At 45.4% G+C, this 122,111-nt stretch overlaps 4 protein-coding genes and 4 long non-coding RNA genes across 12 annotated transcripts; 3 read left to right on the top strand and 5 right to left on the bottom strand.

The window, feature by feature from the left end:
* Positions 1-4,508: 4,508 nt before the first annotated feature.
* LOC135258922 (uncharacterized) lies at positions 4,509-78,971 on the bottom strand. 4 transcript variants are annotated; one of them, XR_010331136.1, is made up of 4 exons: positions 78,587-78,971; positions 73,500-73,566; positions 22,630-23,331; positions 4,509-5,240 (listed from the first exon to the last, which is right to left on the bottom strand). It is a non-coding gene; the product is annotated as an uncharacterized LOC135258922 (long non-coding RNA). The 4 variants fall into 4 exon arrangements; XR_010331138.1 differs by having other exon boundaries at positions 23,212-23,331; positions 78,587-78,952; XR_010331135.1 differs by lacking the exon at positions 4,509-5,240 and adding an exon at positions 14,799-16,718 and having other exon boundaries at positions 78,587-78,970.
* LOC135258924 (uncharacterized) lies at positions 5,234-14,400 on the top strand. Its single transcript, XR_010331141.1, has 2 exons — positions 5,234-6,942; positions 13,933-14,400. It is a non-coding gene; the product is annotated as an uncharacterized LOC135258924 (long non-coding RNA).
* Positions 39,573-47,858, top strand: net1 (neuroepithelial cell transforming 1). The gene is made up of 10 exons (XM_064342629.1): positions 39,573-39,856; positions 43,047-43,154; positions 43,280-43,447; positions 44,186-44,248; positions 44,462-44,558; positions 44,734-44,810; positions 44,930-45,187; positions 45,325-45,495; positions 45,922-46,108; positions 46,251-47,858. The coding sequence occupies exons 1-10, from the start codon at positions 39,764-39,766 to the stop codon at positions 46,700-46,702; spliced, it is 1,674 nt and encodes a 557-aa protein (XP_064198699.1). The 5' UTR covers positions 39,573-39,763; the 3' UTR covers positions 46,703-47,858.
* Positions 78,972-81,387: 2,416 nt separating the features above from the next.
* On the bottom strand, positions 81,388-87,457 carry LOC135258921 (ankyrin repeat and SOCS box protein 13-like). The gene is made up of 6 exons (XM_064342630.1): positions 87,152-87,457; positions 86,126-86,325; positions 85,642-85,792; positions 85,278-85,412; positions 84,553-84,744; positions 81,388-83,848 (listed from the first exon to the last, which is right to left on the bottom strand). Exons 1-6 carry the CDS (start codon positions 87,192-87,194, stop codon positions 83,721-83,723), a joined length of 849 nt encoding a protein of 282 aa, XP_064198700.1. The 5' UTR covers positions 87,195-87,457; the 3' UTR covers positions 81,388-83,720.
* Positions 87,458-88,942: 1,485 nt separating this feature from the next.
* Positions 88,943-103,096, bottom strand: LOC135258568 (rab GDP dissociation inhibitor beta-like). The gene is made up of 10 exons (XM_064342034.1): positions 102,938-103,096; positions 95,974-96,081; positions 95,454-95,553; positions 94,278-94,412; positions 93,639-93,837; positions 93,216-93,347; positions 92,946-93,045; positions 91,864-92,203; positions 90,892-91,004; positions 88,943-90,225 (listed from the first exon to the last, which is right to left on the bottom strand). Exons 1-10 carry the CDS (start codon positions 102,980-102,982, stop codon positions 90,070-90,072), a joined length of 1,428 nt encoding a protein of 475 aa, XP_064198104.1. The 5' UTR covers positions 102,983-103,096; the 3' UTR covers positions 88,943-90,069.
* Positions 103,097-104,271: 1,175 nt separating this feature from the next.
* LOC135258918 (uncharacterized) lies at positions 104,272-107,851 on the bottom strand. Its single transcript, XR_010331133.1, has 2 exons — positions 106,271-107,851; positions 104,272-106,173 (listed from the first exon to the last, which is right to left on the bottom strand). It is a non-coding gene; the product is annotated as an uncharacterized LOC135258918 (long non-coding RNA).
* Positions 107,852-108,139: 288 nt separating this feature from the next.
* On the bottom strand, positions 108,140-109,944 carry LOC135258919 (uncharacterized). Its single transcript, XR_010331134.1, has 2 exons — positions 109,609-109,944; positions 108,140-108,363 (listed from the first exon to the last, which is right to left on the bottom strand). It is a non-coding gene; the product is annotated as an uncharacterized LOC135258919 (long non-coding RNA).
* Positions 109,945-110,364: 420 nt separating this feature from the next.
* On the top strand, positions 110,365-119,828 carry rbm17 (RNA binding motif protein 17). 2 transcript variants are annotated; one of them, XM_064342627.1, is made up of 13 exons: positions 110,365-110,502; positions 111,518-111,645; positions 111,982-112,098; positions 112,548-112,714; positions 113,005-113,114; positions 113,381-113,437; positions 113,872-114,016; positions 114,613-114,764; positions 115,845-115,910; positions 116,584-116,660; positions 117,026-117,124; positions 117,431-117,503; positions 119,251-119,828. In XM_064342627.1, exons 1-13 carry the CDS (start codon positions 110,472-110,474, stop codon positions 119,352-119,354), a joined length of 1,326 nt encoding a protein of 441 aa, XP_064198697.1. In that variant the 5' UTR covers positions 110,365-110,471; the 3' UTR covers positions 119,355-119,828. The 2 variants fall into 2 exon arrangements, with proteins under 2 accessions (XP_064198697.1, XP_064198698.1); XM_064342628.1 differs by having other exon boundaries at positions 110,457-110,473; positions 111,495-111,645.
* Positions 119,829-122,111: the final 2,283 nt, after the last annotated feature.

Genomic DNA, 122,111 nt, shown 5'->3' with positions numbered 1-122,111 from the left:
CGTTACTCAAGCTTTGGGAAATTCCCTGATTTTTTGCAGGTCCCTCATGCCTTCAGCGGACGAGTCAATCTGAAATAGAAGCGTCTCTTCCCATTACCCGGCTGTAAGTAGCAATAGCTGGCTTGCTATATTATACTGGAATCAACCGTGGTCTTTCTCCGGCAGGAATGTAAGTGAGGTGTAACACTCATACGGGAGTGCCTGAAGTGTTATTAGTAGGACTTTTTTTTAGAGTGGTCACTGGAAGAATTGAAAGCACAGATGGTTTGAGTCTGTGGGAAGGACTTTTCTGATAAGGGAGAGTATTTGTTGTAATCAGTTGTTACTGACCCCCTTTAAGAAATCAATGAATGAATATATCTTCTAGTATCTTATTCATCCAGGATTCTGGTGTATCTCCTGAAAGGTCATTTTCAGGAAATGGTTCGATATGTAGCCTTCCTCCTTCCTGCGGGCTTCCGGATTGACATAGTTCAGCGCCACGGTTCAGATCTTGCATTAGGTCATTCATTGTGTGGTGTGACAGTTTGTCGCAATGACAAAAAAAGTGACGGATGTATCCATTCGATTATTATTATTGGATTGAGGGGGTTTTTGAAAAGTAATTTTTGCTGCTTGCGTGTGGCTGCGGTGGGCATTATGTTTCTCGTTCGCACCCAGAGCCAGGAGACATGGCACGCGTTTGGAAATTTCATGGCGAAATAGGGCTGGAATTATATCTGAAGTGGAGCGTCTGTGCAGCGGAAGTGGCGTGGAGCCTGCTTCCTTCCTTTAGCTCCTGCCAGTGGGTTACCATGGTTATACAAGTCGTGGGTAGGTGGGATGTGGAGATGTGCCGCAGTTTCAGAATCAAGTCTAAATTTCACTTCATTTATTTGGGTGGTGATTCAGTGACACACACACACAGTGTTTATTTGGAAAGGGATATTTCAAAAGCAGATCAGACATAAAATATGTTTCCTATACTTGCCATTATAGACATTGCTAGCAGCAAATGCAGTGTTTGCAATAATACAAATTTGCACTCCACTTCTGCCGTAATTCCAGCCTAAGATTTGTAGAGCAGTTTGATTGGCACTGGCAAAAACGTGCATCTTTGTGCATTTCCAGAAGGTCATGGATATTTGTATGTCCTACGTAATCCAGAGACACCATTAGGGAAAGAGATCTGCGCTCATGTCAATGAGCGTGATGAGACGAGAGTAAATGTTTATTGTTCGCGAGTCCTCCTTCCATTCAGTGTTGACCGTAAATCCGTGAGCTGTGGTAAATGTAATCTTGGGCCAGGCCTGGGGGAACAGTCTTTTGTGCCAGAGGGTTTGTTCTTTCACAGTACAAACTTCCTCCCCAGGGAGCTCTGGAGGATATTGACTGTCTGTCACCAAGGACAATTTTGACGGATGGGAGGAATTCTCAGAGGGGAGTTTGCATGACTTCTTCCTCTTCTGGCTTTGCTCTCAGGTGATGCAGAACCGTGGAGTCCTTAGGCATAAGGCCACTTTATTTGTCTTTGTACATTGTTCTGAATATCAATGAAGAGGGAAGCTTCCTTTTTTTTATCTCCCAGATGCTCATAAGGATACTGGTTTCTGAATCTACACACAGCAGGTTCAGGTGAATGTGTGGTACAGCTGCCAGGTGCGTGATTAATGTAAAATGTGGAGTCAACTGTTATTTCTTAAGGTTACAGTTCAAGGGATTTTAAGCCCTTCTTTCCCTAAGAAGGTAATCATGTAGACATTGCTGCTGGGAAACTTTATTAATTGGTAATATGCTTTCAGGTATATGTCCAATGTAAGTTTTTCATGTATGGCTTTTGGTCTGTGGTAGTCAGTACATGACAGCTGTACCATATTTCAGCTTATCATCTACAGCTAGACATTGTGTGTGAAAGGTCAAGGGTGTCTCTGGGGGGTGGGGGGTGGGTGGGGCAGGGGGTTGTGACATTGGGACACAGAAGCAGGGACTTGTCTCCTAGGTTTCAGAAATATGTCACACTTGACATTTTATCTTGGCAGAAAGAAAAACCCCCTTGGTCTTGTGCCTTGTTGTTTGTCTCTGGAACTTGAGGAATGTATGTGGGTGGGTGAACTTTGACATGATGGTACCTGTTGTAAAATGAGGACCAGGTGCTAATGGAATCCTTGTGTTTAGCCCAAAACCACACCTGAACGATTAACCATGATAATGCTATAATGCATCTGCTGAAGAGCAAGACGAATCAGGGTTGAGCTGTACGTGAGTGCTGTATTTTCTCTAGAGACAGGTGGGCTGTATTGGAGAGGCCACAGCCACTGTAGAGACAGAGATGGCCTGTAGGAGACATCTGCTTCTTTTGTATATGAGCTGTATTAGGAGAAAGTAGGGATTCAGTGCACTGTGATCCATGACATCACGGAGTAGTATCACCGTGTGCCTCTGACCTGAGGTCCTGGTTGTCGTGTTCGTACAATGACTCTTTGGATGGAATAATGTACTCTTCGGGAACATTCTGAGGAAGTCTGAAGGCTTTGTTCTAGAAGAAAGTATAATTTCACATTTGCTTTTTCTCAAAGAAGCCAAGTGAAACCTTCTGTTTGCAGCTCATAAATTTGATATTTTATGATGTGCGCCTTCTCTGATAAGACGGATAAGAATCAGTGTGTCTGAATTATGACCGGAAATATTTATGGGTTTTTGCAGCAAGTCCGCGCTCTTTTTTTTATCTCTAAAACGGCACTGTCGATTGGGTGACTGATGAGGGTGATGATGATGATGGTATAAGAATGGAATCCTGAGAAGCCAAAGCAAACGCTGACTCGTGCTGACTAATTTCCCCCCTCCCCATCCCCCTTTTTTTTATTTTTTTTTTTATGAGTCCACACACCCACAGTGGCTGGTATATAACACACTTGTCTGTGGTGAAACACTCCCTTTTCTGCACTTGACTGAGTGAATATAAGAGCCTGGTCTGAACACCCTCTCTTCGCTCTTCTGGACAGTTGGACTGCAGTTCCCAGGTTAGCTGCGAGGTGGATTTCTGTTCCCAGATCAGCACCGGGACCACACCGCTGTTCCCAGATCAGCTGCGAGTCTTCCTAATGTGCAGATGGACTCTATCTCTCATACCTCATCCTCTGCCAAAACCGGGCGCTCCTCTCCGTTCTGTACAGAAGGCTCTGTCTTCTTGCCAGGGAGCCCAGAGATCTGTTTCTGCGCTCCCAGGATATTTATCCCAGGACCGGAGTGCTGTGGGGGTGTTCTTTTCATTGGACCAAGAAGAATGTGCTTGGCTAGGTGAGTTTGTTTTTTTCCCCTCTCTCTCTCTCTGTATCTCGCGGTAGTGTTGGGTGCAGGTGTGAACACGTGAGCCCACGGGCGCGTTCGAATGAAGCGCCCGTCAAAAATGCGAGCGCGACTGTTACGGTGAGGTCTGTGGAGCCAGGCGGGGATCGCATGTGGGGTGGGGGGTGGGGGGGGATCCGGACGTTTCTGCGCTGGGATCCGGGTGCACGAAGTCCCGCGTGCGAGCAGCGGTCAGTCCGGGAGGAGGGCGTGGCCCCCCCGTCCGCTGCCTTCGCTCGGGGCGTGGCGGCGCGCGGCGCGGCAGCGCGAGAGCGCGTCTCCGTTTGGAGTCACGGAACGAACGGTCTGTGCGATTCTGTGGCTCCGGAGCTGGTTGGAACTGGGTGAGAGGTCACGGGGAAGACGGAGGGATGAGGGAGGGAGGGAAAGGGAAAAGGGAAAGGGACGTGACAGGTGACCTCTGGGGAGAGGGGGGGGGGGGTCCGGGGCCGAACGGAGGCGGCGGTGGTGGCGCCACAGCGCGGAGCAGATCAAGAAGAGAGCGGGAACGACTCACCGTGTGGTCAGCTGACTCAGAGTAGAGGAACGAAGAATTGGCCTGGGGCAAATGGGGGGGGGGATTCAAAGTGTGACCAGGCTCCGGCTGTCTGTCATCTTCTTCTTTCACGCCGCAGAAATTGAATCCGCGTGCTGGATTCCTGGTCCGTGAATCACTTCCACAGGGCACCCCCCCCCTTCTCCCCCCCCATACTTATCCTCTTACTCCATCCTGTGATGTGAAGGATGAGTGACTCTGTGGTCTTCTGGTAGTGCTCCCCCTCAGATCTGTTCCAGTGGTTCAGTCCACCAGAGCATCACTGACCCATGTGGTCACAACACCAGAGGAGCCTCCTGGGCGTAACTGAGACAGAGATGCTTGTTTTGTTTGGAAGACGGTGTGGAAAAGGCTATTGTCGGGGATGAGAGAAGCCGGTGGCAGTTAAGGTGGTTCTGAGCTGACTGCTGTTCCCCTGAAGGTCATCTCTTTCGCAGTCACTTCTTTGAATTTTATTTGCTGTCATTAAATGTTGCTGGCTTGTTGGGCCACCATACATTTTGAACACTATGGGTCATTCAGGTCCTATGTCCTAATCAGCCTGTCACCTGTCAGTGAACTTGCAATAAATTACCTCAGGGCCTCAATTCTAATGTAAATAAAAATTTCCTATTTTGCATTCTTTGGATGCAGGTTGTGAGTTGCAGTACATCAAACATGAAAAGGCTGTTCATTCAAAAAAATGTTAAAGATTTTGAATAGAACATGAGCTATAGTTATGGTAATTATGAGCAGCATGTATGTGCGTGCATACAAGCATACCTGTGAACTTGTAAACAGACTGATTCATATATTACGCAATTTGTACGAAGACTGAAGAGTATGACGTGTGATATCAAAAAAATGAAAAATTAAAATGTGCACGTGCACACGGCGTGGTGTGGTTTAAAATATCTGTGCGAGAGATGTTTATCCAGACAGTGTCCTGCTTGCTGTCACAGTGCCACCGTGTGGTGGGTAGTGTGAACTGCAGCTGTGAGTCACACAGGGAGGGACACAGGGAGAACTGTCTTTTTGAGTCACTAGGCAGGAACGAGTGACTTAGATGGGGCTCATGGAGCGTAGTAGTGCGTTTCGTCTGCGCGAGAGCTTAGCGCCGGCTGGGGCTGCCTTAGTCCGTGCGGAGCTGGGTCGGCGGAGGGTGAACTCTCACGCAGAGAGGAGATGCTCTGCTTTCAGTTCACTGGGCTCAACCGGATACCACAGACTTGGAAACTTTTTTTTTTCCCCCGCTCAAGGACTGGCGGATTCAGACAGTCGAATACTCGAATCACCGACTCGGAGAGTCGCTGGCTCAAAGAGTCGCTCGGGAACGCTCGGCCGAGAGGGTGCAGCGCCTCTCTGAAGGATTTCCGCCGCTCTGTCGGGAGATGGACAGGTGCGAACATGTGTGAGTTTCAACGGGAAGTGTGCTGCTGATTTTGTGTGTGTGTGTGTGTTTGTGTGTGTGTGTGTGCTTCTGTGTCTGTGGGACTCTGCATTATTCTGAGATGTATAGAGATTCGGGAGATTACGTTTCTCAGTGGTTTAAACAATTATTGTGCGTTGGCTGATTTCCTGTGGGGGTTGGTGGTGATTTTATAAAACCCAGACAGAATTAAGCTGTGTGTAACTGTGCCTCTGTTTGTGTGTATTCATACATATGATGTGTCATAGGGAACATGTATGTCGTACGTGTACGTCATGTATGCACACATATGATTAATTCAGCCACTCCTCCCACTCCCCCCCATCCCCTTACAGTTGCTTGTATTAGTATTCAGGTGTACACTGAAGGTGCATGGCAGTGTAAACCTGAGTGAATGACAGTGTTATTGTTAGCGGTGTGCCTGGGTTACCCGTTTGTGACTGCGCTTGGAACACGCGTACAATGGGGGGGAAAAAAGCATTCCGAGCCTGGGAGTTTTTGTTTACCGAACGTCCGCCCGCGAGCGGTCTCCGTGCCTTGAACTTTGACCCCTGCCTTCTCATCAGCAGCACTTCTGATTTCACTGATAAAAAGAGGGGGAGGCAGGGGGTGACCTTGTTGTGGTATTGCTTTACAGAGACCCACACACACACACACAAACACACAGACACACAGACACTCACACACACACACACACACACAGACACACACTCACACACACACACACACACACACAGACACTCACACACACACACACACACACACACCATCGGTAATTGGCTCCGGGCAGCGGCTCCGAGGCTGGCTTGCGCGGGCCGCGTTTGACTCATCTCCGTTTACATTGTTCCAGGACACCGCCCACCAGCTAGCTTCTCAGCATCACTGTTTATGAAAAGGGCTGGCGGCAGCTAGCGCGTCAGAGCGGGAGAGCGCGAGTGCGAGTGCGTGTTTGTGTTCGCGGACGTCACGCTGCTTTTTCAGCGAACATGGGCAGAAATGGTGCTATTGCGAGTCCGGCTACGGGGCATGTTCATACTGTACAGAAAGCAGGGCTCCTTCTCTTCACGTAGATTAAGGGTGGCATGCTAGCCCGAGGAACTGACTGCTGTGTGAATAATATTAAATATAGCACATATACTGTATGACAGGGCGTGTCCTACATACAGGCAGTGTTTGACTGCGTGTCTTTTCTACGTTGGGCCCGTTTTACGTGCGTTTTGCATTGATTCAAATCATTCGTAGATTAAAGCAAAAATGGTATGATTTGATTAGAGTGCGTTCCCTACGTTCACAACTGTGTTTAATGTTAATGGCTCTTATGTCTTTGTCTTTTTCTCACTCTTGTTTTTTAGTTCATTTTCAGACACTGTTAGGAGAGCACACCTGGACTCTGTCCTACATTGGGTGTGTATATATAGCTCCAGCAGCACTTCCTGCAGCCCTCATTCTGTCACTCCACCCCTGTCTGCGCAGTCACCCTGCGCAGCTGCTGCCACGCCGGGGGCGGGGGGGTTGTGAGGAGGGGGGCAGTATGACGTTCAGCCTCATTGCTGCCTGTCCTGAGTGTGCGTGTCTGTTCCTGTTATCAGACCACCATCTTGCTTCCTGTGTCCTGAGAAGCTGCACGACAGGGCCTTCCCGGCTTGAGTGGCAGGTAAACTTCCTCTCCCGCCCCTGCACCCCCACCCCCACCCCCCAGTGTCCCTGAGACGCACGTCACTCTGCCTCTCTGTTCAGATACAGTCTCCAGTGGTGCGCGTGGTCACAGTCCCATAAGTATTTGGAGTGGTAGGTTCCTTTCTCCTCAAGAGAGTGTCAAGTAGCAGAGGAGATTGACTCTTAAAGTCCTTTTCCTCTGTAGAGCTGAAACTAGGCTAGTGCGAGCAGTAGTTAAAAGTTAGCTGACCCAGTAAAAGCCAGTAGCTTTTTCCTTCCTTAGCATTTCAGGTCTCCCAAACCAACGTTCATTCGATGGTGTTTAATTTGCGGTAGCTGGGGTTGTTGTGTGTTGGTACGTGCCAGGACATAGCATGCGATTTCTGGGTGGGTACCGGAGCTATCCATAAGGATGCTGAAGGATTCCTTCCCTGTTGTGTTAGAAATAACCACGTAAAAGGCCAACAGAAAATGGTAGTGTGGAAAACTCCACTAACTAAAACGGAATGCGGCTGCTATTTTAAACTGAAAATTGCCTTTTTATTTGAGAGGTTATCTGACCCACTATCAGAGTTGGCATCTGTCAAGGTCAGATGTGTGTGTGCGTGTGTGCGTGTGTGAGACAGAGCGAGAGAGAGCGAGAGTAAGAGAGAGAGAGAGAAAAGAGAGGCAGCGTGGGAGCACACCCATTTTTTAAAAATGGGTGTGTACTTCTTTCCGTGTTCTCTGTTTTTTTGGTACACACCCTCTTTTTGAAAACAAGAAACACAGTGAGGTGCCCTTTCTCCCAGAAGAGCAATGTCAGTGTAGCAGCACCAAACAAGGACGGGGGGGGGGGGTGAGGGGGTGGTTGGGGAGTCTGTGCCCTGCGAGCAAATCGCCTCGTCTCTGAGAGTCTGACCCTCCGGTGTTCCACTCGGCAGCCTGGCGGAAAGTTGGCGGACTGGGCGCAGCGGAACCAGGAGCTCAAGGTACGGCAGCGGGGAGGTGGCTGGGTCTGACCGAGATTTTACCCTCTTTTTACCCATCTGTGTATCCTGTGAGAGTCGGTACATCTTTCATGTGTCGTGTGTGTGTGTATGTATGCGTGTGTGTGTGTGTGTGTGTGTGTGTATGTGTGCACGTGTGAGCGCGCGAGTGTGTGTGTTTATGAGAAGGTACGTCAGAGAGAGAGAGAGGTAACTGGATCTGGCCAGCGCACACCCCTCCCTGTTTACGCTCGAGCGGAGTAGCTCTGCCACGTCTCAGTCTTTTGTTGCTGTGGCATGAGAAAAGAAAGAGAGGATGAGAGAGTGAAAGAGAGGGAGAGGGAGGAACATCCTAGTAAAAACAGGTATGCAGACGATATAATTTTCCAGCGCTCTCCGCACTGCTTTTTTTTCTGTGCTGGTGTCAAAGCCTAGTAAAGATTCTTGGTGTTTAGCCCCTCCCTTTTCCTCCCGGGAGCCAATGGATAAACGGCTATGGCTGTCTGCCTGTTTGCCAGTGCAGTGCTGCCAGCAGGCTGCAGTTTTGTTGTCATCATGCAGAAGCCCCAGGGCCAGGTCCGCGTAGAGGGAGAGGAGGAAGTTGTCACACGTACAAACAACGTTGACGCAGATCTCTGGGACCACACTTCAGGACCCCGTTTATTCACAAATCACTGCGAGCCCGTTGGCCAGTCATTCTGTTACGCGGGTCGTTGTTGAGCAGTTGTGATAGAAATGTGAACAGTGGATATGACTGTGCGTCCCCACGCTCATTGTAAGCGGGTGTGGGAACGCTCTTGCCTCCGAGTACTGTGCAGAACCTGCAGCAGCCAGGAGAGCTGTTTGTCCCAGCACCAAAGTGCGAAAGCCTAAATTCACTGGCAGCGACCGTGTCTTGACAGAGAGGAATGTGTTCGGAGTGGGCGTCGAAGTGGGCGGCTTTGGCTCGTCACAGGACTGTACAACGGATACGTTTACCTCGCTGGGGGATCTGTGTTCCGAAGTTCAGACCGAGCTGCGTTTGTGAATAACTCCCTCTGGAGGAAAGCGGTGTCGTCAGTGGCCAGCGCTCCTGTTGTGCTGGCACTCTTTGATTGGGTGTGAGCACACTGGTCAACAGTCGGTGCAGTTTTCTATGCTGCCACAAGCACATGGCTTCTTGAATCCGAAGGGGGTTCAATTTGAGTTCAGATTTGTTTCCATTATTAAGTATACCCCATTTCTATCTATATCTTTCTTTTGAGAAAAGATTGGTTGCACAGTGTATTGTGCCCCTGTCCAGCGGCCGATTTTTAAGGGTGGAAAGATACGGAATTGGTATGGCAACGGAAAGCTGCAGTTCGCAGCGGAGTGACTCCGAGTCTCTGCGTCTCCCTCATTGATTTACACTCTTACGTGACGTGCTGGCCGTGCCAGTGTTGGGACAGTAAACTGTGGATGTAAGAGGTTGCGGGTTTGAATGCCCTATCGGGATAATGGACTCCTTTGTTAGCTTTGAGTAAGACACTCCGCCTCCGTAATCCACCTGCCGAACAAGACGCTGCATGTGTGGAGGCTGGAAGCTTTCTCAGTTGGCCTCTGATGGTGCACAGCAGAGCCAGTGCCCAGCTCGCTTAGACACGGTGATGCTGCCGTATAGACGTTTCTGTTCTTCCGTCACCGAATTCACCACTGCGCCTGTAGCAGACATGGTGTACCCTTGCGCATCAAAGCATGACAGGCATTGCTATGTGGAGAGATATTGTTATTTCTGATGAAGTGAGCCTAAAATGGCTATTTTTAAAAAATCTATATGTTTCACTGCTAATCAGAATGGCCTGACCTGACTTGAACACTCCAGCCTGGCCTGGCGATTTTGCTGAACCGCCCAATCAGAGCACAAGTCCCAGGGGGCTTCCCAGAGCTGTATCTCAAGTGAACAAGTCGACTGCAGCTCTGCCCAGTCATAACAGGGCCACAGTTCATGAACAGTCATATCGAAGCGGCAGACAGAGGAATTCCAGGAAAGAGCATTTACTGTAAACTACACCCCCCGCCCCCCCCTTTGCTCTTTTTGGGAAATACTCATGGCTCGGTGCCAGACGGAAACAGGCCCTTTACACGCCTGCCTGAGGTTTTTTTTTTTTTTTTTTTTTCTTTCTCTTTCTTTTTCCTCGCAGACAGATTTGGTAGCTGCAGTCAGTCATCAGCATTCATTCGTCAGCTCTGTGTTCTCAGCCCTGCGGCAGTTATCCTTTTAAATTCTCCCAACAGCTACAATCAGGACTCACACACACACTGCCCCGAGGATGTATGACGAACTGCAGACAACAAAGACAAAAGTAAAAGTTCCAAGATCCTCATCTGCAAAGCTCGGACAGCTCATCCAACACAGCAGGTATTAATTAGCTTGTTGGAGATGACTCCTCGCAATTATTGGGGTCTTTTGAACCTTGACTTCATTTTGCTCTATGAGTTGTCAAGGGTTCATCCATTTTTGATATGTGAGAACCCCCCCCCCCCCCTTCCCCTCAGAAAATGTATGTAATCGTTCTCGGTTGTCCCACAGATGGTCCGGTTCCGCTCCGGTCCGTGACTCAGAGATGTGTCATCCCTTAGCGGTGACACATGTTACACAACGGCTCCACGTGAGTCCCAAACTGGGCCCAAAACACCGCGCTGCTGTCTGTGGAGTGTTTACTGCAGCTAGTCACCGCTTCGGCTTCCTGTAAACAGCGCAGCCACAGGGATGAAACATTCTCTCTGGTTTTGTTTCTTTTTATTTTGTTTTTTTACACGGTGCCAGTTTTAACCAAATTTTTTACCCTCACCATTGTGTGAGGCTCGGGAGCTTGGTCAGTCAGGGGAGAGAAACATATCCAGGCCTTCCTTGGACAAGATGCTGAAATTCTCTGGAAAGCCAGGTTATAACTTGTGGTTGAACCCTCATAAGTAAAAACCCCGCAGCGTGCAGAATAGCTCAAATGATTACCTGCAGAATGAATTTCAATTTGGGTAAATGTAAACAGGTGATAAGCTGTTGCAAGGGTAAGGAGGAGGTATGATATGATCGCGTGGACTTTCTCCAGTCTGACGGCATCTAGCAGTGACAGCTAAGCTCTCTGATTGTTAAGAAGGGTTAAAAAAAACATCCACATGTGCATCATTGTATGCAGGTGTGGGTGTTTCTGCTTGTGCATGTGTGTCTGTATACGTATACGTGTTAGTGTATGTACTCTATGTGGGCCTGTGTATGTGTGTGTATGTTGTATATAACCTTCATGACAAATGTGTTTTAAGCTTTCCTTACCAAACTGACAGAACTCAGATGCGGCTCCATTGATGATGACGTGTGGACCATTGGAAGTAGCGCCCATTAATAAAGGAAGCGCTTGGTTTTACACACAGGAATATTGGTAGTCATTAAGGATATTAATCTCGCTGCCCCAAGCTTGAACCCAGCAGAATATACCAAGGTACATTTAACTATCGTGTACATGCGCAAGGAGCACTTTGTGATCTACTCTTAAGCATGATTGATAACCCATTAACACCTTTAACTACAGCCTTAGCCTAGCCACATGAATCATAAATCAGTCGGTTGTCATCATTGCTCCAGGACAGGCATGTTTAGCCAGGCAGATGGAGCACCTGTTCCTGTTATTCGAAGGAGGAAATCACGGCTGTAGGGCCATCGCATAAACAACGCCGAATTAGCTGTGTGAAACAGTGACCCAATTGTGGGTTTGACCCCATCTGCATTCAGACCCGTCACAGTGAGTTGCGTCCCTTTGTTTAACGGGTTCTGAACCTTCCGCTGGATCTCGCAGTGGGGAGGATTGGGGGGGTGGGGGGGGTTGGGCTAATGATTAACGATCCGCTGTCTGCTTCTCATCTCTGACTCACCGCTGCAGTCTCTGATGAGCTGCCAGTCTCCCATTTCAACAGCATGTGTTTCATATCATCATCATCATCATCAGTGTTCTTCAGCGCTGTTACAGGAAGGGCTCCTTTTCTGCCATTTTACGGGAAGCTAGGGGTCAGGTCGAGCTCCCCGGTGGAGACTGTGCGCCTACCGTCGGGTCCGCTGCCGGCTGACTCTTCGGTCAGCCCTCCCACTGCAGTCAGAGTCAGTCAGGCAGTGTTTGCTAAGGCACTGAAATACCGTACATGTGAAGTGTGAAGAGCTCCTTTTCTGCCATTTTACGGGAAGCTAGGGGTCAGGTCGAGCTCCCCGGTGGGGACTGTGCGCCTACTGTTGGGCCCGCTGCCGGGTGACTCTTCGGTCAGCCCTCCCACCGTGGTCGGAGTCAGTCGGGCACTGTTTGCTAAATAAAGTGCTGAAATATCGTACATGTGAAGTGTGTAGCGCTCCTTTTCTCCCGCTGGTAGCGAGCACACAGCCAACTTAAGAGAAGCCACCTGCTGTGATGCGATTTCCAATAGAAGTGAATAAGTAGAATTGCTGTGGAGTGCCTCGGCAATTAATGTCAGCAAATAACCCGGGAGAACCTTACTTACCTTAATGGATGGAACACATTATATTCTCAGATCTCTCTCTCTCTCTCTCATTCTCTCTCTTACTTACTCACTCCCTCCCCCTCTTTCTCTCTCTTCTTCTCTCACCTTACTGCAATATGATGACGTGGAGATCTTTGGGCAGCTAAGGTTGAAAATACTGTTTGACGAAGAAAGGAAGGATGTGGGGGTAGTGCGGCTCAAGCCAAAGCCATGAGCTTACGGCTCTCATGAGCGAACGCTGTGCAGCCTGTCGTCAGAGCACGCAACCCGGTGCGCCGTGGTGCACAGGCATCGTGCGGCAGGTTTGAACGCAGTGACTCACACTCGTGGCTCTTTGTGTGTCCTGTGGAGTCCTGGTGACCTTCCCACGCGCTATAGCGACTGATCAGTAACGCGCTATTGAACAGCGAGTTTCGAGCAGCGAGTTGCCGCGGAGACCGCGCCGCGCGAGTAGCGTTCGTCTCTGTGGGGGCGTGACTCACGTCCACGCTGCCTGGCCATTGGAGGGGACATCCTGCCTGACGAGGGCCCCTCGCCATCCGCCATCCGCCGTCCGCCATCCGTGGTGTGCACCCTCCCGATGGGAGCGTGGGCCACCGAAAGAAAAGAGCACCGTCCTGATAGGGCCTCCTGTTCCCGCCTCTCCCACACCCGCCACTCAACCCCAACCCTCTTCGCATTTCATAAGTTGGCAATTCACTGAGCACCAGCTTTCACACTCCCGCTTCGCAAGGCACAGAAAACGGGACGGGGAAGAGATGAACACTCCTACTCTGTCACAGTGGGTAGTTGCATAGCAATAACATGCCGCTAAAGAGCCACTGTGCGGACTGTGAACTACTGAAAAACCACAGGCTGAGACAACTGAACTTTGCTGATAGCTCTTGTGTATCGGATGTGGATGTAGATGTTGTGATTTGATGGGCCTGTTGTGTGACTTGATATAGCCGTTCTGCGAGTTAAAGCCGTTCTGTGATTCTGCTAAATTGTGATAGAGAACAGTAGCTCCGTCAAATCACCTGAGTCAGTCTTGCTTTTTTTGACGTGATTTTATCCAGCTGTTGTGCTGGCCGATGGGCAATACCTGCATTTGCGTCCCCGCTGACTTTGTTATGCGCAAGTGTGTGAGAGGGAGGGTTTGCAGGGGTTTGCAGAGAGAGAGAAGCAGGAGAGACGGAGAGAGAATCCAAAATCCAAAAACCTCACAGAATGTCAATATTGTAAAGAGTGTGACCGTAGGGAGAAAGGGAAGAGACTCGGCTGCAGCTAATTGGCTACTCAGCTTCCATTTTAGTTTCCGAAATGATCTTCTTGTCTGATGAGAAAGTCCCATGTTCTTGCCAAGCCCTTCAGAGGAGCATAAGCCAGGGCTGTTTATTAATCAAGGCAGGGCCCGTCTGTGACCGGGTGGGGTTTGTAGGGCCGACACAGGGCTTGTTGTTATAGCGAGCTTCCTTCTCATGAACAGGGCTGATCACACTGTGTGGTTCTTAATGCCGCACGTCCTTCTGCCATCACAGGGCTCTCTGTCTTGTGAACACTGGGAACCTTGGACCGGAGGCAGTCGTGATGTCATAACGGATGATTGAGCTGATTGGCTAAGTGAAGGACGACCAATGAGGAACTGCAAGCTAAGAAAGCAGAATGCCTCTGCAAAGAAAGACTGTGAGAGTTGGCACCAATTCTTACCAAAGATTTCAAGAATATTGGCGCACGGAAACAAATTGGGACTGCGGCACTGCCATGGCTTGGTTATCTTATCTGAGAAGAGAACGTATCTGGTTCATACCACAGATATTTTGATGATCTGTTAAGGCTGGAACCTGGGTGTGAAGGACTGTGGGTAGGTGCTGGGAACCTACGTAATAGAACTCCTATATAGAACAGTACTGTGTATACATACATCATTACTGCAGTACATGGATAGCATATGTCGTATAAATTATGTAACGAGAGTAAATAAAAAGATACAGATGTTCGCTTATAAATCTAACCTCAAGCTATATTTTTGATGTGGTGCCTGTATGCACATCAGATATGTTCGGGCTCTGTATGTAGCCATGGAAAATCGGTTACATTGCTGGGAGACTTGCCACAATACATTTGTATTTTCCAGGTTGTACAGTTCAGACAGCAGCAACTCTCTAAGCATCATGGAGACAATTATGGGTGGACCTACAGTGTTCTATCAATAACTGACTCATACAAGCCAGTAAGAGGACTTTGCTCTCCATTTATCTTAAGGAGCGACGATATTGCACCATGGGAAGTCTGAACGCAATGCTCTTTATGTCCCTTCCGACAGAAACCCAGACAGGAACAGTGTCAGCATCAAATTCAACCAGAAACTGATGCACAAATAGACTTTACATTGTACATTGTTTTAATCACCACGTCTGAGTTCTGTCCTGTGGATTGATTTCCGAGAAAGACAAGAAAATCAGAGTACTCAAGCTATTCAGCACCACAGTGTTCATTTAGATCGTCTTCGGTGAAAGGGAAACGAAAGCTGTGTTTTAACCCGTCAGTCAACCTGCAGGGTCAGGTTCTGCAATGTATTATTATCATACCCACTCCTATTGCCCGTGTGCAATGAGCTGTAATGTAGCGTGACAGCGCCCTCTGTTGTTTATTTTTAAAATTGCAAAGGCCATAAATTGTGCTCTTTCTGTCTGATTGGAGAATATGTCCTCAGAGCTTGTGTGAAATTTTCAGCGTTTTGAGACTGACGTAGTTTGTCTCATTGTGACCTTTCTTTTGTCCACTAACCTTCATGTGAGACCGCTTTGACATTTCAGCGGCAGGATGTTGCGTTACCCGCTAAGCACGTGTTCTCAGCATCGATGGGAAGCGGGCACGTCCCTGCGGGGCATAGGGATGGAGGCGTGCCACACGCACCCCCTCCCAGACCCTCCCCCTCCCGGGGAAATCCAGCTCCACTGACAGCCTGAAAGCTTTGTTATGTGAACTTCGTCAGGGCTTACGTATCTGAGCGGCTTGATTTCCTCCTCTTATAACAAAGACTTATTTTATCACGTTAAACCTTGGCTTGGCCTCAATGCATTCCTGAGCATGAATATTATATTGAATAGTAGACGTCAGAGTTCATAGGTGGTGGGTGGAACCACGCCCCTCTTATCTGGACTGTGGATTGGACGGAATGTTTCCTAGTTCCTGCTGCAGTTTCATTGAGACGACAAATTTTGATCCGACTTCATTCCTTTAACATGGCTGTGACTGCTCCTTTTGCATTCACATTATAAAAATGTGCTTTTCACCTCCTAGAAGGTAGAATGGCTCCGTAGATCTGAGGGTAATGATGACATCACTGGCAGCATCTCAGCGGAAGGGGGGGGGGGGGGGGTTGTTCTGTCACATGGCCAACACCGTGAGTTTAATGTCCATAGAGATCCACCAGAGCAGCTGGTTTGTTAACATGTGGCACAGCTACCGATAGCTAGCGTGTGAGCTCACTCGCTTACCGAATCTCTGCTTTTTTCCCAGGGTTCCGAGCAGTGAGGTCAGCAGGCACGGTGGCCCTCCTGGTCCCACGTCAGGGTGAGTGTGTCGGAGGGTGGGGTACACAGCAGGGTGTGTCAGTATATTTATTTCTGGTTATTCTGTGTGTCTTTGTGCTCTGGACTGCTTGTAATTGAAAACTATTATTTTACAATGTAACTCACTTCTCCGTTGACATCTTATGAAATTCAAGGTCTGTTATCCAAGGCAGAGAAATAACAGCGATTTTCTTCCGGCCACTGTAAAGTGCTTCTAAACGTTAACAGTCGAAAATACAACAATAACCTTTTTCTAAGATGGAGAAATAACAATAAACCTTTGTGTAGTGCAACTCCTGTGAAGCTTATGTATTAGCTATGGGCGCCGTTCTACCAGTGAACTTGTAACGTGTGTGTGTGTGCTGCAGATTTATAGTACATAGTATTTCTTCACATTATTGCAAAGAGCCCAGACTCGCTGAGGGCGGGGACCATTATGTCATTCCGCAGTTCACCTCCGAGCTACTCCGCTGCCACAGTAATGATATTCCTCTGGTAAGAGTCACTTCCTCTTTGCAAAGCCATATATTATTTCATAGCCAAGGTTAGCCAAAGTTATTCCATCTTGGCAGACGCAGCGCTTGTCTTCCCACATTTCCCACTCGTGTCCTTTTATACCCTTCGTTTTCATACACCTCTCATTTGTCAGCACAAGTCCTGCATCCTGGCTGGTCTTCCCCTGGAATCTGGTTTCCTGTGGTGGTTTAGATGTGTGTTCCAGTGTCTAGCACCATTTGAAATCAGTGTTCCTGGGGACAGAAAGGCAGCGGTGACGGAACGACGTGTCGCGACTCTGACACCCGGCCCCAGGGGTAACAGAGCGAAGTTTGCCTCGGAGAGTCACAAGGAATGCTGCCGTTTCACTGCAGAAACTGCTAACACACATGCTGACGCTGCCCACGTTTCATTACGTTTAGGTATTTTAGGCATTGTCTTTCGCGGCGTTCCATTCTTATGTGACGTATGCTGTAAGCATGTTTTTTTTTTTTTCTTATACAAAAGAAAGTATTTCTGATTAAGCGCTAGAAAAGCTGAGCGTTAAGAAGCACAGGCCTTCCTCACCACGGCACGTCCCTCCTGCCTGCCCCCCCACTAAAGGATGACTGATTTCTTCTGGTGCATAGAGTCACCTGTACTTTCTAGCACCATTTGAAATCGGTTATAATGACTGGGGATCATTTCATCTCTTCGGCCTCAGCGCTGAAGATTCAGGACGGGATTTATGTGGAACGGCTCTGTACTTGCAGCAGTTAAGTGTACACAGCGTGTGTGGGAAGGGTAGGTATTTTTACATCTTTACGTATTTTACATGGTGAAATGTGTGCATGGATTCATCATTTTTTATTTTTAGTTCATTCTTATAACAAGTTACATGACATTTTCTGACTTTTGCTCTAATGTGATTTAACCTGCTGTTAGTACCCTTGATCAAGGTATTTAACTTGAATGGCTTAAAATACAGCTGTATGTCATACACAGATGATAGTTTTACATGTATATGTTGCCCTGGGTAAGTGCATCTGCTCAATGCTGAAATATTATTTATAATAAATATTTAAGGATCCCTATCAAACATGTTCAACATTGCTTATTGTCTTGTTTCTTTTGAAAAGTTAAGTGATTATGATGTCTGTATTTCACTTGTTACATGTTGCCCCATCCCTGCACTTCTTGGTAAATTGTATTTGTCCTAATACTGTAGCTTATTCTTCTGCCTAGTTTGGCTTTGCAGATGTTAGACCAGGATAGTGTTCATTGTTCTCGGCTAGAAATAGCTGTACAAAATAAGTAATTGTACCTTACTGAACCCGTGTTCAGCAGTTGTCTACGATCATGAAAATGCACTTCTTGTACGTCGCTTTGGATAAAAGCGTCTGCCAAATGAATGTAATGTAATGTAATGATGAATCGTTCAAACTAGATGGGAAGAGCATTAAAAGAAAACGACACTGATGATTCATTGATATTTCATGCCATTTGACTCATAGGTATTGCATACTCTGCATGTAGGAATTTGTGATTTACCAAGATGGCTTTCATCAGGTATCAAGAAGTATTTGAAAATTCCACATGTAGACATGATTGCAGGTGAATGAGTATAGCCAATGGTGTCCTGCAGGGGGGGCCCCAGGACCAAGTTTCAGAACCACTGACAAAATATAATGTGGTTGTTCAGTCACTAGTCTTGGGAGTCTACATGCTGATTTGATTCTCACAGCTCACAAACAATACAGGAAAGTATCAATATAGAATGAAGAAGGAGGGAAACGGCACGCATGCATGCACAAACACATGCGCACACAATTACTCTCACTGGTCCATCCAGGTAAGAAGGGGGGGGACAGATAGGTTTGGACCAGTCACAGCTGCATCCTTCATCACAGTGCTGGACACTGTGCATCAATCAAAGTCTGAGGATGATGATGAAGAGAATAAAGAGGAGGAAGCACCACACTGCATCTAAAAACCACAAAGGTAATTTGCCAGAATGGAAGGTCAAGATTTATTTGGATGGCACCTAACTATATGTGAGATACAACATACCCAGATATGCTGTATACATCTGTAGTTTTTTTCCCCCTAGATTTTTCCCCCAATTAGATAAAATTATAGTACATAAATATGATTAAGAACACAGACATAATGATCGTCTCCAATGTAGTACACCTCATAATTGTTACGGTTTGTTTGAATTTTATGTAAATTAATTCATTTGCAGTAATGTGAATGTGTGTGGGCATGCCAATAAAATAAATGTGATTTTTTTAAAAATGCATTTCCTAGGCCTACTTTTTCTGACAATGAGTCTTGAATATTTTTCAGTTGGGGGGGTGGGCTGGTCTAGACATACCCAATGACCTGTTAAAACGTGCCTGACATTAAATATTCTTTGAATGGCTCCTAAGTGGTCTGCATAGAATATCTTAAGCAACATGAAAACTATGCTTCGCTGTCAAAGAGAAAGCCACATGGGAGTTGTGGATCCAGACTCCAGCGTGATTCATTTCTGTGTTGTGATGATGTAAATGGGAGGGACACATGAGATGATGATGGGCAAAGTGAGTCAATGCCCGTCTCACTGGCGGGCAGCTGGTTTAGTCCTCTGAGTCAAACAGTGCTCAACTAACTCGGATAATAACACCCTGAGAACATTTCATTATAAATTACATTCTATCAATTTCCCTAATGCTCTAGCCTGTATTCTGTGGCTGCAGTGATTCTGGGGGATTAGAACTTGCTCCCTATGCGTACATTCACATGAAATGGACCGTTGAGGGCAATCAAGTCATTCTACATCTATAAAGGGGGGGGGGGGGGCGTGAGTGTAAAATGGACCAATCATCCAACGATCCTCTCTAGGGGGGCGGAGATGTATTAATGCATTATCCTTCTTACGATATCATGCCTGCATTAAGCACGGGCTCAGCGTCGAGATGTAGCGCATTCTCCTCTCCCTTAATGCATTCTGATGGCCTTGCATTAGCATGAGTCAAATGCAAACACGAACATTAAAGCACGCCGCGCTTCCTCCAGCCTCGTAATCACAGGATTCTTCACGTCCTCTGGGCGCAAAGATCGCTAATTTCTGAACGATTAGACGGAGCAGCTCAACATGCCTGGTACTGTCAAGTTTTATTGGGCGAAGGACTAGACGTCAGTAGCATTTTGATTGTGTCATCGGGGAATGGTAACTGACATTCGACCAGGGTTCCTTGGGCTGCCACAGCATTAGTTTCTTGTAACCCCATTCCAGGACAGGCTACTGTTTTTAGTGAGGGATAGGCTTCTCCTGTAGTTGCCAGTGACTGTTCTGCAGTACTTCTAGCCAAGACAGTGTAGAATAGCCAGTGTCAGTCTCACCCGCTCTTTGTATGAAAGTTGAAATTTGGGAGAAATAAAAGGGTGGAGGGGATCAGTTATAAAACGTATAATTTTGTCTGTATTGTATTATAGGTGCAGGATTTTTGCTTGCATGCATGAACTTTTATTTCTGTAGGGTTCTAACCCTGGTGTCTTGCCTTTGTTCCTTGAACCTTCACAGAATTTATTAATTAATAATTACATTTTCTTGTGTGAGTTTTTTCTGTGGGCATGACAATATCTGCTGCTAACCTATCTCTGGTCGGAAATTTGAAGCAAAGTGAACCCTGATCAGGCACACACATACATAAGAACACAGCAAAACTGTGGTTATGGTACTTATAAGTACTGAGGAAATATTTAACAGCAGTGAGGGACAGAACAATATTAAAAGTACAAATACAACTAGTTTTCATGTAGCAAATTTATTTTTATGTTTCATTTTGTTAAAGATCATCATTTGTAGGCTATACGTTTCATATGCCGGTTTATGAGACGTCATATGAAAATTAAAGGGGGAAATACAATCCAAATTCATGGATTGGCATGGGTCCAAATAGCAAATCTGTCAATTTGTGAGGAGTAATCTATAAATGCTATCAAACGGGACAGGAGACACAATCGCTCTCATTTTTACCATGTACTTGACTGGCAAAGAGCCACCGTGAGTTCCTCCCATAGACCGGTTCGATCATAGAATTCGTTCCCTGGCCGATCTAGCAACCCTACCACAATGTAAAATGATTAAAATGTAAAATTAAAATCCAATTAGGCGGCTTTGCCTGTCAAACTAGGGGCCGAATATAAACACATTCGGCGGACGATCCCATACTTCTGTCGTTCAATAGAATTCAAGTCCACCAAACGCGAAAAACTGACGACAAAAAAAAAAAAAAAATACAAGCATAAATAACGGCGCTGTGTACGTCTCTGATGACTTGTACTTTCTTTTGTTGTCAAGCGCATTAACCCCTCCCATTTGCCACAGTATCATAGCAACTAGCGCCTTCAGTCTTTCCCAATTGGTTCTCGTTGATGTTTCCGCCATATTCAAACTTCCGGCGGCATCGGTTTGAATTCACCCACTTCCCCTTTATAGTAAAATTAATTTCCATAAAGTCGGATTCAGTGCTCACGTTTTCCAACTATAACTGAACATTGAACTATTAACCCCGGTACAAATTTTCCAAATGGAAAAAACAGAAGAGCCCAAACTCCCAGGAGCAAAGCCGAAGAGAGGAGTGGGATCCAAGAAAAGAAAGTCGTCTATTGACACCGAAACATCCCCTGAAAGCAATAACAACGCTAAACGGTGAGGATAATGCAACCGTAGCGTCCTAACTGTATTCTGGTTACTGTTGGTATTCTAAATCAGCAATCCGCTTAGTAGATACATACTGTAGTCTAATATCTCAAATCTGGACAACTTTCCTCTTAATTGGGCTTTACTAATGTGTCTAGCTAATAGCTAGCTATCAAGTACTAGCAAGCTAGCTAACGTTCGAAATAACGTCATCTAGATCTAGACTGTCTACTAGCTAGCTTAGCTGGTAAACGTTATTGCCAATATCGGCAAACCCGTGCAACGTTAACTCCTGCATTCCACAAGTATACACGTTTCAAGCACGTAATTGATTATTTTGCAATTAATTAGAGTGGAAAAATTGGGTGCCACGTGTGGTTCAATTAATCACAGGCGGTTGCAGTCGGTTAGCATAATTTAAATTCTAAGTTAGCTAACGTTATAATAGCGATTTCCTTACACTTTGCGTTAAAAAATAATCATTTAAAATAGCTAGGTTAATTACAACTCGACGTCAAGTTAGAATTACAACGATGCTGTTGCATTAAATATACAACATGGATAAATGACAAATAGATATTAAGTTTACGTTAACCGCTGCCCTTGTTAAGTTAATCAAGCTAACGCCAGCACTCTAGCAAATCATTTTATAAGACATTTTTCATAGACCTGACGTTAACTATAATACAGCTATGTAACGTTGATGGGAAAGGAAGGTCGTATGTGCTCCTGAATCCGTTTCCTGCAAAAGCTTGCAACGAATTAACTGGGAATTACGGATTTAACCATTTTGGCTAAAAGCAGTTGACTCTTCGTGTCCTTACATCACATAGGAAATGCGTAACGTTACTGTTGTCGAATCAGCGACATAGCTGGACAAATGCCGACTAAGATAATTAGGTCAAGGTGATTCCATGCAAATGGCCCTCCAAGAAGGGAACAACTGCTCATCCTAGATACGTAATGGTTGTGGTACTACTTTTACATGCACACAGCATTTGCGAATAATGGTCTTTATCCTTAACCTGTTTACGGTCAACATGAGATAAAACAGGAGCTGATATCAGCTACTGCATAAGTGGTAATCTGAGTATCCCAAACAGCCACTCCCCAGTCTAGCCTCTGTCTAGATTCTCAAAATACACCCAGTCACACCAACTTTGAAATTGTTTGATCCCAGAACGCAGGGTTGTTCTCTTGCTTCCTTTCACTGTAGGATTTCTCCCAACTTAAGACCTGTAGCAACAGGCCCTTACGCAGACCTTCCCTGGCAGCTTGTCTGTTTGACACTGGTTAGCAATTACAAAACGGGGATATACACGATAGACGTGTACAATCATCAAAACACTGTGCTACATGCTATTGTCATACGAGATTAAATATATATCACTACACAATGAAACTAGCAGTCTATTAGGCTGTGCACCCAACGACCATTACGGTTTGCTATGCATCTGTGCACCTTGACTACCTGTGGGTAGTGTGTCATTACTTACCTTCTTATTCATTTAATTACGACGCATTATTGTTAAATCCTTTCTCCAACATGCTGAATGTTTCTCTGTACCTCAATTTGCAATTACTACTAAATTCGTTGACGCTTCTCTTTGGACACTCCAGAAAGCAACCAGTGTAAAACATCGCCATTATTGTAAAGCCTGTTGCTGCCAGAAATGCGAACACGTTTGAGCTGGGAGCACTATATTACCCAAGATTCTTTGTAAAGTAGACCTTACAAACGGAAGTTTTTCTGGGTTGGAGGGAGGGACAATGCGATGTTTATTTAAAGATTTAAAGTTATTCAATATTTTTTAATCAGTGGGAGAGGCATATTCTGAATGCTGTGTTTGCTCAGTATTCCGTTGAGAATATAGGATACCATATGCTGGCCTTTTTTGGATTTTTGTTATCGGAATAAGTTATCGGAACACTTCAGTATTCGGATGAACATCGGAATATTAGAGTCAAAGTACCTGAAAGGTATTGTAATGTTCAATTATATCTCATACATGCGACAATGACTTGGCCATTTTAATCGCTAGGTGGCGGCATAGATCAAATTAAAGCAGGCGATTTACCAAAGACACGTTTCTCCTTCCACTGCGGATTGTCCAAGGTGCTTCCCCATGGTTCACTGTGGGCCTTGAAGTAGCCTACTTCATGTTCCTTGTAGTGCAGTTGTCCTTCTCCAGTGGAACCTGATTGCAAAAATAACATTGTGTCATCTGGCTGGACAGATTGCCAAATCCCTTACCTTATGCCAATAAAAGAAACATCTGGACATTTTCAGCTTTATTATAAAGCAGTTTTTTTTTTTCAGTTGTCACACGTGACACCAGTTAGGACTAATTTGGTGTTGTAGGGGCACTGAAATTAATGCGATTTGGATAACTGAGATTGAAGTCACTTAATTAAGTGCACTGACCTTTTAGAGATATCTGAGACCAGTGAAACAAAAGCATCTAATCATGTAAAACAAAATGGATAGAGTGGTCTAATATTGGGCATAGTTTAGGTTTCAGTTTGCAGTTATCAAATTATGATAGGATGACGGAAAACCAAAAATTAGTTTTTCAGGGCCCAGTAAATTGCGAATTTCATTCAACAGTCGAAATAAAGTAAAAAATAAACCTGAAAATTTAAAATAAAGTTGCTTTTTTCAATTTCTGTCCCCAAAGAGTTCAGTCATGTCATGTGGTGCCACCCCGGTATTTTCTTGTTACAAAGAGTCCCCAATCACTTTTTATGGGTTTAAAGGAGTTACTGTTGCTACTCACATTGCATGCATGCTCCCCACCATGAATTAGGCCTTAACCCACCAAGAGTAATATAAGATTACAGCCCAAGGCACCTTTGCCCTGGCTGAGAGCGCGTACGTTTGGGGAGGTCAGAGTCGACTGTACCATAGAGAAACGACATTAATATCCTTCGTCATGAGAACGGAGAACACGGCCGTTTACCTGCCTCCCGATGGTGTGTGTAATGATAGTTTTGTGTTTCCTATCTCTTGGGTATTCAGTGTGATACGTGACTGGTGTCACTCCTTGTACATCGGCATAGTTATTAGTTAAACATTACCGAAGGCTGTGTGACAAACCGTTTGTGTATCTACGAGTGTGGGAGAGAGTGTGTGAGTAAGTGGATAAGTATTACCCTCGGGCCCACCTTTGTTTATGAGGCTTGGATCTACAGTTGCAGCCTGCATAAAGTGCTTGCAGTTATTCTCACAAGTCCGTATGTAAACCCAGCATCTGACAAACCGGCATTTAAGGCATGCAAACCACATTTATCCTGGAGTGAATCTCAATGAAGAAGAGGGGCTTTTTCAAAGGAACACACCCTTACTTGCATTCATTGTGCCTGACATCAACAGTGTATTTATAAAGTGATCTTCCATTTGCAAATGTTCCCACCGTTAGTGTGTTGTTACCTTAACATGTTTCCTTTTCTGTGACCAAGGTCCTCACTCAAATACTGCTTGCTGTACACATTGACAGAGATTTAAAAATGCGTAGGTTTTTCGATTTGTTCGTTTGTTTTTGGTTTTTTTTAACCTGTCTGTCATGAAACCTATTCAGAACCACGACCATTTTAGCAGAATGCACCAATGGTGGCTATGTTTGCATTTAGATTTTTATCGAAAGTGGAGAAAATGGTCATGGGACCATTGTTCCTGGTAGACAGGCCTAAACCCCTCTTTATTGTGCCCAGGTAAACACACAAGGAAGGAATTTTTTTTTTTTAAATCCCACCAGTGCCTGCCCAGTTCTGTTTTGAGAAAGTGTACCATAGTTGGGCAAGTATACACCAGTGAATAGAGAGGTCCAATGTTGTGATACAGGCCACTCACGAGACACCTGCACACACTATCTACAGTATCATAGCTCTCCTCCTCCGGGTATACCCAAAACATCCCCTCTGCTCTGTCATGACCTGGACACTCATCGCATTAATGTCACCTTTAGCATCCTGCCCCAGTACAGGGTCAGAACCCACCCTGACTTCTGCCCCTTCTCACCCCCCCCCCCCCTTTCCTTGTATGCAAGCCGCTTTCCCACGTTGAACGTGCAGCATTGCCATGTTGCCCTTTCTGGTAACGCTAGCTGCTACGCTTGTTCACACAAGCGAAGGACACCCGTTGTGTTACCAGGCCGACGGAACTGACACGTGACGCTGAGAGTAACTGCTGTGCGGACAGGCAGCTGTCAAACGCTCAAAAACCGCCAGCGATGAGGTGGAAGCAAGCCAAGGGTATAAACAAGATATACACAGTACGGGGCAAGGCATGATTTGGTCATTCTACTTACTACACCGGGAAACAAGCTAATGTTAAGTAGCTTGCGAATTAAGAAAACGTCAATCACAACACGTAATATCCTGCAATATTTCAATGTGCACATACACCTACAGGGTTAGCTGTATGGGTTAACTGTATGATAGATGTATGATGGTGACAGTGTGTACTCTGTACTTAGTTTGATAGGTATAATTGATTTAGTGTTCATGCCCAGTTTACTGGCTTTCTTATCATTAACACAGAAATAGAACATTTCTGTTCATTTTTTCAGTTGCGAAATCCGAGCAACTTTTCCACAATGCCAACAGCGGTTCTCTTTCACACATGACACCTAAACGTTACATTTCTACAGCATTTAGAGGAGAAACTGCATGACTGAAAAGGGTATACACACGGGGTGTAGCTGAGGCATGTTTGCACATCATTATGGACCCCATGTCAAAAGGAGCTGAAGAGAAATGGGAGAAAAATAGTCGTGGTAAATCTATCACTTGATCTCTATCTTTGCTGTTTGGGAACATCCATGAGCTCTTTTTTTCCCCCTTTGTGTAAGCAAACGCCTCGAGATGGATCAATATTTAGAACAGTGGAAGGTGTGGAACAGAAGGTGTGCGGTGACAGTGCAGACCCCCCCCCCGTCTTATCTGGCCTCAGAGGACTGTTCAGGCCATTGTGAAACGCCACGAGATTTGATTTGACCTTTATCCCTGCGATCTTTTGATCTGCTCCTCAGTCATTCATGCCTGCGCTCTCACAGCACCCTGATAGAAGATGATAACCTGATGAAGGGGCAGCCTTGTTGCATTGGCACACTGTGTCAGCGATAGGCAGTGTGTTATCTGGGCAAACAAGCACGGTGGGACAGCCCCCTGTCCCCCCTCCCCCCTCCCCCCTGGTCTGTGGGGGGTCAGAACGGTGCACTAGTCAGTCCGGTCTTTATTAAGGGGTGCTGCGCCGGGCCGACGCTGTAGACTGAGAATGGGGCTCCAGCTGTGGGCCGCTAGGGGCTCCTGAGGGCCGGGCTCCTGGTTCTTTACCGGGGTGAGGCTGTTCGGCGCTGGAGCATGGAGCGGAGGGGGCAGTCCAGGTCGGGGCTGAGGTACACCAGCCTGGGGAGGTGGTGAGTAAGGTTTGGCTCGCGGACGGGGGGGGGCGGGGTACGCTGAGCTGGGAGCTGGTCCGAGCGGCAGGCTCGGAGGATCGCCGGGGGCAGCGGCACGGGCCAGGACCCGTCGCGGGCTGGGGAAGCTGGCGGACAGTAACCGAGCGGCGCGGAACGCGTGCGGCGGGGAACTGGGGCGCGAGGTCATGTTTTCGTCTCTCTCTCTCGGCTCTAGGCCTCCGCTGCGAAGAGGAAGCTCCTTCACCTTCCTCACCCCAGGGCCACAGTGGGACTTCAGTCTGGTAAGTAGTTTATTTATTTTTTTTTTGTCCTTTCTTTGTTTACACTCACAAGGCTCTGACTGTAATTTAGATTATATATTAAGCAACAAGCTGTCAGTGACCCTGACATTTTTTAAACTGCAGTCACTGGTACAGTCATACTTTGAGATTAAAGTATTTTTAGAGATTTTTCCTGTTGGACGTTAACTTTTTACCCATTTAAACTTGCCATTTAGTGCAGTTTACATTTTGGCAATAGGCAGATTCATTTTTTTTTTCTGTGGCGGATTTAAACATACTTGCATATCCAGTGTCCATTTAATTGATCTATGTAGCTGAAGGTGCGACACGGTGACTTTTATTGTATGGCTAATGGATATGTGACTATCGTAATTTTTTTTAATTCACCCCTACATTTTAATTTCTATTTCGGGCAGTATTTTGTGTTTGATTACATTGTGCATTGGCACCAAACAATGTTTGGTCCTGAAATTTAATGTACTCATTTTTTTGTGGGGAGATGTTGCTTTGTTGTAATTATACTGTGTATTTTCTTGCACTAGCAACATTTACAATGTTTTCTGGGTGCATTCAGTGTTTTACAGTTATTAGTAATATTTTTCACCTCTCAAAACATATTTGTACTAGATTGTAGTAACTAGCTAATTGCATATAGTTATAGACATTTAAGTCGTATTTAAAAATCATTATACAAAAGGATGTATCATACTATCGTAAGATCAGAACTATTAGCAGACACTATTTTCCAGAGCGACTTACACGGTTAAAATTTTCCCCTTACAATCCATGTACGCAGCTGGGTATTTAGTGCAGCAATTCAAAGTTAAGTGCCTTTCTCAAGGGTACAATGGCAGTGCTCCAGTTAGGACTCAAACCCACAGCCCTGGAGCTGCAAGGCCAGTTCCCGGACCATTAGGTCCACGCTAAATGAGCTAAGTGTTTTTTTTTGCCACCGCACGTCCGTCTTTTAAATCAGTTTGGTCCCGTTGGTCATTAACAGACCCCGTCGACCTCTCAACCTCGCGGCCCCCCCACTTTAAACAATGTGGCATTCTCCGCTCTTTCGGCCAGGCCAGGCAGGCTAAACATCCACCTCTCCGCGGCCTGTCGGCCCCCCTTCTCCTGCCAGTCCTCTGGAGCTGTTCCCTGTTTGAGAGTAGGGAGTGCTACTTCCACGGCCATTCTTGCTTTGCAGTAACATTGCTAAGCTGGAGCGTCCGCCCCTCTTTCTTGCTTTTCGTAGCACGTCAATGACACGGGAGTAGTCGGGCCTTTTTCCTGCTACAGAGTGGCTCACTCCAGCTTCCACAAATCCTTTGTGCACTCCCCCGCGATCGTTTTTCCTGTTTATATGAACATCAGATCAGACAGAAATGAGATCACTGGTTAAATATAGCCTATATGTGGAACATCTAGACTGCAAGATTATCACTAACAGATTTATGTGCCTTCATTCTCTTTGTGGGGGGGCTGCTTTTTGTGCATTTTAGATTTCGTTTGCTGATTTGGCGTGGTGTGTTACGACACGCAAAGGCTTGTTTAATATTTTTTCGGAAGGTTGTTTGTCGCTGGCCAGTGACGGTATCAGCTGCTTTCCAGGTGGGCGCCATTTCGTACCCTTTCGAGAAGGTCAGCCCTCCTCTGTCCCTCCAACCGAAAGCTGAGGTCAGAACTGAGCGCGAGCACCGAAGCGTTCCGGGGTGTGGAAGCCAAGGCGAAATCCAATCGGTCGTTAGTCTGAGGCCAGCGCGCCGCAGGACTGGAGCGAGAAGGCGCTTCATCCCGCGCCAGCGCCGGGCCCATTTTGAGCCGCGTTCGCTGAACCGCCAGACACATGGGCCTCGTTAGGGTCACCAATCAGGCCCCGTTATCTCACCGTTTCATCTCCTGAAGTTTACCCTCGTTTCTGCTCGCTCACTCTCTCTCCCACCCCCCATCTCTCTCTCTCTCTCTCCCTCCCTCGCCTCTTCCTGATTTTTATTTTTTAAAAGGTAAACAGTCTCTGGCTGTAGTTAGGCAGAGTCTTTGATGTCATAGAGAGTCAGTCTTTTTGAACTGAAGGCATTGTTAACGGTGAACATGGTCCAGAATTCCAGAGTGGATTCAGGCAGTGGGTCAGGCAGAACGGCACACATGGGAATGTCATCAAAGAAGACCTGCTATCCTCCACAGCGTTTCCAGTCTCTCAGTCTTTTAAATCGTCTTTATTTTCTTGGCATTCCAAACGCTACATTAATTGAGAACATTCCACCTGGCTTTGACCGGTTTGTATTACTAGTTAATCACATGTTCTAGATGTGAGTAATGAACGACTGGCCTTGTTTTGTTTTCAGTACACAGACTTTGCTGTTGCTTGTAACTTCATCCTTTTTCAAATAAAAAGGATCCTTTTATATCTCTTACTGCATTCAGACAGGGGGAAAAGCTAACAGTGAAGCTAACAGATAGAGAAGGGATCACAGCGCAGGCACAGGGGGATTCACATTTGAGTTCAGAATCGGCCTTCCAGAGTGCACTTCACTTTCCACCCCAATAACGTCACCCTCTTTAATTTCACTGTTTGTGTCTTTTTTTCCTGTAAAGTTTGATCCACGGAGTCTGTCTACTTCTGAGCTATTTGTCGTCTGTTCCTGTGTTTAGGACATCGGTTGTTTTTGTTTTGGCTAGTTTTAATTTGTTTTGGGGTCCTGGATTGAGCTTCAGTATCGACCCCCCCCTCCTGCAGCATTTGAGCTCTGTATGAAACTGCAGCAGAAGGTCCTGTGGTTGTGATTAAGTCACAGTAGTTCCTCTAGAATACCTAGGCGGTTTTGTGATGGAAATGGTGGGGGGCCGTTTGTGTATTCTGGCCGCAGACCAAAACAACACCCCCTCTTTATTGTGCTACTTTCATGTGTCACAAGAGGAACATAACAATGGGCAGAAATGACAAATGACCCCAGAGAGGAACTCCACCCAGGTTGTTCACCTGAACATCAATCCCACCCACATTCACCACCCCCCCCCCCCCCCCCCCATTCCTCGAGACCCATTCTCAGTGCAGGTTGCAATTATGCTGATTTACCAATTGTAACACAGAAGTGCTGTAGCAAAGTGCAAAAGCTAGCGGCCCTGTATGTTTACAAATGAATGTAAGGCGTAAGCACGTGTGTAACTCTAGTAATGAGTACAAATATTCAAGGAAAAATGATGTCAAACACCATTTTTATAGAAGTTAGTATTGCATGTGAAATATATCACTCTGTCTTTTATTCGTTAAGCTTGTGCTGGATGATTGCTCTCATGGCCTCAGGCTGCGGAGGCTCAGATATCTTTAGATGCTAGCAGGACTATTTTCATCACTCGGAGCGGAATGGAATTTGTAAAGCCCACAGAAATAGCTCGTGCTTTTCTTGTTTCTGAAATTCTTGTCTCGATGTAGAAGGAGTGCATCTGCATCTCTGATTCATGCAGTCTTAAATCGCTCTATTTTAATCTGAAGTTCTACAGGACCAGTGAGAGAGGTTGCTCTTTTTTGGGCTTGCAGGGTTTGGGTTCAGGGTTTGTATTTTTTATATAGCCATGGTTGGCTGTAGGTCGTTTTGGGTTTTTAAATCTAGCCTAGGTTGGGTTTAGGTTGGTTTGGGTTTAGGGTTTAAATTTTTTTTATATAGCCTAGATTAGGTTTAGGTTGGTTTGGGTTTAGGGTTTAGGTGTTTGACGTAGCCTAGGTTCAGGTTTAGGTTGGTTTGGGTTAGGGTTTAGGTTTTTGGCGTAGCCTAGGTTCAGGTTTAGGGCAGTATGGGTTCAGGGTTTAGGTTTTTGACGTAGCCTAGGTTCAGGTTTAGGTTGCTCTGGGTTCAGGGCGGTTTGGGTCAGTGTGAGGCGGTCTGTTTCTGGGCTGTAACGCACAGTGCAGCTCTGGGTAATGGCCGTGTTTTTGTGAGTTTTTCCAGACTAATGGAAAGCGGCCAGTTCCCTGTCCAAACACAGACATCCCCCAGCAACCTGAGCAAGCCAGCAGTCCTACAGATTGATTGTGTAAAACATTTTACCAGAGGGAACTGGTTCAGAATGTAGCCTGTCCATGCTTACTGTGAACCTCCCTGAGGCCATGAGGTTGCACCCCCGTTCTGTATACAGGACCTGTTTCAACATTAGGAGAACCAGAACCAAATCAGGTTGATGACCCATCAACATGACCAGAGCTGCAATATCTATTTGTTTCCTCAAATTGTCCTACATACAGTTTGGGGGGGGGGGGGGCAGTATACCTCTAAATACTCTGTTGCTTCATCTTGAAATAGGGTCAGGTTATCTCATCAAAACTTTGATCTACTAATCAGTGGTGAAAATACAAAACTGTCAACAGATACCATGCTAGTTTTTGTTATTTGCATCGCAAAACATGTCAATTATAGCAGTGATTGATTAGCAGACAGGCCACAGGTTTAAATCATTATGAGAGGATTAACAAAACCATGATTTGAGTGAGTGCTTTCTATTGTCCTTTAAAGGCCTGAAATGTAAATGGATTACATTGATACTTATTAGCCCCTATTAAAGGGGAATTTCACTTTAAAACATGTATGAGCTTATTTTATTTCAAATTTCCTTCTAATGAATGTGTTGACCTTCATTTTTCAATTTGTTTTTTTTGCAATGTTTTGCTGCTTACCTTTACAAATTCAGGAAGTAGACCTAGGCAGCATATCATTGCGCGACTTCAACGCTAAAAAAAAAAACCAGAAACCATACTACTATGTTGCCTTGCGCTAAAAAAAATAATAGGTCCTTGTTTCTAACGTTAGACACTTAAAACAAAATAACTAGTCGAAAAATGATGATGGACACATTCATCAGAAGGGCAATATAGCCTAAACAAAACAAGCCCATATGTGTTTGAATGTGAAATTCCCCTTGAACTCCCATGCACCATTGGTAATCCGGAAACGCTCTGGCAGTTTTCCATGTCAGTATCATGTATGAGCAGGAGTCGATTTTCCGTGTAAGGCACTCCTCCATTTCGCTGGGTCAGGAACCAGTGAGATTTACAGGAATCTTCATTCACAACTGTAGTGTGAGCAAAAGCAGCAACATGCCCAGATAAAACATGCAAAGTTACACAACGCTCTTAAGTAAGACCCAATCTGCTCCATGCGTGAAAGGCACTATGGAGTCATGTGGCAGTTCACCATCCTACTTCTAGATGGTTGCATAATACAAATTGTAGTATGATTTGGACCATTCAACTCGCATAAGGGCTGTCTAAGAAGAGACATTTTAGATGTTAACGTCTGCTAACGTCTGACTCCATTTTACATTTCTGTCAGGAAAAGGAAGCTTAAGGCCATTTGCTATTTGTTTTTTTACTTTAGTGGAACTTAGAAAAAAAAAAATCTATTACTTGTTTTTAAACCAGAAGTATCTGTTTGGTTTCCACACAGCCTGGGACGTTAGAATGCTGGGTACTGCAGATCCCTCCTGTCACTCGTCCCTGCACTGCTGTGCTTCCTGACGACCTCCTCCCGCTTGTTAAATTTACCACACTCTCACCCCCCCTAGACCGCTCACTCAACACCTGTCCCCCCCAGGTGACAAACTGCCCGGGTTAATGAACCCTTTCCTGTCATAATGGGACCTTCAGGGTGGCCATTGTCGTGGTACAATAGACTGAAGCTATGTGGCAACTTTTTTTTTTTGACAGGATTCTGGTTCTTTTCTCAATACTTGCATAGAAGTCCGTGTTGTGCACAGAGATACGTCTAAAAAAAGAATACTGTCGTTTGTACTGAATAGAACAAACTTTTCACATTTGTACACGTGTGTGTGTGTTTATAATGGAGGAGCATGTGGTTTATCTTAATGTGAGCACAGCTGGAATCTTAGGGCTAACGGCATGTTCACGTGTACAGTGAAAACTGACCACCTCCTGATTTCTCCGCAGAAGAGGAAGCGCAGAGAGAAGGACGACGACGCAGTCAGCCTGTGCAGCTTCGACTTCAAGGTAAGGACTGACGGTCCGACTCGGGGAACAGACACGCACTCCCACACCCCCCCACTCCCACACCCCCCCACTCTCAGAGCCCAAGGTAAGGACTGACGGTCCGACTCAGGGAACAGACACGCACTCCCACACCCCCACTCTCACAGCCCCGCGGTCGTTCAGAGGGAAGGGACTGCGATGTCCCTGGGTTCAGAAGAACCCACTGAGCCCGATGACACCAGGGTGTACTCATCCAGAATCGACCCCAGAGGGGGATAAAAAAACTAAAAAAAACTCTGTGATACATCCAGGGTCAGTCCTTAAGAGTCCTATCTCCTGTGCTTGAGGACGGTGTCCTCGTTCGCCGCGAGGTAACGATGTCGCCCAGGACACACGCCGTCCTGTTCCTCCTCTCGAACAAGATTATCGAGCGTACGAGTCCGCGGGGGACCCTGCGGGACGGCGGGGTCAGAACCGTTCCATTAAGGCCGGACACAAAAGAGGAAAGACAGGGAGCGTTAGTCCTCAGCTGGGGATGGCAGAGTGGAGCCGCTCGATTTGGAGCCACAATTCCAATAAACATTTTACAGCTCCATCTCCATGAAGGTTTTCTTTTCATCTGAAGTAGTGTTTAATTAAACAAATAAAATCATGAGAGGCTGCAGGTGTCCACCTCATTCTTTTTTTAAAGAGCCCCTCATTTTGCCTGGGTCTCCCAAGTTTAACTTGAACAGATTCTGAAGGGGTTTGTTTACTGGTTTTGCACACCTGGATACATGTAATTTGAATTGTAGAACTGAGGCTGTTAACTTGATAATTCACTTTATGCATTTTTATAATAGTATTTCTGTCCTTTATGTCTGAAATGAAGTAAGCATGATTACCTGAGTTTACTCTGGGCTACAAGCCTGGTCCTATGGTTGTTCTTAACTTAAGCTGGTGAAGTTCATACGCAGTTTACAGAGAATTCAGTTGCTACCCTCATCCTCATAAACGAACGCTTCTCAGATATGTTCATGCCATGGAAAAAAAACAACCCTTCATCCCAACCCTTGGAGAATTATCAGAGCCAAATTCAGCAGACAGATGGGAATTTAGCAGAATTTCTTTAGTAACCGTGGGGACATTAGCACAGTGCTACAGGCTAGATTACATGATGGCTGATATCAGTGGAGTCATTTTCAATTCCTCAGAAATAATGAGCAAATTCATTTCATGTACGCTAATCTGTTATGACACGTCGCCGTCTGGCTCGTGGAAAATCCCAGCTGGTCGCGTTTACCGCACGGGCTAAATCGCGCGTGGGCCGCGGGCCACTTCGTGCCCCATGCCTCTGCCGTCAGAGGGTCCCGTGCAGCGCTCCAGTTCCTCGCAGTCCCGTTCGCAGAAATGTTTGTGCCGGGCCTGTTGATGTGGGCGAGGGCCGTAGGGGCTCGCGCCGTGACGTGACTGGCTGCGTGCCCGCCTCAGGGTATGCCCTGCGTAGACGCGCACCCAATTAGACGGAGGCGCACCGCACCGCCTGTCTGTGCGATGTGTAAACACCTTTCACCCTGATTCTGCAGCCCGCTGAGTCAGCCCGTAGCAGTCTCCTCACTGGGATTCGACCACGTTACCTTCCGGTGCTCGCTTCTTTCTTACTCCGTGCTCTGCTCTGGTTTCTGAAGCTGCCACTGAACCACTGCCACTGGGGGCGACATAGCTCAGGAGGTAAGACCGATTGTCTGGCAGTCAGAGGGTTGCCGGTTCAAACCCTGCCCTGGGCATGTCGAAGTGTCCTTGAGCAAGACACCTAACCCCTAACCCCTAACTGCTCTGGTGAATGAGAGGCATCAATTGTAAAGCGCTTTGGATAAAAGCGCTATATAAATGCAGTCCATTTACCAACCAGCTCGACAGGCCACCGTAGCAGCACCTTTTCCTCCGGCCCCAGGCGCACGCAGCTCTGTCTCAGACACCCGAGGGTGGTCCATTCCCCCACCCTTGAAGCTCTGTCTCAGACACCCGAGGGTGGTCCATTCCCCCACCCTTGCAACTCTGTCTCAGGCACCAGAGGGTGGTCCATTCCCCCACCCTTGCAACTCTGTCTCAGACACCCGAGGGTGGTCCATTCCCCCACCCTTGCAACTCTGTCTCAGACACCCGAGGGTGGTCCATTCCCCCACCCTTGCAACTCTGTCTCAGACACCCGAGGGTGATCCATTCCCCCACCCTTGCAACTCTGTCTCAGACACCCGAGGGTGGTCCATTCCCCCACCCTTGCAACTCTGTCTCAGACACCCGAGGGTGGTCCATTCCCCCACCCTTGCAACTCTGTCTCAGACACCCAAGGGTGATCCATTCCCCCACCCTTGCAGCTCTGTCTCAGACACCTGAGGGTGATCCATTCCCCCACTCTTGCAACACTGTCGCAGACACCCGAGGGTGATCCATCCCCCCCCCACTCGAATGCTCGAATTCAGTAAGGCAGGATGTGAAGAAAGAAAGAGCGCTGGAAACACTCCCAGGCTGTGCCATAAGTTCACAATATACTTTTGGTTTCAGTTCCATATAACTGTTAGCACACACATCCGTCCACGGATGACGTATAGACTTTTCTAACAGGAAAGTAATACGATGCCACTTCTAATCGAAAACTAATGTAATACAAGGCGTATCCTTCCACAACCTGATGTTTGGTCACTGAGCGATCAGAGTTCCAGTTCTTTTGAAGTTAGTGCCACCGTTTCCTCTTCTGTGGAACATTCTATTTAGACATGCTGCGTGATGAATATGAACACTGCCCGGAAGGCTGTTTACCGGTCCGTTTTCTAGCACTGGAACCGGGCAAATCCGTTTTCTAAATTTTGACACGTCGTTGACAGACTTTTTTGCGTGCAGCATCTTTATGTCTGAATACGGCACTGCGCAGCGCGCACAGGTCTCCACTCTGTTTGCCGCTGGGATCCAGTGCCTGTGCTGTGTACGTGAATTCCCCCTCAGTGCTCACATTGGGCAAGAGGCGTGACTCAGGCTTTGCTCACCTGCTCTGTTGGTAGCAACCCGCTAAAGGGTGTGACTGCTTTTTACGAAAACACGGTTAATTTAAAGTACAGAGCAACAAAGGAAGCCTATGAAATCTATCGATGATGTTATTCCTGGCTACCCTCTCTATCCGCTGGAAGGGAAGCCCACTCTACTCATTTTTTCCAGTTTGCACACCCACAGAGGAGGGTGGCTTCAGCGTGTTTGTGCCTGTGTGCTGCCAAACTGGACGCCATTGCTGATGTTTTCGTTGAGTGGAAGAGTTTAAATCAGATCTGAGTGTTAACAGGGGTTGCCATGGGTTGTGTGATCCCCCCCCCCCCACTATATTGCAGTGTTTTCTTGCCTGAACTAGTAATTGATAACTACAGTTGGGGAGCACCACGGTGAATCGTCCAGTACACATCCAGGGCAGCCCTGTGGGGGGGCCTTGACTTGGGCACTTTTCATTGGGGGCCATTTGAGAAGGGTGGCAGTTTGAATTCCAGTTCGGTCAACATAGCCATGAACAAAGCAGAGGATTTCGACTACTCCAGTTGAAAGGGACAGCTTTATTAATGCGCTGTGTATTTAACAGAGGGCAGATGTTGCATTAGGCCTGCACACTGTAATTAAAGGATGAGGTAAGTGAGACTGATTGGCTTTATCCTCAAGTCAAACAATCTCAGCGCATTGATGTCCCCGTGAGTGAAGATGCCGGATTTGATAGTTTACTTATTCCAGGGTAGGGCAGTTGGGAGGAGGGAGGGATAAACTTTGCACAGGCCGTCGCCGCTTTCTGCCGAATTCCGAGCCGCTGTTCCACTGCCGTGCCAGACCGGACCCACCAGGGGGCTTCACTGTTCCCACAGTCCGCTGACACATTCCACAGTTCCATTTTTTGCTTTTCAAAAATCCTCTGAAGTTGCCCCGAAGCACCCCCCCCCCTCCACTGTTGTTCTTTTCTAAAATACCCTGGAAGAAACTTGGCATAAACGGACCGTTCCCAGAATACCCTCTGATTCAGTCCTTTGGCTGTACCGCCTATCTGCCTCTTGGATCCCAGTGGTCGGGGATCCCGAAGAGATTTGCTAGCTCTGAGTCTGCCCTGACGCAGAGAAACATGAAAGGACCGTTTCTTTTTTTTGTTTGTTTTTTGTTTTTGACGTCTGACCGCAGCTGGGCACGGTGTCTAGCCGTCGGCCGAGAGAGGCACGCCTCAGCCACCTTTCTTCCGCCGCGTGCGGAGGCTACGAGTTCAGCCGGCGCATTCCGCGAGGGGGGAGTGGCTCTGTGCGTCCGAGCGTGCCGGGCCTGTTCGACCGCGGCGTTCGCGGGTTTAGCCGGGGGGGGCACGCCCTGCGTTTACACCCCTGTGTTTGCACAGGCGGGACATACGCGCTCGGCAGCACAGCCCCGCGGCACCGCGCGCACCTCCACAGGGGCAGGAAGGTGACTCACACCAGCGTGTTTACACACACGGAGGGGAACCCAACCGAACCAAACTGTCGGCTGTGGCTCCCTGTCCGCGGCAGAGCAGGTGGGCTGCATTTGTCCCGATTCGCACTTGGGTGTTTACTCAGGGGGGCAAACGGGACCCGAGTGAAGCGTTACTGTCACTTATCCACACGGCCGAGGTGCGCCGGGGTCAGAGAACAGCACGCGTTCCGCTCTGCAATCCCTGCAGCCTGCTTCCCTGGGTGCTTTTATGCTGGAGTCTGTTACCGGGTTACATTAGGGGAATGGAAGCAGGGGTCTGCAGCTTAAATCTTAGTTCTAGTGTCGACAGTGCAGTGTTGTAGTTAGACATTTGCCTCGCCATATCCTTACACTACCTCTGCTTGGTTTGTGGGAAAGAAAAGGCTAATATTTAGAGGATTTCTGAACCTGAGTGAAACCCCCTCTTGTAAAGCCTCCGTGTCAACACAAAAAAGCCACGACCCAATCAAAAGCCCAGAGCCCGGCGAGAAATTAAAGAACTGTTTTGAGTGAGCACTGAGCAAAATGAAAGGAGGCCACCTTAATTTTAACGGCCACTAACAATTAGCCGCCACTAATCTTAAAAACCAGTTCTACTGTTCCAAAGCATTTCCTGTTCCTGCACATTTTCGATGGGACGACTCGACGGGACCGTGTAGTCAGATGCAATATGTCCAGCCCGAAGCAGACCAAACAAATATTAACTCAACCGTGTCTGTGGTGTCCCTGTGAAAGGGCAGTCCGTCAGGTTTCCACTTGGCTTGACGTAATACAGCCCCGGGTTTACTGTGAAACTCGAGGTGTGAAATGAATGTGCCCCCTCTCCTTCCCACCCATCCGCACACGGGTGAGAGTTCTGTGACCTCCGCACCTCCTGCTCCAATACACAGGTGCAAATGCAAATGGACGTCATAGCCCCATTCACACTAGACTGGTTTTCCTGGGTCCCTGAGTTTTCTTTCTTTCTCATTTTTGTAAGCACTGTCCCATGTTATTTTTTCCATAAAGTTTTTTGCATCGCTATTTTAAATCTACCAAGCCCTGGTGTTTTTGTATCAACTGCAGTTGGTGTACTGTGTTTGTTTTTTGTTTTTTTGTCAAGTCATTTTCTCAGAAGTTCCTCTACCTGTAAGCTGGTAAATGTGGAAGGATTTTTTTTTCTTTGAAGTAGTCCCCATAGCCATCACCTCAGCTTCTCCCACTGTTTGGTCGCTAACGAATGAAAACACACAAATCTGCAGGTGGGAATGGTCGCAGGTCCAGCAGGGTTTTGGAGCGGGCTAATTGATATTCTAATGGCTAACACTCCCCTGCTGATCAGGGAGCTGATAACGTCTCTCTGTCATTAGTTAATGCGCAGAACAAACAGACCTGCCACTTCACACCTCACATGAGGCTGCTGGAGAATGCCAGGAGTGAGGTAATAAGATTCCTTTGTGCTGAACTCTTGAGAGCCTTGAGTTTCAGTGGAAGACTGATGTGAAATTGCAACTGCTTTGGTGGCAGATTGTCCTTTAAAATACGCAAACTAAACAGTGGAGGGCAAAAGAAGTGAAAATGGCCCGGTCTCGTGAAAAGGTGGCGCTGACTATGTGTTTAATTGGCTCCTAAAAGCTGCTTAATTTATCATGTTCTTTCAACGCATCATCACTTAAAATTAATGGTATTGACAGTCCTGCCCAACCAAATTCCTTAAGTATATCATTAATTTACACATGCAAATGAAAATACCAACACTGGTACCAACTGACAGTGTACTAATCAGCATCTGAAAAACAAAATGGGGAATTGTGATACCCTGTCCTGGTTAGGTTTCAGGCATCCATTGTTCTGGAATTTTCACAGAAACACACTGTTCACCCACAATGTTGTACTGAAACTTCTGCACTGAGATGAAGAGATTCGGGAGTAAACTGCAATTGCTATTAAAATGAAGTCACGTTTCTAACCGCTTAATTCTGTAAATAAAATAGCCATTAAACTAAAACCCCACGCACATATCTAAAACCACAGAGTCACACAAGTCAAACACAGCTGTTATTACTTTCCATATAAACCCTACTCTCAGTGGTCCACTTTTGACGTAATTTCTATAAAGCCTTTGCGGAGAAGATCTGACGGCGAGATTCTTACTAGTGTTTTAGGTGTACATAAACGGACAACAAAGCCCAGGAGCCCAACACATTTCCAAGTAAGAGCTCAGTTTCCCCCCTCCCCTCCCTGCTGTGGAGGGTGGAGCTTTGGGCCACTCCCCCCCGCTTCAGAGCAGTACTTTAGCTCTCCCTCCTTCCCCCGGCCAGTCAGAAACCAGAGTGAGAGACAAGAGGCCACCGTGTCCACAGAGGTGATCTCAAAGTCCAGCAGAGGTGGCCGCCGGGCCCGGAGGGATTACATGTTTATTTATTTTCTGAGTCGTGGCGTTTTCACGTGGATTAATCTCCTGGCATAGAGGCACTCTTAACTGTGGATTTGCGAGAATACAATGGTGGCTTATGACGAGCTGGGCAGCTTGGTCCCCATCAAACGGACCCTCCAAGTGATAGACTACCAGAACCAAGCAAATAAAGAAACTGAGGTGAGAAAAAAAACTAAGCTGCAGAGTTTAATGATGAATCACCTTTCGTGTGAGGGAATGTCTCTGGTAGTCGTGAATGTTTTTCTGTTTAACTGCCGCTCTCGCCCTGTGAGCCATTACCTCACGCTGAAGTACCTTTGTGCTGCCTCTTATCAGACCACTGATAGCGCACCTGGCACTTCCTTATCTCGCTGCGTGCTCTGCGATTGCATTGCTCAGCCGAGGTTTGCCAGCACTACAGGTGCGCTAACGCAGGGCAAAGGTATTCGCAGGTACTGCGCGGTGTGTGTGCGTGTGTGTGTGTGTGTGTGTGTGTGAGACCTGAAAGGTCCTCTGAAGGAGTAACCAGAGCAGAGGGTGCTTTTCGTGTACAGCTCTCTGTTGCGTGCAGTTTTATTGTCCCAGGCCAAGTGCGTGGCCCCCCTTTTGAAGGGCCTGATACTCTTTTGTGAATTTAATACTCGGCTCTAGCTGGGAAGTTGGTCTTGGGGGGGGGGGGGGGGCAGAGGGATAGTTAAGTTGCAGGTACTGAATCTGAGAGGACTTTGAAAATGGAGCATGTGTGTTGGGCTTTTAAAAAAAAAAAAGGAGCTACAGGATAATCAGGGATTGAGGTGCAGTAAGAACACTGCGTCTCCCAGGTACACATTTTAGATCCCATCTGCCACCAGAACAGCTGCTTCCTCAGCCAGTCCTCCAGCTCAGATTCCCCGTTTTACAGCGCACGGCTGTGTGGTTCGGTGTTTCCCATGCAGGGAGCCTGTTTACTATTGCCACTTTTTTAAAACTTTTTTTTGCATGAATGGCTGTAGGGAGAGCTGTAAAATGAATCGGGCGACGCTGCATCTTATTCCTCAGTCCCGATTGGTCGGCAGGAGGCACTGCGTGTGCAGGCACATCAGTCACTCAGCGGCGCCCCAGCCGGCGAATCCTCGGCGAAGGAAAATATTTGTGCAGTTGCGATTTCTGCTCGAGCAAACTCCACTCAAAGACTCGTAATCAGCCTGGCAGGGGGTTCAATAAGTTCTGCAGATGTGCAAACCCACATCAGAGAGGGAGAAGGGGGGGGGGGGGGGTTGGGGTGCACCGTGGATGTGACAGAGGTTATGTTGTTTGAGTCAGAGGGGGTTTGTCATTATAAAACCAGACCACTTCACTGGTGGACCCTAGACTGCAAACAGCCCTCAGTCACTGGCCTCAGTCTGAGACGTCAGTTGGTAGGGTTTGGGGAGGGGCGGCTGGGGGGGTTGCGGTCAGACCCCAGACAGCACAGCAGCAGAACCTCCGGATCTGGCTGGTTTCCTGTGGCGAGGAAAAGCTGGGAATTCTCCCAGGAACCCGCCACCCCCCCCCTCTCCAGCGCCTCTGAGCCAGAGGCGTCCAGCACAGCAGCCCCTGTCTGTCCGTCTGTGTTGTTCTTTCCAGCGGATCACACGCACGGTGAAAAGGTGTGCTTGTTATTTCAGGTGCATCCCCATGGAAAAGCACATTTCACCCTCGTCTGTTTCCATAGTTTGTTCTGCCTGATATCACCGATAGTTTTCTCTCCCGTTCAGTTTGCCGAATGTTTTCCACAGCTTATTATTTTCCCAGACTCCTCTGTGTCCTCATAAGAGAAGCAGGAGGGAAGCCTCTTAGTTAGAGACAGGGCTCTTCTGAAGGTTTGGATCTGAGTCCTCTTTTTCTCGGCGCTCCACTGCTGTGACTTTGGCGCTCGCGATTGACATTTTATTTGCGGTCGTCGAACGGACGGGTTGGAGCCACGGTGTCTGTGCGCCCCCGCCAGCCTGGTCAGACACGGCGTCCAAAAGCAGCCAACCCCTGACCCCGCCTGTGACGGACAGCTCCGCTGTCCCGCAGCTGTCGCTGCTAAGAAAAGCCCGCTTCGCTGAGCGAGGCTGAAACGCTGTTCGCCGAGGCCGGTGAAAACCTTTCAGCGCAAGCCTTCACCGCTCCTCTCCGACACTGACGTAACCGCCCGTCTGGTTCGGTCATCGCCGAGGAGGTCCGAAGGGTGGTGTTGTAATAATTATTACTGCGCGTCTCATGTCTGGTTCTTTGTTGGATGTTCCAGTGGGCTGTCAGCCTTGGCTGGTTTCCCACAGCCGGTTTGTGATCTTTTTTTTTTTGTCCGCCCCCACCTCCTCGCTCCCCCTGCCCCGGGGCGCAGTCTGGGCGAGGTGCCCCCCCCCCCTTTCTCTTTGAGGCGCGCTCAGGTGCGCTGCTCTTCTCACGCGAGGCAAGAGGGGCCTGCCCCGGCACGAACTCGTAAACAGCAGCACGGCGCTCCCCCCCCCCAGCCCCCCAGCGCGAGCCCCCCTTAGCGTGCTGCCAGAGGTCCCAGCCGTCTCGGATCACATGACAGGCCCCCCGCGAGGGCACTTAGACCAGTCCTGAGTCTTGAGTCCTGTTCACCAGTCCCATCCAGCCCTGGTTCCCTGCTTGGTCCTATTAATGTCAGCTGGCTAGTTAGAGGATAGCTGCACTGAAACCCAGTGATTTTTGGGCTTTCTTGCTCTTCCTGCTCGAGCGTCGCGGCGTCTTGTGACTGTTAATAGGCCCCGACCCTTAACCCGTGTGGTCCGAGGTAAACACGACCGATTTACTGACGTATTGTTAGCTTTTTATTGACGTTTACTGTTCTCAGGTCATTCGCCTGTAGCCTGTGTGTGTGTGTGTGTGTGTGTGTGTGTGTGTGTGAGTGTGAGTGTGAGAGCGAGTGTGTCGGTTTGCAACCTGAGACAGCTGAGGCCAGGGCCTGGTGCATTCCTGGCATTCTTCCTCCACCACCACCACCACCACCCCCCCCCCCCCCGCCGCTGCGGGAGTCAGTGCTCCTTTGTGCAGTCTGAGGGTGCGCGGGAGCCCCAGATGATGAGAGGAACAGCTGTTCCCGGCTGTGTCTGCGGATCAGGCCAGCTCCGCAGAGTCTGACCCCGCGTATCCCCCACAGCTGAGCGCGTGCAGATGTTCAGAGTCTGCTGCTGAAAAGCCCTCGCCACGCAGCGTTATCCTCCCGTTCTGCCCCCGAATCGCAGCTCGTAAAAACAGCCACGTCTCCTCAGACGACTCCCGTTTGTTCCCCAGTAGCTGGAGAACCGTGCTCCCAGCGTGAACGCGTGTGGGTCTCTCTCAGTGCGATTGCGTCGGGCCGTAGCTAACTGTGTGCGTTTGTTTCTCTGTTTCCCAGGAGCCCAGTAACAAGCGCGTGCGACCGCTGGGCAGGGTGACGTCGCTCGCCAACCTCATCTCTCCCGTGAGGAGCGGGGCCGTCAGGCGTTTCGGCCAGACCATCCAGGTAAGGGCGCACGCCACCGACGAGGGTGGGGGGGCTAATCGTCACGGAAGCGCCGGGGCATTGTGGGAGGAAACCGGTAGGCCTGGTCTAACCGTCCCGCTCCTCTCTCTGTTCCCCGTCTCCAGTCCATCTCCTTCCGGGGCGATGGCAAGTCGCCGGGCGTGCCCCAGAAGGGCTGCAGCAGGGCGGCGGTGCCCACGCCGCCCAAGAGGAGGAACAGCACGCTCTGGTCCGAGACCCTGGACGTCCGGCAGAAGGGCACCTTCTCCACCAAGGAGATCAAGAGACAGGAGGTGAGACCCTCCCCCCCCTCCCCCCCACACACACACACACACATACAGCCCATCTGCCCCAGTCACGAAACCCAAATTCTGCCAGAACCCCAGTCTCTGAACCCCGGTACAGAACGCGCCTGAGCTATTAAACCCTGGTGCAGACTGTTCCAGTTCTTGGACCCCCGGTATCGCCCAAGCTTGCGCTCTGGAGGTAATAAAGCCCAGAAAGATCTACCCAGTAAAAGTCTTCTCCCAGGCCCTCGGTTATTAAAGCCAGACAGGATCCAGGCTGTCTTATGTGAGCTATTAAACCCCACTGGCAGCCCGTCTGGCCGTACGGGAGTTTAACCCAAAGGGCTTGGCCCTCTTCCCCGCTCCCCCCGCGAGCCTGTCCAAGGCCTCCTTTGTTTCCCAAAGGCCCCTCTGCGTGTCTGCCGAGCGCGTCTGGGCACATTCCTGCCCGTCTGTCCGGACGGTGTGAGCGGGGCGAAAAACCGGGGCGTGGTCTCGCATCGACCGCCTCTCCCGCCGGCGCACCTCGCTCTCCCGCCCAGACATCACAGCTAGTCGCGAGCCCGCTGGCAAACGTGACCCCGCGTACGGCGCCGTCTGAGACAGGGGGAGCACTGAGGGATCATGGGAACTCCTAGGGCCTGCTTTGCTTGGCTAGGTGCATGTTCCCTCCGTCGGGAATGCAAACAGAAAGCCGTTCATTTTCTTACCAAGTTTTTTTTTTCTCTATTTTGTGTTCCACAGGCCATATTTGAGCTGTCCCGGGGAGAACAGGATTTGATCGAGGACCTCCAGCTAGCACGCAAGGTTCGTTCTGAAAATGATTTGCCATTCACGGGACTCATAAAGCAAACGAGGCTAAATCGGAGCTTGGCAGCATTTAATAAACAGCTTTGACTATGAATAGACAGGAATGATAAACCCTGTTCTCCAGAAAGCTATACTTAGCCAGCCTCCCTTCTCATTTCGTATCCTGTAATTATGGCTTTTGAGTGACCGGGGGTCTTTGCTTGCCTGCAGGCGTACCACGACCCCATGCTGAAGCTGTCAATCATGTCGGAGGAGGAGCTGACACACATATTTGGGGATCTGGACGCCTACATCCCGCTGCACGAAGGTGAGGCTCTTAAAATGCACAAAAAATCTCTCCCTGTTTTCTTTGAAAATACAGAGCGTTAGAGAAACGTCCTGAAGCACTAAGCACTAACAGCATAGCAGCATGACCATCTTAAAGGACGTTAATGCAGTGAGCATTCTGATCAGAGTCTTTGTTTTTTTTTGTTTTTCTCCAGATCTACTGGCGCAGCTCGCAAAAGCAACGGGGCCAGACGGCACTGTGGGACAAATCGGTCAGATCGTCGTCAGCTGGGTAAGCGTCTCACCAGCGTGCATTTCCCACCTTCGACCCCCATGCCTATGCGCCATGTGCGCCTGTGAGCGAGCGAGCGGCCTAAACTCAAACTCCTCCTCCTCCCTCCTCCACCACAGCTGCCCGGCCTGAACGCGTACCGCGACTACTGCAGCAACCAGCTGGCGGCCAAGGCCCTGCTGGACCAGAAGAAGCAGGACCGGCGCGTGCAGGACTTCCTGCAGCGCTGCCTGGAGTCGCCCTTCAGCCGCAAGCTGGACCTGTGGAGCTTCCTGGACATCCCGCGCTCGCGGCTGGTCAAGTACCCGCTGCTGCTCAAGGAGATCCTGCGGCACACGCCGGCCGAGCACGCCGACGTGCCCGACCTGGAGCGCGCGGTACGTCAGGGGAACGCCCCCGCCCCCTTTCTTTTCCGCGAACGTTTTACGCCCGCCAGACCAGGGGGCTATAATGTACGTCTCTCACCAGAGGGGGTTTCTAAAGTGTGCCTCTGCTCCCCTCTCTCCCTCTCCAGATCGCCATCATCCAGGGCGTCCTGTCGGACATCAACATGAAGAAAGGCGAGTCTGAGTGCCAGTACTACATGGACAAGCTGGAGTACCTGGAGGAGCGGCAGAGGGACCCGTGCATCGAGCGCAGCAGGGCCCTGCTGTGCCACGGCGAGCTGCGCAACAAGAGCGGCACGGTGGGTACCTTCCTCCTGCTCATCCCCCTCTCCCTCCCTCCCTCCCTCCCCTACCTCGCTCCCCCTCCCTCCCTCCCCTCTGCCCTCTCCCTCCCTCCCTCTGCTACCCTGCTCTCCCCCGCTCCCTCCCTCCCTCTCCTACCCCACTCTGCCCTCTCCCTCCCTCCCTCCCTCCCCTCCTCCCTCCCCCCCGCTCCCCTGCTCTGCCCGAGGCCGCTGTGCTTTGGCACTGGCTTCCTGCGCAGCAGACACCAGGACTGTGTTCCATAAAAGGAAGTGAACCAATATGTGGACGTTGCTTTTTAAAGGCATGACATATTTAGACGGGAATCTTTCCGATAACAATCCGAGCCTGAGAACTGAAAAATACTAACATTTTACGTGTTCGAGTAACTTATTTTTAAAATTTTTCTTCCCCCCCCACAGAAGCTGCACGTGTTCCTTTTCACGGAAGTGTTGGTCATGACCCGCCCCGTGACCCGAAATGAGCGCCACTGTTTCCAAGTGTACCGGCAGCCCATCCCGGTCCAGGAGCTGGTTCTGGAGGACCTGCCGGACGGAGAGGTGCGAATGGGCGGGTCCTTCAGGGGAGCCTTCAGCAACGCCGACAAAGGTGAGCCCAAGCTCCGCCCCTTTCCCCCTTTCCTCTCCTGTACCAATCAGCACCGAGCTGTAGTACTGCTCCCGCTTGTTTGCATTCCGATTGTGCGAGTTTGGCCGTCGACTCAAATCCCTTCCTTCTTTCCGTTCCGCAGCGAAGAACATCTTCCGCGTGCGTTTCCAGGATGCGTCCCAGGGCCAGGCGCATACGCTACAGGGCAACGACGTCTTCCACAAGCAGCAGTGGCTCAACTGCCTGCGCGGCGCCATGTCCGCCGTGCAGCCCGCCCAGCAGGGGGCGCCAGCAGGGGACCCCGAGCCCGCCGGCCCCGACGCCGAGAGCCGCCACAAGCGCCACTCCTCCGGCGCCTCCGCCATCGTCCACATGGAGGAGGCCGACGAGAACTGTCCCCAGACCGCCGACTCCGCCCCCGGCTCGCCCCAGGGGGAGGAGCCAGGCGCACAGACTGCGGCGGCGGCCGCCGACAGGTCGCCCCCGTCGTCCCCTACCACGGCCCCCGCCACCTCTCCGTCCCCCCCTCGCAAAACCAAAAAGGAGAAGAAGTCTCGCTGTTCGCTGGGGAAGAGGAAGGAGACCATGGTGTGAGAGTGGACTACTGGTGGACATTTAAGTGTACATATATATACATATATATATATATTTCTGTTTGTGTTTCTACAGCAGTGTTTCGTGTTACTGTCCTCAATGGCAGCTACTTCACTCCGATAAGGAGGCCCAGTCTGATCTGTGCAGGCAGTGTTGCGGAGAGGTGTGTGTGTGCTCGCTACCCAAGGGATCTATTACACACGCACATCCGGTACTGTTTACTCTCAGTCTGGCGTTAATGCATTATTGTTATTTTATTCACTTTTTTTTTTCTTTTTTTTATACCCTTATAGAAAGTGACTAGCTCTTTTATTTGTATTAAAATCAGCACTGTTTTATCTTTTAGAAGTATTTAAAATCGTGGAATGTTAGGAGTTTTTAGAACAGTGTCAACAGACAATTGAAGAATTAAGCGTCCCAAAAAAAATAAATTGTAAAGTCATATTAGTAGTAAAGGCAAGTCTTATTTTGTACATTCCTCAACATTTTTTGAATCCAGACAGTCACTCACCTCACACCCCAAAGAATTTTCAGTGGCATTAAATTAAATCCAAATTTTAGTTTTCTACGAAAGAGAAAATCAACATTATATAAACATAAGTAATGTTTAATTTTTGTTTTTACTCATGTAAAATACACACTGAGCCATGTTGGCTTCAAGCTGACTCTGAGGTAGTGGATCGTTTTTACTTGTCAATGTAGCATCTTGCATGAGACTTTTGTTGATACCGCGAATGCACCTGTGGGGTGATCTGTGGGGTTACCGAGGGCGACCGAGGCCGTGTAAATACGCCAGAGACGGAGGAACTTGTATGTAGCATCAGAGGGTTTGAGTACGTGTGAAAGATGGAAGTGAAAGACGGATGTATTGAACAGAAGAGAAGGGTTTCGATGCAAGGTAGTACCACTGTGGGAGACGCAGAGGACCTTGCTCAAACATTGGATGAGGCACTGAAAATGTCAGTGAGATTTGAAGGGAAATTGCATGTAGGGAAGGGGGAGAAACGTGTTAGAAAGCGCTCGTATGTGGAGAATTGAGGACGTTAAGGACTTTAGAATGACTTGTGAAAGACTGCAAAGAACATAATGTTCATTGTTGCCAGTAGGTGTGTGGTGTAAAAATATCAATAAAGATCCGTGTAAGATTTGCATCTGACTTCACTTGTGTCTGTTTCCTTTTTCACTGGCCACGTACACACTGCAGCCGCATACGGGCGTCACTCCTCCGTTACTTTCGTACACAGTTTGGTTATGAAGGGGAGTGACAACCGTATTCTACAACCGAGCTACCACTACCAGGATAAATTCAGGTATTGACAACAACCGAACGTGTGTGTGAATGCGGTTAGTGTGCGCAATGCATACTACAATTGGTTAAGTGGCGTTGGCGCTACGCTACAAGCACGGCTAGCAAAACCAGCCAACTCTTGTGCTTTTCACAGACAACAATTTCATCATATAGGCTACTCATGGCAGGAATCATCAGTCTGAAATCACCATAGCGTGTACCATGGTCTTACTTGCCCCTTAGGTTAAAAGCTGACTTTATTATTACTCCGGGTCGGTGCATTCATGCTCCAATCCAATTAAACACCTCCATTATGCGGGTGGTCCCACCTTTTTTCCATGTTACAATATTCATGGAGGAGCAGAGGAACAATGAGGGAATGGGGGGGGGGGGGTGGCTGTCTGGCAGAATTGCAATGGGTATTTTTAAAGAAGCAAGCAGAATAGTCTATTCATAATTTCTATCAGATAAGAACCCTGCTTTGGCTACTGCCAAGCTAGGGATGTGCTCATTAGGTCAGTTTGAAGGCTCAGAATCTCGTCTAGACAGTGGCCAACAGAGAGACAGATCAGTCGCCACGTGTAGAGGGTTTTGCCGCAGGAGTTGCCTTTTGATTAAAAAAACATCCAAGTGCACTTTTCTAAGACGGCAGGGTTCCCCCCAGAATTTTTAAACGTGGGACCTCAAGTGCCCTGACAGGGTGATGGAAGCGGCAGGCATTAGGGGAGCACACCCTGTGCAGTGTATCTCGGTCCTTTCCCCTGGGTCTACGCTCAAACATGACATTGTTACAATGGTGCTATTGAATCTGGGCTATTTATAGCAGCACGCTTCAAAGGAAAGGGTGGAGAATTCGGTCGTCAGGGAAGCCTCACCACCAGGGAAGCCTCTCCAAACAATTACATTATTTAATTATTTAAAAAGTTTTACATTTACAAAAAAGTTTCCTGGCTAATACAAATGAATAACAAAATAACAAAACTATTACTAAATGCTATATGAAGGTCCAACATGTCCTTCATGTATGCTTTGCTAGGGACCTCAATAAAAATCCTGCTGGCTGCACCTCCCCTAACTGGCTGCCTGTGTAGCCCGTATGTCTGGCAGAGCAGCCCAACAGTAACAATGCCGAGTTGAGATCCAGGGAAATGTAATGTTAGCTAGTTAGGCCATCGGCTACAGAGTATCCGAGTAGCTGATGTGTTATTCGCACTGCAACATAGCTACATATATAGCTGTGTGTATATTTATTTACCCGTTAAAGTAACCAGATTTAAGAAATTCGTGTTTGTCAAGGACAACAATGTTGCAGACACGGGCTGGTTTTATACAAGTCATGGCTGATAATGTGGGTCATCCATCTTGGCAGGGTTCCACACAAACTCACTTGGCAGTTTGACTACTTGCCTCCTTCTCAGCACTGGCAGTGTCAACACATTCTACAATATTAGGAGTAGTATGGACAATAAGGAATGACAGTGTATTGCCTTGTGCTAACATAGCCTACCTCTGTTTGAAAGAGCCTTGAGCTGTTTGATTATTTATGTAGCCTTCACGTGTGTTATGACCAGTTATGACCAGTGGCTTGTTTGAAATTCTCACGTGAGCTAGTCAGGTGATTTACCCCCAGTGTAGCTGTAAAGGCCACCTCCCACTTCGCTTCCGTAGCTGGGCCCATGCGTGATAAATCAATAAAACTGAACAGATACATCCCTGTGCAGACGTAGAGTAGAGCATGTAGAACAAATATGTGTTATATGATTGTTTTTTTCTTAGTCCTCAAAGAAATATAGAAATTTTTTAATCATTAGATTTTCTATAGGGGCAGCAGGTCTATAGGTGGGGTGTAGCAGGAACCGTTCATTAATTGTTCATTAATTATCCTTCCTGAAAGATCCTATTGTACGAATTCATTGAATTATACAATGGTCAGTGTCCTTTGCTGAGAGGTTTGACAAGAACTGGACCGTCTTTCCCCTCAGATAGCTTCTATAACAGAGAGGACTCCTACCTTTTTGTAATGTTTCTGCATACTTACTTTGCATTATGACTGTTTTTCTTCTGAAAGGGTTTTATAAGCTAGTTTATAACAGGGCCTATTATAACAGACAGCCGTGTTTAGTGTTCAGGGAAGTACTGCATGCTTACAGACCGCATCAGCCCGAGAATTCGATTAGTTTCAAGTACCTGAAAGCTGGCTGTGGTGTGCAACATTAGGTCAGGGTCTGGACACGACCCAAAACATTTAAGCATTCCATTTAAACATTTTTATGTGCATAAAGTCAGCTTTCTCACTTGTTCAATAGTCTCTTAATGCTTGGCAGCGTGCTTAGCTTTATATTAAACTGGCCTTGTGGTAATAATCAAGTTCCTCATGCAATGTTCATTTTCTCCAGTAAATCTGCTAGTGGTGGAAGTTTCTTGGAAAGACCGTTTATTGTATTTAGCATCGTAAATACACGATTGTTAATGTCATGCCTGAATTAATAAGGAAGGCAATTACTTGTATGCATGATGAAATAATTCGTTATCAAAATTAGGGAGCAGGAACTGCCATCTGAAAGAGGAAATGCTGATGTTTTGCATATATCTTGAGAAGGAATTATCAGTTGTTGTCGTATTATAATACACTATTAACAGGAAACTTGTTTACCTGTCAGTAATTCCAACACAGTGGAGTTTGTCAATGTTTACTTTCAATTAATCTTAACTGTGATAGCCTGGTAGAGGAAATAACCCTATTATTGCTTGCTTTAAATGCATAAAATGATTGTCTTTTTACAACAACACAGATTCCCATTTACTTTAGTGAAATAAACATGTTTCACACTTTGCCTATAAAATCATAAAAATGTGGTACAGTCTTAGACGTTAAGTAGGTGACAAAGCATTTGAGAAGGTTTTTGGTAAAAGGTTACGGTTGTATAACAGCATTTGGTTAACTTTGTGTGGCTCCTGAGATCATTGGGAGCAACATTGGGAGTATCGCGTGTAACATGGTCTGCTTCAGATTGAGATCTCTAAAGGGAGTTTTATGGGAATAACCTTGAGCCTCCTTTGCCTGTGTCCAGGATATTTCATGGCAGATTTGATGACTGTGTGATTGCCAGTGTTATGCATGGAAGCCCACCTGTTCTGTGAGCATAGCTCATGGCTGTGCTCATGAACCTCAGTGTGCAGATAGGCAGCCTATGTACACAGCACACGTATGACAAAAATGTAGCAGGAAAAAAAAACATGCACGCACGTGAACGCGTCCCTAAATTATAGCTTGAGTTCCTGTGGTTCCCGAACAGCAGCTGGTGTGGGGAGAGGGGACAGTCGACCCAGTCGGGTAGGCCGAAGGGATGGGTGGGGTTGGCTGTGAGGGGGGGGGTGGGGGGAGGGCGTTTTGGTACAGTTGTGCCCCTCTTACGGAGAGTGTATCCCCTCTTCCTCCTCCTCAAACAGCCAATCAGGTTTACCTCTCATATCACCCCATTGGCCTCTTTGAGAGGGGAAAAAAGCTGAATCGGTTCAGCTGGGAAGCCGGGACTTCCTTCTCACTGACTGACTCAGCACACGCCCTCAGCACACGGGACTGTAAAGCAGACACATAAAATTGCCGGAAATTTAACGGGTTAAGGTGTGTGTGTGTCAACGGGGCGTAAGAGTCCCCCTCCTAGCGGGACGCCCTTTCCTCTGAACATTCTTGGTCATTCAGAGCGACCTTCGCCCATCCATGGCTGGGCAGTAGTCATCACTTCACAGGGTGAGCTCCTTAAAAGGTATCCCCCCCCACATCAGAACCGCTTCTGTTACAAATGTCCTATTTCCTAACGATCAGGTCTTCAGTCTAGGGCCCCGCCTAGTTTCCACAATATCCTGGCTCAGAGAGAACTCGATAGCATTAAAATGGGCCAGACATCTCATATCCCGCTGAGTAATCCCAGCCAAACCTTTACATAACACTAGCAAGGCTGACCTCCCGCGCGCTCCAAAAGAATCTGTAGGTTATGTCACAACTGCTGCCGAAGGCCCAAGCTGTCACCCTGAGCGACGTGCCCTCAACTGTGAACCTGTCCTGCACCAGGGGGCAAAAGGTAGCAGGGCAATGACCTTGCTGTCAGGCTGCTCTCCTGTTTTCATCAAACCCTGCAAACTTTTACATAACCTTTCAAGCGAAAGAGAGGCTCTCTGGTAAACAAACATGCAAGAGTGACATTCTCTACCCTGGGTCAGAACAGGAGATCCGTATCAGCTCAGTAACAGAGACAGTTGTGCTGGGGAAATACTGCTACACTTGGAAATGCTTAATAGTTATTTAATGGTCTGATGGTTCATTTAACGGTTATTATAATATAACCGTGGGATGAGTTTATTAAATTAGAGGCACCTCATCTTTAAGATTCCACAGTTCAATTAGTTTTCCTGCTGTCATGGTTTTGTTCCAGTAGATTTCATCTTCAGATTTCCTGATTTTTATTTATGTAAAGCACACTGGGTTGCCTCTGTGTATGAAGTGTGCTATAGAAATAAATTTTGATTGATTGATTGATTGATTGATCTTTACCTCCTTCAGTCTTTTAAAAAAAATATACAATGGCCCTCTGTTGGCTCCAGGTGATATTTTAGGGTTTAGGATTGGAGGGGATCCTGTGGGAAGGGAGTCATGGAGACAGCACCTTTGTTTTAAGCGGTGTAGCAAGCAGTGGGCTCTTACTGTATGTTTTCATTTACTAAATCAAAGAGACACAGGATAATGGAGGCCTTGGCATGCTCGCAGACTGGACACACACACATATATATACACACACACACACACACACACACACACACACTTGGGAGTTATTTTTTACCTCAGAGAGATGGTTATCACTCACACACAGACCATCCGCCTTCCTCTGGAGACTGAGGAGGGCTGGAAAACAGACTATTTTTATCTCTGTTTTCCCTTTCAGCATTCCTTCAGGGTAATTACTCAGCAGAAGAGCATTTGTCTTGCATCGCAGAGGAATGCTCCCAGGTTGGAAGCGCCTGCCTCCGTGGAGTTTGGGGGGGTCTCTGGTATTCCATGGCCAGCCTGGCGAGGGCACACAGTGCCAGGTACACTATACGGCCAAAAGTATGCGGACACCTGACATCCCACATCTCATCCAATATCACGGGCTTTGACATGGAGTTGGTCTACCTTTTGGTGCTATAACAACCTCCACTCTTCTTGGAAGGCTTTATACTACAGATGTTGGATGTTGGAGCACTGCTGCGGGAATTTGCTTTCATTCAGCCAGAAGGGCATTAGTGAGCTTGGGCACCGATTGGGCGATTAGGCCTGTCTTGCATTTCCTATTTTCTAGAATTATATATCTGCATCAGTGGCACTGTCATGTGTTATTCTGCAGCATAAATCTGTCTGTGACGTCAGCGCGCGCGCCTCTGAGGCACGTGTGCGCTGAAGCAGCAGACAGGGGTCAGGGGTCAGGGGGTTAAATGTGTACGCGGGGCCAGGTTGGAACGTGGCGGTTTTCTCGGGCGTTCGGGAGGGCTTCTTTAAAAGGAAACGGTAGCCGAGCCGCGGAACGGCTCGTGACGACCGCCCCGGCGATTTAATTTAGACTCGCTTTTCTGTGCCCTCGCCCCTGCCGGAGACTGCCGAGCGCTAGCTCTGCGGCAGCCGCGAGCGATCGTGACACGACATGAAATCAATCACGAGCTCGCTTTGAACGATGTGACTGGCCTCTCTAGTGGTGTCAGGTGGGTAGAGCGATGGGGGGGGGGCGGGCGGGGAGGGGGGCTGCCTGACTTAGGTTTGGTAGTGTCCAGGCCAGCGTGCTCGTTCGATGGGCGCTGTGTCCATGAGATGCTGGGACAGCAAACTCTACCATTGAGAAGACCAGCTACGGAGTGTAACTTCAAGAGAAGATGCCATTTCGCTGAGCCCTCTTAGCTGACGTGCTAACTCGTTCTTATCTCTTACGTTGGTGGCAGTGTTGGAGAGAATGTCAAAGAATTGGGATTATAAACTGTAACCAGGAAACACGTTTTTTTATCTTGAATCTCTTCAGTCAAGCTCTAAGGACGACACGTCATACGTATGTTACATAAACCCCCTGACTCACACTGGCTCATAATATAGGCTACTATAATATGTTCTGAGAACTAGTTACACAGATTCCAGTGAGTTAGCAACATCTACCAGATAACTCAGTCCTTTCCTTGGAAGGATGTAGGCTTCATAGATAAGCCTAGTGCAAAAACAAATAAAGAATAAAGAAGAATAAAAGATGGAAATGTTTACCAAGTTCGTCAATTCTGAGAGAGTTTACAGAGGTCACAGGTCACATAGGGCAAAGTTGAATTGCGGTATGCAGCTCTTTTTGGGGCCAGGGTTGAGACACCCACCCATAAAGATAAGTCCCTGTAAGTGCATTGGTCTGTCCTCTTCTTTTTAAGATTAAAGCAACTGAAACAACAGATTTATCAATACATTCTGTTCCTCACAACCATCCTGTCCAGCGGATCTGGTGTTGCCTAATCTCTTCTAAGTTGGTTGAGAGACAGACACCATGAAAATATGTTATGAAGTACAAATTCCCTTTTGGGAGGTCGTATTTACATACAAAATATGTCCAAAATACATCAAAAAGCCTGAAGTCAGCACTCATCAGATAAAAAGTATTTTTCTTTGCTGTAACTTATGTAAGCTGTTTAACCGATTTCTATCCCCAATATGTCAGCGGACTTTCAGATTGTATTTGTTGGCCCATCTTATAGCTGCATGATCCTTTGTCAGTACAGGAGGGCTTATGCTGCATGTGTTTCCTGCCCAGTCACCGCTGCTGTAGATCACCAGCTGAGCTGCGCAGTCATTGTGCAGGACGACCCAATGCGCAGCTGGAGCAGGCAGACTTCAGGCAACCAATGGCCAGGTCAAGTGCTATGTTCTGCGGGCCAGCCGGCCACTTTGAGTGCAGCACTTACAGCATTTCCTTATCCACACTCGGAATCAACGGAGGACGTTGCAGTGAAGAGTCTGGCTCATAAATGCGCCTGGACTTTCCAAAATCAGAGAAAACAAAAAACAAAGGTTGAAAATGTAAAATCTAAATAGGTCAAGCCCAAGAAATGGAGTGAGAAGTATTTTAAGCGCCTTCAGTGTGTCGAGGTCACAGGAGTAACACTTCATAAAAGTTCACCTGACGGTGGAACTGTCTGAACCTGTTGGGGTTACATAAAAGCAGGCAGCTGCTCCTCCTAAAAAATGAGAGGCAAGATGGTGTTCTGCTCAGATTGCACGTTCCTCTCCTGACAAGGACACAGACTCAGAGTTACGGAGACGCTTTTATTTTGAGGCAGCGCCGGTGTTCTTAATCCCCTACCCGTTTTTCCTCTGAAAGGGGTCAACCTGGGGAGACGGAACCCTCCACCCGCTTTCTGTAACTCTTTCATTTTACGCCTCGCTCGAGACCGGTTTCTGCAGGGGGGACTGAATACCAGATCAGTTGCGATAAGGTGAGCTTCCCTACATGACATCACACGCGTTAGGTGAGTCAGCGGCTGGCGTGGGTTGTTTGTGAGTAAAAAGTTTCGTTGTAGCACAGGCCGCTCCCTGCTCTGGGGACTGATAGCGGAGTATCAAAAACAGTTGTGCATTGTTCGACTCCTGAACTGTTCTATTCTTAGATTGCTCAGGTGCCAGGGCTGTGAAGCTGTGATCTCTGTGCCCAGAGTGCCGGTGTGAATATGATCCAGTGCACAAACGCACGCACTCACACGCACACACGCACGTAGACATACACCTTGACCCAGTTTGCCTGTTTACTGTGGCAGACTGGATCATGCGGAGAAGGTGTATGACTATGTGTGTGTGTGTGTGGGGTGTGAAAGTCAAAGTACAAGCTGTGGTTACTAAAATGTTGAACAGCACTACAGAGCCATTCAAATAAGAAGTTCAAACCTAAGAGGGGAGAAATCTGGTAAACAGGGGAAATATAATTGTTTGGAGAGGGCTAGTAGCAACAGCCAAACATTTTTAGTGTTAACCCATTAAGACCTTATGCAACATTTGCGTGTATATCCCTTTGCTGGGAGCGACATTTGCCTGCTTCTCCCTTTAGAGCTGGATGCGACGTGAGTGCATTTTAGATGCTGTCATCATCATGTTTTCAAGACACGTGACCGATCAAATGCATCGTGATTAGCTGAAATACACGTAGGGCAGGCGAAATGCATTATTCATTATTCGCCTTAATGAAGAACCACTGGACACAATGTCATTCGGCTCTGAATGCAATGTCAGCCAAAGCATGTTAATGCAGTATCCCTGTCAGTGCAGACTCATTCTTCCTCTCATAACAGGATACTTTTCTGCTTGTGTTGGATTCACTTTAGTGGCTTGCACTGAGTTAGTTTGGAAATAATCTTAGATTAAAAATGCACCACGCTCAGGTTCTCCATGAGGTGATTTCTGTGGATTTATCACCTCAGCGAGCTAGGTAATGTCTGTGTGTTTATGAAAGTGTATAATTTTTTTTTTAACAGTTGGGTAATGTCTGTGTAACTCTGTGTATGTGATTTCTTTTTGGATAGTTTCCACAGTTGGGTAATGTATTTGTCTGGTGTCCGCGTGTGCATGATTTCTATGCAATTTAATTTTTAAAACCCAAGACCCTGCCAGTTTTCCAGAAAAATACACCCACATGCAATCACTGCTGGATGTTGAACTGATATTTTCCAGCTGAACAAGAAGGTTGACAATACCTTTGTGTGGTAGAGACAGAGGCCGCCCTTACCAACTTGCTGCATGTACATGCACACGTGACTAACAACAATAACAGCAAAACTGACGACGACTACAACAAAAGGAGAAAAAAAAAGAACCAGTCTTCTGTCCTTATAGCAGTAGTGTAATATAATCTTTAAATAACTCAATATCTGAATGACTTCACTAAATTTCCACGTTTGTGAATGAATAGTAAGAAACTACATGGCCAAATATATGTGGACACCAGACATCCAACATCTCGTCCAAAATTATGGGAATTAATATGGAGTTGTTCCACCCTTTGCTGCTATAACTACCTCCACTCTTCTTGGAAGGCTTTATAATAGATGTTGGAACATTGCTGCAGGGATTTGCTTCCATTCAGCCAGAAGAGCATTTTTGAGGCCAGGCACTGATTGGGCGATTAGGCCTGGCTCGCAGCTGGCTTTCCGATTGGCCCAAAGGTGTTGGATTGGATTGAGGTCAGGGCTCTCTGCCGGCCAGTCAAGTTCTTCCACACCGTTCTTGAAAAAACTAATTCTATATGGACCTCGCTGTGTGCCCGGGGGCAGTGTCATGCTGACACAGGAAAGGGCCTTCCCCAAACTGCTGGGGAAACACCGAATCGTCTGGAATGTGATTGTATGCTGTAGCATTAAAATTGGCCTTCACTGGAACTAAGGGGCCTAGCCCAAACCATGATAAACAGCCCCAAACCAAGGGGAGTCCAGATACTTTTGTTTATTTAGTCTATATACTGCTGAGGACAACGGCATCTGCTTACAAATAAACAATCATGCTGTCTTTCTTATTTTGTTTTTTCTACACAGCTAATTTATTGAATGGTAGAGAAAAAACATGGTGAAATTCTTGAGTGGTGATGGGTCAGTAGTTATACCTAGAAAGTGTGGTCCTGTAGGGGGGGAACAGGGAAGAGTTTTGCTGCAGCTGAACTGGAGAGGGATGGGAAAAGGGCAGCGTTTTTATGTGGGGGCCATTAAAATTCAGACATGTGCGTGGGCTTGGTTGTCACAAAACCTTCACATAATCAGCTTGATTAGCAAGGCAGCTACTTATTAGACATTTTTGTCGAGACTAGTCTGTTTCTTTGCAATGGAATGAGAAGACAGAACTTCTGGAAATGCTCCAGTCATGCAGACATTGTTCCTCCATCAATAATTCAACAGTGTACAAGACAAACACAAGGGTACAGTGTTCCCAGAGGCCCCATAGTGTTCTCATTAAAACGCAGAAACGCAGACCGATAATTTATTTCCCAGACGTACGCGCAGAAATTGTGTGTTGACCAGGCAATTAGAATATATCTTTCAATTTGAGGGTCATTATGTGAAGTTATAGCCATAACACTGTATTTTACATTTTTTGGTATTGGTTTAAGGGGGGGGGGTTGAGGCAGGGATTTCAACATTCCAGCATGTGCTGGAAGAAAAAGTAAAACAAAGGAAGCATGAAACTTCTTGAATTTGTGTTTAGTGCTCTGTAAAAGCCTTCACCTCTATAATTATGTTGGGAAAGCAAAGAGAACTTGGACAGAGATGGATTTTCTGTCATCTCATAGTCCACGGCCTGTCCCCACAGGCATTTCCACTGCATGTCCTAGACAAACTCACACTAGGAGCTGGAGTGCTGCTGGTGACTGTGCATCTACGCACTTACTGCCATCGAACACAGAACAAGTTGGAAGCCCAGCCCTGCGTATGACGGAATGATTTTTAAACTGGCTCTATTGTGGGAGGTAACCTCTCGTGAAATTAAAGGTGAGCCCCTTGGGGGGATTACTTATTGGCACCACTGGAATGGATACGTGTTCACACCCCTGTAACACATATCAAAAATAACAAGCTTCGTGCAGGCCGGTCGTGATGAGCTACTGAGCGGAATCCCGTTTCTGTTTCGTGAGTTGGTCTGATTGCATGTGTTTAGGTGGCTGGGTGGAGTGCTATAAGGTTTCACGATGCACACACAAACAGGCGCAGACACAAAGAGCAGGTTAGCAGTGACTGGCAGTGTTTTACCTGGGGGGGGCTGAGTCACCCTGCAGGGGTACTCTGAGAATCCGCTGGTTTTTCTAAGGTTGGTGGCAAAAAAACTTTGTCCAATAACACTGTTCTGGGTAATTTCCGAAAAGTTTCCATACCCTCAATGGGGACGCGTGGCGAGCCGTACCTGCAGGGAAATGTGTTGTGTGTCAACAGCGTACCTTGGCGGTCTGAAATTTTGAGGGAAAGTATTCTGAGAATCTTGGCATTGGTGCGGAGACGTCTCTTCTGAGAAAAAGAAATGGTGTGGAGCACTTGTACATAAAACAGCATTTAACCCTTGTCTGCTTTGCCTTTAGTGAGGCTATTAACAATACAAACAGCCTTCATAACCTGCACAGTCCTTATTTGAAATCAATCACAATGACAATCACAGTCACAATCAAAACCATGTGCGTGTAGCCCGAGCAATGGCAACGACAGCACAGTGAGATTAAATATGAAGTGAAGATCGGAATCAGCGCACAGACTAGTGAGAAAGCAGTAGATTGGAAAACCTGTTTATGGCCCCGTGTCATTTTTCAGCGTCAGTGAGACACATCAACAGTGGCGAGACAGTTCTCGGCCATTTTTTTGTAACTGTCAAAGGCAACGCCTAGTCAACTTTGTACGGGACTCAGCCAGTTGCGCTTTTCATGAAGCTTCTGTTGTGTCATGTTGCTAAGGTATCAGAGTTGTTTGCGTATTTAGTTACTAGCAACCCTGTACCTGTGTACAGACAACCATTATATCCCCCTGAGACCTGGCAAGAACCATATAATACGCTGTGCTGAAACCTGCACTACATTTAAAGACATGCAAAAAAAAATTAAATAAATCAAATTTATGAAAATAGTTTCACAACAACACGCTTCTGTCATCTAAGATAGCCTACTTGTAATATAAAAAAATAAAATACTGAAACTTTTTTTTTTCTGACAGGTCTCTATATTCCTCTGTATAAGCCCATGCTGGACACATAATATTTTTCCTGTCCTTCAGTAAAGCTACAGTTCACACAGCTTCAAGATTCACACAACATGGCTATAAGATTCAACAGCGTTCCTGAAAACTTTGGATGATGCATTGACTGGGTTGAAGTCGTGTCCGAGACTATAAGAATGAGAATATTTTCAGTGGTTACTGAGCAATTTAGAAGCAGCATTTCCAGACTACACGCTGTGCACCAACTGCTGCAGCAACATCTGGTAAAAGCATTGCTTTGCCACTGACCAAATGAGCCCTTAATTCAAGCCATACAGGAAGTCCTGATTAATGCATATCCTATCAGATGGCTTGAGGATCAGGTATCTGTGGTAGTGAGGCCCTCTTGTTCATGCTGCATCTTTATTACCCTGATGAAAGTCATTACTTGAACCACTCAGCTGGACTATGAGTTAGTTTGGATACAGAGTGTGTTTGAAAGAAGGTATGTCCCTGTAGCTTCTGTGACTTGCAGTTGGACATTTCTTCATAAATCGCAATGATAAGAAGAAGGAACTGCTAAAAAAAATAAGGGGCCTTTGATCGACCAGAACAATCTACATTGTCATGGTGCAACTATGCATAACATTTTTTAACATTTCTGTAAGGGAATGAATAGTTTACAGTTTCAAATTACAGCTCAAAATAAAATCCATTGTTCAAAAGCCTTTACCCGATACTATGTAAGGAACTTATTTCCGAGATGAGAAGATTGTGGAAACTGGACGAGATAAAATGTGGGATCTGGCCCTCGACATTCGATCTAGGAGGACAACTAGCTTTGGACTGGCTTGTGGTTCCACTGTCTTAAATCACTGCGCCCATTTGGGCCACAAAGTGTTCTGGAAAGTTCTGTGGGGGAGGCGGCCTACGCCAGCAAATCGCTCCAAGCGCTGCGCTTAATACTTTACTGAGCCGAGGCAAAATAGACAATTAACGGGCAGCTCAAATATTGACTCCACTCTCCAGGGTCGTGCTTGCTCCCCCGGAGAGCACATCAAAGCTCCCGTGTTTCAAAGATGGCCACGTGATAAGGCTCTTATTTAACCGTCCTCAGAAGGGCGGATTTCGTTCAACAACATCTTCATCCCGGAGGGAACACGGGGTTCTGCGCGTGCAACAATATTGTTTCTAGCAGGGTTGTCCAGCACAAGGGCTTTCCACGTTCCAGTCGACCGCTGGAAAGTGGTGACGTAAGTTTGCACACACATCCCAGTGGACTCAATACCGAAGATAGGCGCATTGTTATTTTTAGGCTGATTACGTGTCTGCTACTGTTTGACTATTCGTCGGCTACACCGCGGCTGTTTTGTTTTATCGACAGGATGCCCTGCGAACCAGCTCTTTTCAAAATATCGAGCTAACCGCGGAGTGACCTTAGCGAATGTAGAATACCCAGCTTCAAAATAGACCAAGCGCACGCCCTGCACGGTATTCCCAGACTATGTTTAGAACCGTCAGGGTGAGACAATACCTGTCACCTGCCGGAGCTCTGCATTGTGTTGGGTAGAGAAAGGCTTGCAGGATGGTACGCACGCTTGGCCTCGTACACGGCATCTAAATAAATAAAAAAAAAAAAAAAAAGTCTGATGTAAATGCATCCTTTGTCGCTGGGGTTGGTTCAGAACCAGTCCCCGGGGGACTCGGTTTATCGCAGGTGAATCTTTCTGACGTCTGCTAGACGACAATAACCTGTTTCTGTGCTTTTGTGAGTGTGTGTGTCCCCCCCCGTATGCCACCGCGACAGCAGCTCCTGTTCCCTCTGTATCTCAGAATCAGAAGCGAAAGGTGCAGGGGGGAGAACAATGCGTCGAGTTTATACACAGATAACTGAGGGGAAGATGACCGTCCCATCTTGATCTCGATCTCGGGTCACAAGACCGGTGCTTTCTTTGACAGAGCCGCTTTCTTAAAGCGCGGGCTGCATGCAAGGCCCTAATCTGATCACTGCTGCATTCTGGGACACCTGGCAGGTTTCACCCCCAGCTGATAAAGCATTTTTATACAGTCTATGAGTGAGACACATCTAGTCACGGGTTGTTGTTTTTTTTCTATAACAGAAATCCATTGTTATACCCACTGTTGTCCATTTGTCTATGGAGAGATAATGCAATAGTGCGTAGATCAAGGGTTCAAATCTTGTATGAGACACCGCCAACCTTTTGACTGCTATACCGACACAACCCCAGAAGTTAAAACAGTAGATGGAATATATGAGTAAAATTGTTACACTGTCTTTAGCCTTGACTCAGGATGGCTGCAGAGCAGGTTCACAATGTGCTTCAGTGTGTAAAACATTGAAAAATGTATTTGATCATTGAGGACCAGGTGGATGAAACAGGAAAAACCCTCTACAAAAAAATTGTCATCAATCTTTCATCTCCCAAGAGAATGACTATAAGAGCGACAGAACGTCTGTCATCTTCAAGGAGCAAGTCACTTCTCAGATTTGTTCAAAGTTTTTTAAAAAACTGCATTGAGGATCCCAGTGGGTCACCCACACTCTCAAAGCCAATATTTGCATGTCTAACATCCGTACAAAAGATTCTCTGGAGGCCATTTTGTCTCAGACAGCATGTTGGGATAAATTTCACCTCACACATGTTTTTTAAGTCACGTTGTACAGGAAAGCAGCGCGGGCCGCTAAAGTAAACAAAAGTGAGTGGAAATCGCTGAGGGGCAATCCAGCCTCAAACTGAGGCCACTCTGTCACGTTTCTCACGCGCACCCCTTTCAGCCTCCATACCGCGAGGCCGCTACCGTTCTCAGAATGCATCCGCGCTGCACTCGAACGCCGTTACCAGCGCGCAACGACGTCGGAGACGCGTCTGGTGCCGGCCCGCGTCGGCACCGGTAACCCGATCCGATTCCCGAGGCCGCCGACTGCCCTCCGACGGCACCGGGTGATAAAGTGCTTATTGTGTGCGACTGCCCCAGTCTCGTGGGAAACCCGATCTGCGAACACACAGTCTGTAATCAGTGAGGTCACACACAAGGACAGCCCGCACCACTTAATCCCCATTGGCCACAGTTGCTGACAGAAGGGTGATGTCACTCACCTACACGGTCTACCCTGTACAGTGACAAGGCTCCCTTTGTGCCTCTTTTATACGCGACCACATTTTTAGCAACACGTGAGACAAAACAGGAGAGAAACGTGAGCCTCTGGATTCCTTTTTCAACTGGGAACACCACAATGCACCTCAGACCCTTATTCTCCCGCATTGTTTTAAACCTCTTTTTTTTAAACCACACTCTTTTGCGTGAGAAGGTGCTGGTTCCCTCGCAGGAGGAAATTTATGACGGATAGGCCATGTCTCAGTTTTGCTCTGGAGAGGAGAGGAGACGGACCGTTTTGTGTAATATTCACACAGCTGCGCCGCTTGTGAGCCACACAATCCATTTGTACCCTCCGAAGCCGTCAAACAAAAATGTAAACATCACACGTCGCGCTTTATCTCCCCTGCTCCACCGAGAGTGGCGATAAGACCTCACAGGACGTGTTTTTTACAAATCACAAAACACAATGGCAGGACCGAGAAGTGAACAGGTTGAGTGTGTTTTAAGGCATTTGCTTATTGGTATGCTGGTATGTTTATATTATAATTATCTCAACAAAAGGTTCTTCAGCATATAAGAGTCAGGTTACACACACAAAGCACACGCTTTATATATATATATTTTTTAAACCCTGGCCAACCAAACAGTAATTTAACCGAGTCACAAAACAATATTACAAGGTTATACAATATAAATTGATGTGTTTTTGCTGGGGACAGAAATTAGGCTATATGTCCCTGTAAGCAACAGTATTAATATTTTGGTTATTAGTTAGTGTGTGAGTATTAATAACTGAGGCAAGAGTTTCATGTTTTGTTCAAGATTCCTGAACAAAATTAAATAAAATAGCATCATGTGTGCACATCCTTATGTAAAAATATTTTGTTATGCAATTTGCTACTGTAAACTTGGGTTGTTCATTGATGCCCAGAGTATCCATTTGTATGATAAATCAATAGCTGATATAAATAACTGATATTTGCATGGCCATACTAGCTGCCATTATAGCAGTTATAAGTGCGAACTGCAACCAAGTTTAGACATTCATGGAAAAAGTAGATGAGCACAGACATCAAGTTATGAGGGAAACATGTTAATTGTATAACAAAATATTTCAACTTGCTTACTTTTTTATTAAGCAGAGAGCATGAGCCTGGGCAGCTACTGACTCTCTGTATAGATTTGCTTGAGTGCCTGGCTGGTAAAAATGATACAGTAAAAATAGATAATAAATACAGAAGTCACTATCTGTGTGGAGTAAGATCATGTGGTCGCTGTAGTTATTCCTGTGGGAAACTCTTGAGAAGCACTTAACTGTGATGGAAGGTGGCATACCAGCCATTCCAGTATAAAGACTGGGGAAAGGTGGGTAATTGCAGGATAATGCAAATACTACTTTAAGTCCAAGTCCTTTGTATCCTGCAGACGACACGTCATGTAATGGCAGTTGACTTGGTGGATTTCAAAGCTCTGGTAACCTTAAAGGTCAACTTGTGGAGCTTTCCTTTACTACTACTACAGGGGTGCCAGAGGCACGTCCAAAATTATCACCACCCTTAGTGACTCAGCTGATCTGCACTCAGGGATTACTGGTGCCAAAACCCCATCCGAAGATCCACAAGTGGCCTCTTCCAACCCCATCCAACATAAACCCACAGCATGACATCACTGCACTTCCAGACGCATCTTTAAGTTGAGATTCCACAGTTTTTTTTTTCTGAGAACATGGACACCATGGATACAAAACCCATGAAAACATGGCAACCAAGCTTCTTCGCCACTTGAACAAATAACTCCACAGAAACCCACTTGAAACAGGTCAACGGTTAATTTAACAAACAAAAAAGCTCATTGCCATTACTCAGTCAAAGTTCTGGTTTATCTTGCTTGACCAAAGGTTAATTGATCCTTGAAAAATAGTCAACACTGGGTAATTATTTGCCCCAAGTAAAATCTTAATGTTGCTTTATACAGGCAGGTTTTTAAAAAAAAAACCTTCAGTAGCTTACATTCATTACAGTTTAGCAGCGCTATCCAGAGCAACTACAACTTTTACATTTTTACATTACCTTACAGCGGGATATACTGAAGCATTCGTTATACCTTGCTCAGGTAACAGCATGTCTTCCGAATCGAACTGCGACTTCGTACAAGTCCAGTTCCTTCCACTGTGCTACTCGCACGCAAAGCGGCTGAGTCTCATGTCTTCTACGTAATTCCACAGAACTGCCTGGACTTCAGATCAGCCCTGCATGGTCTCTCTTTGCTGTGCCTTTAACACTCAAGATAGCAGTATAGGAGTCAGGGCATCGGCATGACCGTGGGGGGTCGAACACCAACATGCCGTCCATCCGTAGGCCCACAAAGTGACTTACACTAGTAAACCCCCCCCCCCACCTGTGTAAACAGATCATCAGTAAAAACTAGGCCACATAAGTCGACCTGGATGAGAGTCTTAGCAGAGCAAATAAATGCAAGGAGGGAACAGCCAGAGCGAGCTCTCGGAGGACTGAGCCATGTTATTTTCAAACAGAACATCAGAACAAGGAGCGACTCCGCGGGAGCCTGTAATTATGGGAAAGGATTCCAGCTCATAGAAAAACAAAAAACAGGAGATCAACGATCTATTGACATTTCATTTAACCGTTTTACGTAATGGCAACCGACCTCTTGACTCTCATTTACAGTGATGACTTGGTCATGATGGGAAGGTGAGGGGAAAGACATGCTGCTAATAGCTGTATAGCCAACTGGTTCCACAGGACAGTTAGGTTGCCAGATTGAGAATGCCAGGTAGAGTCATATCCAGTCAGTGAGTGCTGTGGAGTCTTTGAAGACTATAACATGAGTTAACCTCCACAGACAGACCTGAAGACCTAGACTGAACTGATGGCATTAGCAACATACTTCAACGTTCAACATAACTCTCCACAATTTGCTGGCAATAAAACTAATATAAAGTACATTCTGATGATCTAGACTGACTGGTGTTCACAGGTTGGGGAATGGTTCATAGTGTTGTGAGCTTCTTTACTGGAGCAAAACCAGGTCAAAAGGCCACATGGGGGGGGGGGGGGGGTGAAAGAGGCAGGGGGGTGAAATTCAATAACCCGAAGATGACGCCAGAGTGAACTACTCTACTACAGCCTTCTCCTGAAGCCCGTGAGAAGCTAAGGCCACGTCTGCTGCAGCTACGCCTGCAAAAGTCCAAAGCCACCCAGGCGAGCTGACAAACATAGCCACGGTTTTTACGGCTGTTTTTTCAGAGCACTTCTGCAATGCAAACTGAGATCAGATACGGAGTCAAACGGACAGGCCCCGACCAAGCGGAGGGTCTTTTAATAAGAGCGCACGAGCACGGTGGGCCTGCGTTTTACTGCTCCAACTGAAATAGAAACCGTGCAACATTTAGCCGGTCAAGAAGGGAATAACATCCTGTCTATATATCATGGGCATAGCCGTGCTTTAAAAACACAGATAATGCGTTATATACAGATATTAGGTTGATAAATGACATTTAGAGAATGAAATTAATGGTGAAAGTGAGCATTAAAATTGAAAATAAATTTGTTGCGCACGGTAAAAAAAATTAATTCCATTGCATTTTGGAGCAGATAGACAGACAGCATTTGCTAAATAACAAGATGAACAGGTACACACCGCCCCCCACCCCCACCCCAGGTCCACATTTTGCCAGCACCAGCAGGTTTTCCAAATATGAAAACGGAGACACATCGCTTAGTCGGTTAAACAGATACAGATATAGGCAATGATATCTATGCACATCCCTACCGTATACGTATCTAACCAAGTTTACAGAGGAGCCGTGCGGGCGATATTATGCAAGCCAAGTGAAATCAGATGAAATCTGGGCGGCTCATACAAATTTTTAAAGCTAACAAAGTGGAACCTCTAAAGCTGTCGAGCGACCTTTTTGACTCCCGTCACAGGGAGCTTCCTGACAAACGAGCCCGTTAGCGCACAGTTAGCGCCTCGTCTCGGACCGAGCGCTTGGCGGCTCCCTGTTTGTTTCCTGCCTGCCGTTGCTTTCTGAGGAAAGCCAGAGCAGGCGGAGGGAGAGCGAGACAGCGGCCTCTCCCTTTTCCTCCGCCACCCGTCCGGATTTCTCACTCTCCGCTTTCTCTCTCCCTCAGACCGAGCCACACAGTCTCAGTCTCTCACTCTCTCTCTCCCTCTCTCTCTCTCTCTCTCTCTCACTCTCTCTCTCTCTCTCCCTCTCTCTCTCTCTCTCTCTCTCACTCTCTCTCTCTCTCTCTCACTCACTCTCTCCCTCTCTCTCACTCTATCTCTCACTCTCTCTCTCTCTACCCATCTCACCCTCTCCCACCTCTCCTCCAGTCAGACCGTCGTTCTCTCCTTGGCCTTCCCTTCCCTTTCCTCTTCTCTTCTGTTCGCTGACAGGGCCCAGGCCCAGGCCCAGCCCTACAGCCAGTCACTGTTCGGTTATTAACGTTGCCTCCCCGAGTTTATGAGCTTCATTCACCGACTGGGGGTCACGACCTGTGTGCGTGTTGCTCAGCTCCTAGTGAGGTAATGGGTTTGACGACAGTGCTGCCCCTCCCCCCCCCTTGGCAGCGGCCATGAGTCGAGATACACCTGTACACTGATTCACTGTTTTTTTAAGGCAGTAATTGCTAATAGCACGCGATGCAGCAATGACCTATTCACTCGCCCCACCTGATACAGAGCGGCACCGACAGTGCAAAGAGTCTATGATTACCTGTTATGTAATGAGAAAAACAGGTATGCTGGCAACCGCCACCTCCGCCCCGACACAGTCTGGTTCGCACAATGAAAGTAACTGCGGAGCCAAAGTAGAATTCGGGCCAGGGGAAAGAAAAAGGTAGAAAGAAAAAAAATGTAATAATGGATTTTCCAGTGTATTTGCGTTGAGCTGGAAAAAACTGAAATCACATGTCTGTATCGTGCGGCCTGCATGTGAATTAGACCGCATCTACAGACCGGTGGACCGGTGGTAGGTTGCAGAAGGCAGTGGAGCTGATCAATCAGATGAGGGTCTCTCTCTCTCTCTATCCCCAGTCCATTAAAGTTAACAGTGGCCTGGGCAGTGGGCCTTTTCCAGCCTCAATCCCTCCCCTTGTCAGACTAGAGCTCAGGGCTGCCCAGGTACCCTTTCACTGCCAAGGGGAGACACAGGCCTGCCAAACATTCCTCCCCGCCCGCGAGACAACAGTGCTCCTCGGCAGGCGCTGAGTGAACCAGCGGAGATGCAGTCGCCGTACCGCCACCGCGCGCACACCGCGGCTCCTCTTCCCGCCGTGTTCCCGCTTCCAGCAGCCCCATGGACTGCTGACACTTGGCGGGGTCCAGCGTTCCCTGCTGCCTGTTGACGGTTGGCGGGACAGGGAGAACTTTGGGGCAGTGGAGCCCAGGGCTGAGCTGTGGCTGAACCCCACAGTAATGACTGCGTTCGCCTGGAATTTACTGCCCTGCTGGTCTTGGACCAGGCGAGGCACCGCTGGACAATAACAGTTCAATAATGATCAGTGAAAATGCCGCCTGTGTGTGTAGAAATACATTCAAAGCCAACATCAGGATTAAATTACCGAATGACGCACGTGCTGGACTTACCACTACATACAATTACATCTGCTCATTACACTTCTGATTCATTCCAAATACTCTCTGTTGTTCTTTCTTTCTCTCCCTGCATCTCTGTCTCTGTTTCCCTCTCTCACAGACACACACATTCATGCAAGTACAGACACAACTCTTTCTCACCTTTTTCATGCTGATAGACAAATTTCTTTTAACCAAGTCATTAAATGCTACACTGGCTGTGAAGAGCTCCACAGACTGCTTGGCTATAGTCCTGTCTTTGCATAAGAGCCTGGCGCTGACCACTGCAAAATTTATGACTGTTTTCCTTAACTCCACAAGTCACTGTAAAAACAAAGCTCATTCATGGGGCCAAGTGTGACCCGCGTTGGCCGCTACTAACGTTAATAACTTCCTGAGCACACGCACAAGACGTGCAGAAGAAGGGAGGAGTGGGGGCAGGGGGGAGGGAGAAGGGGCAGGAGTCCGTACCTTTAATAACTGTAGCAGACACAGTTTAATTGCTTGGGTAGTTTTGCATGGTAAGGAGGTTGGAAGCGTTTGAGGGGTTTGGTTTGGCCTTTTCCTTGAAGGATGGATTAGCAGTGGATCGCTAACGGTGCCCGCTGCCCACATCGTCGAGGAGAGCGACGCTCACGTGGCGACTCTGCACTCACAGTTCAAACGCCAGGCCAGCACTCAGGGGCCGATAACTGCAGCCTGTAAATTTCTATTTCCAAAACCTCCCTCCCGCAAAATGACAGGCCCATATAACCAAATTAACGTTGCTGTTTTTTTTTTTTGCCTGTGTTTGGCTGACGGGCTCATCAACATTCCTTCCCGTCTATTGTGGATTTACTGGTATAATACTAGCAGTTGTACAAGTAATAGGAATAGTATCGGTCGTGGGGGTGGTGCTGGTAGTAACGTTACATTACATTACATTACAGGCATTTAGCAGACGCTCTTATCCAGAGCGACTTACACAACTTTTACATAACATATGAAGGATAGTAGCACTGGGGCGTTGTGGTGTGGTGTAATAATAGAAGTTGTACCGCAAGACTCACAGCAAACAAAGAGGACATTTTTTGTTGGATTTTGTTGCAATAGCACTTATACTAAAGTGTCTTTGTGACAGTGTCTCTCTACTATACAAGTGTTATAAAAATAAAACTGAACTGACGTGAATTACAACAGGGATTTTTCTGTTGCACAAGTCAGTTTCTTGGGGTTAGCAGCAAAAGCAGTTGCAACCACAGAACGCCGCAATGAGAAACAGCAGCCATGGCAGCAACAGCAGCAGTGACCATGCTGTAGCTGCCCTTCCTGTCAACATCACTGAATTACAGCTGGTTCTAGAACAATGCCCACCTTGCCCCTAGCCGCCCTGGAGAGATTCCTGCCGTGACTTCTATCAAACGAAACCTTTGCCACATCACCACGTTACATCTCACGGCCTCACAACCCAAATGGAGGGCAGCTCTCTCATGCATAGGTATTGATTTACTTCCTCTGCGGGTGTTGGCTTACTTCCTCTGCGGGTTTGGCATTTCAATTTCCTGAAAATGGGGACGGAGTGTCTCGCCCAAATGTTCACCAAGGGTAAGAGATGCAATTGCTAAATAACTGATTGCATATCTAAAATGATACCAATTCCTTACAAAATGGTAAAAGTTAAGGAAAATGTCAGCTGAGACTGGGTAGTGGTGGAGGGTGAGACTGTTCAAAACAGTCTGAAAGACTAGGCCAGGGTTTGTTTCTGATGTTGGAGGTGAGAATGGGAATGTCAGAAGCTGTCTGGAAAGGTACTGGCAGACAGTGCTGGCTAGCAGTGAGCAATTCAAGGGAAGCCATTTTGGCTTTAAAAGTTCTTAGCCTGGCAAAAAAAATCACTGTTTACACTGGTGCTGCACACAAGGTGAAATAATACGAATGAATTTTACAGGCAAGGAAGCTAAGAAATATTCCTAAGGCTGACTGGAAAGCACTATGGGCAGATGGTTTCCATCTGAAACAGACGAGACTGAGAGAGCGAGGGTGCGGAGAAGAGGGAAATCCTTTTGAAGTAAACAGAGAGATTACTATAGCAGGCCCTCTCCCTTTGAAACCAGTTTAGTGTGGATCTCTCTCTCTCTCTCTTCTCTCTCTTTCTCCCTCGCTCTCTCTCTCACTCTCCCTCTCTCTCCCTCTCCCTCCCCCTCTCTCTCTCTCAAAATGATTTATATAATCAGAGTAATAAAAGAGACCAAAATATCTTGGAGTTCTTCTCCTTGGAAAGAGGCAAGGTGCATGATTCCAGAAATCAGGGTAACAAATATCTAAAATTGGCCCTAAAAAAAACATTACCCTTTTAAAAGAGAAAGGGAACTATGTGTTGTGTCATGAATCAGCCGCAGTCATTCCATTCCTAAATGGCTTGAGGGGAGAGCGTCACAATATTGTGTTATGTAAATCGCTATCCAATAGAGAATGATAATTACATTGGACATAACAGATTAACTATTGTGTTAACAGAGTAAACAAACAGTAACCATAAAGGCAGGTCCATATGCACTGTATTTGCTGACTTTTTAAACGCAAGAGATTTAATCTAATGAACAACTTTACATTGAATACATTTCAGAGAAGGAAATATGGAATATATGGTACTGTAATGGTATTCCGGAAGCTAAAAGTTGTTGTGCTCATTTCAGGAAGTTGAAGTTGCTGTAAGGAAAACTATAAATGCAGTACTGTCTAATACAGTAAATTGTAAAGGTGTGGCAAAGTGCCATTCTGAGACCAGCTGTAACAAGCATCAAATGCCTCTGTTTGGACACCTCTTTTTTTAAGTTAAAATGTGACCTTTGACCTCTCAGTCCCTGAATACAAGGACTCCACAGCTGCTCCCCTGTTTCAAGAAGAACCTCCCCACACAGATGATCACGCGCTACACGCAAACACACATGCAGGGATTCTGCACAGGTGGCTTTCACAGACTGCATGTACTTTAACTGGTCTTTCAGATCAGCACTGTGCACTTTTCAAAGGAAAACCTAGAAAAGTCCACAAATTTACAACAGCATTCAGGACCGCCAGCTGGCCGCCCTGAAACATTAAAATGGCGCACTCACACATGCATAACACCATCTCCGCTTCCCCATGTCTGGTTTTGGAGTTCCCAGACACAAGGCTAGGTTTCCTGTTGAAGCGGTAACAGGCATTTTGGCAAAAACAAAAAAATAGTAGAGGTTTAAATGCCAAAAGTCCAGACTCTGGCTGCTGACAGGGTCCAATTTCTGTCACTAAATTGAGACTTGAATTAACAGACTGTATGTATCCATCATTTCGAGTAACCACACAGCAAGGAATCTAGACATTACCTAACTTCCCCAACGGGGAACACGTGCACGTTTGCTGTCAAGCCAGGGTTACATGTGTACTTGAAACTGTTACAAGTTTCAACGGCCATTCTGAGCGTGAACTTGCTTATCTGTGGTAAGTAAGTGACTCAGAGAGAATGAATGTGTCACTGTTTGTCCATGGAGGCACAGCTTCCTAGTATATCGCCGCAATGTGTACACACTGTTAAGCCCCAAGGCCGTGAGTTATCTAAAGGAGGGATGGTCTGCAATGGATTGAAGGTGCTTTTACATGGGTACCAAACTTGTGCACATACTCCTATTGCGAGATCAGTGAAGTCAAAAGCATGTTCCTGTCTCAGCACCAGTGGTGTTTTCAGTGGTCTGGGAGCACCCAACCCAATACTAACCATTTAAGACTGAGATACAGTATTCAAATGTTTGTTAGATTATGGGACGATGATCTGGGATGTAAGAAATCTGAAAGGACCCAACGTTGACCGGGTTTTAAGAGTACTACCTGAAAGGACCCAGCATTGACCGGGTTTTAAGAGTACTACCTGAAAAAACCCAACATTGCCCAGGATAAAATACTCCTGCCTCAATGTTGACTGAGATGAAAAGAATGTGAAGCATTCATCTGGTCCACGGGACTGCAGCGAGCCTCTGTGATGCCTCTTCCAGCTGTTTGGCCCTAAATAAATCAGACTCCAGGCAACAGCCTCTGGAGATGCCTGTGGTGACCCCATAAGCACCACACGGCTTTAATTCCAAGACAGAGAGGGGGAAGAGAGAAAAGAGAGGGAGAATGATAGAGGGAGAGAGGTCAGACAGGAGCAGACTCCTGGTTTGGTCTACAAAGAGAAGCAGAGAGTTTGTTTACGGTCACTCCGCCTCCTAAAGATGCAGCACACGGCTGATGTCACCGGGTGGATATTTACGATCCTAAAACACAAAAAACACGTGCACTGGATAATGAATGGCAGGCGCTGGCTGATGCTCTATCAGACCAGGGAGGGTGAGTGGAGAGGAGAAGCATGTGCTCAATAAAGCCGCAAGTATTCAAGCCAGAATAGCTTATTGGCACAAATCAGCATAGCTGCACAAAAGCTTGTGCGTTTTCACTTCCCATTGTTTGGTTTTTTTGTTGGGTTTCTTTTACCTCAGTTGTTGGTTTATTTTATTTTATTGTTTTTTTTTTTCTGTGGGTTCAAGCATAGTCTTTCCCAATGTTCTGTTATCCTGTTAAGGCTACATTTATATGTGCACCAGTACCCAGATTATTGGTATCAATCAGTTTATGCCAGTACATTGATTATTGCATACACATGCATATTATTAATGTGAGTACTCCAGTAGCCATTTTTGCATGATTCTTTCCACAATCAGCATATGCGCAATGGAAACAGTGTCCAGAGGAACCATGCTTAGATTCATCCAGAACCTTCAACTTTCGCCTGACAGGCACGGTTTCAAAAAGCTGAAAGAAATCAAAGACGTCTAATCGTCTACATGCAACCAAAAAACAAAAAACAAAAGATTGGGTAAAAATCCAGGTCTCTTAATTGGGTTTTGAATACGCTGATTACGGCCTTACACCAATAAAGATAATCAGATAAAGGCGTTTACATGACCATTTCAATAATCAGAGCATTGCCATAATTGGAGTAAGATCAGAGCATTAGCGTGCATGTACACACACCCAGTGTCTCTGCAAAAAGCAACATACAAATGAATAGAATGGAACTAAAAGCATTACCTTAACACACTTATTTGACAGATGCTTTTTTCCAGGGTTATGGAGAAGTGAAGGGAATCAGCCAGTCCTGTTGGAGAGATGAAAGAGAATTAGGCACCGTGTGGTAAATGGCTGAAGTAAAGGTTCTGAAATACAGCTTGTGACCTTTGAGAATAGGAATGCAGTCAATATACAGAGATGCAAGGCAGTAATTGCTTTCATCACCACAGAACCAGTTTTGCTCAACTAATGTCAAGGCCTCACTGAATTGCAAATAACCATCAAAGGCCTTCTAACAGCATTCAGCACAGTCTAATCATATAAGCTACTTTTTAACAGGTCTCTTAAGCACAGGCACACACACGCACACACACACACACACAAACACACATGCATACACGCACACACATGCACACACCACACCACACCACTCTTAAGACCTACCATTAACAGGTCCAGCATCAGCTACCCTCATCAAATCATCAAAACCAAGATTTCTTTGATAGGTAACAAATAGGGCTTTGCATAGTCAAATGCATGCATGCACACACACGCATTTTTCAATCATACAATGCCCATCTCCTGGTTAGTCTCTGACACAGTCTCTGACTGTAAAACCAACAGATCTGAATAAAACCAGGAAATGATCTTTAACAATGATGCCATACAGCAAGCGTGCTCAGCTCCACTGGTCAGACGCTCCATTGTTTCACATTTTGGAGACATGCACATTCCTGCTGGACCTGGTGCTGGGGATTACACTGAGACCCCTCTTGACCTCAGACAGACCGGGTGAGTCGGGCACACAAACATCTGGTATGGTCTCAAGCTGGAAGAGTCTTCCCAACATCAGGAGCAATGGATGTAGCTGCAGAAGTGCCCCACTGCAACCTGATAAGCTGGAATTAATAAAACAGCCAGCAAAGGGCTGAGGCAAGATGGCCAAGACAAACTGTACCGTCGAAGCCACAAATGACTTTTGGCCACGAGCGAATCGCTTCTATGATAGAGCTGAAAAATTCAGAAACTAGCTGCATCGTTGGAAAGATGACAATGATGTGCCACTTCCATGATGGTTAGGCTTCACTCCGTGTTCATTTTCCTGTGGAAAACCGGCCTGTTCGCATATTGCATTTACTGACCAAGGCCACGTGGCCCAATAGCCAGGTTACATAAAGGTCACATGATTCTAAACTGGAACAGTTGTGGCAGCACCAAACATGGTGTAGCTTTTTTTACGAACCCAGGACCCCCTGTTTTATGTAAAATTGACTGTGTGTGCATGTCACTGCTTCACAAACCAACTTTGCCGTGCTCTTGTATGACGACTTGCTAACAGCAGTAGCCTACAATGTAAATAAGCAGCACTCAGCGCGGTCCTGTTTAGGTTATGAGGCCAAACTCGTGTGCAGACGTGCAACTTGTCAACTCCCTAGAGAGACACAGAAAATGCTGAGCGAGTGTTGCCCTGAAGACAGGCCTAATCCCACCTTTGTTTTGTAACAAACACGGCCTTGCACAAGCACTGGGCATGTATGGTGCTGTCTGAACAATCTGCCCCCAAAAAACCAATCTTGTGGGCTTGCCTTCACCCTAGTAACACGGTCATGTTCTCGGCGCCAATTATAGTGTACCTGAAATAAGGTCAAAAACACTCGGGTTGATGGGATGTGTTTTATAAGTGAGGAACACATCAAACTATGGGGCTCTATTACTGTCACCACACCTGGTGATTACAGTGGGTGATAAAAGCTCAATTGCAGAGAAGAAAACAGAACAGACATGACCCAAAGCACATTTTGTCCTGGGTCCGGATGGGGCTTTTTGGTATACGTAATATCTCAGGTAAAGGTTGAGACTCTGTGGGAAGGAGTTGCTGGCACGATCAAATGCCCCACCACAAGCACGCTTATACAAACACACACACAAAAACATGCAACACCGAAGAGAATATGGTTTGTCCATTTTCTAAAATACTACATCAAAATGCAAATCTATCCATGAATAGAGAATATGTGATTCTGAACAAAAAACACTGATAATAAACCGAGAATTTATTTAGGAATGTAGTCAATATACAGAGATGAAAGACAGTAATTGCTTTCATCACCACAGAAACATTTTTGCTCAACTAATGTCAAGGCCTCACTGAATTGCAAATAACCATCAAAGGCCTTCTAACAGCATTCAGCACAGTCTAAGTCATATAAGCTACTTTTTAACAGGTCTCTTAAGCACAGGCACACACACGCAAACAGACAAACATCACTTGGGCTTAAAGAGCTACCATTTCCAAGTCCAGCATCAGCCACCATCATCAAAGCAAACATTTCTTTGATAGGTAACAAACTTACGTGATACGTGTTTGTTGAACTGCATGTACAATCAGTTGCCCCACCACAAGCACACTTGCACGCACAAGCACACGCAAAACAGAAGTTACCCCCCTCAGGCAGTCATTAGCAATGTAATTCCATCTTTCAAAAAAATGTCATAAAGGGCTGACTGTAATGTGAACCAGAGGGAGAGGGCTAAATGGTTCCAGACCTTGATTTGTGTGCGACAAGCGGCACATTGTTTCGTCTGGGATAATGTGCGAACATGCACATGTTAGCAACCATTGTTGAAACCTAGCATGAGGCGCTTTTAGGCAAAGTGTCAAGCATCACATTACAAAATATTTTTAAAATAGAGCGACTGGAGCGACAGCACTTTCTGCAGCATAGCACCCCCTCATCACAGTGCTGGGCCATTGTATTTTATTTGGTCCACAGAGAATAGTGCCCCCTACTGGGTCAACAGCACACCTTCTGGCAGCAATTTTTTTTCCCTGAAGTTTGAAATGGGAAGGCTACTCAGTGTAGTCTTTTGGCACTGTCGTGATGAAAGATGTCCCTTGATCAACCTTATCTTGACATCTCTACTGAAACAGCCCAGCAGCATTCAAATGACAAATCTGTTTCCTAGGAGAATTAGTTTCACAAACATTACTAGAGACAGCCATCCACACAACCACACCTTCCTTCAGGACAAACCAGTCTTCTACAGCAGTTGGAAAAGCTGTAGTAGGCCAGTAACTACATGCTTTCAACTTTTTTTTCTGTTCGCATTCACGTGGCTCAGAGAAGAAAAGGGCAATCCTGGCTTTCAGCTGCACAGCGTCGTTAAAAAACAAACGTGACTTCTATTCCTTTTTTTAATTCAAACAAACCACAGCACGTGAAAAGCTTGGTAAAAAAAAGAGAAAGGCTCTCTGTTTTCTACAGGTTAGCAGTGAAAAGCAGGTCTGGGTTTTCCAGCTCGTGTTTGGGCTGTCGCCAGAGCGTTTCAACCGACATTGTCTTCGAGGGAAAACTGCTGACTCCACCACGGGGCTCCGCGTTAGAGGAGGGGGCCACCCGCTGTCGGGGAAACAGATGGTGCTGTCATTTTCTCACTGCGCAAGAGGAGAGGCCGCGCACACTCGTGTTAGGCGCCCAATGGCTGATACCTGTTTCAGTCAGAAATGTCTTCACCTACGGAGATAACACAGTCCGATCCACCCTCTCTACTACTTGGCTTTATGTAGACAGGCAGTTTGAAGGGACCCAAATCTGATTTTTGTCACATGTCCAGTACGGACGAAGAAGCAGCAAATAATCACATCAAAATTTACATTTTCAATTCAGATTTGGACATGTGGGCCTAAATCGAATACATATCCGATACTTGCTGACTTGTGTCTAACTATTCAAATCAGATTTTTGCCCTCTCAAGTTTTTTTTCTGTCACTGCTCAGTGTTGACTTGCATCATCATTTCATGGCAGAAGTTAGAAATATATAGCTAGTCTAAGCACACACATTTGATATGGCCACTTGGAAAAGCTAGACAGTCCCCCATAAAGTCCAGATTTGAAAAACAAATGAGATCTGAGAATTAAGGCCTACAGCCAAGACAAAGCTGATGCTTCTGACAGCAACAATAAGTGAATCCATAAACTTTTATATTTCAATATACAATAACTTATAAAGTCAATAATTCACTGAACATAATGAAGCATCTGGCCAATTGATGGTAGGTTTTCAACTGCACTTTGTAAGTGTGATTATTCAGTGATCCTAGATAGTCTCTATAAAATGTGTTTCTGTGCATACTATAGGGGATTACATTACATTTATTTAGCAGACGCTTTTATCCAAAGCGACGTATAAAAGTGCATATCACGGTCATTGGACAACTACAAAACACAGGTTCAATGTCTGCTTTAGTTGAGTAAGAATTTCATTTGCGATGTGCTGCATCTCACAGTTGGTTTCAGACAATTTGGTCGTATGCAGATACCATTGGGGGTTGCGAACTGAAATGTGCAGCACCCTGTCTGTGAGAAACAGGCCTCGCTGGGAGCTAGCAGAAACAGGCGGCCACAAGTGCTACTTTCCAGGCAAATTACTAACGGGGTTTGTTAAATGATAGCTGTAAGTAAAGGCCAGAAACAGACCCGCAGAACATCATAGCGGAGGACTGTGTTTACCCTCCCCAAATGAGATTCAGGCTCGGGGCAGATTCCTCGTCTGTCGCGGCGCTTTATATCTCGGCCGACGATCTGTTTGTTCCGTTGCTCGGGTAGAGAGAGTTCACCTCAGGCTCGAGCAAGGAAACGGGGCAACAACTCTTAATTCAGGAAATAATGCCGACGGCTCCCCCAAACAGATGCAGAATTAATATGTTATTGTAGTTCTGTGTTCACGTTTCCAGGGTGTTCATTGTTCCAAGGACGAATGCTGCATGGCGTCCCGTCGAAAAGTCATCACATGAAACATTACGAATACGGATAGTAAAACGCCAATGCAAGGATGTATAGCCTTTGAACTACGAACTACAGGTTTCATAGGCCATGCTATAGTCACGGCTGTTCAAAAGCTAGGGCATGGGCGAGCACTTCCAGTCAAGCTAAATCAATTCAACTCTACAGGCTAACCTAGAACCAACAAGAAACACATTATTGCACAGTCGTCTGTGCAGGACTCGAGTCTGGTATGGTTTATGTTCGAGCAGAGAAGTGAGTGACTCATTTTGTCAGAAGTTCTGAGTGCATAATTCAAGGGCCGTTACTTCCTAACAACCTACCATTATATAGCCGATAAGAAGGAATAACAAATCTTCTTTCTGTATCCGTGTAAGAGCTTAAGTCCACGCTCTCAGCATTGTTTTTAGGGCACGACTGATACCAGAAGAGGCAGATGAACCACAAGGAAACCGTTTAAATTCGTATTATTTAAATAACTTGGATTCCTCGAGGCTACTACCATCTAGTGGCCACCAGTAAACATAGGAAACTAGACAGTTCAGTTGTAAATGGGAACTATATTACCTGCGCATGCTTGTGAGAGAAAGAATCTCATTAGGCCCCTTATATGAAACTAAAAAATATAGAATCGTTATATAGAATGTCCACATTTGAAACAATAAGACCAGTTCACAAGGTTTCTTGATATATCCATCACGTTTTAAAGGAAGAAAAAAATGTGACGTGTAATATTAAGAAAAATAATCACATTTATAAATAATATCCAGTAAATTGGAATATATTTAATACCAATAAATATGGAATGTTGGGTAATAAAGAGCAGTGTACTGAAGACCATAAACGAATGGAGAGGAGATTTAATTAATCACTGTTTAACAATACGCCCAAGTGTTCGTTTTCAGCAAGGATTCAAATAATTTTAAGTTGGAAACAAACAGCACTAATACAATTATGAGCTGAAGCAAGTATGTAAATTAACAACTGAATGGGAGAACAGCTACAGGGAATTGTTACGGTTAGTCTTCATTTAATAAGAACCAGAAAAAACTCTGATCCAAAGCTCAACCATTCATCCAGGGATTTTGTCCTCAGTCAGCGTTTGGGAAATTGCCCATAATCATCAAGATACAAGAGATGCTACCAGTAGGGGAGAGACATTATTACTGTCTTTATGTGCATTTATGAGGGGAAACCTGAGGGTGTGATGTTCAGAGCAATATTGTTCAGCAGATAAGGGAACTATGTGTACACAGCAGGACGATCCCTTCCTGTTGGGAGTGGTAACAGGAAATGTTGCTAACTTCTATGCCTCGAATATGCATATATCATTTTATCACTACTGTACGAACACATCACCTTGGCCCAAATAAATCTGTGTTTTTCAGCATATATAGGTCAAAAAACCTGCTGCCACTACAACAAAATCAAGGCTCTCATTCACTGACACGGTGTACATAAGAAAAAAAAGTAACAAAGAAAGTAATGTGAGTAAAGAAAATACAGCAGTTAGTGATCCTAATTATATTTTAAATGGCCACAATTAAGTCAACGTTTTTCTTTTGTGTTGAAAGGGCGACAATTATGGAGTCTGAGCTCTGTAACTACACTACAAAGTCAGTTACGAGAAGTGTGAATTCTTCACGTGCTTCATACTGTGGCTGTTCTTTCTCACCATTACTTCCATTGCATTTGCTCATTAATGCCGGAAGCATTCTGCTATTCAGCTCAATCACCCACAGGCCAGGGTAAGGCTCAGCAATTTTTAACGGCAGTTCCTTCCTGTCCTTAAAAGTAAACAGTAAGACGCATATTTTCTAGTAGTGATAATTTGACTCGTCTCACCACCAGAGTTTTTGCCTTAAGTGACTGTCGAGATCCTGTGCATCAACATATTTTCCTTCAGGGGCTATCCACGACAAGTACATTTGAGAAGCCTGACAGTTTCTCACCAGTCAACTGCAGGAGGTCATGGGATTAGTTAGCGATTGGTTGTAACACCTTGATTTTTTATAATCAGAGAGGCTGAGTGAGAACGTGATGAAATCAGGTCTTATAACTAGTGGTGCACAATATAAAAAATTTTGGGGCCTATATCAGTAACCAATACGTCTGGCTATATTGGTTGATACTGACATTGATTCCACAGATGCAAACTGCAGCCAGGTTACCGCACTCATCAAAGAAGGGCATAGCCATCATCTTGTGAACGGAAAATGAAACACGTTTTAGTTGTATTATAAAATATTCCAACTTGCTTACTTCATTATTAAACAGAGATCACGAGTCTCAAGGTCTGCTGACTCCCTGTATAGTTATGCTGGTGAGTTTAGCAGGTAAAGGGAAAACATACATAAAAAATAAATTAGTAAGAGGGTCAGATGAATGAATGATTATCCTAGTTTTTGACATTTAAATTTAATTTACAGCATCAGTGGCACATCAAATGCACCATAACAGATGTATGTGTTATATCACTATATTGGCCCATCTTATCCACCATAATCTTATTGGCTGATAAAGTTAGTTTGAAATACTAGCCTGATTTTAGGGTAAATTGCTTAATACCCAAAGATGTTGCACTTCTTGAGTACATTTTCTTCTACCTGAATAGCACCAATAAATAGCCAACAAAAACGTGTTAAAGATTTTAAGTGAGCTGTAAGTTTTAACGTTCAGACCTTTGCAGAAGTGAATGGACACCAGTGGAAAAAACAAAAGCAAACAGTGCCATGGTAGTTTTCCATTTCTAAAAGCTTTCAGGAAACCAAAACATACAGTTTGTTTTGCCTGTTTAAAATGGAGCTCAAACTACGGGGTACGTCTGGAGAGGATCATGGTGCTATTCATGGGTGCATCCAACAATTCCTTAGATTCTTGTGTGTTGGCTGCCAGGTAGCAGCTCTGTGTTTCCTAAAGTCACAATGACTAATATTAAGGTGGAGTGGCTTTTGAACTTCAGAACTTCAGGTATGGAATGCATTACTTTTTTTCTCAAGATTCATCCACACTCACTGTGCAAAGAACAAACATCACATGTTTATTTAGCCATTTTCAATGGCGGTATCCGTTTGTATCGGCAGCAATACTGAAACTAATAATCCAGTGCACATCGTCCTAGTACTTATGGTAATGTGACCACATGAATGAGATATCAGCATAGTAGATACTGCATTTCTCAACCATCACTGCCTGCTTCAGTCAAGATGACATGCAAGGATGACACATTTACAGTTTACAAGCATCATCTCATTCTGTAAGCTAATGCCTGGCACCATTAGGAGTTTGGGTCTTGCCCTCACTCTCCTTAATCAGTTCAGAGAATTACACCTATGACCAATAAGCCGGACCCACATCAGGAATCTGTCTTTATCTTTTGCTGGATAAAAAAATCTCCAGAGTTCGGAACATGCACTAGGACAGACTACTGCATATCTTACGTTAGCTTGGTGGTTTTATATTAATCCAACTCTCATTACAGACCAAATGAGATCTGGGTCCAGGCTGCATTTCTCTGAGTATATAGAGAAGATAATAATGCTACCTCTTCCTCCAGGCCATTTCTGTGCCAACTTTTGAAAAAGATTCTAGGCGCCACCTAGTGGTGGGCTAACAGAAAAAACTTTTGTTTTTTTTTTAAGTTTCAGCAGCTTCACAGAAAAGGTCAAATGACAAATTTCAAATGTCTCCTTGTCTCTCTGCAGATGGAGTCCAAGATAGGAAGGATATCCAGAGTTTTACCACAGAATGATTAAAGAGACATCCACCAATTCATTGTAGTCTAGATGGCTAGAGTATGTTGCGAGTCCCTCTTGGCATGGTAACAAATTTGCTGGTGCCAAATGACCCCTTTGCACTACCTGGCTTGTTTCTACATTGTTGAAACAAGTTTGAACAATGTGCATGTTCCAATTGTTCATGTTGTAAAAACAAGGTTTAAAAAAACTGGTCGACTGGAATGCATCTTCAGTGTCTATCTGTGTATTCTATTGTACCTCACTGAAAAAGACCTACAGAGATGTTTTGCAGGAAAGTAACCAGACCAAGTGGATAAATGATTGGTCTGGTTACTTGCCTGCAAAATGTCTCTATAGGTATTTTTTAGTTAGGTACAACAGAGTACACAGATCCATACAGTCTGAATCTTCCATTTCAGAATGTCCCAGGTACACTATTTTACTGCATAACGTGCAATGCACAAGTAATTAATTCTGTCCATAAATATTGTTGTTTTAGTATATCAGTGAGTACAGCAGGAATGTTTCACCAAAATGATATCGATATGTACGTATGTGTGTCATGTGCTGTTTAAAGAGCTTCACGGCACAGCAACACTGATAAGAGATGTAACCAAGCTTTTAAAAAAAAGTGTAAATGGTAAATGAACTGCATTTATATAGCGCTTTTATCCAAAGCGCTTTACAACTGATGCCTCTCATTCACCTATACACTCACACACAAATGGTGAAAGGCTGCCATGCAAGGTATCGTTCAGCTTGTTGGGAGCAATTAAGAGGTTAGGTGTCTTGCTCAGGGACACTTCGACACTCCCAAGCGTGCTGCTTGCATGCAGGACAGGCTTAAGGGAACCGTTGTAAACACATGGCCCGCTTCAGTCTAGAGAGTACAGGAATGAGATATTTCACACAGAAAAAAAAAGTAACTGTGTGCCTTGCAGCCAATCGTCCTCTATGGCCAGGAGTTCCACTCCATTAGAGCAGCACTGGCAGGGGGGGGAACAGCATATCTCCCACATCCACGCAAGGCCAACCACAACCACTGACCTACTGTACAACCAGAACAGCAGTGTGTAATTAGGGCTGAGCACATTGCTAAGCAGGTATCATAATGGTCAGGGACCTGGGCCTGCAACTCCAGGGATTCAGGTGTGGTTGAGGAAACAGTAGCAGGTGTAGAAGCGTCTTTGATTGGTGGTATTTATGGCGTCATTGGGCCGAACAATGGGAGTTTGTTAGGATTATGATCCAGAATGGAATGATTTCTTGGGTCAGCAGCTTCTGAATGCTGCGGAATGATCTTCTTGTATTAGTCCTCCAACAAGTGGCTGGTGTGCAAAAGGGTCTTCTTAGTAAACAAGGTCGCTGTCAAATTTGGTGCTGTTGCGTCCAAAGGGGCTATTCATCCCTCAAAACAAAGTTGAAAAAAAACAGAGCTACGCCTGTCCTGTGGTGCATTGATGGGGATGCTGTGATGTCCACTCAGGCCCGAGTTTTAGGTGAGATGGTTAGCTGGCTGACTCCCTCAAGCCTTTGGAGCCAACATCACACCAATTTACAAAGAACAGGAGTGACAACTCCAATATCCAGGTCAAGTCCTAGCTCGATCCGCTACCTGATAATCAATCCCAGCAGGTGACAGGCTGTCCCCTCCTTCGCCTCCGATTCCCCTCCTTGATCCGTCAGTGTAAATGGGATAAGCAAGTAAAGGACACGTTTGTCAGTAGTAGGAGAGGTAGTTGATGATCCGGTTGGGTAATGTTAGCTTGGACACGACCTCCAGAGCTCTTTTACCCAGCACAGTCCTCAGCGTGAGCCTGCTCAGGTGCTGCAGACTCAGGGGCGTACCTGCAGACAGACAGGAAACACAATGCTTCATGGGACTTGATGACATCACACACATATAAAAGCTCAGCACATAGCCACGACCTACAAATCCTCCATTACTCAGTAAGGCAATAGGCTTTCTGTTTATCTGCTCATCTTTGTCACTTGAATTATGGATTGACTTCACTCTGAACTGGATGAAATATAATCTACATGGGCTTACAAACACATTTGCACAAATCCAGTTTTGTGTGAGAAATCTTTCACAAGATTTCTCGCACAAGAGCATAAGGAATGCAGAACTAATGAGGTACACCATACTGAAACATTAAACAAAACCATATTTTTTCATGACTTCCCAGGGCATGTGATAGCAGCTACAAAATGACCTGGCAGCAGGTATATATTGCATTTGTACATTTTCAAGTAAAAACACTAGGCCACCTTCTTCAGTTAGAACAGAAATCCCTAAGAGAAGTGGCTCCCATTGAAGTCAGCGGTTTTCCAGTAAATGTGAAAAAAAATTTTTTTTAAAAGAGGTCAGGTTTGGTGAATCAATCAGCAAGTCAAAGCAGGTCCAAGCCGGATCTTTTATATTTGATTTTCTCATTAAGATTAAATCTAAGTGTTGCCTTTGACCGGCCCTCCATGACTAATTGCGTAATGAAAAGCAAAATCAGGTTATTTCCTCAGCACGCCACCAAGTCACGGAAAGAAAAGCGTACCTTCGTAAAACTCTAAGCAGAGGTTCGGGGGGGACCCCGGCCTGGTGTAGTCGACGGGCTTCTTGCCCAGGTTGTCCCTGGCGTACACGTTCCCCCCGAACTCCACGAGCATCTCGATCAGATCCACGTTCTTCACCTTGGCCGCGTGGTGCAGCGCCGTCTCGTGCAGCTTGGCAGCGTTCACGTTGGCACCTTCGGAAAGGCGGGAGAGCTCGTCAGTGCTGTGGGTGCTAAGCAGCAGCCGGAGTGACGGACAGCTCACCGCACCCCAGCTGACCTATCCTGGCAGAGCACTGCAGTCACGCACTCCAGCAGGGCAGTTTGCCTCAGATAACGCACTCAGAAACCCAGAGGAGCTGTGTCTTATTTAGGGTGCACGTGCACACTGTTTTACTTTGGGGAACAACTCAAAGTAAAATAACAATGCCTAACAACCCAGGATTCAAAATCAGGTCAGTAGTGTACTATCCACAGAAACAGAATTATTGCACTGCATAAAACTTTGCTATAGAAGGGAATCCCTGAGCAAACACTAACAGACAACCCTGCACTCCAGAATCCCCAAAGCAGATTTGGTCATACATCCATAAGACCATTTCAAAACAGTTGATGGGCTTGCATATGTCATGGCATTACTTGCAAAGGGACGTCCATAATTCTGAAGTCCACAGTCAAACCTTTGGCTGGGTCCCACGAGAGGGCGTGGTCAGACGCGTCACCCTCACCTGCGTTGAGCAGCACCTTGGCGCAGTCCAGGTGTTGCCTGGCGCACGCCACGTGCAGCGGGGTCCCGAAGTGACAGTCGTGCGCCTCCATCTGGGCGCCCTTGGCGACCATGAGGCGCACGCAGTCCGCGTTACCTGCAAACGAGCACACGTTAGCGCTCCTATCCGGGCCTCTGAGAGAGTCACTATAAATCTGTTCAGTGCGCAGATCAGTAACTAGACCTGTCGGTTGTGAAACGCTGAACACCCTCACTGGAGAGTGTGGACCGAGAGCTACTTAGCGTTCATGCCCCGCCCCTCTCAGCCAGGGTCCTCAGGACCCCGGGTGACCGTGCGCATATTTTTCGAGGCGCCGGTGTCTTACCGCCCATGCAGGCCTCATGCAGGGGCGAGAAGGTGAAGAGGGGGGGGTTGACCGTGGCTCCGTGCTCCAGCAGCAGCCTGACGCAGTCCAGGCTCCCCGCGGCACAGGCGTCGCACAGCGGCGTGCTGCCGTCGATGTTCCGCGCGTCTACCTGTGGGTGGGGGCGGGGGGGCGTCAATGCAAACAAATGCGTAGGAGGAAGTAATGTCAACAATGTGGTGAACCCCCCCAAAAAAAGAAACCAATGCAGCAGGACCCAGCTATATCCTCTTCGTACAACCTTATCTCCCTATCCTGTGCTCTAGGGGAGTGGCCCTGTCTCTCTCACCTTTGTCCTGTGAGACTTGCCCTGTCTCTCTTACCTGTGTTCAGTGAGAGTGGCCCTGTCTCTCTTGTCTGCATCCTGGCTGTGCTCCAAGGCTTGTCTAATCTTCATCTAATCTCAACTGTGCCCCAGGAGTGTGGGCCTTTCGCTCTCTCTCACCTGTGCACCAGCATCCAGCAGCAGTCTGACACACTGTGTCTGCCCCTGTATGCAGGCCTCGTGGAGGGGTGTGATGGAGTCCACCGCCACTATGTTAACGGAGGCTCCTCTCTCAATCAGCTGCTGCAGCTCCAGGGCGCGGCCTTGCGAGGCAGCCTCGTGGACCTCGGAGCGGTCCGTCCAAAATCCCAGGCCATGAGCTGAGGTTATAAAAAAGCTCAAGAAATGGGCTCCACAAAAGGACAAGCGAGCAACTACACAATTCAGCTTAATTTCACAAAATCTTTGCCATCTTTTCTAACCGGCAAACCATGTAATATCTTTTAAAGCAAAAGACTTCGAACTGCCACCAACCTTTGCACATCATTGCATCATTTTGAAAGGAAGCAATGCTGCATGCACAGGAACATTACTTTTAATTCCGTCAAAATATTTCGCAACCAAGCAACACACATAATTTAAAATCGCAGAAAACAAGTTGTACGTAAAACAAGTTAAAGTAATACCAGCTGCTCGAGAATAACCGTTGTGGAATGTCGTGGCCGCAACATCAACAACATAGCCGTTTGACAGATTGTCTGAATTATCATAACGTATAACTATTACACTTTACATAGTGTAAAGGCAAATGAAGTACTATTACACTAAATGACATATGTTATTATTTACACTGAGAAGCAAGCACACGTAACAAACTTCGACGGAGGAAGTCAAGCGTTTGCTAACATGACCTTGATTTGCTTAAAAATGAGCTCGTTACCAGAAAGCTTACTAACGTTAGCTGGTTAGCAGGTCAGGTCGTGCCCGGTGCAGCTAACGACGACAGTCTTCGTGTACACAAAAATAACTCAAATCTGCCTTCATTAGACAAAGTGGGCACACGGACTTGTGTGACAGATCATTCTGCTTGTCTACACAGTACATATTAAAGAACCACCGTTAGCGGCGGTGTTGGTCAGGTTAAGTTTACGTCATGTGGGAAATAACTGCTTTGAATACCACCAGCAGCTGTATTTACGGACTCACCGATGTCTCCAAACAGTGACGGTCTAGCGTGGGTAATATCCATGTCAACAAAACACTAAAGCCTTTGTATTCGCCTCATCGACTATAATTAAGGTATTGTAAACAAAACCGACAGCTTGAGAAACAAAAATACATATCCAGCTAGCTCCCAGCCCACCACTCTAATCAGAACAGTCCTGCAGTCACGTGGCCGACGTGTTTACAGACAGGAGACGATTATGGGATATGCAGTTCAGCGTTCTGTTCTTGCTCGTGCTTTTCAGATCCTTGCCCTGACAAAGTCATATGCAATAGAGTTTTAATGATGAAGTGTTGCAAATTCTAATGCGTTTCGTAAATTGAAAATGTACGTTTAAAAAAGCCCTTAATTTATCCATTATTTCCAGTATTGCGCGGTTTCATTTTCATGTGAGGAAGGCCATCTTGTACCAAGGTGATCGCTTGTTCATTTGCTACAACTTAAATGAACTGCGGTAAGCGTTTGATATGGGACACACTGAAATTAGGATAGAGTATCTTAGCCTTAGGTTTACAATTTTGTCTATCTGCAGTATATTACATACAGTAACAATTCTCCATATTCTGTTCATGTCCGATTATTTAATTGCATGGTTGGATAGGGGCTTAAAATATTCAGGAATGCCAAGTTAATAGGCCTGCTTTTCTGTGCCCTGGAGATTGTTAGTCTTGACGCAAGATGTTGCAGGTTTGTGTGTAAACTCATTTTTCCAAGCGCTCGCTGTTGTTAGATTACAGCAGTTATCCATGTCTGTTTGTATATACATTACACAATTCTTCTGGAAAACATGGTATTTTGCAATGGATGTTAACTTTTTTGGATTCTGAAAGGCGATGCAATATTGTGAACAGTGATCAGGCTTGGAGACAATCCATTGAAACACATGTTTGTAAAACAATCCTTTAAAAAAGCATAATTAACTTTTATATAATTGATTGCTGTCACAAATTACTTTACAGGGTTAATTTGTTGACACACATCCCCCAAATCATCTTCTGTTCAGATTCCAGACCTTTATTTCCTGACAGTACATTCTTTGTACTTGTGTTTATATAAAAAAAGTCACACTTGTGCATCTCATTTCTAGAGATCTCGACTGCCTATAACAGCAGATAAATGTTCTTTCCTTAAAAATGCTTTTTTCCCCCCCAACGAATGTAGTCTTGGTTACTAATTCAAATGCAATCTCAGAGTGTACGTTGATGTACATTCCTACACTTTGATCATGCAGGCAGCATTGTAAACACACTGGAGCAAACTCCAGGGGCAAGTCTTCTCAAAGCAACCACAATATAATTTTACAGCATTTATGAGAAAATCATTAATACAAAATGGAAAACATAATCAATGTTCAGGCAGTCGTTATGTATGAAGCACTTCCTCTTGCTCAGATTGGACAGCCCTGGCTTAAACTGGAGTCATGCAGATTCCTTGTAAGACTAAATTAATGAAGCCTAATAATCAAATATTGGACTACCTCAAGCAGGCCAACGCAACACCCAACATATGGATTTAAAAAACACACCAACTACAGACTCTTCACTGGAATGTGAAGATGCGAAAACATTGACTTATCAATGAGCAATAACAACACACACATTTCCATTAGTTCACTTTTACTTTGCAGAACAGAAATCATTTAAACCCTGTTTTTGACATCCGCACTACTCCGTGGGTAGTCCAGGGCCCTTGTCGTGTCGATACTGCAACAGACATTTTGGTCCACCAAAAGTCACACTGAAAAGTACATTGAATTCAGTCACATATTTGCCCACTTTTACTCCGTTCAGTTTATTTGTTGAAGAAAGACAGAAGGACTTGTTAGGGTACATTGCATTCAAAATATTTGACACTTCTGTTGCAGTAGCTCTGACTATCAGCAGATATATTACATTTTGCCCTGTGCTTGGTGAACTTTAGTCAGGAGTAGGGGTAGATGCAAGAAAACTGGAAAGCATTTCCCCACTGAACATTGGGTTTCCCCTAAAAATTAGTTTCAATGAACAAAATTTTAATACATATTTAAGTGGATAACTGGAACTTGGTTAACTATCACCCTTGTGCTGAATTAACCATTGTCCTTGTGCACCAAATTACTTAAATTACTTTGGCAGCCCCCCACCCCCCGAAGTTCAGGTTCCAGGCCAGGGGGTGTCAAATCTTATCCATAAAGCACTGGGTTGGGCGCATGTTTTTGTTTCAGCCCAGCGCTACGACACCTGATTTAACCAATTAACTAATCATGGACTTCAAATCAAGACCTTTAAAGGTAGAATCAGGTACCTCAGTGCTAGGCTAAAAGAAACACTTGCACCCACACCTTTTTGGATAAGATAGGACACCCCTGCTCTAGACTGACCATTTCCCATTGTACACCCCCAGTAAGCCTTAGCCCCAGTAATTCATCACCAATAATCCCACTCAGGATTGTTTTGCTGAGCCCAGGTCATTCCAGAAATAACATCGCTTTTGTGGAAAAACTCACCCGCTAGAAGTTCACATATAAAGCACAACTACCCTTTGTTTCGGTGTTGCAGAGAAAAAGAAATATACTGTTTAATAGTACTGAATATTCCTCCTGTAATCACTTTACTAAAAACCGATTATTTGGTATCTTTGGCAAAACACCCTCACTAGACAGGAAAAGAAAACTCAGCACATGATGTCAAGATAAATGTAAGGGGGTAAATGCAGGGCGTTTAACCAACAATCAGTGCAATACTTGTCAAAATGCAATTATAAAAAGCAGGCTGGCCACTGCCTATCCCAACAATACAAAGTTATAACTTTATTCAGTTCCGTAAATGGGCGAAATATGCTTGGATCGTCGGCCTGTAACCGCTCGGTGATTACAGTCGTTTGAAAATACCATATATACTCGGGAGTGCAGTGGGCTGTTTTACTGATCGGCGGCGTCGCCGAAGATGTCGTTCTTCTTGCGCTCCATTTCCGCAAAGTCAAAGTCCGTGCCCGTCATCCGCTTGTAGATGTCCTTGATGTCGTCGCAGGTGGTCTCGAAGTGAGTCGTGGCGTCGTAGGAGCGGGAGATGAAGACCTGGCAAAGAAACGTTCATCTTTTCTTTTTTTCGACGGACGGTTTTTATTGTACCTCGTGTACAACGCAACTTGCATTTTAATGTGCGTTTGACGCGCCGACAGATGCATTCATACATGAACGGTGCTAAACATTGGGCTAGATTCGTCAGATGGCAGAATGCCGATTCCCTTACAGTGTTTCTTTGCTGATACTGAGGCACCTGTGACATGGCACAAATCAGCCCTAGCTTGCTTTAACTCAAATTCCCACCCACACTTCTGCTTTGTACTTTCCTCAGTCAACGGTCTTCAGTTTGTCAGCGATCAACACAAGGATTTGAATGGATTAAACTTTTTATAACCCATCATTTCGGCTTAATAGTTCATAATAATAGTTTTTTTTTTTTTTCCCAGTGTGCAAGACAGTATCTTTTTGTGAACAGGCGTCAGCTACAGACAGGCCATTGTTTGCTGCATGCGCACATTAACTGCATCACACCCACTCTTCAATATGGGAGCATCATCATTCTAAAATGGATTAAAACGAATGGATGTACCATGCTTTCACTTTCAAAGTTACAAACACACAGAGTCCTGAACGGGTCCTCATCCCCCATTCCTGAAATGTCTGCATCACTGAGGTTGATGGTTGCTAAGCAAGCCTAGGCATAGACAAGCTACTGACCTGGCTTTCGGCACCCATGTCAACTGGCACATGCATGTCGCTGATGCTCACTAACCTGCAAAGAAAGAAACAGATGCTCAAACTAATATCTGCGATGTAGTTTCTAATACTGACTTATTAAATATACACTCTCGCATGCACACAGATGGCAACAGGGAAAAAAACAATGCTTGCCAATAAGTCTAACAGTTACTAGTGTATCACTCGGCCTTTCTGTAGTGAAGGGAAATGTGTGAGGAGCAGCTGTTGTTCAGGGAAATGGAGCTAGAAAGAAAGCTGTGGCAACTGCATGATAGACCATTGGTGTTAAAACACGCAGGCACGCAACATACGCACGCGCACACACACAGCTGCTTTAAATCATGTAAAGCACTTATGAGCCAAGGATGGATTAAGACAGAACACACATATCTGGAATATTGGTGAGTTGGCTAATTGGGGAGATACTGAATTGGAGAGATTTACTCGACCTTATACTCGTGGGGTACCACATATGAGAATCCCAACGTAAGTGCGGAAACGAGTGAGGTGGATGAGAGTGAGTGGAGGCGAGTGGTGGAGTGAAGGAGATGAGTGCAAGAGGTAGATGAGAGTAGGAAGTAGAGAGAGGAGAGACGAGAGAGAGCGATGAGGTCGTACTTGTTCCGGCCCACAGTCGAGGCGGCTGACTCCTCTCGGGCCTGGTCCCACGTAGTTGAGATGCACGTATTGCCCTGCCCCACGTTGTGTGCGAGGATCATGCATCGTGATGTTGACCGTAGTGGTCCATGTTACGACCCACACAACAGCAGTTAAAGATCATTTCGTTTGTTAATCCATTACAATAATAAAAAATATAATACCTTCTGTGCAACCAATGATCATTAAATCCAGGGCATTCTCCCCACAACCACCAAAGTGACATTAAATTACATTCACACTGCAGATGCCCTTATCCAGAGTGACTTAGAGTGCAAAAATTAATTTTTATTTATTTTTTTTTTTTTCTTCTCAGAAACTGTAATGCCGTACATTCGACCATATTTCCTGAGAGGTTTTTACAGAGAAAGCAGAAGAAAAACCGATTGTCACCACCGAAAGACCAACCAGAAAATACTTCCCCCCCCTCTCGGGCTGGGCCCAGCCCCCTTCCGGACTCACCGTGCTTCCTGCCGACCTGGTTCTGCGGAATGATGATCTGGCAGGAGTTGGCGTCACTGGTGTTCTTGATGGGGTGGTTCATGATGCAGATGACCCGGATCACCTGACCCACCTTGGTGACCTTGTCCATCACGTAGCTGGGGTCACAGATCAGCTGCTTGCAGCGTGCGATCTGCAGAGGCGGGAGGGAAAAGAGCGCTTCTGATACAGTCCGTCACACAAGTACTGTATCTGTGGCAGTACAGGCTGGGTACAGCACACACATATTGCTTCTCTTCAACATACTATCACACACCAAATACCTTGCTGAAATTAGCTTGATTTTAGAATTAAATGGTGCTTTACATTTTATTATGTCAAAAGGACAGACACAGGTTCTTGTAGCATGGTAACTACAAACAGTGCTGTAAAATGCTGTACACAGTGCTGTAAAGAGTGCTGTAAAATGCTGTACACGCTGTAAAATGCTGTAAACAGATGTAAAATAGATAGGGAAGTGGCCTTGTCACCCAGGAGTTAGTTTTGATTCCCAGGTAGGGAACTAGCATCTAAACCCTGAGCAACTGGTTTACTTCTGTAAATATGCAGCTAAAAATACACACCATGTAAAAATATAATGAGCTGTACAAGGCACACTGCTCTGAATGCCTAACTGTAAGTGTAGAACAAAAACATTCATTATGTGAGTTTCATGCTTGGAAAAATTTCCCCCTTTCTCTCCACAGGATAACACTATCAACTCAAACTACATAAAATGTATACACGTTCAAATGAATTGTCATTCTATCATGTTTTTCTGGGGAAAATGCTTTTAAGGGTTTCGGCTATTGAGTTCATATGAAGTTTGGACTTGGGTGGAATTCGTGTGTAGATGAATTCGGAGCTGGATTCCGTGGCAGGAGGCGATGCCTCACCTCGCCCTCAGACTTCACTCCCACCACCTTCCCGTTCTCGATGATGATCTCCTCAATGGGCTTGTTCAGCATGTAGGTTCCCCCATAGATGGCACTTAACCTGAGATGAAGAGGAGGTTGGTAACTATGGCGTTAACGCTGCCCAAAAAATATGCATACTAATGTCATAACTGTTACTAAAAACATTGTTTTAGAATCTTAATGAAAGCCTGCAGCAGCCCCCTCAGACTGTAGGGGGCAGTAGAGGCAAGTAGAGAGAGGGCCTCTCACCTGGCGAAGCCCTGCGGCAGCTCTCCCAGGCCGTACAGTGGGTAAAGGTAAGGGCTCTTGCCGTATCTGGCCAAAGACTCGCTGTACAGCTTGATCCTGTTGATAGTGTCTAAGCACGGCTGATTCAGGTAGCTGTGGACAGAGGAAAAAGGTGACAGTCAGCTTTCCAACATAGTTAGCTACCCTGGCCAAATATTAATATTAAAATCAAGTGTTTAGGATTTACAAGGCATAGCAGCTTGGATACTGTAGGATTTACTAGAAGCAGGTGAGTGTTGAGTGGAATCCACCAATAGGCCAGTATTGACCATCAGTGATCACCCATCTAAGCAGCGGACCCCATCATACTGATATAAATGCAGGGGGTTTGTTCGCGTTCTGTTCATGTTGACCAACCGGAACGAACCGGTCGCGGTCACTCACTCATCTGTCCGGTAGAGGGCGAGGGCGTGGCCCGTGAAGTCCATGACATCCTGGCCCAGGGAGAATTTTTCGTAAACGGCTCGCATGGTCGTGTTTTTGGGGTCCACGCCTTCCAGCGTTTTGGGGTCGTTCTCGTCGAAGTTGGCGACGTACACGAGAAATTTCCGGAACCGTCGCTTCTCGAACAGCCCCATCAGACCTGCGAAGAGGACACGGCCGTGATCACTCCCGACTGAAGAGCTGAAGGATTCGGTGCGGGACACCGTGCAGAACCGGGACACTCAGAAACACCAACTACTATGGTCTTGGTGCAAAGTGGTGCAGGTGCAACACAGTATCTAACTACTATTTTTGATTTATCTTTAAAGGCCCAATCTCAACAGACATACATACACCGTATTAGCATGTCCTCCAACGATGGGAGAAGAAAAATATTTAAATGCATTGCAGGAAGAGGCTTTACAAGTTTCATGCACAGTACAACAAAGACACGCTTCAAATGAAACACTAAGCGTCATCTTTCTCGATTTCGAACGTGCAAGATAGACATCGAATTTAAATAAAGATTCTGCTATATCCAGTTGGAAGGATGGTGGAAAAGGTATTCCTGGAACAGCTCCTGTTGAGGTTTAAACTCACTGGACGCCAAGGCCTCGGTTTCAGTGGAGGGCACTTTGTAGATGCCGCCCTTCTTGTAGACGAAGCTGCCCTCGATGACCTTGAAGTCCAGGTAACGGGTCACCTGCGTGATCAGCAGCATCCGGACCAGCTGACCTGAAGGAGGAGCACGGCTCAGGTGACGCACGTTTCGTTTTAATCCGAGTCCACAGTGCGCCCCCTCTCTACCTCTTCATAAATATGGCAGAGTATCCAAAACACAGACGGGCCATTTCCAGTCTGTAACATTACTAAGCTGAGGATGGTCTACAGCTGAACAAGACAAGACCATGTTTACCACAGTATTGCAATTGTATAACAAACTGTATAATTTGTCTTACGCAGGAATAATTCCCCCACAATGGTCCCCACAAAATTGTTTGAAAGACAATCAAAAAAACTCTCAAAAATCTGTTGCCGGACAACTGTAGAAGTCACACGAGCAGAATATTAATGTAATGCATAAATTAATCCAGTGTTCCTCACGGGGTAGAACAATTTTTGCAGTAATGGTCTCGGTTACAGACAAACCTTTATGCTACCAGAATGATTTGGAGGATAATACAATCACATACAAATTCTAAACATAAGATAAGGGTATTAAAGTCACTGCTGCCTTGTATCCAAAATGACCTCACTTCTAGTTAACAATGGTTCTCATCTATTTCAATTGAAGTAGTAACATAACCAATGTTTTCCTTCCTCCTCCAGTCTTCTTTTTTTAATGAAGAATTGTTCTATACTCATCTCTTTCAACGGTGATAAGTTAATGTTTTTATTAGCTAACTCCAGGTATCTAACCTAACGTTGGGTAAGCTGGGTCAATGCTGATGCTTGCTAAATGCTAGTGAACATTGATCCAAATAACGTTGCAGCCTTGCTTAGGGCAGAGGACACTTTCTTATGAGGAAACGATGCATAACAAAAGCTAAAAGGGGGGAGGGGCAGCTTGCGCAGAGTAATAACAGTCGGCTGTATGTCACTTTCACATTTGCAAGATGAACACAAATCAAAATGAAAGGAATGGTAAATGAAGAACACCCACAATCTCTGTCCCTGAAGTGTCTAATACCGTTTTCAAAACGAGGTAGGCAACCCTGGTGTGGACTCGTGGCCCACATCCATACAGGGGGTTCTGATCCAGCTGGAAAGTCTTACCATTGGCCATGAGGAACTTAGGGATGAGGTCCACGTTCCAGTCTCTTCCCTTGCCCATGGATTCTGGGGGATTGCCAGGCAGGCTGAACCGCCTGTACAGCTACAGGAAACAGCCATAAAAAGTCACACTTTTAAAACAAACAATCTAGCCGACCGCAATGTGACAAGACATTCACTTCAGTCCCATTGCTGAAATAACAATGGAGACTGAAACCTTTTGTAATTACACACATCAGTATAACTTTAAGTGCTAAATGGTTTCTTTGACCCTGACAAACCAGATGACCCAATGCTGATTTGGAGCCATGCGTGTCTTTCATATTCATGTGAAAGACACACGTGGCATTTAGGCAGTATGGGCACCGATCTTGGCTCTGAAATTATGGCCAAATTGGATATATGTGGAAACGTTTGTCTGATTGGAGATTGTATCTGAATGGTTCTGTTGTAACAGTAGTGGCAGGACAGGTTTGTAGCTGGAACGCCTCAAAGGTGTCAAAGGTCACAGCATTTCCCTTACGTCTTCCAGAGGCGTGATGGAAGCGCTATCTCCCCCGTAGTAATTGTTGCGATCCATGTGCAACACCTTCTTCCCCTTCACGGACATGATTCCTGAGAGGATGCATTCCTGGATATTTAGAAGAAAAAAAAAACAGAAGAAAGAGGGATACTGCCATTAGTTAAGTTCCAAATTTTTGACTTGATGAGGTGAAACTTTCCTCCTGGATGGAGGAATAAGGCACAACTTAATTCTTCCATTGTGGCGAACCTAAAGGACAGAACACCACTTCCTGAAATCTCCTGTATCCCACTTACAGTACATTAAGCCCGCCCGCTGTCACTGTGCCCTTCAATTCTTAAAGGCACAGTATTTATTTTCAAATGGATAGCAATCGTTTTGCTGCAATACAAAGCAATGTCAGGTGCATTCTCATAAAGCACTGAATTTTGCTAAATGTGGGTATTGTAGTTTTAAGATTTATATCGCTGTACATTTTTTAGTATCGGTATATCGTGCAACCCTAATCACCATCAGACTACCTAACAGTCATATTCCACATAGCTAGCCACAACATCTGACTGGTAGTTGTTAATGAAAACTAAAAGAGCAATGATTAATGCAGCAGAAACTTTAGCAGGAAAGATTAAGCAGGACTACAACAGTTTGCTTTATTGTGGAGAGAGAAGTCTGAATGTCCATCAGCAAAAATGGAGTATGGCTTTAATCAGCTACACAGGCAATGAACTGGAATGGGAGCTATTTTAATCACAGCATCGTTCCTGAGAGGAATTTGGAACTGGCTCCAATGCAAATATTCTGTGGTTATGGTGATATCTCTGGAGTGCTGACACAGGATTCATTCAATCAAGTACAGTGATGAGGGTTTTGCAGGACTGGAACATTGCCACAACATGATTCTGAATTGAAATCCAAATGCTTATGCAACACCAGACTGAAATTCCCTCCCTAAAATCTTAATGCGATTACGAGAGGTTTCCTTTAAAAAAATTCCTTTAGCAAATTCAATGTCATGTGACCAAAGAATGCTAGTCTTATGGCCAATACACACTACACCAATAGACTTCTGACAGGGTCACAATACGGGCACTAACACACACCACAGTAACCAGTGCATAAAACCACGCAGAGTTTACTTTTCAACTGCATTTACTTTCAAGGAATGGCTCCTACCCGCTGTTAGGCTGAACCAGATCACATCAAATGGTAAAAATTTTCTTTAAAAAGACAACACCCATCTGCATTAAAAAAAAAGGTTCTTCAAAGGCAATGTCTGCCTTTAAGTTATGTACACACTGCAAACGTGGCCTTTAGAAACCACAACTCACTGTGCTGGTATAGGCTACATGCTTTTTACTCCATCAGATACGAAACCTGTTCAACAAGAGCAGTAACTTGTGTCCTGTGCAACCCATTTACTACGCCGACTGCAATTTCAAAGCATTTTACATTTTCCATTTGCACTGTGTAAGGACGATAACAAACAATGGGAACATAAGCCAGGCTAGCCATTTCATAATCAAAGAGCTTTTCATATAACCACATTTTCAAGTGCACTGCAAAATCAGTCTGAGGAGATGCAACAATTTTACACAGTAGACATAAATATCTTCTATCAAGCCAGTCTGAATTGCAGAAGCCTTTCAAAAAAAAAACCCATCTTCTCTGATCCTGCGACATTCCACAGTCAAAAAAGACCAATATTTATAGACGTGGATATGAATGTGACAGGCTATACTCCTGCATGCATCGCAGTTCCGCACGGTAAAGAAAAAGTATAACAACCAGTGTAAAGACCTAATATAGGAAAAAGGCTGACGCAGTCAAAGCTCATGCAAATAAAACTGTCCTCTTATGGTAAAATTCAAATTAGAGAAACGATCATGTGTCATATCCTGTTTGCTCCTCAATAGCTGTGTCCCAGATGACAATGCAGGTTAACCGCCACATTGTGCAAATTTCAAAGCGGTCCAATAATGAGAGAAGGGAAAGGACAAAATCCATCAACTCGTGTTCAAAAACATTCCTCCCTTCTGCCAGAAAAACACGCACCAGATTTAGCGCCGTTCTGCACCGTTTCCTGACTCTTCCAACCCCCTTTCTATCAGAAAAAATGCGAGCGTGGGTAAAACTGCAACTCACTCACTTCCTGCTTCCTCTAAAAAGACCTGACGCTTATGTAACATTCACGGAAACCCTGGAGAACACGCATAAGGCCGTTAGGGAGACTAGCAACGGCTTGCGTTTCGCGCACCAAATCAGTATTTACTTTCTCATCTCAGCTGAAGATTGCATAATGGCTGGAGTCCCCTGAGCTTGTCCTCCTCGCGGGAGATCGGTAAATACATGGCACTGACCCAGTCTGACCCTAACATGCATTTACACTGCTCTAATCATCAACAATGCTGTCACTGTCACGTCTATGACATCCCTTTGAGACAAGTGTCATGGGTATACCTAGAAACCTTGCCTGCATGAACATGCTTCTACGTGCAACATGAAAGCTGCAAGAGGCCATTACATCTTCACAACTGTTAAATACTTAAAATTATCCCAAAACATTCATTTTTTAAGATTGGTGTCAGGAACAGAAACAAGGAGCAGAGCAGTCCTCAAAAAACACTCACTTTTCTCAGTAAAAGAACAGAGAGAGGGATCAGATGAGACCTCAAATCACAAAAAAAAAAAATTTAGTCCCCCACAATCTTAAAACCCAAATTGCAAAGGTAAACATTATCAGTCACTATAAACCCATAAACATGGTCACTGCATTTCCTCTGAGCAATACTGAATAACAATGTTACTGGTTATGGATTACTCCTTGGACAATGGATTAATGGCCACATTAATGGATTTTAAGGTTGGCATGGTTACATCGCAGCAAAAGTCTCTGTGCTTCACCATCAACTTGTGAGTTTGTCTCCTCTGTCCAGAGAAGAGGACACTGTTGTTTGAGATCGATTTCATTTTAACAGCAGGACAAACATGGATCTGAATGAAGTATTATGGAAAGCCTGAACATTTGACCAGCCTTTATGGAGTACAAAATCTGTCAGGCTTTACTGTGGTCAAATATGCAGAACTTCTCAGCACACAAGAAAACTGGACTAAGGACCTTCACAGCCGGTCTGCACAGAAAGAAAAGGACAAAGGCTTGGGTTCATGCACTTCTAAAAACTTGTGCACAGCACTGCGGTACATTTAACAGAACCCGGTCAGGGTTCGGGCAGCCCTCGCCGCCCGTTCCCGAGGCTGATGACGTCTCCGGCTCCTTTCTTTTCAAACGACTCGCATGAAAGCAAAAGCACACCGGGTGGGTGCCCGGCACTGACCTTTGACCTTTCCCAACACACTTCCGAGCCCTCGCATTCTGAAGCCCTTCTGCTGGGATACAGTGAGCACACACATTGGCCCGCCTCAAAGGTGATGTGCTGTTCTTTACCACAGCATCATCGAATATCTTTTCAAGTTGCTTCCTTTGAAAGGATCGCATTCATCAAGGTCAGCCTACCTGCCAGCTCAGTCTTGCAGCAGAGATTAAACATCAGACTCTTAGATTTATCATCCAGCCCCAGCTGGCTCAATGAGGGTTGTTAAACAAAACAATTCCATTTTTGTCAAATATCTTTTATTACCTCTAAGATAATTTAGATGAATGGACCATGGACCAAACCTAACATACAAGTAGTCATCCGTGAAATAAAACCTTTTCAATTCTCACCAGTATAACTCAACCTACCTGCGTTCCTCCATCTTGCTTGCTGACTGAAGTCATGTCACAGAAATGTGTAATTTGCCAATTAAATAAGCCTACACAAATACCCATAGCACATCCGTTTCTAAACCTGATGGAGAATATTCACCAGCATTAGCCTACTAATAAAAAGATTTGACAACAACTACACTACAAGGCCAATAGTATGTGGACACCCCTTCTAATTAGTGGCTGTGGCTACGTCGGGCACACCCATTGCTAACAGGCACATAAAATCAAGCATAGCCATGCAATCTGCATAAACAAACACTGGCACCAGGATGGGTCATACTGAAGAGATCAGTGACATTCAACGTGGCACAGGCACAGGCAAGTGCGGTTATCGTGAAATGAAAACGCATAGGCGCCACAGCAGCTCAGCCGTGAAGCAGGTGGCCACACAAGCTCACAGCACGGGAGCGCCGAGTGCTGAAGCGCATAAAAATCATCTGTCCTCAGCTCCAGCACTGCTGAGTCCCAGACTGCCTCTGGAAACAACGGCAGCACGAGAACTGTTCACTGGGAGCTTCATAAAATGGGTTTCCATGGCCAAGCAGCCGCACACAAGCCTACGATCACCATGTGCAATGCCAAGTGTCGGTTGGAGTGGTGTAAAGCACACCGCCATTGGACTCTGGAGCAGTGGAAATGCATTCTCGGGAGTGATGAATCACTCCTCACCATCTGGCAGTCTGACAGACGAATCTGGGTTTGGCGAATGCCAGGAGAATGCTACCTGTCCAAATGGATAGTGCCAACTAAAGTTTGGGGGAGGAGGAGGAACAATGGTCTGGGGCTGTGTTTCATGGTTTGGGCTAAGTGAAGGGAAATCTTCATGCCACAGCATATTCATTCCACAGCATAAAATGCCATTCTATAGAATTGTGTGCTTACAACTTCATGACAACAGATTGGGGAAGGCCCTTTCCTGTTTCAACAATGACAGAGCCCCCTAAACACAAAGCAAGGCGTGGAAAAACTTGACTGGCCTGCACAGAGCCCTGACTTCAACCCCACTGAACACCTTTGGGATGAACTGGAACGCCGACTGCGAGCCACGCCTTCGCCCGACATCAGTAACCGATCTCACTAATGCTCTGGTGGCTGAATGGAAACGAATCCCGTAACGTTTGGGACAGACCTGCTTTTTCTTGATTCTGTACTTCACAATTTTAGATTTGTAATCAAACAATTTACCCGTGGTTATAGTGCAAACTCAACTTTAATTAAAGGGAATTTTTATGCATTTTGTTTATTTATTTTTCGTATTCCCTCATTATGAAGCCTTAAAGCATCAGGCTGCGCACTATAATGCCATTACGCCAGCAAACGTGTGTTGAGACGCACCTAACATTGTTGTGTACGGACAACAAAGTTCAACTAGGTTATTTACACATTGCATTGCCCGAGGTGTAGAGGGCAACTGGAAACCAAGGTAAATGCGACAGACAGTCTGTAGCCATGTTCACTGACAAGGTAAGTTAGCTAATGTCCGGATAATTTTTTTATTAGAAATGCAGCTGTTTCAACGAACATTAAACATAGCCAGATGGTGCATAGGGCCGTAAGTAGACTATCCCACAACAGAAACCAGTAGAATGAAATATTTTTTCCGCCCAGTTATACTGCCTAGCTAAGTAACGTTAGCCATATCACGAGGTTTAGCTACATACCAAGGCACCGTTAGACTAGCCATAGCATGTTTCTGGTGGGAACAAACACATGTACGATAATTTATAGTATAATGACTTTCAAATGTAACGTTAGTTAGCTAGCTAGATTGTACATTAGTTTGCTAGAAAATACTATGCATAAAATAACGAACAACATAGTAATCAATAAAAAGGTGACATATTAAATACACATTTAACTTAGCGGAAACGATTGAACTGGGGTGGGTAGATGGAAGCATAGCTAACTACTAGCCAATTCCAAACCAGCTGACGCTAGCGTACCTAAATCGGTCAAGCAGTGGTGTCTAAATTTCGACAACAATGTAAATTGTACATAGCTGAACAATTTCTGCATAATTGGACTACGTGAAATGCATATTTTTGCCTTTGTGTTTCGAAAGTGTGCGCGCTGGTTAACTACCTACTGACTGTAACGATTGTCAATCGCAAGACTCAAGTAGACGTTAGACAACGCCAGTTAGACAAAATTTCACACTGCAAAGACCAAAAAGATTTATTCTTTCACTGAAATCTACAGAGCTAGTTTGCTACAACTGACCACCCGTGATAGATATAAGATATCTGTAACGTTAGTTATCATGCCAACAAGTAACGTTAAGTCAAGTGACAAGTATTGCAATGCACAAGATAAGTTAGCCACGTTAAAAATTGGATGGCGGTGCAGATTCGTGTGGTATTTTTTATTGCCAGCTAGGCCCAGTCTAGTTCAGCTGTGTTCGATTCATGCAGTTCATACGAAGCTGAACCACGTAGGGAACTGACTCGCGAATTCAACAAGTGAAACTAGTATCACTATCAGTGTAGTGCTAGCTAACTAGCCGTCCAACTGTTACACGTCTCCACCCAAACCACCGGCCTGCATAGCACCGGTTGTGTAAAAGAACGGCGACCTTGCGACCTTTTCCCTTTAGAAAACATTAAACTCCAGAAATACGGTACTGCTTTAATGAAGAATCCAACTTATTGTCAATAGGAAACAAACTCCTGATCTGCAAAAACACAGTGAAATTGTTTACTTGACAAAACAATGCATCTTGTCCCTTTTGCCGGAGGTAGTTTTTTTTTTTTTTTTTTTTTTTTTAAACCTAACTAGATACGAGACTAAAACAGAAGTCCAACTTACCCTGTCGTTAAAATACATTCACTAACTCTGTTAACTGTAACTTAACTATTAAATCAAAGGAGTCAGTCTATTCTACACTAGCCAACTAGTTTTACACCGAAAGTCTAAAACATGTATTGTGAAGCTGATCATATGGTTAGTCTAAGATTATGTACAGTTCTCTACGAGACAGTAATATATTTGTATTAGTTGTAACGTTAATTGTGTACGGAGTGCAACGCGCCAAGCACACGCAAACGTTTGTCTAATTCTGTCTAGGCCTCAACACAACTAAGTAGCTAGCTAGCTAGCTAAGGTTAGCTACATCTGAAGAGAACAATTTCGGACTGCCTTCTCAAAATATTTTCAAAGTTGCAACCGATTCCGGTCAAGCCGCATCCGTTATTTTCTCACCGTAAGACCGGTCCCCAAAACGATAACATCATATTCTTCATTCATTTTCCTTGGGGTTTTCTCTTTGTCGTGGAAACACCTCGATCTGCAGAAAATGGAGAACAGCAAAGCTGGAAGTGAGATGTTACAATGCTACGTCAAGCCCGTGCTAGGGGAGGGGCCAACTTCGAGTCTTCCGTCAAATCAGATGTGAGGAAATGTAGAAAGCACTGAATCGGTAAAAAGTTTATGTCGAAGCTCAAGTTTGACGTTCGGCTACCGGCTTTATGGGAAATGGCGGTATTCGTAAGGCAGGGGTAAAACTGTGATACCGTGTGACTGTCAGTGATAAGATTCCATTGCCTTCGATATGATGAATTCTCATTTTAAAATCCAACCCATCAACACCAACTTTTTAATGTACATTGATTTGGCCTGAGGATGCTATATTGTTTTAACCAATGGCCTAGTGCATGTAGTATTTAGTTCTACCTCTGTTATTCAATCTCCTGTTTCTCTTTCCTGAATATAGACCAGGTCTTACCCAAGTTACTGGACCATGATAGCATACGTTAAAATAATTTCATGCGGTTATTTCTGTGTACAGGCCTCTGACCAGTCAGAGGGTCACTTTAACCAGAAAATAATCATTTGCATCCTGCTCTGCAGTGTCAAGTAGAGTATAACATAATAGGGCAGTATAGACATTTGATACATACCTCAGAAAGCTTTGAAATGAGGAAGCAGAACAAATGTAAATGTACATTAGACACTCCTTAATGCCAAATATTTCTGAAGCTGTTTCCTTTGAGCAGTGTTATTATTACAGTGCCCTAGACTGGTATTTCAATCTTTGCTCCCTGTTGGCTCAACTATAATACAGTTATCAGTATAACACGCAAAGATGCATTGGTAAAAACCCATAAAATATAGCGGAGGTAGTTCCTGAAACTTGTTCATACTGTTACACGTTGCAGAAACGATAGCATATCTGGCAACGCAGAGAGTGGCGTCTTCTTAATGAGATCCGGAATAAATGTCAGCTTCATCAAAGTGTAAAAAGGATTTCTTATTTCAACAACTCCTGTTTGCTGATTTTTCTGTGTTCTAAACAAACAGTTTTTTGTTGGATAATGCACACTTTGTTTTGAGGGCATTTAATTAGGATTCTTTCTTATAATGCATGTAAAACACTGGAGGTAATACAAAAAAAAAAAAAAACACTACACATGTGCCATGAAAAAGTATTTGCCCCCATTCCTGATTTCCCCTGTTACTGCATATATGTCAAACTGAATGCTTTCAGATCTTTAGACAAAATGTAATATTAGAAAGGAAACAGAGTAAGCATAAAACACATTTAAATAAATAATTTCATTTATTGAAAAAAGTTATCAATTATCTTTTAAAAGCTCATTTTACATTACAGGCATTTAGCAGAGCGACTTACACAACTTTTATATAGCATTTTTACATTGTATCCATTTATACATTTTTACATTGTATCCATTTATACAGCTGGATATATACTGAAACAATTTCGGTTAAGTACCTTACTACAACGGCAGTGTCCTTCCCGGGAATCGAACCTGCAACCTTTCGGTTACAAGCCCAGTTCCTTACCCACTGTGCTACACTCTGTCCTACTTTACATTCAGACCAGTCTTGTCTGTCAATCAATCAATCAATCAATCAACCAATCAATCAATCAATCAATTTCAATCTATTTTTACTTGTATAGCGCTTTTAACAAAGGAGCTTTGTCACAAAGCAGCTTTACAGATAACCGGCCCCCAAAAAGTAAGCCTAGGGCAACAGTGGCAAGGAAAAACTCCCTGACTGATAACAGGAAGAAACCTTGAGCAGAACCGGACTCAGAGGGGGAACCCATCTGCTGCGGGCAGGCACCGGTTTGTTATGGATATGGCTTACATGAAAACAGATAAATTATAATACATAAACAGCAAATCTAGTATTAATTAAGTCCAAGCAAAGGCTACTCCGGTCACATAGAGAGATGGGCAGGAACACCAATGGGTGGCAGGGTCAGACGGGGTGCTACAGCTGAATCAACAGTGGCAGGAGGCGGGGGTGCCCAGCTGATCCAGCTGGTCTAGGGCTGGAGCTCTGGGCCAGGGGGGGGTGCTCAGCAAACTTGGGCTAGAGCTCCGGGCAGGTGCCCAGAGCCAAGGAAGACGTCCACTGAGGCACTGAGGCAAATCACCTGTACGCCACACATGCTTCATACAAAGAGTAGGTGCAAGACACCGTGGGGCTGATTTAAAAAAGAGCAAGTGCAAAACCAATAACACAACCAATGATTGGTGCAGAACAGATACCATAGCCAATCAGTGCGTGTGCTAAAAGGTTTTGTAAATCAGGCCCCATGGATTTTATCAGTGCCTGTCGTTCACCTTGGAGAATTCAGGATAAAATTCATATTTACAAATTTAAAACGTGTTTGAGGTAAGAACAAAGACATAATATAAAGTGCAGTATAAAAAAAACGTACATTCTCCACATTGATGTGTGCTATGAATCCACTCTCTTCATGTTTCTGATCATTTCTAAAGCTTTCCTACAGTTCCCAACATTTTATCTCCAGTCTCTAACTGTCATGAATGCAGTGTGTTCCATTTTATTCAATATCTGCCACAGTGGATCAATCCATTCCATTTATCTCCTGCGGTTGTATTTTGATGGTAGACTTCGGTAGGGTTTAATGGGTCTCTTTTTGTCTTCCATGGTCATACTGTGCTAGACCTGTTTTGTTCTTGCTGAGGCTGGTGTATTTCTGGGGGATGCAGAGGCACATGTTCCGTTTCTGGTACTGGCAAATCTCTAGACCTCCATCCACTGAAGCTGTGCGTGTGTGTGAGAGAAAGAGAGAGCAAGAGATAATAATAATAATAATAATAATAATAATAATAATCATAAATTCCATGTATATGGTGGCATTCATCTTAAGATAACAGCCACCAAACTGAGAGGTGTAGGAATGGCCAATGGGATGATTAAAAAAAAAAAAACATTTTAGAAAATAGCCATACAATAACTTCAATGGTAGCTGTAGGACCAAAACGAACGGACAGTTTCTTTGGTAAGGTGTGCAGACATTGGCTGCAGCCCTGCATCGGCATCTCATGGCTTCCACCTCATTGCACTCCGCAACATTTCTTACCATTGCCTTTGTAGCATCAGGCCTCCTCCCACAGTTACAGCGATGAGAAGGATCACTCCGACACCGCTGCCCAAACCTGACAGACCACAAGAGAAGCAGGGCATGCCATTGGAAACACTTCTCTCTGCTTAGCAATTAAGTCAGCTGAGCACGATCATGTTGCTTCAGCTTACCAATGGGTATGGTGTTGTTATGTATCGCATCTGTCTCTGTCTTTTGTATGCTGTTTCCTGCAAGAGTTAAAACAGATGGCAAAGATGAGCTATTTACAATGCAAGGAAGGACAAATATGAAATAAAATAATCGTGCAACTCTGCAAACCCAAAGCCAAATCTGTCTAATGCAGTACTCATGCAGGCTCTGATATCCCTTGTCCTTTATTGGTTGGTATTAATTGGCCAATGGACAGAAAACAAAACCACACTTTGATACATTGACCGTAAAATAAAAATAAAACAGTGGCCAAAGGTGTTTGCTATGTGAGGCATTGTTAATTTGATCGCCCCTGTGACTAGCATTTCTGACATGCTATGGCCTAAGAGGGTAAATAATCCCTCCAAACATCAAAAGCACATAAGTAAGAAAAATTAACAACTTGATAAAATTCTGGGATTGCAATTGGTGGTTGGAACAAAAACCAGCATACACAGACGGGCCCCAGGCCGGAGTTTTAACACCACTGATTTAACTACCTGTTTGAAAACCTTATTTAAACTACATTGTCACAGTATTTTCTATTTTATTTAATAATGATATTATTTATAAAACCTCTTCCGATATATAATACATCATATACATTTCATTTTTGTAAAATTCTTAAAAAACAATGCAAGAAAACTTTGTTATAAACGTATTCTGCCAACATGGCTATAAAGTAGTTATTAGTTAATAATAGTTTATTATGTAATAGTTTATTATATAACTATTACATAAACTATTATTAACTAATAAACATTTTCTGCCAACATGGCTATAAAATAGTTATTAGTTAATTGTTTATTACATAATAGTTTATTATATAACTATTATTATAACAGTATCAAAAACTCACCATACAGTTCTGTAGAAGCTTTAAAGAGGAATTCCATTGAAAAATTTTAATGTGATAGCATACCCTTTACCAACCAAATCTTTGCTAGACAGAATAACACCTCATCTGAGAAAATGGTGGATGAGAGGTTGAGCTTCATAACATATACGTTTGTACTTGGTACACACTGCTGCTTGCAATAAAAGTTGGCACACCGAGAAAAACCCCATAAAAAATGATAGTGCTTGGCTGAGCAGATTGTTAAATGTTTTTGCATGTGATTGTGTCATGTGAGGGGAGACTGGCAGTGATTCACCCTTTTAAACCCCACAGGAGCCTTATGTGTAGAACACATTTGAAACGGTGTGATGTGTAGGACATATATATACTTAGACAGTGCGATGTGGGGATCATGGAGACAGAGTTATATAAGGCCATTGAGTGATGTTTAGGCCAAAGAATCAGATTTAATAAAGATTTCAATGAAGCAATTTACCTTCAGCTGTCTTCTTTCTCTTTGGATCAGCTAGATATGAATATCAGAAAAAAAATCTCACAACTAATACCATCAGCACCATGAACTTACAATAGACCAGTCCTCACAATTTCTTTCATGGAACACTGAAGCAATTATTAGAATCTTGGTTGACCAACTAAAAATGTTTACATAAGTGCACAAAAAAACTGCACATTTGAAATGCATAAGTGCAGACTTACTTTCAGTCATCAATGGGATTGTTACGTTGTATCAACACTGTAGAAAACCAGTTCATTACACATCACAAATTCAGTTCTCATAAACTTGAAACATCACCTATGGCCTATCAAGTCATTAACGATACCAGACTGAAGTAATCGCACATGTAATACTATAGCTTCAACTTTACAAGTACCATTTCAAAATAAAATGTGTTTGTCTACGTGAATACAAGCAGCTATGTGTGTACAACACCTGTACACACATGCCACAACTATGTGGCAAACACAGCATATATGTCTATGAGAGCAAGGATGGCTTACGTATGCATACTAATGAAGTGTCCCCGTTGATATTATCCCACTGCAGATTGCTTCCATGGTTTCCAGATATTTTCAGACACCGAGTCATGGGAGAAGTCCCAGCTTTCCTCACATAACCGTCAATGCAGGCATAGAAGAACGTGTGACCCTGTGGGTAGCTCTGCATTGGTTGGAAAGGCTTTGTTTTGCTTTTGAGAGGGAGAAGTGGGCACCCTTCTGTAGCAAGAGAGGAACCATGTCACATTTCAGAAACCATTTCCTTTCCTTAACCTGAACCTCGCCATACATTAATTACTACAGCTATTGAGCAGCACTATGGCAAGCCATTTTAGCTTTAATTCATTTCTAGAGGATATCGCAAATACAATTCTAACTAGTTAGAATGCAAATTCTTGATATCAGAAATTCAATTGTGACTAGTTATAATTCAAGCGTTTTCCCCATTCATTTCAATGGGACCTTTCATTTTTGATATCAAGAATTACATTTTAACTATATAAAATAGGAATTCTTGTTATCGAGAATTGTATTTTAACTAGTTAAAATTGGACATTCTAATTATAACTATAGTTAAAATTATATTATTGATATCAAGAATTCCAGTTTTATCTAGTTAAAATTGGAATTCTTGATATCAGAAATAGGTATTTTAACTAGTTGAAATTATATTGTTAATATCAGTAATTGATTTTATGATATCAGAAATTGGCATTTTAACTAGGTCAAATTCCAACTCCCATTGAAATGAATGAGAAAAACGTTTTCAATCTGACTAGTTAAAATCGAATTTCTGATATCAGAAATACACATTATAACTAGTTACAATTGAATTTCTGATATCAAGTATTTGCACTCTCACTAGTTAGAATTAAAGCTAAAACGGCTTGCCAGCACTCCAGTATAAAAGTATATCCCCACTCATAATTTAACACTAGTAGTATGTCAATAAGAGCTTACTTGTGATTTTTCGAAAAACTTATTACCTATAGATAATACAACACTCTTCACACGCACAACGACTGCATGTGTATAAATAACCAAATTAAGTCCAAATTAATTTGATTTGACTCAACTGCTAGATCAATGAGCGCTTCACCGTGCAAACATTTTTCATACATCAGCCACAGGCAGAAAAAGGGCAACCAAGGCGTAAATGATTACTCATATCTCACGATACAGGCTGAATTAACGATATGGCCTATCATTATAGCGATATAGCCTGTCATGAATAATAAAGTTAACTAGAGCCGTCTTTACACAGAGCATCAAACCCGGGGAATAGGTGGAGCAGAGCCGGGTCTGATTTCTGTGTAAAGACGGCTTAATTTGTTTTAACGAAATGCAAACATGCAACAAGACTCATTAACATCATTAACATAGCTATTGTGTTCCAAAGTATCGATACCAAGAATGTAAGAACAGGTTAACTGGCTTTTTTAAAAAGGTGAATGTCCTACTTACCGATCGCAGACACAATATCATTATTAAAGTTCGTTAAAAGAGGGAGGAGCCAAATTAAACTGGATACACGACTACTCAGTCTGAGTCTGTCCATTCCTGTAGTTTCGAGGCAGTCAGACAGAGCTTAAGACCGCGCTGTCAGAAGGAACATAAAAGCTACACCTGTACTCACTTTCTCTTTCACTATAGAGACAGCGTCATACTCTGAAAACCACGCCCATCGGAGGAGTAAACAACGGCGCCACAATATACCATCAAGGGCTGAAACGTTAACAAAATGCCTGTAGCTAGCTAAAAATATTAGATTTAAGCATGTCACGGGGTTATTTTAGCACCCTATGTCCACCTGCGTTAGTCTAGCTCTAGCTCTTGAAGGTGGAGGCACTGCATCGTTTGTGGAGCACAATGTTTACTATTTGCTTGTTATGGAGTTTTAACGATCATTTGAACACTGCCATAGGCTACATGGTGGATGAGAAAATTTGAGTGCTTTTGCGCGATAAAAAGCAGCAGCAATTACTATGCAAATTCCAGATTCAGCTGAAACCTTTAAAACAAAAGATTAATTCAATTCAGCTTCAAGTCTATTTTTTTAAATCGATATTTTATCTAATTTATTTATTTTAGGCAGACATACGGCTCTGTGTATGCCTATGCTCCATCACCTACATTTTCTGCGCCAGTGGTCCGGATGTCCAACGCACGATGGCAGCAGAGAAAATAATGGCGTGCTTATGAGCCAAAGCTCCTCTTGTTCACCATCGTGCTGGTATCTTACCACCATAGATGTGTATCATACTCGTATCATGCTGTTGTCTGGTATTGTGCATACTTACGGCAATAATAGATGCGATTGCAAATGAATGTTTATTGCAGATTTCAGTATTCAATCAGGTGAGTTAGTCATAAATCTGTATTTTGTCCTAAGTAATACATTTGCTTCATGGAACAAAAAGGTTTGATGTTTCCCGCCAGCTTGCTTATCAATGAGTGCGTAGTAATTAAGCCAGTTAGGTACACTATGCCCCATCTTTTTCATTTGTTTCATTGATTATGAAACGGCTTGGGACACATACAGCTAGAAAATGACAGAGAAAATTACTGGGCGATTGTCATGTCATTTGTTTCAACCACCACCGGGCATCGATAGCTACACGGAGCCTCTGTTTCAAGGCACCAGTCAAATAAATAATTCTATTTAATGCAGTAATTGTCTTACTTAACATTTATGTGACCATTTAAGCAGGCACATTAGAAAAACGGCACAATGTTTACTTTCGTTGACACCTATCACGTGTAGTGCAGTAGGCAATGCTGCAGCATTAAAATGTCAACTAATGTCAATTAAAAACGTAGGATGCGTCATTTCATTGTTTTTGTGTCTTTGAGAGCCGGTCCGCTATAATTTTTATTCTGTGGTCTATAGTCAAGTTGGAAAAGAAATCACGAGCATTGAATGTACCAGTTGGGTGTTCTTTTTACTTTCTCGTCGGTCTGGGCGTTTTTGTGCATCCATGTTTCACTCCATTCCATACTTATCGTTAATGGGATGTTTTGCAGTCTTTTACTGAACAATTTAAGTATCTGCTAATTGAACGATCGTTGAATTCAGAATGCGTACAGCGACACCTGGAGGATACCTACTGAAATTTGACTGCTCAGGTGTTCACATGGTTGAAAATTTCTCAGCCTATACATAAAGCTACTCTAGATATGAGATTAATATCTTTGAGTAATATATAGGCTACATTTATTATTAAATATTGGGCATTAGACTAGAATAAACCTGATATTTAGCCATTGTGTTTTTAGTTAACTAGTAACTAGATGTATTAAATTGGCTTGCTAACTTAAGATAGCATCTTGTTTTCTATGTGTTTTGTTAGGTAACTTCCGGTATAAATTCCAGTGATCATGTCCCTTTATGATGACTTGGGCGTGGAGACCAGTGATACCAAGACTGAAGGCTGGTCCAAAAACTTCAAGCTCCTGCAGTCCCAGCTGCAGGTGAAGAAGGCTGCCCTCACTCAGGCAAAGGTATCTCTTCTTGTGTAACATATAAGCACTTGGCTTCTGGACGGGGGGACACGTGTTAAAGGGAACTCAGCGAATGTGAGAAGACTGGCGCCATGGTGTTGTTAATCAGTAATCGTTGAAATTGTACGAAATATACGTGAAACAATATACATGAAAAACATGAGTGTGATATTATCTGAACACTGGGTTTGTTGTGGTTCAATACATTTTTGTAAAGGGGAGTTACTGTCTGAACCATCTTTTTTCTAATTGTCTGAACAATATTTACCCTGTTAGCATCTGTAATTTCATTCTTTTGCTCTTGTTTCTGAGAAGTGTAAATGTGTGTTCCCCCAGACTCAGCGTTCGAAACAGACCACAGTCTTGGCCCCGGTGATTGACCTGAAGAGGGGCGGATCCGGTGAGGACAGACAGATTTCGGACACGCCCCCGCACGTGGCTGCTGGTCTCAAGGTTAGGGCTGTCAGCCACGTCTCTCAGATCAGCCTCTGTTTTCTTTCCCATTGCCTTGTGGGCCGTGCGTACCACGCCATCTGGAGGAACCTAGCGCTGTGTTACTTTTAACTGAATAAATTGCCAGTTTTAGCAATTTCTCAAGACTAAGCAGCAGCATTTAGGCCGAAAGGTTTCTCGTCAACGTTGCGTCTTCTCAGTAAATAGGCAGACTGCTGTGGTTTTTTTTTCATGTTTGAACAAAATTGAGGGGAGGCTGTTGCATGTACATGTCATGTCAGCATGCAGCTGCCAGTTTATCTGTAGTTGTTACACCTCGTGATATTGTTGTTGATCATGTTTCATTTTCTTGAGTGGATTCCTTTTAAGAAAGTAAAAATTTGGATGCATGTGTCTGTTGTGGAACGAGTTGAGCTGACTGTGACTGGTCCCTGGCCCGTTACTCTCAGGATCCGGTTCCTACAGGGTTCTCTTCGGGGGATGTACTGATACCCCTGGCGGACGAGTATGACCCGATGTTCCCCAATGACTATGAGAAGGTGGTGAAACGCCACAGAGAAGAGAGGCAGAGACAGCGAGAGCAGGAGAGACAGAAGGAGATTGAGGAAAGAGAGAAGTATGAGTCTTCACCCCCCCCCCCCCCCCCCCCCCCGAGAGTGTTACAGTACATTACATTGCAGACACTCTTACATTTTTACATCCATTTATATGGCTGGATATGTACTGAAGTAATTCAGCAAAAGTGTACAACAACCACTGTCCTACCTAGGAAGCAAACCTGTGACCTTTAGGTTACGAGCCCGGTTCCCTGAGCATCATACCACACTGCCTCCCAGTGTTCTGTGCGTACAGCACACACGCATGAGGCATGTTCTTACACGCGTGACCTGTGTTCTCTGCATCCAGGAAACGGAAGGAGCGTCACGAGGGCGGAGCCCCCAGTGGATTCTCCCACTTTCCAGCCGACGGGGAGTCCGACGAAGAGGAGGATTATGAGAAAGAGAGGAAGAAAAGGAGTGAGCGCTAATTTATCTGACCAAAACTCAACGTCTGAAGCTGATGCTGATGGTGGCGTTGATGTCTTTTGAGTCCACCGACCGTTTATGCTATATTACTGTATAATATATTTCTTTAAAATAGCTCCCTGTTCAGTGTGTGCATGCAATGAGGAGGGAATGCTAAAATGGACGTTGAGATATTCAGATAAACGATGTGTTTTATAATGGTACATTGCTGGCTATGAGACTAAGACTGTTTCTCCCTCTCTCTCTCTCGCTCTCAGTTTTGGGCGGAGCTGCCATTGCCCCTCCCACATCGCTGGTGGAAAAGGACAGAGAGCGTAAGCGCAGATTTGTAGTCAGGCTGATAATGCAGGTGTCGTCTGTTTGGTGTTACTTCCACTCTTGTGATTTGGAGAACTGGAGTCAGCCCATAACATTAGAATGATTTGAAATGGCCTATTCCTCTGAGCTTCACTCCACACTTTCACTGTTTCTCAAGCATCAATTGATGATTAGTTAGATTTTTGGAGTTTTCTGTGGATTATTGGCTAATTTTGCACGTGAGCAGACAACCACAATTTTGCAAAAAGCAAATTGGCACGTTGTACAAACTTTCACACAAGTTTCCTGAAAGTTCAGTGGAATTGCAGTGTGAGAGTTTGACCACTAGGAAGTGCTGTTGTGCTACGTATGTGGGAAAATAAGGCGTATTTTCCTAGGGTAGCTGAATGCCATACGCCATGTATCAATGTAATGACCCTTTTCCTGTCAGTGTTGAATGCAGCATACCAGTTTGATGATGAGGGACAGCCGCGTGCCCCCTCGTCGAAAGCCGCCATCCCACCCCCCATGTACGAGGATTCGGAGCGCCCCAGATCCCCTCCTGGGCCCGCCAACTCCTTCCTCGCCAACATGGGGTGTGTCTCAATGTGCCACTGTTTAAATTTCCACAGTTTGGGCAACAAACATTGGGGGTGCAACACTGATATCCACCCGGTTTCACTTGTTTTAAATCACAGATGAAACAATGACTGAATATGCATCAAACACGTGACCATTAATCAAGAGATCGCTGTATAATAATTTTTACTTCTCTTTTACTAATAGTGGTGGTTTGATTGTATGTGTTTTAACCTTGATGTGTAATGATTGTGTAGAATTGAGATGCCCATGGTATTAATCATTAATATACAATAATGGCAACGTCATAATTTCTTAGACAAAGGTGCATCTCTCATGAGGAAATAAGAATTGTTTTTGACTTTGGCCCAGGTACAGGAAACAGGAAGTTGGTTTCATACGGGTAGAAGGAGAAGTCAATGGCACTTTGCAGACTAATGACGGTCATTTTGAATTGCTGCGGGGATGGTGACAGAATACGGAACACTCTTGAATCTGTACAGTGATATTAGTGGTTAGCAGGCCAGTAGTGAGCAGGCCAATTGTGAAGTGAGACGATTACAGTGTTTTGTACCGGTGGATCAGCAGTGCGTTTTCCTCTCCCCCCCCCCAGTGGCACAGTGGCCCATAAGATCATGCAGAAGTACGGGTTTAGGGAAGGCCAGGGCCTGGGGAAGCACGAGCAGGGCCTAAGCACCGCGCTGTCCGTGGAGAAGACCAGCAAGAGGGGCGGCAAGATCATCGTGGGCGACGTCGTCGACAAGAGTACGGCCTCCCACGCACGCACACGCACCTCCGTAGACACACCCGTACTATTCACACACGCAATTGTGTGTGTGTGTGTGTGTGTGTGTGCTTGTACCGGTGGGCGCGCGTGCATTTACTCATAGACTGGCAACACAGGCACTCCCGCTGGTACACCTACCTTCAAGTACGCACATGTACGTGTACCCATATTTATGTTCTCACTTAAATGTACACACACATACACAAACACGTCTTGGCCACCTTTAAATTTACCAGAGGAAAATAAATTGTAAACCTCTTGCTCATGGGCAGTAACCTGTCTGTCAGTAACCTATTTGCAATAGAAACCACACATTTGTTAGGACATATGTGTCAACAAATCAACAACCATGGCCTACAATAAGCCTTGTTTGTTTCTAGTTCTTAATATTTGTCACCGGGCCTATAGAAAATTATTTTTTGAGCATCTTTCATTTGTATATGAATGTTATTTTAATATCTAAGGCTGGAACGAGATTCATACCTTTGACCCGCCTGCTAAATAATAAATACCCAGAACAATTTGGTTCCTCTCAGACGCCTTTGTATATTCTGAGGGTTTGGTTTGTCTTCAGTTACATGTTGGGTCGGAGTTTTGACTTGTTCCAGCCTTTACTTTCAGGATTTGTGTGCCATTGTGTGATTAGCTCAGTTTCCAGCTTTAGGGCAGATTTCCTCACGAGTTTCCACAGGTCAGGTCTAGTCTCCCCCAATACAATAGAGGTGGATTTTATCCTCCCAATTCTGCTCCTGTAGACAGTGATGCCTCCTGAAGACAAGCCCTGCCCCAATTTGCCATTGAGGAAGGTTTGTGCTTCAGGTTGTCCTGGTAGCTGCTGTGGAAACTGAGCCTTTGCCATCCCATGATAGCGTCAGTGCTAAGTGTACCCTTCAGAATCTGCCACTGCGCCGTGTCTGTGGTTGATCCTGGTTGTCGCTGCTGAGGTTCGGTTGTGCTGCCACTGCCTCCTGTGTGTTGCACGTGTATGTGTGCTATGTTGCTGTGGCGTAACCGTGGTGACGCTGGCTTCCGTGTGTGTTTGTGTGTTCGTCCCTCAGCTACGGGATCCAGCCAGACCGTTTCACCTGCGGGTGAAATGCCCAGCTGGAGCTCAGGGGCTACAGGTTCGAGTCTTCATACTTCACGTTTCCCTTGTCTGCTGTACCTTGTGGTTCTGTTGATATTTCTGTTCACCATATAGACTCATTTGTTGAGCCCAAATTATCCATTATTCTTGTAAAATTCTAGAAAACCAGTAAAGCACACACGCATTTTGATACATAGTCACGATAGTCATTATTTTATTTTGAACTAGAAACCAGACTAGTTTTATTTTTGGCCTGGTGAAAATTTTTTATTCTATTGTATAAAACTATAAAATTCGAATACCAATTCTGATAGTTTCCGAGAGTTTTGTGATTTTCATTGACAGAAGGAATCATTACTAAACGCCAGGGCCTATCTGGCTCCAAGGTAGTGCATCCTAAATAACTGTAACCACACTAAACCACAACTAAGGACATCTCCTCGGCACAATCATGGACGGGAGTCCCACAGACCACTGCAGGATTAGCCATCACGTCACTCAGACAGGGAGGGTGTCACCTGCCTCATCCTGCAGCGGTAGCTCCTGTTGTCAATCAGACGCCTGCAGCGGCCATGCAGCCGTCCACTACGGTGGTTCAACCTTCCCAAGAATAAAGGACATTAACTGCGCTGCTGCGTATCGCACGTCCGTATGTCCCACTGTAAAAACGGACCACGTCTCTCCTCGTTTTTTTTTTTTCCCCCCGCTAGCGGACGCTACGAAGAAGTCGGACGCCAATCCGCTGACCGAGATCCTCAAATGCCCCACCAAAGTGGTGCTACTGCGGGTGAGAGGAACTTTGAGCCGTTCGGGAAACTTTGGAAACCCTGATAAATTTACCCCCTTTGTGAAGTTTTTCCTCTTTTTTAATTGGTAAAGCTATATGCAAATCATACCACGTTTGCATGTGTAAATCTTTAGCCCTGTGCCAAACTCGAGGTCTTCAGTGACCGATTTTAGCATTTATGGAGTTTAATACTGTTAAATGTGCAAACTTTATTTGTAAAGAGTCAGTGCCTTTGCACGTTTTATTTTTCCTCTTAAACTTGCCACTTGCCTCTTTAATGTCGTTAAACCCATTCATTCTAACGGACCTGTATTTTTGAGATTTGAGGCGTTAAATTCCAGGTCATGCCATGTCATTTTTTTTAGAACATGGTGGGGAGAGGAGAGGTGGATGAGGACTTGGAGGCAGAGACCAAAGAGGAGTGTGAGAAATATGGAAAAGTGATCAAGTGTGTGATTTTTGAGGTGAGAACACCACTGCAGTATTGTATTGCGGAGTGCCTGCTCTGCTGTGCTACTGTAAAGGATCGTGTTTCTTGAAATGAGATCTGCAAAACCGGTTGTGCATCAGTCCAGAGGCCAGTAAGCTAGCGTGTGTCAAGATATTGGCATTGGTGTTGGGAAGTTTAAGGGCTCATTCTGAATTTACATTCTGCTGTAGCGAGTCGAAGAAGCGCCAGATAAAGTATTCACAGTTCCGAGAGCGGCCCCCTATTTTCTTGTGAAGCTTGGATGATGGACAGAATTGTGTCTCTTCGCTGACCCCCACAGATCTCCGGTGTCATAGACGAAGAGGCTGTCAGGATATTCCTGGAGTTTGAGAGGGTGGAGTCGGCCATAAAAGGTAAGTAGGACCTCTAACGGTCACAGCAAATGCCAAGCAATAAAAATAAAAAAAATCTCTCTGACCCTGACTTTTCACTCCCTGAAGTGAGGGGAAAAATAAATTGCTTTCTTGGGTTTGAGAGCACTTTCAAGACCTTTCAAGATCTTAGCCCTCTTTGTAGTGGTTACTTTTACCTTGGTACCTCATAATTTGTAACAGTGTTCATAAACCTGAGCAGGGTCACACCAGTACAGGTTTATTGTGGACGTTAACCTGTTCTACAAGAGCCTACAGCACTGTTAAAACGTGTACTCTCGTTGATGATTTTCGGTTTTTTATTTTTTAAATTGCTGGCCTCGATTTGCTGTTATGCTGTCGAGTAGAATGGTCCCAGGTCAGGCAGCGGAGAACCAGGTGCGCCGTGTTCCCACAGGTGTTACATCACCAGTCTTCTCACCTGAGAATCCCTCGCCCACCCAGTTTCCCTCTCTTATGCTATATCCCTCTGGGACAGATTATTTTGAAGAGGGTTGTGTCAAGGACAAAAAAGTCCTATGTCTGATTCTTATTTTTTATTTTTTTTACGGCTGTATTCAAGGATGCATTTAGAAAGAGAGGTCCAAGAGCCTTTTGGCAGATGCTGGAAACCAGCGACCCAGCTTTTGGAAGCAGCTAAATAGCTGAGCTGACTAGCTGTCTCGCTGCAGGTACATTACTTAATTTTTCCAGATAGTTCTTAGCTTTAGTAGCTAGCTAACTTAACTAAGCTAGCAAACCGGTTTAATTGCTTCTGTCTTACTGTTATGCACAAGTAATGTGTACAGTGCGAGCAGCCTGGCTAATCACAGCGGAGTGAGATGGTTTCATTGTGAAGCCGCCCGCCGCGAACAGAGCGGTGTTGTGTCTCAGCGCGAGCGCTGAAATGAGAATCGAGGTCGTTCCGTCGGAATGGCGTCTGGGGGACGCTCGGACGGGCGCCGATAACGCGAGCGCCGTGGCGCGGGCCGGGACTGTTGCCGCGCGCGCAGGTGGCGGTCCGCAGGGGTTTCGGCGCTCCGCTGAGAGAGCTCGCTGCCGGGCGCGCGGACGTCACCCAGCCGGCTTTTTGGTAGACAGCGCAATCACTTGACTGCTTCTCTGGGCGGGAAGTGATGGGCGCTCGGCTGTTCTCATCCAACCTACCGCCCTGTAGCAGCACAAAACCAGAGGCAAATTTAGTGACAGAGCAGAACACAAATTTGAGATACAAATGCAGTGGGAACGGAAGTAGTTCTGTACTCTAGAAATGTTCATAATTTAGAGCACGAAGTTCAAATACACCCATTTTTTTTCAGAATTGATATTCTTTATTCCTTGGAATGCGGTTTCTGGTTTCGTACCCTGTCCATAACCTTCTCACCCCGTGATTTTTTGCAGGTGGTATAAATTGATTGATGATGATGATGATGATGTATCTCTTTGCTCAGTGACATGCTTACTGTATTAAGGCAAGCAGCTGCTTCGGCGGGAGCCGTTTGCTTCCTCTGTAGATTTACGGATGCCCTGCGAATGAACCGTAAGGGGTGTTGACGCCATATTTCAAGCGCAGAACTTGCTTACGTCATTTTTGTTTTCTATTTAATGAGGAACTTCTGCATTTTTCCAAGAATATCTGATTTGTTTTTTTTTTACTTTTGGTTAATGAACAACATTTGTACTGGCCAGATTTCAAACTTGTAGATTATGTGCAATAATTTAAAACGGTCTGCTCTGTTTTTCGTTGCAGCTGTCGTGGACTTAAATGGAAGATACTTCGGAGGACGGGTGGTGAAGGCCTGCTTCTATAACCTGGACAGGTTCCGGGTGTTGGACTTGGGGGAACAGGTGTGAGGGAGGCACGGGTCAGCAGCGTGATCACGCCTCATTGGGCCGGGGCGTTTCGGGAGCACGGAGACAATTCCGTCTGCCTCTGATGTATTTCTAGACCGGGAAGATCAGCAGTCGACGCTCAGCTGTACACGAACATCACTATCAACATGTATTTGTTATGTCTTCTGGTCAAAATGACAGTTTGTGATTCGGGGAGAGGATGCGCTGTTCTTGGAATTTGCACTGAGTGTGTTGTACAGTCATTTGAGAATAACATGGTCAGTTTTTTTTTTTTAAATGGCAATTTCAGCAGTAGTTTGTGGTTGCATGCCATAACACTTGAATTGAACATTCCACAGTTTGCCTGTCTTCCCCTGTATAAAACTTTGTGAATACTGAACTGTTTGTCTATGATGCATTATTTGCACTATTGTTTTAAGACCTTAGCATGTACATGTAACTCTAACAATAAATAATGTTGGTTTACTTTTTTAACATATTACTACTGTTTACTTTGTTATCTTCAGAGATTTTTGTACTATACATTTTTCTGACTTCTTTGCTTACTTGGCTAAATGACAGTTGATCATAGTTTTTGGAAAGTCGGCAAAGTTTTTTTTTTTTTTTTGCAGACTACATAACACAACCTGTATTCCATACATCTGATATAATGAGGACCAACCCAGGAGAATAAGGGCAATCTTAAAATACACAGAGGACAGGCTAATGGGTCAGTGGCAGTGAGAATACAATGGGAGCGTCTCCAGGCGGCGTCGTAACGATGATTACGCAAGCATGTAGTATTGAGGGTATTACGGCAGAAGTCTCAGGAGGGGGGTTAATTCTGAATGGGACCAGTAATATTGGGAAAATGAGCTTATTCACTGGGGGAGAGGAAGAGTGAGAGACCAGGAAAGGGAGGGAGAGAAAGATGGATCCGTAACCAAGTAATGCTCTGTGAAAGCAGACACTGATTTGTGTTTCTCTCAACCTGCCTGTTTACCATTAAGAAAACCAACTGTGCAATTTTTGTTGCGCATGAAAAAGGTTTAAATGCAGATCCTGGGTAGCTTACTATTTGAAATTTAAGGGCAAAATTCAGTAAGGACATCATAGAGAAGTTACGCCAAGATGAGTATCAATTATTTGCTTCACTGATTTTTACCAAAACAAATGCATGCAAAAAATGTATTTGAGACTCAGATCATAACATGGTGTAATAATTGCTCTCAAAATGCACCAGGTGCTTTGTTTCTGAGACCTGGCTCAGAAGAAGGAGGGTGCTACCATGGCAACATTGTGTCACTGCCATAAAGTTGAAGTGCAGTGAATTGCATTGCCCTAGCATTTAACTGTACGCACATGCTGTTTCAGAGCTAAGCGGCAGCCCGATCCTGTGGCCTCTGGTAGCCCCTGACCTCTTTCTTTCTGGCCCAGGGCCCGTCACTCTGGTTACAGTGTGGGGAAACCGGACACCTGTCCTGAGCGTGCGGACAGCTGTCCATCCCAAGACTGTTCCATAGGGTGTTTATTGCTGCTGCACAGGCTCCCCTGCTGCTTATCACATCATGTACAGTACATGTTATTATGTTGGTTTCCCTCTCTTATGTAAGAGTGGAGGTGACAGGAGGAAAACACTAGACAGTGAATCTCAGAGGTTAAGGGGGCTCCTGATGAATGTGTGTGTGTGGGGGGTGGGTGGAGGGGGGGGTGTGTTGGTAAACACGTGCCCACGAGCCCCGCACATGCTCAGGAAGTGATCAGTCCTTCTTGGAGGCAGCCGTGTGTGCCGTTGAGCGGAATCCTTTCTGTAAACAGGGTGGGATGAAAACAAAGCCACTGCTTGCTCCTCACCGGACAGGGCCAGGGTGGGGTGGGGGTTGTTTTTGGACGAGCGGACGCATTTGCACACGTTTGAAGAAGAATGTCACACTTAAGCTGGGTCCCGGCACAAACAGGTTTATTTGAACAACAGCCCACCCATACTCAGCTCTGAATAGTCATGTGATGATATTATCAGCTTGTTTGATATGCAGGGGCCACCTACTACCCCCCAACACCATGTTTTGTGTTTCTGTTGGAACATTTTGGACCAGAACAGCATATGAAGTTGGTAAGTGCTTAATTGGCAGAGTAGTCACTAGAACAACAATGCCAACTCAATGGTTTTGAGAAATATAACTGCAAAATTAACTACATTTTCCCCCCATGAGACCATTAATGCAATTGTTCTAACTCTCCCCCATTACCTCATCATCTTAATTCAACACAATGAGTATTTATGTGGTTCATGGGTTGTCTTCTTAACATGCAATTTATCGTATTACACCTAGTAGAAACCCAGTCTAATAGGATGGACGTTTTGAAGCCTAATTACTGTTTCTCATTGTCCGCCAGACCATCTTTGGTGCTTTGTGTGCAATAATGTGTTTGCTGCAGTGTGTGTGTGAAAGCAAAAGACAGAGGATGGTGAGTGGGTGCGAAGAGCGAGGCGATGATGATGAAGCTTGTGAAAATCTGGACGGATGAATTACTCTCCTGGCCAGCCGATTTGTGTTGTCAAGGCTTTTCAACACTCATGATGGTGCATCTGTGGCTGTGAGTCAGCACGGATGACGACACATTAAATATATTCACAGGCGAATATTCACAGAGGTCCAAGGAAAATGAGCCCACGATTCTTTACGTTTTTTTTATTTTTTATATTAGGTTGCTGGTGCATGTTGCACCTCCCACTCACAGCAGCACAAAAAGCGCTGCCCACTTCTCACTGCATGA

Source organism: Anguilla rostrata, chromosome 7 (assembly GCF_018555375.3).
Source record: "Anguilla rostrata isolate EN2019 chromosome 7, ASM1855537v3, whole genome shotgun sequence".
Taxonomy (NCBI): Eukaryota; Metazoa; Chordata; class Actinopteri; order Anguilliformes; family Anguillidae; genus Anguilla; species Anguilla rostrata.
The sequence above is the reverse complement of the archived record's forward strand: the minus strand, read 5'-3'. Positions and strand labels throughout refer to the sequence as shown.

What these genes read in the sequence shown, in the direction of transcription:
- net1 (XM_064342629.1), top strand. Translation starts at nt 39,764, where the DNA reads ATGGTGGCTTATGACGAGCTGGGCAGCTTGGTCCCCATCAAACGGACC. An exon ending in AAGCAAATAAAGAAACTGAG is followed by an intron (nt 39,857 to 43,046) that starts GTGAGAAAAAAA and finishes TCTGTTTCCCAG; the next exon opens with GAGCCCAGTAACAAGCGCGT. An exon ending in GTTTCGGCCAGACCATCCAG is followed by an intron (nt 43,155 to 43,279) that starts GTAAGGGCGCAC and finishes CCCCGTCTCCAG; the next exon opens with TCCATCTCCTTCCGGGGCGA.
- LOC135258921 (XM_064342630.1), bottom strand. Translation starts at nt 87,194, where the DNA reads ATGGATATTACCCACGCTAGACCGTCACTGTTTGGAGACATCG. An exon ending in TGCTGGATGCTGGTGCACAG is followed by an intron (nt 85,793 to 86,125) that starts GTGAGAGAGAGC and finishes CCCCACCCACAG; the next exon opens with GTAGACGCGCGGAACATCGA. An exon ending in CTGCTTAGAGTTTTACGAAG is followed by an intron (nt 83,849 to 84,552) that starts GTACGCTTTTCT and finishes GTCTGTCTGCAG; the next exon opens with GTACGCCCCTGAGTCTGCAG.
- LOC135258568 (XM_064342034.1), bottom strand. Translation starts at nt 102,982, where the DNA reads ATGAATGAAGAATATGATGTTATCGTTTTGGGGACCGGTCTTACG. An exon ending in GAGTGAAGTCTGAGGGCGAG is followed by an intron (nt 92,204 to 92,945) that starts GTGAGGCATCGC and finishes CCGCCTCTGCAG; the next exon opens with ATCGCACGCTGCAAGCAGCT. An exon ending in GAGAAGAAAAAAAAAAAAAT is followed by an intron (nt 91,005 to 91,863) that starts AAATAAAAATTA and finishes ATATTTAATAAG; the next exon opens with TCAGTATTAGAAACTACATC.
- rbm17 (XM_064342627.1), top strand. Translation starts at nt 110,472, where the DNA reads ATGTTTATTGCAGATTTCAGTATTCAATCAG. An exon ending in CTGCCCTCACTCAGGCAAAG is followed by an intron (nt 111,646 to 111,981) that starts GTATCTCTTCTT and finishes GTGTTCCCCCAG; the next exon opens with ACTCAGCGTTCGAAACAGAC. An exon ending in GGGCGACGTCGTCGACAAGA is followed by an intron (nt 114,765 to 115,844) that starts GTACGGCCTCCC and finishes TTCGTCCCTCAG; the next exon opens with CTACGGGATCCAGCCAGACC.